At 42.8% G+C, this 144,179-nt stretch overlaps 4 protein-coding genes across 7 annotated transcripts in view; 3 read left to right on the forward strand and 1 right to left on the reverse strand.

The window, feature by feature from the left end:
• The first annotated feature begins 27,281 nt into the window (after nt 1-27,281).
• LOC123726888 (CD276 antigen) lies at nt 27,282-76,351 on the forward strand. The gene is made up of 4 exons (XM_045695059.2): nt 27,282-27,711; nt 35,591-35,953; nt 51,267-51,545; nt 75,593-76,351. The coding sequence occupies exons 1-4, from the start codon at nt 27,663-27,665 to the stop codon at nt 75,856-75,858; spliced, it is 957 nt and encodes a 318-aa protein (XP_045551015.1). The 5' UTR covers nt 27,282-27,662; the 3' UTR covers nt 75,859-76,351.
• A 17,607-nt stretch (nt 76,352-93,958) lies between these two features.
• On the reverse strand, nt 93,959-125,870 carry zgc:91944 (HNF-1_N and homeodomain domain-containing protein). Of its 4 annotated transcripts, XR_014380469.1 has the most exons (12): nt 125,620-125,870; nt 125,014-125,106; nt 122,481-122,916; nt 114,730-114,815; nt 111,630-111,740; nt 109,876-110,133; nt 104,702-104,858; nt 101,172-101,254; nt 100,901-100,996; nt 100,526-100,644; nt 99,716-100,094; nt 93,959-99,678 (listed from the first exon to the last, which is right to left on the reverse strand). XR_014380469.1 is itself a non-coding variant. In XM_014143176.3 (11 exons), the coding sequence occupies exons 2-11, from the start codon at nt 125,090-125,092 to the stop codon at nt 99,948-99,950; spliced, it is 1,572 nt and encodes a 523-aa protein (XP_013998651.2). In that variant the 5' UTR covers nt 125,093-125,106; nt 125,620-125,870; the 3' UTR covers nt 93,959-99,947. The 4 variants fall into 4 exon arrangements, 3 of the variants coding, with proteins under 3 accessions (XP_013998651.2, XP_013998652.2, XP_013998653.2); XM_014143176.3 differs by having other exon boundaries at nt 93,959-100,094; XM_014143177.3 differs by having other exon boundaries at nt 93,959-100,094; nt 125,014-125,137; nt 125,620-125,867.
• A 15,086-nt stretch (nt 125,871-140,956) lies between these two features.
• On the forward strand, nt 140,957-142,696 carry LOC106570708 (gap junction beta-4 protein). Its single transcript, XM_014143183.3, has 2 exons — nt 140,957-141,643; nt 141,883-142,696. The coding sequence occupies exons 1-2, from the start codon at nt 141,108-141,110 to the stop codon at nt 142,184-142,186; spliced, it is 840 nt and encodes a 279-aa protein (XP_013998658.1). The 5' UTR covers nt 140,957-141,107; the 3' UTR covers nt 142,187-142,696.
• Nucleotides 142,697-144,122: 1,426 nt separating this feature from the next.
• LOC106570709 (gap junction beta-3 protein) overlaps nt 144,123-144,179 on the forward strand; it is a 2,910-nt gene continuing 2,853 nt past the window's right edge. Inside the window, exon 1 of the mRNA XM_014143184.3 lies at nt 144,123-144,179. This exon is cut by the window's right edge and continues 144 nt beyond it. The gene's annotated coding sequence lies outside the window, so the exon portion shown is untranslated.

Here is a 144,179-nt window from a genome sequence, read left to right on the forward strand (position 1 = left end):
CACCACAGACTGTCCAGGAGTTGGCGGATGCTTTAGTCCAGGTCTGGGAGGAGATCCCTCAGGAGACCATCCGCCACCTCATCAGGAGCATGCCCAGGCGTTGTAGGGAGGTCATACAGGCACGTGGAGGCCACACACACTACTGAGCCTCATTTTGACTTGTTTTAAGGACATTACATCAAAGTTGGATCAGCCTGTAGTGTGGTTTTCCACTTTAATGTTGAGTGTGACTCCAAATCCAGACCTCCATGGGTTGATAAATTGGATTTCCATTGATTATTTTAGTGTGATTTTGTTGTCAGCACATTCAAATATGTAAAGAAAAAAGTATTTAATAAGATTATTTCTTTCATTCAGATCTAGGATGTGTTGTTTAAGTGTTCCCTTTATTTTTTTGAGCAGTATGTATTAATTTTTACACTGTTTGCAAACTTATACGTGACAGGTATTAATGCCAAAATAACATGCAAAACAGACAAGCCCCCCCCCCCCCCCCCAAAAAATGTTTTATATATATTCTTTTTGCATATTTTTTTGCTAAAAATGTGGGGCTCAAAACAGGTGGGGCTCTGCCACTGGTCGCCACTGGCGCTACCTACTCCCGGGGTTTTGAATGTTGTTGCGCGCCTCCCATGTTGCGCCCAGATATCGATGTAAGGCCAGCTCTGCGTTCTCAGAATGGATTTAACTCATCGGTTCAGCAAAGGCCAAACATTGATATATAGGGCTCTGAGTGCCTTGCGGTGTGTTGCAACATTCAGAACATTTGAGATATTTCTCTCGCTCAGAACAATTTCTGGAACAATTCTCTCTTTCTCTCTCTCTCTCTCTCTCTCATATAGGGTTATTGATGGATTGGTGTGGAAGCAGCCAGAATGTCATAACAGTATGTTGAACCACTACATTTTAAATGTGTACATGATACTGTCTCTGACAATAAAGTCAGTAAAAGTGAAGTAGATATAACTCTTATGTAGGCTAGCCGAGCAGCTGACAAGTTTCCGTAATTCGTTTGCCTCTCAATACACTTCTTCTATCTGAATGATCTGTCATGTTGCACCCTATCTGAATATGCCTCTGCCACAGTGATGTCCAAAAGTTATCAGGGCACAAGGTGAGACCCAAATGCAGATACAGGAGCAAGATGGTTGGAGTCTTACAATGTTTATTAATCCAAAGGGAATAGGCAAGAGAATGGTCGTGGACAGGCAAAAAGGTCAAAACCAGATCAGAGTCCAGAGTGGCAGATATGCTCGTGGTCAAGGCAGGCAGAATGGTCAGGCAGGCGGGTACAGAATCCATAAACAGGCAAGGGTCAAAACCGGGAGGACGAGAAAAAAGAGAATAGCAAAAAGCAGGAGAACAGGGAAAATGCTGATTGACTCGGAAACATACAAGACGAACTGGCACAGAGAGACAGGAAACACAGGGATATATACACTGGGGAAAATAAATGACACCATGGGGGGGTGGAGAAAATCACAAGGACAGGGGAAACAGATAAGGGCGTGACAAAAGTATTGGGGCAGTGTCACATTTTTGGTTGTTTTGGCTCTGTACTCCAGCACTTTGGATTTGAAATTATACAATGACTATGAGGTTAAAGTGCAGACTATCAGCTTTAATTTGAGAGTATTTTCATCCATATCGGGTGAACCGTTTAGATATTACAGCACTTTTTGTACATAGTCCCCCCATTTTAGGGGACCGAAAGTATTGGAACAAATTCACTTAAAAACTCAGCAAAAAAGAAATGTCCCTGTCTTTCAGATAATTCGTAAAAATCAAAATCAATTCACAGATCTTCATTGTAAAGGGTTTAAACACTGTTTCCCATGCTTGTTCTATGAACCATAAACAATTAATGAACATGCACCTGTGGAACGGTCGTTAAGACACTAACAACTTACAGACGGTAAAAAATTAAGGTCACAGTTATGAAAACTTAGGAAAATAAAGAGGCCTTTCTACTGACTCTGAAAAACACCAAAATTAAGATGCCCAGGGTCCCTGCTCATCTGCGTGAATGTGCCTTAGGCAGGCTACAAGGAGGCATGAGGACTGCAGATGTGGCCAGGGCAATAAATTGCAATGTCCGTACTGTGAGATGCCTAAGAAGGCGCTACAGGGAGACAGGACGGACAGCTGATCGTCCTCGCAGTGGCAGACCACATGTAACAACACCTGCACAGGATCGGTACATCCGAACATCACACCTGCGGGACAGGTACAGGATTGCAACAACAACTGCCCGAGTTACACCAGGAACGCACAATCCCTCCATCAGTGCTCAGACTGTCCGCAAAAGGCTGAGAGAAGCTGGACTGAGGGCTTGTAGGCCTGTTGTAAGGCAGGTCCTCACCAGACATCACCGTCAAACAACGTCGCCTATGGGCACAAACCCACCGTCGCTGGACCGGACAGCAATGGCAAAAAGTGCTCTTCACTGACGAGTTGTGGATTTGTCTCACCGGATTTGGGTTTATCGTCAAAGGAATGAACGTTACACCGAGACCTGTACTCTGGAGTGGGATCGATTTGGAGGTGGAGGGTCCGTCATGGTCTGGGGCGGTGTGCCACAGCATCATCGGACTGAGCTTGCAGTTCATCTCAACTCTGTGCATTACAGGGAAGACATCCTCCTCCCTCATGTGGTACCATTCTTGCAGGCTCATCCTGACATGACCCTCCAGCATGACAATGCCACCAGTCATACTGCTCGTTCTGTGCGTGATTCCCTGCAAGACAGGAATGTCAGTGTTCTGCCATGGCCAGCGAAGAGCCCCGGATCTCAATCTCATTGAACACGTCTGGGACCTGTTGGATCGGAGGGTGAGGGCTAGGGACAGTCCCCTCAAAAATGTCCGGGAACTTGCAGGTGCCTTGGTGGAAGAGTGGGGTAACATCTCACAGCAAGAACTGGCAAATCTGGTGCAGTCCATGAGGAGGAGACACACTGCAGTACTTAATGCAGCTGGTGGCCACACCAGATACTGACTGTTACTTTTGATTTTGACCCCCCTTTGTTCAGGGACACATTATTCCATTTCTGTTAGTCACATGTCTGTGGAACTTGTTCAGTTTATGTCTCAGTTGTTGAATCTTGTAATGTTCATAGAAATATTTACACATGTTAAGTTTGCTGAAAATAAACGCAGTTGACAGTGAGAGGACTTTTCTTTTTTTGCTGAGTTTATGAGTATTAAAGTACTTAAACATTTAATATTTATACCATATTCCTAGCACACAATGACAAGATCAAGCTCGTGACTCTACAAACTTGTTGGATGAGTTTTCAGTTTGTTTTGGTGGTGTTTCAGATCTTCTTTTTGCCCAAAATAAATTAGGCTAATTGTAAAGTCACTTTTATTGTAAATAAGAATTGAATATGTTTCTGAAACACTTCTACATGAATGTGGATGCTACCATGATTACGGGTAATCCTAAATAAATCGTGAATAATTATGAGTGAGAAAGTTACATATGTATACAAGATACCCTCAAGATATGCTTTCCTCTGACCATTACCAATAACACGGGAGGTTAGTATTTTGGGGGGATATGATATTTCTCACTGATCATTATTCATGTTTAATTCATAATTATCCATAATCATAGTAGCATCCCCATTAATGTAGTAGTGTTTAGAAACATATTATCAGGTTTCAGGTAAGAGCCAAATGCAGACACGTTTAATAGTCCAAGGGGCAAGCAACAGACCAACACTGGGAGGACTAGGACAAAACTGAGACTAGGAAAACACATGGGTAAGCTTGACAAGACAAGATGAACTGGCAACAGACAAACAGAGAACACAGGTATTAAATACACAAGGGATAATGGGGCAGATGGGCGACACCTAGAGGGAGGTGGAGACAATCACAAGGACAGGTGAAACAGTGACACATATTATAATCTTATTTACAATAAAAGTGACTCCAAAATGATGCAATATATTATTTAACATTAATTTCTAGTGGGCACAAAATAATCTGAAACAAAACCAAAACAAATTGTAAATGCATACAGTTTGTAGAGTCACAAGCTTGATGTGGTCATTGCATGCTTCCGAATATTCGACAAATACTAAATGTTTGAGTACTTTGACTCCTGTAATTTTTCCATATACTTTTGGTGCCCTAAAATGTGTGGACAATGTTTTAAAACGGCTGTAATTTCTAAACGGTTCACCCGATATGGATGAAAATACCCTCAAACTAAAGATTACGGTCTGTACTTTATCTCTTTAAATCCAAAGTGCTGGAGTACATAGCCAAAACAACAACAAAAATGTGTCACTGTCCAAATACTTTTGGACCTAAGTAATGGAAATATCAAACAAACCTGAGCTCTGACAGGATTCTAACCCTGGCTTGATGTCAAGGGAGGTTACTGTATGACTGGGGATGTGACCCGGAAGCCTCCAAACAATTCATTTTAGGATCTATGCTGCCCCTCTGTGGCCGAAGCCGTCATTACGTCCCATTAATGGCTCTATGGATCAGTGAGAGGTTATGGTTTAACATTGTTGTGACTTGTGACCCACCTAATAGCTTTCACGTGTTCCTCAAGCTCACTAAACTGTATTTGTAGACATCGATCAATCGTTAGCTGTGTCAGTAGCCTATAGCCTCTGTGTGTGATCCACTAGGGAATCACCAATGGGGACCATCAGGGTCCCATCAGGGTTCATTAGGGCACACAGTAGCAAAACGTTTCAAAATGTTGTGCAACGGAAAAAAAGAAAATGAGTCCAGGTGGTCCCTCCCTGTTTCATTCTGGCTTCTTCTGTTGGGTTCCTAATGAATACAACCCAGCTGCAGGATACCAGTATTCCATTAGTACTAATTTACCCAATGAAGCTGGTGCCAGAGAAAAGGCAATACAAGTGGAGGAAAGCTTGACTTAGCTGAACACGATAAGAGTTAATGTGTTGTGATAAGGGTTGAGGTTAGAGTCTGGGATTAAAGTGTGGTTGTAGCCGGCAGTAAAAGTCAACGTGAATAAACACTGAACAGTGATTCGTCAATCCTCTCCTGGAGTGAAAACTATTACCATCGACCCCCTGTGTGTACCCGAGCATGAATCCATTTTAAATAAATGAAAGGTAATATTTGGTCGGCAGTGAATGCTTATGGGAGGTCGTGGCGTTTACGTCCCCTCTTTAACTCTCAGCACTCAAGCTGATCTATCTCTGACAATTACCATGGTTACATCCCAAATGGCACCCTATTCCCTATGAAGTGCACTACTTTTGACCAGAGCCCCTGCCATTTGGGACACACTGTCACAGCCTGACCAGCAGAGGGAGTAGTTGTTTAGTATTTTGGTCAGGACGTGGCAGAGGGATGTTTGTTTTGTATGGTGGTGGTTTTGTGTGTGTTGTAGAGGGGTGTTTGATTTAGTTGTTCCTGGGTTTTAGGTGTATGTTCTAGGTTAGTATGTTCTAGGTTGTATTTCTGCATTCTGTCTAGTTTAAGTTTTCTATGTTTAGGTTTGGGTGCTGGACTCTCAATTGGAGGCAGGTGTTTTTAGTTGCCTCTGATTGAGAGTCCTATATAGGAGTATGTTTGTCACTTGGGTTTGTGGGTGGTTGTGCTAACACTGCTAGTCTTTTTGTATGTATAGCCTGTTGGCCTGTCGGAAGTCGTTCGTGTTTATTTTGTGTATTCTTTATTCTTTACATTAAAAGATGAGTATCCACATCCCGCTTGCATTTTGGTCTGACTCTGACTTCGAGATATCTTCAGATGAAGGAGAAGATTATGACACACACCCTATGTTGTTAGCACTGGGGGCTGTATGGTTGTCCTGATTGCTCTTGTCATTGACAAAATGGATGCTGTGTGAATAAGTAATATAGTGAACAAGTGATAGGGTGAATAAGTGATAGGGTGAATAAGTGATAGGGTGAATAAGTGATATAGTGAATAAGTGATAGGGTGAATAAGTGATAAAGTGAATAAGTGATAGGGTGAATAAGTGATAGAGTGAATAAGTGATAGAGTGAATAAGTGATAGAGTGAATAAGTGATAGAGTGAATAAGTGATAGAGGAAATAAGTGATAGGGTGAATAAGTGATAGGGTGAATAAGTGATAGGGTGAATAAGTGATAGAGTGAATAAGTGATAGGGTGAATATGTGATCGGGTGAATAAGTGATAGGGTGAATAAGTGATAGAGTGAATAAGTGATAGAGTGAATAAGTGATAGGGTGAATATGTGATAGGGTGTATAAGTGATAGGGTGAATAAGAGAGGGTGAATAAGTGATAGGGTGAATAAGTGATAGGGTGAATAAGTGACAGTGTGAATAAGTGATAGGGTGAATAAGTGATAGGGTGAATAAGTGATTGGGTGAATAAGTGATAGGGTGAATAAGTGATAGGGTGAATAAGTGATAGGGTGAATAAGTGATAGGGTGAATAAGTGATAAGGTAATAAGTGATAGGGTGAATAAGTGATAGAATGAATAAGTGATATGGTAAACAAGTGATAGGGTTAATAAGCGATATGGTGAATAAGTGAAATAATGAATAAGTGATAGAGTGAATAAGTGATGGAGTGAATAAGTGATAGAGTGAATAAGTGATATAATGAATAAGTGATAGAGTGAATAAGTGTTAGAGTGAATAAGTGATAAGGTAAATAAGTGATAAGGTGAATAAGCGATATGGTGACACACACACAACAGTGCCTTATAGGCCTTGGTCAAAAGTAGTAAGGAACAGCATGCCATTTGGGACTTAGGAATATTTCAGAACCACATTCTTGTTTTAATGAGAGCTGATTGATATATGCCAAATAGCACCATGTTCCCTACATAGTGCACTACTACCCTATGGTCCCTGTTCAAAAGCACTGCACTATATAGGGAGAGAGAGAGAGATAATCACATTTTGATAAACTCCCATATCTATTGGGTGAAATACCACAGTGTGCAATCCCAGCAGCAAGATTTGTGACCTGTAGCCCCAAGAAAAGGGCAACCAGTGAACAAACACCATTGTAAATACAACCCATATTTATGTTGATTTATTTTCCCTTTTGTACTTAAACTATTTTCCCATCATTACAGCACTGTATATAGACATAATATGACTCATCTAAACTCAGCACCATGCCCAAACGGACTGCTTCCTAAATAGGAAATTGTCAACAACACATATTCAGGGTAGTACATTCAGGATTGGAGGTTAGATCAGGCCAACTCATCAGCAGTCTGAGATTGAGTTTCTTGTGGTATGCAATTCACATGGAACAGTACTGAGAGAGAGATGGTTATTTTGATCCTTGGTTATTCTTGTTACTGTTGTCCCGTTGACAATTTTGATTCTTATTATTTTCATATTGTAAATATCCAAAGTAAGCTTTGGCAATATGTACATTGTTACATCATGCCAATAAAGCAAATTGAATTGAAAAAAATGAGAGAGAGAGAGAGAGAGAGAGAGAGAGAGAGAGAGAGAGGATGAGAGAGAGTGAGAGAGAGAGGATGAGAGAGAGAGTATGAGAGAGAGAGAGAGTGAGAGAGACAGAGGATGAGAGAGAGAGTGAGAGAGGATGAGAGAAAGGATGACAGAGAGAGTGTGTGTGAGAGAGAGAGAGAGAGAGAGAGAGAGAGAGAGAGAGAGAGAGACAGAGAGAGAGAGATGGGGGAAGGAGGGGGTGAAGGTAAGAAAAGCTACTGCCGAATCGGAAAAGGAGCAAGAGCGCAAGAGAGAGAGAAAAGAAATAGAGTCACATGTTAGCATAGTCTAATGTTAGCAGAGTCTAATGTTGGCAAAGTCTAATGTTAGCAAAGTCTAATGTTGGCAAAGTCTAATGTTAGCAAAGTCTAATGTTAACAAAGTCTAATGTTAGCAAAGTCTAAAAGTCTGTTTGCAGAGTCTAACGTTAGCAGAGTCTAATGTTGGCATAGTCTAATGTTGGCATAGTCTAATGTTAGCAAAGTCTAATGTTAAAGGCTGGTCCTGTATGCGGGATCAACATCCAGCGAAAAATCAGAGCGCCATATTCATAACCTAACCATAACCAAATCTAATATTTTTTTTTCTCAAACAATTGACTATTTTACACCGTTTTATAGATACACTTCTCCTGAATCGAACCACGTTGTCCAGCGAAAGCAAAACATTACATTATGTTAGGAGAGTACATCGTCAAAATAGCCACACCGCCATTTTCCGACCAACCACATGCATCACAAATAACCAAAAAACAGCTAAATGAAGCACTAACCTTTGACAATCTTCATCAGATGACTGTCCTAGGACATCATGTTACACAATACATGCATTCTTTTGTTCGATAAGTTCATATTTATATATAAAAACAGCATTTTACATCGGCGCGTGACGTTCAGAAAATATTTTCCCTTAAATGCATCCGTTGAATCAGCGCTACAATTTACTAAATTACTATTCTAAAACATTTTTAAAATGTAATATTGTCATTCAAAGAATTATAGATTAACATCTCGTGAATGCAACCGCATTGCCAGATTTAAAAATAACTTTACTGGGAAATCACACTTTGCAATAAAAGGGGATGCTATGCTCAGAAAAATAGGCTAGGCGATACAGGTTAGCGCCATCTTGGAACCATCTAAAATGGTTATACTACCAAATATACTATTGTATACTATTGTAAATATTCCCTTACCGTTGATTATCTTCATCAGAAGGCACTTCCAGGAATCCCAGGTCCACAACAAATGTAGTTTTGTTCGAAAAAGTTAATAATTTATGTCCCAATAGCTTCTTCTTGTTAGCGCGTTCCAAAGGCTACTCATAATGTACTGAAGCGCACGGGACTTGTCGTCACGAATGTGCAAAAAAAGAAATATTTAAGTTCATTCAAACATGTCAAACGTTGTATAACATAAATCTTTAGGGCATTTTTCAACCAGAGCTTCAATTATATTCAAGGGGGACGATTGCATTGTCTTACTAAACGTTTCGAAAGGGGAGGGTAGCTATGGGCGCCCGCGTCATAGTGGTAATGGCCCTCCTCCTGTGACCAACTTCCAAAGCCTCTCTTTGGGTCAGTTTGTACCATAGAAGACTCAAACCACTTTGTAAAGACTGGTGACATCTAGTGGAAGCCTTAGGAAGTGCTCAATGAATCCTAACTCACGGTGTGTTTTATAGGCAAAGTGCTGAAGGTGAGTCCACAAATCAGATTTCCACTTCCTGTTAGGATCTGTCTCGGGGTTTTGACTGCCATATGAGTTCTGTTATACTCACAGACACCATTCAAACAGTTTTAGAAACTTTAGAGTGTTTTCTATCCAAATCTAGTAATTATATGCATATCCTAGCTTTTGAGTTTGAGTAGGAGGCCGTTTAAAATGGGCACGTATTTTTTTCAAAATTCGCTGTAGCGCCCCCTATCCTTAAGGAGCTATAAGAGGTTAACAAAGTCTAATGTTAGCAAAGTCTAAAAGTCTGTTTGCAGAGTCTAACGTTGGCAAAGTATAATGTTAGCAGAGTCACATGTTAGCAGAGTCACATGTTAGCCAGCCCATGATTAAAACCCTTCGTTATGCAACATCAGGGGGAAACCCTGCTGAAAACACACATTATCAAAACATCACTGTTTTTAATGCCATACAGTAGCACAAACATCTGCCAGTTTCAATTACAGGACAATGTCTTCAATGCTGTTTTGTCATCTGGGTTTTGTAATGTGAATAGAAAACAGAGTAATACAAATTTAACTAAGGCCTCTAGTTGCCTAAAAAGTCAGCAGGAAAGGTGAAAGTTCATGAATTCTGTTTCCAGCATGAAGGGAAGAATAACAGAGAAGGAAAGACATCAAAGGGCAGTGGCGGGTAGGTCATAGGGCAATTCTGGTATTTGCCAGATGGGCTGGTCAATTTTTTAGCCTACTAGACCTGTCTAAATTCGGGTTTTGCACAAAATGATCATTATTTGGCTGATAATGGTGGCCTCGAGAATCAAAATGGGCCGGTGTGTCAGAAATGCCGTGGTTAATTTATGGTCCCAGTCTGTCTCTGTCTAATGGGATTACAAGATAGAAGAGCACATTTGAATGCTACTCTGTAATTAGAAAATGAATGTGGGTTTAGTGTGTGTGTGTGTGTGTGTGTGTGTGTGTGTGTGTGTGTGTGTGTGTGTGTGTGTGTGTGTGTGTGTGTGTGTGTGTGTGTGTGTGTGTGTGTGTGTGTGTGTGTGTTTATAAAAAGCCAGTCAGATATTTAACGGTCATATGTAATATAGATTATACATATATAATCTATATGTAATATAGATTATTTACATATAAAGTCAGACTCATTGCTTCCTCCAACAGTTTTATTGAATACCTTCATACACACTGGAGGTCAAACAGAAAACACACATTAGATTAGCGTGACTAAAAAAGTATTAAATAATTGAAATACAAATCAAGAGACATGCTTATAGGACAAAGTAAAGACTTTAAACTATTCAGAGAGAAAGTTAAATGTATTATAGTTGCCATGTTCAGAGATACAGTGCCTTTAGATTAGAAAGTACTGTATTCATACCCCTTGAGTTATTCCACATTTTGTTGTTACAGCAGGGCTATTCAATTCTTACCCCATGAGGTCCAGAGCCGGCTGGTTTTCTGTTCTACAGATAATTAACTACACCCTTCTGGTGTCCCAGGTCTAAACCAGTCCCTGATTACAGGGGAATCACCCACCTGGTGTCCCAGGTCTAAACCAGTCCCTGATTACAGGGGAATCACCCACCTGGTGTCCCAGGTCTAAACCAGTCCCTGATTAGAGACGAACACTGAAAAAATGCAGTGGAACTGGTTTCGAGGTCCAGAGCTGGGTTTTATGGGGTTAAAGCCTGAATTCAAAATGGATTACATTGAGATTTTGTGTCACTGGCCTTCACAAAACGCCCCACAATGTCAAAGTGGAATCATGTTTTTTGACATTTTTGCAAAAAATTTTTTTTTAAATGACTAATTCTGTGTGCAATAATAGTGTTTAACATGATTTTTGAATGACTACCTCATCTCTGTACCCCACACAGTTATCTGTAAGGTCCCTCAGTCGAGCAGTGAATTTCAAACACAGATTCAACCACAAAGACCAGCGAGGTTTTCCAATGTTTCACAAAGAAGGGCACCTATTGCTAGATGGGTAAACATTTAAGAAGTAGACATTGAATATCCCTTTGAGCATAGTGAAGTTATTAATTACACTTTGGATGGTGTATTTAATCCATCTTAAATTCAGTCTGTAACACAACAAAATGTGGACTAAGTCAAGGGGTGTGAATCGATTCTGAAGGCACTGTAGATACATGTGTAGTTCAGTGTGGTGGAAGAAGGTGGCTGCAGGTAGACAGACGTTGCCTGTAGACACAGATCCAGGAACAGTTTACCAAGCCCCTGTGATCACAACTTCATCCTACTCCTTCAGGGCCGTGGAGAAAGTAAAAGCGAAGCAGTGCACTGATGGTGGTGCCACACAGACACACACAGACACACACACACACAAACACATAGATATAGCAGCATTTGGCCGACCTCACAGCAGTACACGAGGAACAGTTTCTACCATAGGATTACAATTCTGTTCTATTCCTCCCTCTACTTTCACCGCTAACATTGTTACAAGGACACGACAATGTGCTGGTTAACATTGTGTGGTACAGTGGATGGTTACAGTACAGTGTTAGAGTACGGTGTTACATGGTTGACACTGACAGTTCTCTGTAGGTCCTGGTGGCCTGGCTTGGGGAGTGATGTATTTACCATGCTAGAACCAGCCTGCAGGTGGTTAGTAATAGTAACTGTAGTAGGTAGAGTTAGTAAAGTGTAGGTAATAGGTAATAACAGAGAGTAGTGGGGGGGGGCAATGCAAATAGTCTGGGTAGACATTTGATTAGATGTTGAGGTGCCTTATAGCTTGGGGGTAAGAGCTGTTTAGAATCCTTCTTGTCCTAGACTTGGTGCTCCGGTACTGCTTGCCATGCAGTAGCAGAGAAAACAGTCTATGACTAGGCTTGCTGGAGTCTTTGACAATTCTTAGGACCTTCCTCTGACACCAGCTGGTATAGAGGTCCTGGATGGCAGGAAGCTTGGCCCCGGTGATGTACTGGGCCGTACGCACTACCCTCTGTAGTGCCTTGCAGTCAGAGTCCGAGAAGTTGCCATACCAGGGAGTGATGCTCTCGATGGTGCAGCTGTAAAACCTTTTGAGGATCTGAGGACCCATGCCAGATCTTTTCAGTCTTCTGAGGGGGCATAGGTTTTGTCGTGCCCTCTTCACAACTGTCTTGGTGTGCTTGGACGATGTTAGTTTGTTGGTGATGTGGATGTCAAGAAAATTGAAGCTCTCAACCTGCTCCACTACATCCCCGTCGATGAGAATGGGGGCATGCTTGGTCCTACTTTTCCTACAGTCCACAATCATCTCCTTTGTCTTGATGACATTGAGGGAGAGGTTGTTGTCCTTGCACCACACGGTCAGGTCTCTGACCTCCTCCCTATAGGCTGTCTCATCGTTGTCCGTGATCAGGCCTACTACTGTTGTGTCATCGGAAAACTTAATGATGGTGTTGGAGTCGTGCCTGGCCATGCAGTCATGAGTGAACAGGGAGTACAGGAGGGGACTGAGCACGCACCCCTGAGTGGCCCCCGTTTTGAGGATCAGCGGGACAGATGTATTGTTGCCTATCCTCACCACCTGGGGGCGGCCCGTCAGGAAGTCCAGGATCCAGTTGCAGAGGGAGGTGTTTATTCCCAGGGTCCTTAGCTTAGTGATGAGCTTTGAGGGCACTGTGGTGTTGAACGCTGAGCTGCAGTCAATGAATTACATTCTCACATAGGTGTTCCTTTTGTCCAGGTGGGAAAGGGCAGTGTGGAGTGCAATAGAGATTTTAACCATTGCTATGGCTCTAATGTGAAACCGAACTAAAATTAGTGCAAGGCAAAAAGATAACAGTGGTTAAATGCCAGAGGTGATGAATCATTAACATAAAGAGGTGTTACTATGTGTGTGACGTAAGGCTGAAACCTGTATAAAAAGTGTGTGCCAAGGCTGGAAAGATAGTTGTTTCATGAACCAGCTCGGTTTATATTACGTTGTAATAAAGTCTAATTGAACTCATAGGCTCCGGTATTTGAGAAATATTATTGACTGAATATTTACATGACAGAGGGCATAGCAGGATTTTTTTATAAGCTTCTTGGGTTAGAGTCCCGCTCCTTGAAAGTGGTAGCTCTACCCTTTAGCTCAGTGCAAATGTTGCCTGTAATCCATGGCTTCTGGTTGGGGTATGTGCGTACAGTCGCTGTGGGGATGATGTCATTGATGCACTTATTGATGAAGCCAGTGACTGATGTGGTGTACTCCTCATTATCATCGGAAGAATCCCGGAACATGTTCCAGTCTGTTTTAGCCAAACAGTCCTGTAGTTGAGCATCTGCTTCATCTGACCGAGTCATTGGTGCCTCACACTTTAATTTTTGCTTCTAAGTGTCATGACGTTGGCCTGTGGGTAAGGTTTATGACCCCCCCATAAATACCTTTCTCCCTTCCCCTCTCTTTCTGACCATACTGAAGGACTTGAATAGCCTGTGTTAAATATAGAGAGTCTGGGAACATCAAACAAATGGGGAAAAGGAACCATATTTTGGTAATAAAACCAGTTGGAAATATGCTTGGGAACGTAATGAGTATGGATGTCAGTTCAGTTGTCATCTGAGACATTATGACTGATGACAGGACGACATAAACTGTACCTGAGAAAGTATACACCCTCTAGTTATCAGAGTAACATGGAATTGTTATGCAATTGAAATGTTCATATTGAAATTGTTTGTTAGGAGATTAAATGTAATTTTAGCTTCCAAATGAGAGAATTGGGTTTTCATAAGGAAAGTGCCCTGCTTGATCAGTGGCCCACCCCTGTGAAGAGACAGGGGTTATAAACGATGAGACACATCCTTCCCCCTCTCCACTATATAAGCCTTTGACGAAAAGATAACCACATGTTCCAGTACGTGAGGTCTGCAGCCTCTACGTTAGAAGGACACACGTCAAGTACAGAACTAAGCCAACCTCGACGTGAGCTTTGGTGGCGAATGGTATGAACTTTGAGCTTATTCACTACAGAAGTGATACTTCCTAGCCGTTGAGTTAGCAGCGGCCGCTGTAGACGTGGGCTAGGGAAGGACGGACGACGGATCCAGTCTAACAGACGGACGAAGATACCACCACGTATCCAATTTACCACCAGAGACATTCTTCCGAGGACAGGAAGATCTGTTGGCCAACCCGGCCAGCATCTACGACCAACCTACCGAAGCGCAGCTCAGAGTAAATATTTATTGCATTTTCCTTTTCCAAATGGGCGGTAATTTAGAATGCATAAGATAATGTATTTACGATAGCATAGCTGCTGTTTCTTTGTTCCTAAATCTTCCCGCTCTTTCATTCAAGCCCAACCCCCTTTCCTTTGTGTAACCAGCCATCATGTATGACATCATTTGTATTCGGTGTATTTGTAATTCTGTGTGATTAGTTTAGGTATTTAGTAAATAAATAATTAAACCCAATTTTGTATTGCTGATTCAACTTGTTAGCCAGGGTTCGTGAAGATAGCCAAGAATTTACAACTTTCATTATGAGACTGAAAATAAGATAAGGGTTAATATTGACTGCTATCGATGTAAAATATGACTAAGTATTTTAAGAGTTTATTTGGAAGATAACGGCTCTATAAACGTTCTTCCATGGTGCCCCGACTTTCTAGTTAATTACATTTACATGATTAGCTTAATCAGGTAATATTAATTACAGAGAAGAGATTTTATAGGTTAGCATGTCATATCACTTAATCCGGCATAGCAAAAGACACGACATAAGCTAATATCAGCAGGTCTGAATTATGGTCAGATTTGCTAAATGGAGAGGGAAGGAGAGCTTTTTACGAGTCTCTGTGTGTGGAGTAAAGGTGGTTTAGAGTTTTTTCCCTCTGGTTGCACATTTAAAATGCTGATAGAAATTCGGTAAAACTGATATAAGTTTCCCTGCATTAAAGTCCCCGGCCACTATGAGCACTGCCTCTGGGTGAGCGTTTTCCTGTTTGCTTATGGCGAGGTACAGCTCATTGAGTGCGGTCTTAATGCCAACATCTTCTGTGGTGGTATGTAGACAGCTATGAAAAATACAGATGAAAACTCTGTAGGTAGATAGTGTGGTCTACAGCTTAACATGAGATACTCTACCTCAGACGAGCAAAACCTCGAGACTTCCTTAGATATCGTGCACCAGCTGTTGTTTACAAATATGCATAGGCCACCGCCCCGTGTCTTACCAGAGGGTGCTCTTCTATCCTACCGTTAGAGTGTATAACATGCCAGCTGTATGTTATTAATGTCGTCGTTCAGCCACGACTCGGTGAAACATTAGATATTACAGTTTTTAATGTCCCGTTGGTAGGATATACGTGCTCTTAGTTCGTCCCATTTATTTACAGCGACTGAACATTGGCTAACTGTACGAATGGTGAAGGCAGATTAGCCACTCGTCGCCTGATCCTCACAAAGAACCCCCATTCTCCTTCCCCGAAATCTCTGTTTCTTTCTCCTGCGAATGACAGGGATGAGGGCCTGTTCGGGTGTTTTGAGTATATCCTTCCCGCCCGACTCATTAAAGAAAAATGATTTGTTCAATTCGAGGTGAGTAATCTCTGTTCCGATGTCCAGAAGCTCTTTTCGGGTCATAAGAGATGTTAGCAGCAACATTATGTACAAAATACGTTACAAACAATGCAAAAAAATTATAAAAATAACACGGTTGGTTAAGAGGCAATAAAACTGCAGCCATCCTCTCCTCAGCCTTCATACCAGTGCAGCAGTAACAGTGGTGATTTTAGCATGTAAATGTGGTGTGGCAAAACAAAATAATTGAGGAATGCATGCCAGCAAAGGCACTACACAACACAACACTAAACCATACATTAACTGCACTATAACGGTGACAAACGGTGCCCTAAATAGACCAAATTGTTAGGGTAATGCACACACTAACATCTTACTACACAACATACACTTAGTATTACTTTCTTAGCTACAGTGTACATATCTCCGTGACATATTACATCATTTTTGAAGCAGCATACTAGACATTGTTGGACTCACATTGTTGTGCTCGGCTCACTTGAACAGGTGGCATTGCGGTCCTCCGTGTTAACCTCTATGGGCTAGGTGGGACGCTTGCCTCCCACCTACTCAACAGCCAGTGTAATCCCGTGGCGCGTTATTCAAATTCCTCAAAAATGCAAAAACTTCAATTTTTCAAACATATGACTATTTTACACCATTTTAAAGATAAGACTCTCGTTAATCTAACCACACTGTCCAATTTCAAAAAGGCTTTACAACGAAAACAAAACATTAGATTATGTCAGCAGAGTACCCAGCCAGAAATAATCAGACACCCATCTGATCTTCATCAGATGACAAACAACCCTAGGACATTATGTTATACAATACATGCATGTTTTGTTCAATCAAGTTCATATTTATATCAAAAACCAGCTTTTTACATTAGCATGTGACTAGCATGTGACTAGCATTCCCACCGAACACTGCCGGTGAATTTACTAAATTACTCACGATAAACGTTCACAAAAAGCATAACAATTATTTTAAGAATTATAGATACAGAACTCCTCTATGCACTCGATATGTCCGATTTTAAAATAGCTTTTCGGTGAAAGCACATTTAGCAATATTCTCAGTAGATAGCCCAGCATTACAGGGCTAGCTATTTAGACACCCAGCAAGTTTAGCACTCATCAAAGTCAGATTTACTATAAGAAAAATTGTATTACCTTTGCTGTCTTCGTCAGAATGCACTCCCAGGACTTCTACTTCAATAACAAATGTTGATTTGGTTCAAAATAATCCATAGTTATATCCAAACAGCGGCGTTTTGTTCGTGCGTTCAAGACACTATCCGAAAGGGTAAATAAGGGTGACGAGCATGGCGCAATTCGTGACCAAAAAATTCTAAATATTCCATTACCGTACTTCGAAGCATGTCAACCGCTGTTTAAAATCAATTTTTATGCCATTTTTCTCATAAAAAAGCGATAATATTCCGACCGGGAATCTGCGTTTAGGTAAACAGACGAAAGAAAATAAAGCATTCGGTCGACTCGGCACGCGCCTAAACCCATACTACTCTGAGTGGCCACTTGCCAAAAGCGATAAAGTGTTTCAGCCAGAGCCTGCCTCGATATCGTTCAGCTTTTTCCCGGGCTCTGAGAGCCTATGGGAGCCGTAGGAAGTGTCACGTTTTTGCAAAGATCCTCAGTCTTCAATAAAAAGAGCCAAGATGAAACACAATTTGTCAGACAGGCCACTTCCTGCATGGAATCTTCTCAGGTTTTGGCCTGCCATATGAGTTCTGTTATACTCACAGACACCATTCAAACAGTTTTAGAAACTTTAGGGTATTTTCTATCCAAAGCCAATAATTATATGCATATTCTAGTTACTGGGCAGGAGTAGTAACCAGATTAAATCGGGTACGTTTTTTATCCGGCTGTGTCAATACTGCCCCCAAGCCCTAACAGGTTAACAGTTGTTTTGACCGCGGTACAAGTCTGTTTTGTGTATTTCTGTGTTTAGTTCTAGTTTTTGTATTTCTAGATTTAGTTTTGTTTGGCATGACCTCCAATTAGAGGCAGCTGTTTGTCGTCGTCTCTAATTGGAGGCCATATCCCTCCTGTCTCAGCCTCCAGTATTTATGCTGCAGTAGTTTGTGTCGGGGGGCTAGGGTCAGTCTGTTACATCTGGAGTATTTCTCTTGTCTTATCCGGTGTCCTGTGTGTATTTAAATATGCTCTCTCTAATTCTCTCTTTCTCTCTTTCTGTCTTTCTCTCGGAGGACCTGAGCCCTAGGACCATGCCTCAGGACTACCTGGTATGATGACTCCTTGCTGTCCCCAGTCCACCTGGCCGTGCTGCTGCTCCAGTTTCAACTGTTCTGCCTGCGGCTATGGAACCCTGACCTGTTCACCGGACGTGCTTGTTGCACCCTCGACAACTACTATGATTATTATTATTTGACCATGCTGGTCATTTATGAACATTTTAACATTTTAACATTTTGACCATGTTCTGTTATAATATCCACCCTGCACAGCCAGAAGAGGACTGGCCACCCCTCATAGCCTGGTTCCTCTCTAGGTTTCTTCCTAGGTTTTTGGCCTTTCTAGGGAGTTTTTCCTAGGGAGTTTTTCCTAGCCACCGTGCTTCTTTCACATGCTTTGCTTGCTGTTTGGGGTTTTAGGCTGGGTTTCTGTACAGCACTTTGAGAATATCAGCTGATGTACGAAGGGCTATATAAAAATAAATTTGATTTGATTTGATTTGATTTGATTTGATATTTAAGTTGATGTTTGTCTCACTGGTGTTGGTGGGTGATTATTTTGTGAGTAGTGTATGTCTGCTCTGCGTCACTGCTTTCCATGTTTTTGTATTTCAAGTTTATGGTTTATTGCATGAGTTTCACGACTGAAATAAAAGATGTGGAACTACGATCACGCTGCGTTTTGGTTCAATCCTTCCGAAAGTTGTGACAGAATCACCCACCACCGAAGGACCAAGCAGCGTGGAAGGGAGCAGCAGGACAAGTGGACTTGGGAGGAGGTGTTGGACGGCAAGGGATCCTGGACATGGGAGGAGATCCAGGCGGGATGGGATCGCCTTCCATGGGAACAGGTGGAGGCAGCGAGAGCAGAGCGGCGACGAGAGGAGGCACGATACCAACGAAGAGGCAGGTGCGAGAGGCAGCCCCAATTTTTTTAGGGGGGGAGGGGGGCACACGGGGAGTTGGGCAGAGTCAGGGTGGAGTCCTGAGCCAGTTTCCCGTGTCTACTGTGGGGAGCAAGCAACGGGGCAGGCACCGTATTGTGCAGTGATGCGCACTGTGTCGTCAGGGCGCATTCACAGGCCGGTGCGATCTGTGCCTGCACCCGGCAGTTGTCGAGCTGAGTTGAGCATCCAGCCAGGGCGGTTTGTGCATGCCATACGCTCCAGGCCTCCAGCGCGCATCCGCGGCCCAGTACGTCCTGTGCCTGCTCCTCGCACTCTCCCTCCAGTGCGCCTCAATAGTCCAGTACGTCCTGTACCTGCTCCTCGCACTCTCCTTTCAGTGCGCAGCCATAACCCGGTACAGCCAGTGCCTGCTGTGAGCACTCGGCCCTTAGTGCGTTTCCCCAGTCCGGTGAGACCGATTCCTGCTCCTCGCACCATTCCTCCAGTGCCCAGCCATAACCCGGTACAGCCAGTTCCTGCTGTGAGCATTCGGCCCTTAGTGCGTCTCCCCAGTCCGGTGAGACCGATTCCTGGCGCCACCTATGCCAGTGTAGCGTGGTTCGTTCTGCGTTGTGTACTTTTATTTAGGACACTACCACAACTGGAATTCTGATGGTTGGATCATTTTTATTCGACCTGCACACGAAGAGACAACACACAATATGTTAGCCCTCGGTGCAGTCACAGCTCTCGGGCACCTTGCTAGTTGAAGGTCAGGCAAAAGAGCGGGAACTGCATGCACACATTCAGTGCCCAACAGCACACTATACAATACAAGTAAAATGATATACAACATCATTCGTACAAAATAAAAGACATACCTGCACACGAAGAGACAACACACAATATGTTAGCCCTCGGTGCAGTCACAGCTCTCGGGCACCTGCGTGAGCACATAGCAACTCACTCAAACACGGTCCCAAATACTCCCGAGTTACAATAGGTACCCTAATTAGCGAGCTCGGTGAAAGTTGTTAACATAAATCTTTATAATTGTCCACATTGTAACAAAACCTATAGTTGCGTAACAGCACTTCATGTAACTTTACCACAGTTTTATATTGCCAAATTACGGCGCCAAGGACAACATACCTTGCTAGCTGAAGGTCCGGCAAAAGAGAACAATAAGAGGGTACGTAAGTACGGATAACCCGCGATGGACCAAACCAAAATATACAAACTTTTACAATTAGGTGTATTTACAATATAGATATTAACAAAATGTTTGTACACCGAAAAATAACATTAACTATGCAGCTGTAATTAAATAAAGAAAATACATTGAATTATTATTATTGTTATTAACTTATTAACATCCCCTCTTGACCTGGCCTACTTGAACTGTCCTTGTGTGCAACTTGGTGCATAATCTAGGGGAACAACATCACTCTACTACACCAGTCCCACGCATTGGACCTCCAGTGCGCATCCCTAGTCCAGAGCCTTCAGCGGAGGTCTGCAGCCCAGAGACTTCAGCGGAGGTCTGCAGCCCAAAGCCTTCAGCGGCGGTATGCAACCCAGAGCCTTCAGCGGCGGTCTGCAACCCAGAGCCTTCAGCGGTGGTCTACAGCCCAGAGCCTTCAGCGGAGATCTACAGCCCAGAGCCTTCAGCGACGGTCTGCAGCCCAGAGTCTTCAGCGGCAGCCTTTAGCCCGGAGTCTTCAGCGGCGGTTGGCGGTCCGAAGCCTCCGACGATGATCCATGGTCTGGTTCCTCCGGACATACAGAAGCGGGGGATCAGCGGGCGGTGGGGGTACTACGCCCGGAACCAGAGCCGCCGCCATAGACATTTGTCACCCACCCTACCCTCCCTTTGTTTTTGGGGGGGGGTACTGTCACGTCCTGACCATAGTAAGTTGTTATTTTCTATGGTAGAGTAGGTCAGGGCGTGACAGGGGGTGTTTGTCTGTTTTGTGTATTTCTATGTTTAGTTCTAGTTTTTGTATTTCTAGATTCGTTTTTGTTTGGCTTGACCTCCAGTTAGAGGCAGTTGTTTGTCGTTGTCTCTAATTGGAGGCCATATTTAAGTTGATGTTTGTCTCACTGGTGTTGGTGGGTGATTATTTTGTGAGTAGTGTATGCCTGCTCTGCCTCACGGCTTTCCTGTTTTCGTATTTCAAGTTTATGATTTATTGCATGAGCTCCACGACTAAAATAAAAGATGTGGAACTACGATCACGCTGCGCATTGGTCCAATATTTCTGAAAGCTGTGACATTGTGAAAATATGATGTTGACATGATCAGTCCAATCAAAGCTGCTGTACATATAACGTGATTTAACATCTTTTTATCTGTGGCCAATGACCTTGAGCCTTCTTTGATGGGCACTTTATAACATCAGCAGCCAAATGGCTAGAATTTTCAACATCTCCTCTTACACTTGGCAGTGATGTAATGTCCCCATGAGTGACAGAACACTCAGAAGCACTGAGGTTGGCTGAAACACCTGCATTTTGGAGCTGCTTTACTCAAGAAAACAAAAAATATGTTTTGTATGCGGTTTTATTAACTCGATGATATATATTATTTTCACATTGTTTGCAAACTGATATGCGACACGTATTAATGCCAAAATAACATGCAAAACAGGCAAGCCTTATTTTTAGTAAAACTGTGTAGCTCAGAACAGGGTGGGGGTTTTAATGGATCCTTGAATAACCTTTTGAAGAACGTTTCCGGGTAAATTTTTTAAATACCCCCTCCCCTATTATTAATAATAATACGCATAACAATAACAACAATAACACAATATTTTAGTTCTCAGCGTTTATTATGATTTTAATGGCAAAGCAGAATAAAACAATCTGAGTATGAGTCAAACTACCAGCAGAGCCCCAAGTCCAATGGGTATATCCTCTGTCCTGTTGATGTTAATGTGTTGCTCTTCTACCGAGGTAAAGACAGTTTCAGGTTGGATATTCAACCAAGTCCAATGGGTATATCCTCTGTCCTGTTGATGTTAATGTGTTGCTCTTCTACCGAGGTAAAGACAGTTTCAGGTTGGATATTCAACCAAGTCCAATGGATATATCCTCTGTTCTGTTGATGTTAATGTGTTGCTCTTCTACCGAGGTAAAGACAGTTTCAGGTTGGATATTCAACGGATATTCGCCTGTAGTTTTTCTTACGTCCAACAGCAGTTAGGGACCGTCAACATAGTGACAAATCAATTTTTTTCAAATTTCAGTAGCTGTTTAACCATTACTCCTAAAACTTTGTCGATTTACAACTCGCACTATTTTAAATTATTTAATTACATTTCTTTAATTTCAATAGCTCATTGGTCATAAGACCTACACACTTCAAACAAGGTTCAGAATGTCCACTAACTACCCTTCTATATTGCACACCCTTTAGTTTGTCCATTTTCATCTCAAAAGATTTTACATGAATTTTGCAAAATGTAAAATTTCAATAGCTCCTTGGTCATGTGATTTACTGACCTCAAACAAGGTTCAGAATGTCCACTCAGTGGGCCTACAAATCAAATCACATTTATTTATAAAGCCCTTCTTACATCAGAAGATGTCTCAAAGTGCTGTACAGAAACCCAGCCTAAAACCCCAAACAGCAAGCCATGCAGGTGAAGAAGCACGGTGGCTAGGAAAAACTCCCTAGAAAGGCCAGAACCTAGGAAGAAACCTAGAGAGGAACCAGGCTATGAGGGGTGGCCAGTCCTCTTCTGGCTGTGCCGGGTGGAGATTATAACAGAACATGGCCAAGATGTTCAAATGTTCAAAGATGACCAGCAGGGTCATATAATAATAATCACAGTGGTTGTCGAGGGTGCAACAGGTCAGCACCTCAGGAGTAAATGTCAGTTGGCTTTTCATAGCCGATCATTCAGAGTATCTCTACCGCTCATGCTGTCTCTAGAGAGTTGAAAACTCTCTCTCCCTGTCTGGAACAGGTAGCACATCCGCTGAACAGGTCAGGGTTCTACAGCCGCAGGAGGAACAGTTGAAACTGGAGCAGCAGCACGGCCAGGTGGACTGCGGACAGCAAGGAGTCATCAGGCCAGGTAGTCCTGAGGCATGGTCCTAGGGCTCATGTCCTCTGAGAGAGAGAAAGTAAGAAAGAATTAGAGAGAGCATACTTAAATTCAAACAGGACACCGGATAAGACAGTAGAAATACTCCAGATATAACAGACTGACCCTAGCCTCCCCGACACATAAACTACTGCAGCATAAATACTGGAGGCTGAGACATGAGGGGTCGGGAGACACTGTGGCCCCGCCCGACAATAACCCCGGACAGGGCCAAACAGGCAGGATATAACCCCACCCACTTTGCCAAAGCACAGCCCCCACACCACTAGAGGGATATCTTCAACCAACAACTTACCATCCTAAGACAAGGCCGAGTATAGCCCACAAAGATCTCCGCCGCGGCACAACCCAAGGGTGGGGGGGGCCGCCAACCCAGACAGGATGATCATGTCAGTGTCTCAACCCACTCAAGTGAGTCTCCTAGGGACGGCATGGAAGAGCACCAGTAAGCCAGTGACTCAGCCCCTGTAATAGGGTTAGAGGCAGAGAATCCCAGTGGAGAGAGGGGAACTGGCCAGGCAGAGACAGCAAGGGCGGGTTTGTTGCTCCAGTGCATTTCTGTTCACCTTCACACTCCTGGGCCAGACTACACTCAGTCATAAGACCTACTGAAGAGATGTCTTCAATAAAGTTGAGACAGAGTCTGCGTCTCTCACATGGGTAGGCAGACCATTCCATAAAAATGGATCTCTGTAGGAAGCCCTGCCTCCAGCTGTTTGCTACACATTGCACAGCCTTTAGTTTGTCCATTTTCGTCTCACAAGATTTTACATGAATGTTTCAAAATTTAAAATTTCAATGGCTCCTTTTAAATTTCCTTTGTTAATATGGTCTCTTTTGATCTAAATTGCTTTTGTTTTATAGATGAGTACTGAATTGCATGGCCTCTAAAGGCACATTTAAAAGTGTCCCATACAATAAAGGGATCTGCTGTACCTATGTTTTGTCTGAAAAAGTCAGTTATAAATTCTTCTGTCCTAGTTCTAAACAATTTATCATCTAGTAGGCTTTGATTACATTTCCAATATCCTAGCCAACATGGAAATTCTTTAAGAGTAATATATATGCCAATTATGTGATGATCCGACCGCATTCTGTCCCCTATCAACACTTTTTTAAACTTTTGGTGCCAGAGAGAATGGCATAAGAAAGTAGTATCGAATGTAGGTTATTTCTGATTTCTGTGATACTCACAGACATCTTTCAAACAGTTTTAGAAACTTCAGAGTGTTTTCTATCCAAATCTACTAATAATATGCATATTCTAGTTCCTGGGCCCGAGTAGTAGGCCGTTTTATCTGGGTACGTTTTTCGTCCGGCTGTGAAAATACAGCCCCCTACCCAAGAGAGGTTAAGGAAATAATGAATATCATGGATATATTGGAATTAGTGGATATATGGAGACTTAAATATCCTGACCTAGTGAGACATACATGGCGGAGGCTTAATCAATGTCACGTCCTGACCAGTATAAGGGGTTATTTGTTATTGTAGTTTGGTCAGGATGTGGCAGGGGTGTGTTTGTTAAGAGGCAATAAAACTGCAGCCATCCTCTCCTCAGCCTTCATACCAGTGCAGCAGTAACAGTGGTGATTTTAGCATGTAAATTTGGTGTGGCAAAACAAAATAATTGAGGAATGCATGCCAGCAAAGCCACTACACAACACAACACTAAACCATACATTAACTGCACTATAACGGTGACAAACGGTGCCCTAAATAGACCAAATTGTTAGGGTAATGCACACACTAACATCTTACTACACAACATACACTTAGTATTACTTTCTTAGCTACAGTATACATATCTCTGTGACATATCACATCATTTTTGAAGCAGCATACAAGACATTGTTGGACTCACATTGTTGTGCTCGGCTCACTTGAACAGGTGGCATTGTGGTCCTCCGTGTTAACAGTTGTTTTGACCGCGGCACAAATCATGCTTCATTGTTGAATGTTTATCATTTTAAACTTGGAAAAGAGTGCCTTAATCCCAGATTTGGGACCACACAGCCACTGTCACTGATTCCTTCCCTAACCACTCATTGAATTAGCATTTTTCAACTTGTCGTGTAATGTATATGTCCAATGGCCGATGAGCACTGATACGTTTTATCTATACTTTCTCTCCATTATTTCTCTTCATACGACAAGGATTTAAAAGGATTTGCCAGTAGATTGTAGACTTGACTCATGATGATGACTACTAGCTAAGATTGTGTGTCACGTCCAGACCATAGTAAGTTGTTATTTTCTATGGTAGAGTAGGTCAGGGCGTGACAGGGGGTGTTTATCTGTTTTGTGTATTTCTGTGTTTAGTTCTAGTTTTTGTATTTCTAGATTTAGTTTTGTTTGGCATGACCTCCAATTAGAGGCAGTTGTTTGTCGTTGTCTCTAATTGGAGGCCATATTTAAGTTGATGTTTGTCTCACTGGTGTTGGTGGGTGATTATTTTGTGAGTAGTGTATGTCTGCTCTGCGTCACTGCTTTCCATGTTTTTGTATTTCAAGTTTATGGTTTATTGCATGAGTTTCACGACTGAAATAAAAGATGTGGAACTACGATCACGCTGCGTTTTGGTTCAATCCTTCCGAAAGTTGTGACAGAATCACCCACCACCGAAGGACCAAGCAGCGTGGAAGGGAGCAGCAGGACAAGTGGATTTGGGAGGAGGTGTTGGACGGCAAGGGATCCTGGACATGGGAGGAGATCCAGGTGGGATGGGATCGCCTTCCATGGGAACAGGTGGAGGCAGCGAGAGAGCAGAGCGGCGACAAGAGGAGGCACGATACCAACGAAGAGGCAGGTGCGAGAGGCAGCCCCAATTTTTTTGGGGGGGGCACACGGGGAGTTGGGCAGAGTCAGGGTGGAGTCCTGAGCCAGCTTCATGTCTACTTCATGTCTACTTCAGCTTCGTGTCTACTGTGGGGAGCAAGCAACGGGGCAGGCACCGTATTGTGCGATGATGCGCACTGTGATCTGTGCCCGCACCCGGCAGTTGTCGAGCTGAGTTGAGCATCCAGCCAGGGCGGTTTGTGCAAGCCATACGCTCCAGGCCTCCAGCGCACATTCGCGGCCCAGTACGTCCTGTGCCTGCTCCTCACACTCTCCCTCCAGTGCGCCTCCATAGTCCAGTACGTCCTGTACCTGCTCCTCGCACTCTCCTTTCAGTGCGCAGCCATAACCCGGTACAGCCAGTGCCTGCTGTGAGCACTCGGCCCTTAGTGCGTCTCCTCAGTCCTGTGAGACCGATTCCTGCTCCTCGCACTATTCCTCCAGTGCGCAGCCATAACCCGATACAGTCAGTGCCTGCTGTGAGCACTCGGCCCTTAGTGCATCTCCCCAGTCCGTTGAGACCGATTCCTGCTCCTCGCACTCTCCCTCCAGTGCGCCTCCATAGCCCAGTACGTCCTGTGCCTGTTCCCCGCACTCAACCTGAGGTGCGTGTTACCAGTCTGGCACCACCTATGCTAGTCCCACGCATTGGACCTCCAGTGCGCATCCCTAGTCCAGAGCCTTCAGCGGAGGTCTGCAGCCCAGAGCATTCAGCGGTGGTCTACAGCCCAGAGCCTTCAGCGGAGATCTACAGCCCAGAGCCTTCAGCGACGGTCTGCAGCCCAGAGTCTTCAGCAGCGGCCTTTAGCCCAGAGTCTTCAGCGGCGGTTGGCGGTCCGAAGCCTCCGACGATGATCCATGGTCTGGTTCCTCCAGACATACAGAAGTGGAGGATCAGCGGGCGGTGGGGGTACTACGCCCGGAACCAGAGCCGCCGCCATAGACATTTGTCACCCACCCTACCCTCCCTTTGTTTTTGTGGGGGGGTTGTTGTTTCTTTTATTTTTTTATAGGTGCGGTCGGGGTCCGCACCTTTGGGGGGGGTACTGTCACATCCTAACCATAGTAATTTGTTATTTTCTATGGTAGAGTAGGTCAGGGCGTGACAGGGGGTGTTTGTCTGTTTTGTGTATTTCTATGTTTAGTTCTAGTTTTTGTATTTCTAGATTCGTTTTTGTTTGGCTTGACCTCCAGTTAGAGGCAGTTGTTTGTCGTTGTCTCTAATTGGAGGCCATATTTAAGTTGATGTTTGTCTCACTGGTGTTGGTGGGTGATTATTTTGTGAGTAGTGTATGCCTGCTCTGCCTCACGGCTTTCCTGTTTTCGTATTTCAAGTTTATGATTTATTGCATGAGCTCCACGACTAAAATAAAAGATGTGGAACTACGATCACGCTGCGCATTGGTCCAATATTTCCGAAAGCTGTGACATTGTGAAAATATGATGTTGACATGATCAGTCCAATCAAAGCTGCTGTACATATAACGTGATTTAACATCTTTTTATCTGTGGCCAATGACCTTGAGCCTTCTTTGATGGGCACTTTATAACATCAGCAGCCAAATGGCTAGAATTTTCAACGTCTCCTCTTAAGGGACACTGTGTTTTTATTTAAAACATAATGACTAGGCAAACAATCAGTCTAGATTATTCTAGTATATTTTTCTAGTAGACATGAGTGACGACGACTCATTGAGAGTCAGGCACGGACTAAACGCCAATCCTCACTACCAAACTACAGAAATAGAACGACGTAATGGTTTTCCATCTGTGCCATGTTAGGCGGTTTCTGGCGGAACATTTATTTGCTTACTAAGACGTGTTACGGTGTACCCATTTGAGACAGCCTACATTTCAGATCCGTAGAAATAGTAAAAGTCCTGATGGTGAAGTTTATTTTACAGACAGGACACCCATCAAACGATTAGAGATGTCGGAATGGTTCTGTATTCTGCTCATCGCTGCACTCGGAGACATTGGTAAGTTTTAATATGATAAAGACATTTTCAGATTGTTTTGTAATTCAATATGAAAAGCACAGGTATTGAGATATCGTAGTTGTGCCAACGGTTTTTAAATCAAAGTAATGTTTAATTATTATTACACAGTAATAGCCTACGCAGCCTTCTGCAGTGGGTATTTATAAACAAGTTGAAAGTAGCTGGATGAAGGACGTTCTTGCAAGGCTACTGAAGCGATTTAAAGACAAAATATCATTTACAAGTGTACAACTAAATCTCTAAAGGGAAAATCCCTATTCTGGTAAACAGCTGGATGAGTCTGGAGAAATAAATGTAAGAGAGAGTTCGACATTTACTGGGGTACACTCTAAAAAGAAAAGTTTCCTGCTTTTAGGAGTTCTTCGAAGTGAAACTGTGGGGGTTTTAATGGATCCTTGAATAACCTTTTGAAGAACCTTTCCGTGTACATTTTTTGAACTACCCCCTCCCCTATTATTAATAATAATACGCATAACAATAACAACAATAACACAATATTTTAGTTCTCAGCGTTTATTATGATTTTAATGGCAAAGCAGAATAAAACAATCTGAGTATGAGTCAAACTACCAGCAGAGCCCCAAGTCCAATGGGTATATCCTCTGTCCTGTTGATGTTAATGTGTTGCTCTTCTACCGAGGTAAAGACAGTTTCAGGTTGGATATTCAACCAAGTCCAATGGGTATATCCTCTGTCCTGTTGATGTTAATGTGTTGCTCTTCTACCGAGGTAAAGACAGTTTCAGGTTGGATATTCAACCAAGTCCAATGGGTATATCCTCTGTCCTGTTGATGTTAATGTGTTGCTCTTCTACTGAGGTAAAGACAGTTTCAGGTTGGATATTCAACCAAGTCCAATGGGTATATCCTCTGTCCTGTTGATGTTAATGTGTTGCTCTTCTACCGAGGTAAAGACAGTTTCAGGTTGGATATTCAACCAAGTCCAATGGATATATCCTCTGTCCTGTTGATGTTAATGTGTTGCTCTTCTACCGAGGTAAAGACAGTTTCAGGTTGGATATTCAACCAAGTCCAATGGATATATCCTCTGTTCTGTTGATGTTAATGTGTTGCTCTTCTACCGAGGTAAAGACAGTTTCAGGTTGGATATTCAACCAAGTCCAATGGATATATCCTCTGTCCTGTTGATGTTAATGTGTTGCTCTTCTACCGAGGTAAAGACAGTTTCAGGTTGGATATTCAACCAAGTCCAATGGATATATCCTCTGTTCTGTTGATGTTAATGTGTTGCTCTTCTACCGAGGTAAAGACAGTTTCAGGTTGGATATTCAACCAAGTCCAATGGATATATCCTCTGTTCTGTTGATGTTAATGTGTTGCTCTTCTACCGAGGTAAAGACAGTTTCAGGTTGGATATTCAACCAAGTCCAATGGGTATATCCTCTGTCCTGTTGATGTTAATGTGTTGCTCTTCTACCGAGGTAAAGACAGTTTCAGGTTGGATATTCAACCAAGTCCAATGGATATATCCTCTGTCCTGTTGATGTTAATGTGTTGCTCTTCTACTGAGGTAAAGACAGTTTCAGGTTGGATATTCAACCAAGTCCAATGGGTATATCCTCTGTCCTGTTGATGTTAATGTGTTGCTCTTCTACCGAGGTAAAGACAGTTTCAGGTTGGATATTCAACCAAGTCCAATGGGTATATCCTCTGTCCTGTTGATGTTAATGTGTTGCTCTTCTACCGAGGTAAAGACAGTTTCAGGTTGGATATTCAACCAAGTCCAATGGATATATCCTCTGTCCTGTTGATGTTAATGTGTTGCTCTTCTACCGAGGTAAAGACAGTTTCAGGTTGGATATTCAACGGATATTCGCCAGTATTTTTTCTTACGTCCACCAACAGCCGTTAGGGACCGTCAACATAGTGATAAATCAATTTTTTTCAAATTTCAGTAGCTGTTTAACCATTACTCCTAAAACTTTCAAAACGGGTTGTAGCTAACCCGATGGCATAGACACATATTGCACACACTTTTTTTTGTCGATTTACATCTCGCACTATTTTAAATTAGTTATTTACATTTTATTTATTTACAATTTCAATAGCTCCTTGGTCATGTGATTTACTGACTTCAAACAAGGTTCAGAATGTCCACTCAGTGGGCCTACAAATCAAATCAAAATCAAATGTATTTATAAAGCCCTTCTTACATCAGCTGATATCTCAAAGTGCTGTACAGAAACCCAGCCTAAAACCCCAAACAGCAAGCAATGCAGGTGTAGAAGCACGGTGGCTAGGAAAAACTCCCTAGAAAGGCCAGAACCTAGGAAGAAACCTAGAGAGGAACCAAGCTATGAGGGGTGGCCAGTCCTCTTCTGGCTGTGCCGGGTGGAGATTATGACAGAACATGGCCAAGATGTTCAAATGTTCATAAATGACCAGCAGGGTCATATAATAATAATCACAGTGGTTGTCGAGGGTGCAACAGGTCAGCACCTCAGGAGTAAATGTCAGTTGGCTTTTCATAGCCGATCATTCAGAGTATCTCTACCGCTCCTGCTGTCTCTAGAGAGTTGAAAACTCTCTCTCCCTGTCTGGGACAGGTAGCACGTCCGCTGAACAGGTCAGGGTTCTATAGCTGCAGGCAGAACAGTTGAAACTGGAGCAGCAGCACGGCCAGGTGGACTGGGGACAGCAAGGAGTCCTAGGGCTTGGTCCTAGGGCTCATGTCCTCCAAGAGAGAGAAAGTAAGAAAGAATTAGAGAGAGCATACTTAAATTCACACAGGACACCGGATAAGACAATAGAAATACTCCAGATATAACAGACTGACCCTAGCCTCCCCGACACATAAACTACTGCAGCATAAATACTGTAGGCTGAGACATGAGGGGTCGGGAGACAATGTGGCCCCGTCCGACTATAACCCCAGACAGGGCCAAACAGGCAGGATATAACCCCACCCACTTTGCCAAAGCACAGCTCCGACACCACTAGAGGGATATCTTCAACCACCAACTTCAACCACCAACATAAGACAAGGCCGAATATAGCCCACCAAGATCTCCGCCCCAAGTGGGGGCGCCAACCCAGACAGGAAGATCATGTCAGTGACTCAACCCACTCAAGTGATGCACCCCTCCTAGGGACGGCATGGAAGAACACCAATAAGCCAGTGACTCAGCCCCTGTAATAGGGTTAGAGGCAGAGAATCCCAGTGGAGAGAGGGGAACTGGCCAGGCAGAGACAGCAAGGGCGGTTCGTTGCTCCAGTGCATTTCTGTTCACCTTCACACTCCTGGGCCAGACTACACTCAGTCATAAGACCTACTGAAGAGATGAGTATTCAATAAAGACTTAAAGGTTGAGACAGAGTCTGCGTCTCTCACATGGGTAGGCAGACCATTCCATAAAAATGGAGCTCTGTAGGAAGCCCTGCCTCCAGCTGTTTGCTACACATTGCACAGCCTTTAGTTTGCCCAGATTTTACATTCATTTTTCAAAATTTAACATTTCAATAGCTCCTTTTCAATTTCCTTTGTTAATATGGACTCTTTTGATCTAAATTGCTTTTGTTTTATAGATGAGTACTGAATTGCATGGCCTCTAAAGGCACATTTAAAAGTGTCCCATACAATAAAGGGATCTGCTGTACCTATGTTTTGTCTGAAAAAGTCAGTTATAAATTCTTCTGTCCTAGTTCTAAACAATTTATCATCTAGTAGGCTTTGATTACATTTCCAATATCCTAGCCAACATGGAAATTCTTTAAGAGTAATATATATGCCAATTATGTGATGATCCGACCGCATTCTGTCCCCTATCAACACTTTTTTAAACTTTTGGTGCCAGAGAAAATGGCATAAGAAAGTAGTATCGAATGAAGGCTCTCTCACGTCTTAGTAAGCAAATAAATGTTCCGCCAGAAACCGCCTAACCTGGTACAGATGGAAAACACTTACAAGTAGAGAGGATTGGAGTTCAGTCACTTTTTTTTAAACTTTTGGTGCCAGAGCAGAGAGAATGGCATAAGAAAGTAGTCAAGACGACTAGCTTGATTAAGCCTCCGCCATGTATGTCTCACTAGGTCAGGGTATTTAAGTCTCCATATATCCACTAATTCCAATATATCCATGACATTCATGATTTCCTTAACTGTCTGAGGGTGATAGTTTGTAGTGTGATTTCCTTTCCGGTCCATAGAGGTATTTAAGACCGTATTAAAATCTCCCACCATAATAATAGAGTCTAGTGTTTCTTGTAGAGTTGATAAATTCTTATATATATTTTCAAAGAAGCTTGTATCATCTTTATTTGGACCGTATAGGTTAATAAGCCATATCTGTTTATTGTCCAATAACATATTTAAAATAATCCATCTATCTTCATGATCTGTTTGGACAATTTGCACATTTGGATCAAAATTACTGTTAATTAAAACCATCACCCCTTTTGAATTTCTTTGCCCCATGGGAGAAATATATTTCACCCCCCCAGTCTTTTATCCACAAAACTTCATCTAAAATTGTTGAATGAGTTTCCTGTAAACAATAGATATTATATTCCTTCTCTTTTAGCCAGGTAAATACTGATCGTCTTTTCTTATTATCTGCTAGGCCATTACAATTGTAACTGGCTATGCTTAATTCACCACTTACCATAATGAGACACAACTTTCAATTCCATTTATCAAAATATATGCTTATAAACGTACCATTAAAAAGTAACATGATGATTGAGTGTCTATATAGCTGTACCATGATATTTGCATTGCTACTAAGTAAACCTCCAATTGGTCCCAACTATTCCACCCACTAAAAGCCTTCCTCATCCCTAGTTGGGTTGTCATCCCAATGCCCGGCAGACCACCCCCCGACCCCCCGTATCCCATAGCCCTGAACAGACTGGGATCCATCCTGGGAAAAGAGCACACAGTGCCATTTACAGAACAGAAGTAGATCAACCTCCGTATGCATTTCCATCGCCCTCATCTCGATTTGTATTATATATAGCCATCAAAAAATATATATATTTTAAAAATCCTGTTTCTTATTTTCCATAATTAGCTATTAATATTTGTAGTAATGTAGGCAATTTATGCAAAGGATTTTACCTCTCACCAGTCTCGCCATTACCAAAATTACATTATTGCATGCAATTATTATATTAGCAAACAATTATTGTTTATCATCCTATATTGTCCCTAATATATTTTACTCCCTCGCAATAGTTGTGGGATACGCACATACACCCACACACTCATACACCCACACACTCAACCCTTTCCCCCCACACAACCATAGGCTCACATTCTCAACCCTTCCCCCCACACACTCATACACACACACACTCAACTCTTTCCCCCCACACAACCATAGGCTCACATTCTCAACAGTTGCACCATCCCAGAGCCCAACTCAAGAAAGGTCTTGATTTATAAATGCATATACAGTTGCAGCTGTATAAGAAGGCCTTCAAGACCGTGCAAAAAAAATGGGCAGAAATGAAGAGATTTTATTAACCATTGTCACATCCTAGATGATGGAGCTCAAATGTACCCCTTTCCCCTGAAACACCTACAACACGGTCCTCTGTATTCACCATTTTTCCCAAGCAAACTAACTTGCCTAGTTAAATAAAGGTTCCATATAGAAGATAAAAAAGGCCTTTGATACTGGGTAGGGAGCGATGTGTTTTCTGTTTGTCAGACATACTCTATTTGATTGTTTTGTTGAAAACACAAACCATAATGAAGCACCAGAAGTCGGTAATCGTTATGCAGTTATGCGTTGCTTTCTGGTTATGTGTGGTGCATTGGGACAGAAACCTGTTGGTGGAAAATCATTGCATATAAAATTATTTTATACAGTATAAATATAAATGTTGAAAATCTTATTTCCATTTAGCTGATGATTGTCTGCGTCCGGCTCTGATCTCTTTAATGAAACAGGCAGGGAGAGTGAGCTTGTCCGTCGTGCTTCGGCGAACCTTCAAACTTCTGGCCGTGCTTCGCTGCGCTACAGCCATTTGTGGTAGTAATCATTCTTTTTGAGTAAATAATAGGATTGGGGAGGGTGTTCAAATGTTTTTACAGGACAAGGAAAGGGTCATGTGAAAATATTTTGGCCAAAGTGAGTACATGTATTTTATGGGATACCTCCAGTTGGACCAGCTCCAGTAAATGTTGAACTGTCCAAAACCACTCTTACATTCATAGACAAAGCAATGGAAGCAATGTTTTTTTAAACTATACAATGTTTATTTACTATTAAAAGTAATACAAGTTAATATTTTGGACTGTGATGTCGTACGCTAAGACAGTTGAACTAAGCTCATGAGGCTTTTAATATATTCTTCAAGAATCAATGATGATATATCATTCATTTAAAAGTACAGGAATTGGATGTAGAAATCTCAGATTGCCCCTTTAACCCTTGCCGTTTAGCATAAGGAATTTTAGTGCTATCTAATGTACTGTATCTTCTTCCTACATTAGACCTCCACACTGACCATGGATTAGAGCAGGTTGTTAATAACTGAGTGAAGGAAAAAAGGAAACCGCACACTGTTCTTGATAGTATCACTGATATTTAATAAGCTTGCGTATCGGCCTAACGGCCTTCGTCAGAGCTTTTGTGAATTTTCGGAAAACAGCACCTCTATGTAAACCTAGCCCCACCCACATCCGTTCCACGTATGGAAAGGGGTTGGAGGCAAAGGAAAAATAAATAAGTGCTACCAAACATAACAATATGCATTTCACAAATATTACAAAAGTGTATAGACAAGACGTACCGAACACGTCCATAAAATCACAACGAGGACATAGCAAGTTTTCATTAATCATTGGGTACATCATACGAAAAAACAAAGTAATCTTAAATAGGAACATATTTTAAATTATTTACATTATTAAATGTCCATGTGGGCTCTGCTATGTCGGTAAAACCTCCCGCTCTCTCAAACAGAGAATTAGTGAACATAAAAGTTCAATCAGGAGAAACGACAGGGATTATCCAGTCGCAGTACATTTTAATGACCTAAAGCATGACATTTCTACCTTTAGATTTTGTGGTATAGAGAAAGTCAAGATATCAGACAGGGAGGTGATATTAATAATACTCTGAGCAAAAGAGAATGTTTTTGGATTTTCACCCTCCAGACATTATTTCCTAAAGGACTTAATGATGAAATGCCTATGTATGTTATGTTGTGAATTTAAAATATGTTCCTATTTAAGATTACTTTGTTTTTTCGTATGATGTACCCAATGATTAATGAAAACTTGCTATGTCCTCGTTGTGATTTTATGGACGTGTTCGGTACGTTTTGTCTATACACTTTTGTAATATTTGTGAAATGCATATTGTTATGTTTGGTAGCACTTATTTATTTTTCCTTTGCCTCCAACCCCTTTCCATACGTGGAACGGATGTGGGTGGGGCTAGGTTTACATAGAGGTGCTGTTTTCCGAAAATTCACAAAAGCTCTGACGAAGGCCGTTAGGCCGATACGTAAGCTTATTAAATATCAGTGATACTATCAAGAACAGTGTGCGGTTTCCTTTTTTCATTCATCCTGTTTCAACTGTTGCCATGCACCTGTAACAAGATTGCTCAGATGTGCGAGTGCCTTTTGAATCTTGTTAATAACTGAGTGAAATTGAAGATGTGTGCATTTATGGACATGATTTATGTGCATTGTGGAGCGGAGCCTACGGCTATGGAAGCAAAGTGTACTGATGGGAAATCCAGCTCCTCTGCTTTACAAACCAGCACACACTACCGCATCTATCCCCTTTGTTATAAGTTAATATCTTTCTAACCCTTTTGTCCCTACCATGACACACACACACACCCAGACACACAAACTCAAGTCTCTCCCTTGTTCCCCCAGATGCCTTCGAAGTACAGGCGCCCCAGCCCAGAGTGGTAGCCGTCTATGACCAACCGGCTGTTTTGGGCTGTGTGTTCCCCCCTAGTCTTGACTCTGGTGCCCCCCTGGAAGAGGGTCTCGTGGTGACATGGCAGAGGGTAGAAGATTCGCGGGTGGTCCACAGTTTCTACTACGGAACAGACCAACTGGCACGCCAGAGCGGGGAGTACCACAACCGCACTGGACTGTTCCATTCCCAGCTCCCTGGGGGAAACGCATCCCTCAGGTTGGAGAGTGTAGGTCCAGGGGATCAGGGAAGATATCTCTGTTCGGTTAATAACATGAAGGGGACAGGAAAGGCTGAGGTCCAGCTCAAATACGCAGGTAGGTTTGCTTTTCTTCTCTCTACTCTATTCCCCCTACTTCTCCTGATGTCTTTTGTTCAATTATCTTTCCTCATTTAGGTGTCGCCTATCTTCCCCATTATCCCCTGGGTATTTCTATCTGTGTTCTCTGTTTGTGTGTTGCCAGTTCGTCTTGTCTTGTCAGGTCTTACCAGCGTGTTTTCCCGTCTCCCTGCTTTCTCAAGTTCTGTTTCATAGTTTCCCCGGTTCTGACCATTCTGCATGCCCTGACCCCGAGCCTGCCTACCATTCTGTACCTGCCTGACTCTGACCCGTTTCTGAACCTCTGCCTGTCCTGACCCCAGCCTGCCTGCTGTTCTGTACCTTATTGACTCTGCCCTGGATTACGGACCTCTGCCTGCCTTTGGCCTGTCTTTTGCCTGCCCCCTGTTTGGGTCAATAAACATCTGTGACTCTAGCTGTCTGCATCTGGCCCTTATTCTGAGTTCTTATAGTACGAACTGGCCATGACTAACCCAGCAGACTCAGACCAGCTCCACAATGCTATCTCCCTGCAAGGAGCCACCATTGGAAGACACAAGGAGTTACTGCAATGTCTTATGAAGGGACTCCATACCCTGGCAGAATGCCATGACCAGGCATTTGACGCATTGCTGGAGCAATTCTGCAGATTCCCTATTGGGCAGCGGGTCACACCAGTAATCTCTCAGCCTACCCCATTGTCCTGAGAACCCCGCTTACCTCCTCCTGAGCGCTACGCTGGAGATTCTGGAACTTGCCTGGCTTTTCTCTCCCAGTGCTCCCTCATTTTCCAGCTGCAGCCTTCTTCGTTCCCCACTGACCGCTCGAGGATAGCGTACATCATAACGCTGATGACTGGGAGGGCACTCGCCTGGGCTACGGTGGTGTGGGAGCAACACTCCACCATCTGCCTCAGTCTGGAGGAGTTCATAGCGGAGGTTCGGAAGGTGTTTGATTCTCCGTTGTCCGGGAGAGAGGCTGCTCATGAGTTGCTCCAGCTATGTCAAGACTACACAGTGGATTTTCGCAGGTTGTTGGCTGAGAGTGCCTGTAACCCGGAAGCATTGTTTGACATGTTCCTTCACAGAGTATCGGAGGTGATTAAAGATGAGTTCGCAGCCCAGGAGCTGCCCATGGACCTTGACTCCCTCATTGCCTTGACCATCCGGATCGATTGGCGACTTTGAGAACGTAGGAGGGAAAGGGAATCTGTACTCTGTCGCCCAGGTTCGCACTCGATTCACCCCTCGTCTTTGAAGAATCCCGATGACGCCCGAAGTTTACATGTCCAAGTTCCTGCCACCCAGGCTCTCGTCAGACCCTGGCCTTTGTGTGACAACGCTTTTGGTGGCCTACCTTGGCTCCTGACGTTTCTGCGTTCGTCGCCTCATGCATGATCTGTGTGCAGAACAAGACTAACCGGCAAGCTCCTGCTGGTCTCCTTCAACCCCTGCCTGTTCCTCACCGTCCCTGGTCTCACATATCCCTGGACTTTGTCACGGGTCTCCCCCCGCCATCCTGACAGTAGTGGACCGGTTTTCCAAAGCCGCCTACTTCATTCCTCTCCCCAAGCTACCCTCTGCCAAAGAAACGGTCCAGCTCATGGTGCAGCACGTCTTGCGGATCCATGGACTCCCAGTGGACATGGTCTCCGACCGGGGTCCTCAGTTCTCGTCCCGGTTCTGGAAGGCGTTCCGCATACTCAGTAGGTCGTCGGCCAGTCTGTCCTCCGGGTTCAACACCCAGTCCAATGGCCAGTCGGAGCGAGCCAACCAAGACCTGGAGACGACTCTTCGCTGCCTGGTCTCCGCCAACCCCACCACATGGAGCCAGCAACTAGTGTGGGTTGAATATGTCCGCAACACCCTTCCTTGCTCTGCCACAGGTCTCTTGCCCTTTGAGTGTTCCCTGGGTTATCAGCCCCCGCTCTTCCCAGAGCAAGAGGTCGGCACACCCTCGGTCCAGATGATTGTCCGCCCCTGTCGTTGTACCTGGACCATAGCCCGGTCGGCTCTTCTCAAGACCACCTCCAAGTATCGATGACAAGCGGACCGCCACCGGATCCCGGCTCCCGGGTATCGTTTCGGGCAGAGGGTACAGCTGTCCACTCAAGATCTGCTCCACCGGGTGGATCCCAGCAAACTTTCCCCCCGGTTTATCGGCCCTTTCCCCATCTCCAAGATCATTAGCCCCTCTGCTGTTGGTCTTCTGTTGCCCCATACCCTCTGTATACATCACACTTTTCATGTGTTTAGGATCAAAACCATGTGTCACAGCTCTTTGTCTTGTGTTTCCAATGTTGCCACCTTTTTTGCAGTATTACTTAAGTGCATTATTGAAAACAGGAAGCATCTTTTGTCATATTTTTATTCTCTACAGGCTTCCTTCTTTTCCCTCTGTCATTTACGTTAGTATTGTGGAGTAATTACAATGCTGTTGATCCATCCTCAGTTTTCCCCTGTCAAAGCCATTAAACTTTGTAACTATTTTAAAGTCACCATTTTCCTCATGGTAAAAATCATGAGTGGTTTCCTACCTCTCCTGCAACTGAGTTAATAACCTCTTACATGTAGACGTTCCGCTAGCGGAACACCTGCTCCAATATCCAATGATGGGCGTGGCGCGAAATACAAAGTCCTCGAAATTCCGAAAACTTCAATTTTTCAAACATATGACTATTTTACACCATTTTAAAGACAAGACTCTCCTTTATCTAACCACACTGTCCGATTTCAAAAAGGCTTTACAGCGAAAGCAAAACATTAGATTATGTCAGCAGAGTACCCAGCCAGAAATAATCAGACACCCATTTTTCAAGTTAACATATAATGTCACAAAAAACAAAACCACAGCTAAATGCAGCACTAACCTTTGATGATCTTCATCAGATGACACTCCTAGGACATTATGTTATACAATACATGCATGTTTTGTTCAATCAAGTTCATATTTATATCAAAAAACAGCTTTTTACATTAGCATGTGATGTTCAGAACTAGCATTCCCACCGAACACTTCCGGTGAATTTACTAAATTACTCACGATAAACGTTCACAAAAAACATAACAATTATTTTAAGAATTATAGATACAGAACTCCTTTATGCAATCGCGGTGTCCGATTTTAAAATAGCTTTTCGGTGAAAGCACATTTTGCAATATTCTGAGTAGATAGCCCGGCATCACGAGCTAGCTATTTAGACACCCACCAAGTTTGGCCCTCACCAAACTCAGATTTACTATAAGAAAAATTGGATTATCTTTGCTGTTCTTCGTCAGAATGCACTCCCAGGATTCTAGTTCAATAACAAATGTTGGTTTGGTTCCAAATAATCCATAGTTATATCCAAATAGCGGCGTTTTGTTCGTGCGTTCAAGACACTATCCGAAGGGCAAAGAAGGGTGACGCGCCCGGCGCGTTTCGTGACCAAAAATTTCAAAATATTCCATTACCGTACTTCGAAGCATGTCAAACGCTGTTTAAAATCAATTTTTATGCTATTTTTCTCGTAAAAAAGTGTTAATATTCCGACCGGGAAACCCTGTTTTCGTTCAAAGACGAAAAAATAAAAAAATGGAGTCGCCTCGTACACGCGCCCCCAGTCTCATTGTTCTCAGATCGACCACTATCCAAATGCGCTACTGTTTTTCAGCCATGGCCTGCAAAGTCATCATTCGTCCTGGCGCCTTCTGAGAGCCCATGGGAGCGTTAGAAAATGTCACATTACAGCAGAGATCCCCTGTTTTGGATAGAGATGATCAAGAAGGCCAAGAAATAGTCAGAGATGGCGCTTCCTGTTTGGAATCTTCTCAGGTTTTGGCCTGCCAAATGAGTTCTGTTATACTCACAGACACCATTCAAACAGTTTTAGAAACTTTGGAGTGTTTTCTATCCAAAGCTAATAATTATATGCATATTCTAGTTTCTGGGCAGGAGTAATAATCAGATTAAATCGGTACGTTTTTTATCCGGCCGTGAAAATACTGCCCCCTATCCATAACAAGTTAACAAGGACGCCTGTATCTTCGTAGTGACTGGGTGTCTTGATACACCATCCAAAGTGGAATTAATAACTTCACCATCCTCAAAGGGATATTCAATCTCATCTTTAAATAGGTGCCCTTTTTTGCAAGGCATTGGAAATCCTCCCTGTGGGTTGAATCTTTGTTTGAAATTCACTGTTCGACTGAGGGACCTTAGGGAAAACCTCGCTGGTCTTTGTGGTTGAATCTGTGTTTGAAATTCACTGCTCGACTGAGGGACCTAACAATTATCTGTATGTGAGGGGTACAGAAGTAAGGTGGTCATTTAAAAATTATGTTAAACTCTATTATTGCACATAGAGTGAGTCCATGCAACTTATTACGTGACTAATGAAGCACATTTCTACTCCTGAACTTATTTCAGTACAGATGCATCAAAGCTGTGACCGAGAGACTGAAAAACAACTTCTATCTCAAGGGCGTCAGACCTTGAGATAGTCACAACTAGCAGGCCTCTGACCAATACCCTGCCCTGAACTTTAGTCACTGTTACTAGACGGCTACCACCTGGTTACTCAACCCTGCACATTAGAGACTGCTGCCTACAGACAAGGAACACTGGTCACTTTAATAATGTTTACATACTGTTTTACTAATTTCATGTAAACTCAGAAAAAATAAACATCCCTTTTTCAGGACCCTGTCTTTCAAGGATAATTTGTAAAAATCCAAATAACTTCACAGAGCTTCATTGTAAAGGGTTTAAACGCTTGTTTCCCATGCTTGTTCAATGAACCATAAACAATTAATGAACATGCAGCTGTGGTACGGTCATTATTTTTTATTTTTTATTTTACCTTTATTTATACAGGTTTATTCTCATTGAGATAAATATCTCTTTTCCAAGAGAGACCTGATCCAATAGCAGCAAGGGGAACAACGTTTCAGACAAACCAAATGTCATACACTAACACAACATTAAACAAAACTATAAACATATTACATTTAAAAACACAAACATCTTGACTAAAATCAGCTGGCCTAAAAATGATAACACTCTTCTATAATATATACATCCATCAAGTGTTTAAACTCCACCAACTAAACTATTTCTACCATGACCTGTTCTAATTCTTGATACTGTTAGAAGCACATCAGAATGGGACCGTAATTGATATTTATTTACTGACCTGACTAAAAAAGTACAGAAATAAAATGGCATTTTACCCAATATGGCCTTATAAATCAGTGTATACCAGTGTTTAAGCCTACGCAAGGTAAATGACGACCAGCCAACAGCGCTGTAGAGATCACAATGATATGTTAGACGTTTCTGATTTGTAATGAACCTGAGGGCTGCATGATATACTGAATCAAATGCTCTCAGGGAAGTGGCTGAGGCCTGCATATATATAACATCACTAAAATCTAAAACCGACAGTAATCGTACCAGCTCCTTCCTGGCCTCAAAAGAAAAACAAGCCTTATGCCGGTAATAAAATCCTATTTTCAGCTTGAGATCCTTATCAAGTTCTCTACATGAACAGTGAAGCTCAGCTTATCAACAACCCACACACCCAAATATTTGTACACTTTAACTTGCTCTATATTATGTCCAGCCAATGTAGCAATGACATGATTTGTAACATGCCTGGCATTTGAAATGCCTGGCATTTTGTTTTACTCTAATTTAGAATCAGCTTTAAATCATACAGATTCTGTTGTATGATGTTAAATGCTCTTTGGGCATTTTCAAAAGCTAATGATAAACTACAACCACTTGAATAAAGAACAGTATCATCTGCATAAAAATGAACATCCGTTTGTTTCAATAAGATCCCCAATGTTGTTGATATACAAAATGAACAACAGCGGGCCCAAAATAGAACCTTGCGGAACACCTGAGCTATGGACTCAGATTTGCAACCATCCGCCATTACACATTAAGACACTAACAGCTTACAGACGGTAGGCAATTAAGGTCACAGTTATGAAAACTTAGGTCACTAAAGAGGCCTTTCTGCTGACTCTGAGAAACACCAAAAGAAAGATGCCCAAGGTCCCTGCTCATCTGTGTGAACATACCTTAGGCATGCTGCAAGGAGGCATGAGGACTGCAGATCAAATCAATCAAATCAAATTTATTTTTATATAGCCCTTCGTACATCAGCTGATATTCTCAAAGTGCTGTACAGAAACCCAGCCTAAAACCCCAAACAGCAAGCAAAGCATGTGAAAGAAGCACAGTGGCTAGGAAAAACTCCCTAGGAAAAACTCCCTAGAAAGGCCAAAAACCTAGGAAGAAACCTAGAGAGGAACCAGGCTATGAGGGGTGGCCAGTCCTCTTCTGGCTGTGCAGGGTGGATATTATAACAGAACATGGTCAAAATGTTAAAATGTTAAAATGTTCATAAATGGCCAGCATGGTCAAATAATAATAATCATAGTAGTTGTCGAGGGTGCAACAAGCACGTCCGGTGAACAGGTCAGGGTTCCATAGCCGCAGGCAGAACAGTTGAAACTGGAGCAGCAGCACGGCCAGGTGGACTGGGGACAGCAAGGAGTCATCATACCAGGTAGTCCTGAGGCATGGTCCTAGGGCTCAGGTCCTCCGAGAGAAAGACAGAAAGAGAGAAAGAGAGAATTAGAGAGAGCATATTTAAATACACACAGGACACCGGATAAGACAAGAGAAATACTCCAGATGTAACAGACTGACCCTAGCCCCCCGACACATAAACTACTGCAGCATAAATACTGGAGGCTGAGACAGGAGGGATCAGAAGACACTGTGGCCCCATCCGATGATACCCCCGGACAGGGCCAAACAGGCAGGATATAACCCCACCCACTTTGCCAAAGCACAGCCCCCACACCACTAGAGGGATGTCTCCAACCACCAACTTACCGTCCTAAGACAAGGCCGAGTATAGCCCACAACGATCTCCGCCATGGCACAACCCAAGGGGGGGGGGGGGGGGGGGGGGGGGGGGGGCGCCAACCCAGACAGGAAGACCACGTCAGTGACTCAACCCACTCAAGTGACGCACCCCTCCCATGGACGGCATGGAAGAACACCAGTAGGCCAGTGACTCAGCCTCTGTAAAAGGGTTAGAGGCAGAGAATCCCAGTGGAAAGAGGGGAACCGGCAAGGCAGAGACAGCAAGGGCGGTTCGTTGCTCCAGCCTTTCCGTTCACCTTCACACTCCTGGGCCAGACTATACTTAATCATAGGACCTACTGAAGAGATAAGTCTTCAGTAAAGACTTAAAGGTTGAGACTGAGTCTGCGTCTCTCACATTGGTAGGCAGACCATTCCATAAAAATGGAGCTCTATAGGAGAAAGCCCTACCTCCAGCCGTTTGCTTAGAAATTCTAGGGACAATTAGGAGGCCTGCGTCTTGTGACCGTAGCGTACGTGTAGGTATGTACGGCAGGACCAAATCGGAAAGATAGGTAGGAGCAAGCCCATGTAATGCTTTGTAGGTTAGCAGTAAAACCTTGAAATCAGCCCTTGCCTTAACAGGAAGCCAGTGTAGGGAGGCTAACACTGGAGTAATATGATCAAATTTTTTGGTTCTAGTCAGGATTCTAGCAGATGTGGCCAGGGCAATAAATTACAATGTCCGTACTGTAAGATGCCTAAGACAGCGCTACAGGGAGAAAGGATGTACAGCTGATCATCCTCACAGTGGCAGGCCACGTGTAACAACACCTGCACAGGATCGGTACATCCGAACATCACACCTGTGGGACAGGTACAGGATGGCAACAACAACTGCCCGAGTTACACCAGGAATGCACAATCCCTCCATCAGTGCTCAGACTGTCCGCAATCTGCTGAGAGAGGCTGGACTGCGGGCTTGTAGGCCTGTTGTAAGGCATGTCCTCACCAGACATCACCAGCAACAACGTCGCCTATGGGCACAAACCCACCGTCGCTGGACCAGACAGGACTGGCAAAAAGTGCTCTTCACTGACGAGTCGCGGTTTTGTCTCACCAGGGGTGATGGTTGGATTTGCGTTTATCGTCAAAGCAATGAACGTTACACTGAGGCCTGTACTCTGGAGCGGGATCGATTTGGAGGTGGAGGGTCCATCATGGTCTGGGGCAGTGTGTCACAGCATCATTGGACTGAGCTTGTTGTCATTGCAGGCAATCTCAACGCTGTGCGTTACAGGGAAGACATCCTCCTCCCTCATGTGGTACCCTTCCTGCAGGCTCATCCTGACATGACCCTCCAGCATGACAATTCCACCAGCCATACTGCTCGTTCTGTGCATGATTTCCTGCAAGACAGGAATGTCAGGGTTCTACATGGCCAGCGAAGAGCCCGGATCTCGATCCCATTGAGCCCATCTGGGACCTGTTGGATCGGAGGGTGAGGGCTAGGGCCATTCCCCCCAGAAATGTCAGGGAATTTGCAGGTGCCTTGGTGGAAGAGTGGGGTGACATCTCAAAGCAAGAACTGGCAAATCTGGTGCAGTTCATGAGGAGGAGATGCACTGCAGTACTTAATGCAGCTGGTGGCCACACCAGATACTGACTGTTACTTTTGATTTTGACCCCCCCTTTGTTCAGGGACACATTATTCCATTTATGTTAGTCACATGTCTGTGGAACTTGTTCAGTTTATGTCTCAGTTGTTGAATCTTGTAACGTTCATAGAAATATTTACACATGTTAAGTTTGCTGAAAATAAACGCAGTGGACAGTTAGAGGACTGAGTTTATATAGTGTATTCTAGTCAAGGCCATCCTATTCAACTATTGCTGTAAATGTACTATTCTATCCTACATATTCTTCAGATATGCTACATATCAAGATATGCTACATAGCAAGTCTTTTCATCTTATTGGTGTCCTTTAGTAGTGGTTTTCTTTGCAGAAATTTGACCATGAAGGCCTGATTCACGCAGTCTCCTCTGAACAGTTGATGTTGAGATGTGTCTGTTACTTGAACTCTGTGAAGCATTTTTTTGGGCTGCAATCTTAGGTGCAGTTAACTCTAATGAATGTATCCTCTGCAGCAGAGGATATCTCTGGGTCTTCCTTTCCTTTGGTGGTCCTCTTGAGAGCCAGTTTCATCACAGCGCGTGATGGTTTTTGCGACTGCACTTGAAGAAACTTGACATTTTACGGATTGACTGTCATTTCTCTTTGCTTATTTGAGCTTTTCTTGCCATAACATGGACTTGGTCTTTTACCAAATAGGGCTATCTTCTGTATACCACACCTACCTGGTCACAGCACAACTGATTGGCTCAAACACATTAAGAAGGAAAGACATTCCACTAATTTACTTTTAACAAGGCACACCTGTTTATTGAAATTCATTCCAGGTGACTACCTCATGAAGCTGGTTGAGAGAATGCCAAAGCTGCCATCAAGGCAAAGGGTGGCTTCTTTGAAGTATCTCAAATATAAAATATGTTTTGATTTGTTTAACCTGTCTGGGATAGGGGGCAGTATTTTCACGGCCGGATAAAAAAAACGTACCCAATTTAAACTGGTTACTACTCTTGAGAATATGCATATTATTAGTAGATTTGGATAGAAAACGCTCTAAAGTTTCTAAAACTGTTTGAATGGTGTCTGTGAGTATAACAGAACTCATACGGCAGGCAAAAACCTGAGAAGATTCCAAGCAGGAAGTGGCCTGTCTGACAATTTGTAGTTCTTCTGTTGCATCTCTATCGAAATTACAGTATCTGTGCTGTTACGTGACACTTTCTAAGGCTTCCATTGGCTCTCTAAAGCCTTCAGAAACCGGAATGACGCGTCTCCTGTCTCTGGGCAGATAACAGCAGCATAGTTTGTCAGTGGACTGCCTGGTGACAGAGAGACTGGAGATGCGCATTCACGAGACCTCAAACATTTTTTATTTCCCTCTTTGAATGAATACAACATTGTCCGGTTGGAATATTATCGCTATTTTACGAGAAAAATAGCATAAAAATTGATTTTAAACAGCGTTTGACATGCTTCTAAGTACGGTAATGGAACATTTTGAATTTTTTTTGTCACGAAATATGCTCGCGCGTTACCCTTTGGATAGTGACCTGAACGGACGAACAAAACGGAGGTATTTGGATATAACTATGGATTATTTGGAACCAAAACAACATTTGTTGTTGAAGTAGAAGTCCTGGCAGTGCATTCTGACGAAGAACAGCAAAGGTAATACAATTTTTCTAATAGTAATTCTGAGTTTAGTGAGCCCCGAAGTTGGCGGGTGTCTGAATAGCTAGCCTGTGATGGCCGAGCAATGTACTCAGAATATTGCAAAATGTGCTTTCGCCGAAAAGCTATTTTAAAATCTGACATAGCGATTGCATAAAAGAGTTCTGTATCTATAATTCTTAAGATAATTGTTATGTATTTTGTAAACGTTTATGATGAGTAATTTAGTAAATTCACCGGACGTTTTCGGTGGGTATACTAGTTCTGAACATCACATGCTAATGTAAAAAGCTGTTTTTTGATATAAATATGAACTTGATTGAACAAAACATGCATGTATTGTATAACATAATGTCCTAGGAGTGTCATCTGATGAAGATCATCAAAGGTTAGTGCTGCATTTAGCTGTGGTTTGGGTTTTTGTGACATATATGCTTGTTTTGAAAATAGCTGTGTGATTATTTTTTGCTGGGTACTGACATAATCTAATGTTTTGCTTTCGCTGTAAAGCCTTTTTGAAATTGGACAATGTGGTTGGATTAACGAGAGTCTTATCTTTCAAATGGTGTAAAATAGTCATATGTTTGAGAAATTGAAGTTATAGCATTTTTAAGGTTTTTGTATTTCGCGCCACGCTCTACCATTGGATATTGGTGAGGCATTCCGCTCGCGGAACATCTAGATGCGAGAGGTTAACACTTTTTTGGTTACTACATGATTCCATATGTGTTATTTCATAGTTTTGATGTCTTCACTATTATTCTGCAATTTACAAAATAGTAAAAATAAAGAAAAACCCTTGAATGAGTAGGTGTGTCCAAACGTTTGAGTGGTACTGTATATACAGAGAAAGAGAGAGAGAAGGAGAGAGAGAAGGAGAGAGAAAGAGAGGGAGAAAGAGGGGGAAAGAGAGAGAGAAAGAGAGAGAGAAAGAGAGAGGGAGAGAGAGAGAGAGAAAGAGAGAGAGAGAAAGAGAGAGAGAGAAAGAGAGGGAGAAAGAGAGAGAGAGAGAGAGAGAGAGAGAAAGAGAGAGAGAGAAAGAGAGAGAGAGAAAGAGAGGGAGAAAGAGAGAGAGAGAGAAAGAGAGAGAGAGCGATACTTTTTTGTATGGTGTATGTGGACAACCCTTCCAATTAGTGGTTTCTGCCACATCTGTTGCTGACAGGTGTATAAAATCAACCACACATTTATGCAATCTACATAGATAAACATAGGCAGTAGAATGGCCCTGAAGAACTCACTGACTTTCAACGTGGCACCGTCATAGGATGCCAAATTTCCAACAAGTCAGTTCGTCCTATGTCTGCCCTGCTAGAGCTGCCCCAGTCAACTGTAATTGCTGTTATTGGGAAGTGGAAATGTCTAGGATCAACAATGGCTCAGCCGTGAAGTGGTAGGTGTCACGTCCTGACCAGTAAAAGAGGTTATTTGTTATTGTAGTTTGGTCAGGATGTGGCAGGGGTGTGTTTGTTTTGTGTTGTTTGGGTTTTTGGGTTGTGTTCTATGTTTTGTATTTCTATGTCCTATTTTCTCGTTTTTCTATTTCTATGTCTAGTTTATTGTTTTGACCTTCAATTGGAGGCAGCTGTTCCTCGTTGCCTCTAATTGAAGGTCCTATTTAGTAGGGGTGTTTTTTCTATGGGATTTGTGGGTAGTTGTTTCCTGTTTAGTGTTTGTTGCACCTGACAAGACTGTTTTCGTCGTTCTTTTTGTTCCGTGTCCATTTTTGTTTATTAAAGAAGATAATGAGCATTCACATTCCCGCTGCGTTTTGGTCCAATTCATACGACACCCATGACAGAAGGCCACACAAGTTCACAGAACGGGACCGCCGAGTGCTGAAGCGTGTAATAATCATCAGTCCTCGGTTGTAACACTCACTACCAAGTTCCAAACTGCCTATGCAAGCAATGACAACACAATAACTATACAATGACATTCTAGACAATTCTTTGTTTCTAACTTTGTTGCAACAGTTTAGGGAAGGCCCTTTCCTGTTCCAACATGAGAATGCTCCTAAGCACAAAGCGAGGTCTATACAGAAATGGTTTGTCGAGATCAGTGTGGAAGAACTTGACTGGCTTGCACAGAGCCCTGACCTCAACCCCATCAAACACCTTTGGGATGAATTGGATCACCGACTGTAAGCCAAGCCTAATCGCCCAACATCCGTGGCTAAGCACACTGTTCAATTATATTCTTCTTACTATAAAATCATATAAAATAAAATTATAGCACGGGACTCATATTCTGTTCTTCTGAAATACATTTTCTTCATATCATAATGTTTCTTTAGACCTGACACAAATGAATTATGGATTTATTGTGATGGTGTATAATTCAATTGAGGTATTAGACTTTTTTATGTATCTGTTCCAAAGTCACGCATCAGCTGCTTGTATGTGTGGAGGCCAGGAGATGCTAAATGTGTTTGTTAATTAACGGTCAATTACCGTGAGACCGGCAGTCATTTGCCTGACAATAACCGGCTGACAAAATGCCACAGCTCTACCCTGACCTAGATTCATTTTTGCCTTTTAAAGCAGACAGGGCTGACCTGAATTGACTCCCTCTATTTTACTGTAAAAGTAAACCAGGAAGGGTCTGGCCCTTTTTGGCTTCAACTCATTTCCTGTTTTAGTGGTATTACTACACAGGACTAGATCCCGTAAAGAAGTGTGAATATTAGTCGGGGAAAATACCAAGTCATCTCTGTGGCTGTGAAAATACATTCTTTAGATTACCTGGAAAGATGACGGTGTTTGAAAAAATAATATACGATAGCCTCGTCCTGACTAAGAATAACAAGTTCCGGATAAAACATTCACGTCATTTTGGTCTGGAATTTTCCCCAACTCACTGGCTACAAACGGCACCATATTGCTTATCCAGTCTACTACTTTATACCAGGGTCCACTGAGCTACATTACCGAGCTACATATCCCCTTCAACCTCTCTTTATCCGTTTATTTTCTTTAACTCTCTCTCTCTCTGTCTCTCTCTCTCTGTCTCTCTCTGTCTCTCTCTCTGTCTCTCTCCCTGTCTCTCTCTCTCTCTCTCTCTCTCTCTCTCTATCCAATGGTTGCTTTGTCCCACTTGTTTCCCCCTTCATGTAATGCCTGTCTGTTCTCTCTATTCCACTCCCATTGGCTTTTGTCTTCCATCTGTCGCACAGTGACCACTCACACACGCACACACGGTCACTGTGGTGGTTAATATCTTTACTATCAAATGAGGAGAGACAAACGTATCATACAAGTCAGAGTTATACTTAAACTAAATCTTTATTCACTTATTAACCTCTATGGGCTAGGTGGGACGCTTGCGTCCCACCTACTCAACAGCCAGTGTAATCCCGTGGCGCGTTATTCAAATTCCTCAAAAATGCAAAAACTTCAATTTTTCAAACATATGACTATTTTACACCATTTTAAAGACAAGACTATCGTTAATCTAACCACACTGTCCGATTTCAAAAAGGCTTTACAACGAAAGCAAAACATTATGTAAAAAAGCTGGTTTTTGATATAAATTTGAACTTGATTGAACAAAACATGCATGCATTGTATAACATAATGTCCTAGGGTTGTCATATGATGAAGATCATCAAAGGTTAGTGCTGCATTTAGCTGTGGTTTTGTTTTTTGTGACATTATATGCTAGCTAGAAAAATGGGTGTCTGATTATTTCTGGCTGGGTACTCTGCTGACATAATCTAATGTTTTGCTTTCGCTGTAAAGCCTTTTTGAAATCGGACAGTGTGGTTAGATTAACGAGAGTCTTGTCTTTAAAATGCTGTAAAATAGTCATATGTTTGAAAAATTGAAGTTTTCGGATTTTAGAGGACTTTGTATTTCGCGCCACACCCATCATTGGATATTGGAGCAGGTGTTCCGCTAACGGAACGTCTAGATGTAAGAGGTTAACAACTTTTTTCCTCAACTTGTTTTTCGATTACTTTCTAGCTACTGTAACTTACAGAGTAGCTAGCTAGTTAGTCAGCTTTGGAGCCATGGATTGTGCACCTTTCATTGTTTAGCTACCTAGCTTGCTGGTGGATGTTTTCTTTTTGAAACCAGGTACAGAGGAAAGAAACATTCATCTCCACAAATGCTGTTTAGATTGTTAAACAGTACATACTGAATGAAGACTTTCAGGAACCTCATGGGCACTCTTAACTTTTTCACAGTCCAGGCCCTTAACCCTCCCTCTCTCCCTCTCTCTCTCTCTCTCGCTCTCCTCTCTTCTCCTCTCTCTCTCACTATACTTTTCTTGTCCTGCCCTGGAAAGTCCCAAAGAGGTATGGCCTAAACAATGAAAAAGCCTTTCTGGATGTTTTATTGTTTTATAGAAGCAGCCTTCATGGATATTACATTTGAAATAAGTAGCCTCTGTGGATATTGCCTTCTATATATTCTTCTATATCTTTGTATTTGACTGAAGAGATTATGTGGTATCAGTGATTACTGTGGGATATTTGAAAGAAGAAGTCAACACATTTATTGAGAATTCGCTGGGTCAATAGGGTTAGACTGGCCCATGGAGTTGGGGACTGACAGATGAATGGTTGCTTTGTACCCCTGTTTCCTTCATGTAATGCATGTCTGTTCTCTCTATTCCATCCATCCCTCTCTCTCTCTCTCTCTCTCTGCACAGAGCCTCACCTCACCGGGGACTGACAGATGAATGGTTACTTTGTTCACCTGTTTCCCCATTCATGTAATGCCTGTCTGTTCACTCTATTCCATCCCTCTCTCCATCTCTCTCTCTCTCTCTCTCTCTCTCTCTATCCCACTCCACTCTCTCTCTCTCTCTCTCTCTATCCCACTCCTCTCTCTCTATCTCTCTCTCTCTCTCTCTCTCTCTCTCTCCTCTCTCTCTCTCTCTCTCTCTCTCTCTCTCTCTCTCTCTCTCTCTCTATCCCACTCCACTCTCTCTATCTCTCTCTCTCTATCCCACTCCTCTCTCTCTCTCTCTATCCCACTCCACTCTCTCTCTCTCTATCCCACTCCACTCTCTCTCTCTCTCTCTCTCTATCCTACTCCACTCTCTCTCTCTCTCTCTCTCTCTCTCTATCCCACTCCACTCTCTCTCTCTCTATCCCACTCCACACTCTCTCTCTCTATCCCACTCCTCTCTCTCTAGCATTCTACACAGAGCCACACCTCACAGTCCAGGCCCAGCACTCTTACATGACCTTCCTCTATGAGACTGATGGTTACCCAGAACCAGAGGTCCGCTGGTTGGACCCGCATGGCCATAACCTCACGCATAACATCTCAGTGACCCAGTCGTCCAGGGCCCCGGGCCTGCTCCTCTCCCTCCGTACCCAGCTCGTGATGCAGGCTGGTGGGGCAGTCAACTTCACCTTCTCCCTGAGGAACCAGGTCCTGGAGCAGGTCATGGAGAGGTCCCTGAGCTATGGTGAGCTGATGTCCGCTGAATAGTTTGATTGAATACCTCGTTAATGATAATAGTAATACTCTTTTAAGTTACATTTTAAAAAAGCGTTTCAAAACAGATGAAAAAAAGCAAACATAAGATAAACAGTTGATTTTGAAAGCGGATGAATAACAACAGGACAAGAAAACAATATTGAGACTGGGAAAAGCTCTGGTGGACATTCCTGCAGTCAGCATGCCCAAATTGCATGCCGCTGCAAAAGTTGAAACATCTGTGGCATTCGGATTTGTGACAAAACTGCACATTCAAGCCTTTTGGTGTCCCCAGCACAAGGTGCAATTGTGTGTTAGGTTCTTATTTTTCAGAATAAATCACTCACGGACACTGGAGAAGCTTTAACCAAGTTTAATATTATATTTAAAATCCCCAAAAGGTTCTGTACAGCTGTAAACAGACAGCAAAAGATTTCAGACTTCACAGTTTATATGCATCCTACTTAAGACACTCCCCTTTCTCTCCAATCCTTACATTTGTTTTATTTCACCTTTATATAACCAGGTAGGCTAGTTGAGAACAAGTTCTCATTTACAACTGCGACCTGGCCAAGATAAAGCAAAGCAGTTCGACACATACAACAACACAGAGTTACACATGGAGTAAAACAAACATACAGTCAATAGTACAGTAGAAAAATAAGTCTATATACAATGTGAGCAAATGAGGTGAGATAAGGGAGGTAAAGGCAAAAAAGGCCATGGTTGTGAAGTAAATACAATATAGCAATTAAAACACTGGAATGGTAGATTTCACAGTAGATGAGTGTGCAAAGTAGAAATACTGGGGTGCAAAGGAGCAAAATAAATAAATAAATACAGTAGGGGAAGAGGTAGTTGTTTGGGCTAAATTATAGATGGGCTATGTACAGGTGCAGTGAACTGTGAGCTGCTCTGACAGCTGGTGCTTAAAGCTAGTGAGGGAGATAAGTGTTTCCAGTTTCAGAGATTTTTGTAGTTCGTTCCAGTCATTGGCAGCAGAGACCTGGAAGGAGAGGCGGCCAAAGGAGGAATTGGCTTTGGGGGTGACAAGTGAGATATACCTGCTGGAGCGCGTGCTACGGGTGGGTGCAGCTATGGTGATCAGCGAGCTGAGATAAGGATTTATGGCTCTACAGGAAGCGAATTAAAAGGGTAACAGGATTCCAAACATTTATTACTCTCTGTCCTCACCTCCTGACCTCCTGACCTCAAACCCTCTTTCATCTAATACACAGATGTTTATCAGTCTCCCCTGTATCAACACATCGCTCTCCTCTCCTCCATCAAACACACTCGAAAGCCTTCTTCTTTCTTCTGAGAACCATTAACTTCTAACATAACCCCCAGTCTCTTTCATTTCCAATCATTCATTAAGTACCTCAATGATCAAATTTTAGCCGAACATGTGTTCTGTCTTGATATGCCACACCTGTTAGGTGGATTGATTATCTTGGCAAAGGAGAAATGCACACTAACAGGGATGTAAACAAATTTGTGCACAAAATTAGAGAAAAATAAGCTTATTGTGGCTATGGAAAATGTATGGGATGTTTTATTTGAGCTCATGAAACATGACACCAACACTTTACATGTTGTGTTTTCATTCAGCATACAGCTGTGCCTGTGGAGTCATGTTTCCTAGGACACTGTTCAAACAATAACAAAGAAGACCACATCTTTTTATTGGTAAAAATGGCTACGGGATGGGGATGTAGCTATAGATACAAAGACTGGCCATTCACGAGATCAAAAATATAGTTGTAACCATGTCTTGAATACAGTATTTGTTTACAATTATATATGTTTTACCAACATTGGAGTAAAGCAAGCTTACAGTGCCTTGAAAAAGTATTTTCTGTAGTTGTTGATCAGTCTCTCAAGTCGCTGTGGAGGAATTCTGACCCACTCTTGCACGCAGAACTCCTTTAACTCAGCGACATTTGTGTGTTTTCAAGCATGAACTGCTCGTTTCAAGTCCTTCCATGACATCTCAATTGGGGGGCAATTATTTTTTCACGGCACTGTATATGTTGGGTTCTGATGAGATAATACTTTTGAACTAAGCTCACGAGGTATTTACAGTGCCTTCAGAAAGTATTCCCACCCCTTTACTTTTTCCACGTTTTGTTGTGTTACAAATTGGGGATTAAAATTTATTTAATTGAACAATTTTGTCAACGATCTACGCAAAATACTCTGTGATTTGAAAGTGGTAGAAAAATCTGAACTTTTGTAAAAAAAAAAAATATATATATATATATATATATATATATATATATATTTATATATATATATAAATAATAATATAAATAATATATAATATATAATATATTATATAATATATATATATATAAATATATCTGTAACACTAATGTCTTGATTAGATACATATTCACCCCTGAGTCAATACATGTTAGAATCACCGTTGGCAGTGATTACAGCTGTGCGTCTTTCTGGGTTAGTCTCTAAGAAGCTTTGCAAACCTGGATTGTACAAGATTTGCACATTATTCTTTTTAAAAATTCTTCAAGCTCTGTCAAGTTGGTTGTTGACCATTGCTAGTCAGCCATTTTGAAGTCTTGTCATAGATTTTCAAGACGATTTAAGTCAGACCTGTAACTAGGCCTCTCAGGAACATTCAATGTCGTCTTAGTAAGCAACTTTACTTTATACAGTATTTGGCGTACTGTCGCGCCCTGATCTGTTTCACCTGTCCTTGTGCTTGTCTCCACCCCTTCCAGGTGTCGCCCATCTTCCCCACTTATCTTCTGGGTATTTATACCTGTTTTCTGTCTGTTCGTCTTGTTTGTTCAAGTCAACCAGTTTTTGTCTCTGCTCCTGTTTTTTCTCCGATTCTTTTTTTTTCTTCTCATCCTCCTGGTTTTTGACCCTTGACTGTCCTGATCCTGTACCCACCCACCTGACCACTCTGCCTGAGCCTGCCTGCCATCCTGTACCTTTGCTCCACTTCTGGATTACCAACCTCTGCCCCTGTTACTTCACACAGTCTGCACTTGGGTCTTACCTTGATTCCTGATAGAACCAGGTTTTCCTCTAGGATTTAGCCTTTGTTTAGCTCTATTCCGTTTTTTTATCATTAACCTCTATGGGCTAGGCGGGACGAATTCGTCCCACCTACGTAACAGCCACTTGAAGCCTGTGGCGCGATTTTCAAAACCTTAAAAATCCTATTACTTCAATTTCTCAAACATATGACTATTTTACAGCTATTTAAAGACAAGACTCTCGTTAATCTAACCACACTGTCCGATTTCAAAAAGGCTTTACAACGAAAGCAAAACATTAGATTATGTCAGCAGGGTACCAAGCCAGAAATAATCAGACACCCATTTTTCAAGCTAGCATATAATGTCACAAAAACCCAGAAGACAGCTAAATGCAGCACTAACCTTTGATGATCTTCATCAGATGACAACCCTAGGACATTATGTTATACAATACATGCATGTTTTGTTCAATCAAGTTCATATTTATATCAAAAACCAGCTTTTTACATTAGCATGTGACGTTCAGAACTAGCAAACTTCCGGGGAATTCGCTAACATTTTACTAAATTACTCACGATAAACGTTCACAAAAAGCATAACAATTATTTTAAGAATTATAGATACAGAACTCCTCTATGCACTCGATGAAAGCACATTTTGCAATATTCTAAGTACATAGCCCAGGCATCACGGGCTAGCTATTTAGACACCCGGCAAGTTTAGCACTCACCAATATCAGCTTTACTATTATAAAAGTTTGATTACCTTTTGTTGTCTTTGTCAGAATGCACTCTCAGGACTGCTACTTCAATAACAAATGTTGGTTTGGTCCAAAATAATCCATCGTTATATCCGAATAGCGGCGTTTTGTTCGTGCGTCCCAGACACTATCTGAAATGGTAAATCAGGGTCGTGCGCATGGCGCAATTCGTGACAAAAAAAATCTAAATATTCCATTACCGTACTTCGAAGCATGTCAACCGCTGTTTAAAATCCATTTTTATGCAATTTTTCTCGTAAAAAAGCGATACTATTCCGACCGGGAATGTCCATTTAGCTAAACAGAGGAAAGTAAACAAAGCTTTCGGTCGACGCGGGCACGAGCCTGAGTCTCACAGTACTGTAACCAGCCACTACCCAAACGCGCTACTTTTTTTCAGCCAGAGCCTGCAAAGCCACGATTCCGCTTTTTGCCGCCTTCTGAGACCCTATGGCAGCCGTAGGAAGTGTCACGGGACAGCTAAGATCCTCACTCTTCAATAAACAGAGACAAGAAGAACGACACCTTGTCAGACAGGCCACTTCCTGCCTGAAACCTTGTCAGGTTTTTGCCTGCCAAATGAGTTCTGTTATACTCACAGACACCATTCAAACAGTTTTAGAAACTTTAGGGTGTTTTCCATCCATATGTAATAAGTATATGCATATTCTAGTTACTGGGTAGGAGTGGTAACCAGATTAAATCGGGTACGTTTTTTATCCGGCGGTGTAAATACTGCCCCCTAGCCCTAACAGGTTAACTCACTAGTCCTTGGTGATGACAAGCATACCCATAACATGATGCAGCCACCACCATGCTTGAAAATATGAAGTGGTACTCAGTGATGTGTTGTGTTTGCCCCAAACATAATGCTTTGTATTCAGGACATACATTTAATTTCTTAGCACATTTTTCTGCAGTTTTACTTCAGTGCATTATTGCAAACAGGATGCATGTTTTAGAATATTTTAATGTACAGGCGTCCTTCTTTTCACTGTGTCAATTAGGTTAGTATTGTGGCATAACTACAATGTTGTTGATCCATCCTCAGTTTTCTCCTGTCACAGCTGTTCTGTTATAGTACCAATACTTACCTATATTACTTACCTTGAATTTGGCTCCCTCTAGTGTTGATCGGGAGTATTTTCCTTTAGCGAGAAAATGACCCGTCATTTGACCTGTTAGGAGAAAGTTGTTCATTGTTGCCTCATGTAGAGCTCAGAGTGCTCTGTTTTAGTTGTCTGCTTACAAACTTCATCCATCCTTTGTTGAATGCCTTGGGAAGCTTTGTCAGTGGGTATTTTCATTCCTTTTGCGTATATCTTTTGTTTCAGCATTATTTGTGGAATTTGGATGTGTATGTTTACTTTCTGGAATAGATGGACAGCACTAGCTTAATTCCTACAGTATGTTAGCCTAGCTTTTCCTAATTGTCAGTGTGAGCAAAATATCAGGTTACGTTCATATCTAGTTTGTATTTCAGGACAGATTACATTGTCTTATGCAGACTTTGTTTTTGTTTAACCTCTCTGGTTTCATTGGGACGCTAGTGTCCCACCTCGACAACAGCCAGTGAAATTGCAGGGCGCCAAATTCAAACAACAGAAATCCCATAATTAAAATTCCTCAAACATACAAGTATTATACACTATTTTAAAGATAAAACTTCTTGTTAATCCAACCACAGTGTCCGATTTCAAAAAGGCTTTACGGCGAAAGCACACCATGCGATTATGTTAGGACAGCTCCTAGCCACAAAAAAACCATACAGACATTTCACAGCCCAGGAGAGGACTCACAAAAGTCAGAAATAGCGATTAAATGAATCACTAACCTTTGATGATCTTCATCTGGTGGCACTCCCAGGACTCCATGTTACACAATAAATGTTTGTTTTGTTCGATAATGTCCCTCTTTATGTCCAAAAACCTCAATTTTGTTGGTGCGTTTAGTTCAGTAATCCAAAGGCACAAAGCGCGCTCTCAACACCCAGACAAAAAGTTTAAAAAAGTATAATAAAAGTTAGTAGAAACATGTCAAACGATGTTTAAAATCAATCCTCAGGTTGTTTTTAGTCATAATAATCAATAATATTTCACCCGGACAAAAGCTTCGTCAATAGAAAAGGAGAAACAAGAAAGGCGTGCTCCCGATCGCGCGCTGGCTTCATGTCTGGAAATTTCCACTGTCCACTCATTGAAAGTGGTGTTTCTTCCTCATTTTTCAGAGTAAAAGCCTGAAACAATGCCTAAAGACTGGCCACATGTAGAAGAAGCCATAGAGATCCTGAACTGGGTCCTAAGTCTTTGAATGGTAGATAGGCTTTCAATGGAAAAACAGCCTTTCAAAATAATAGTACTTCCTGGATGGATTTTCCTCAGGTTTTCACCTGCCATATCAGTTCTGTTATACTCACAGACATTCTTTTAACAGTTTTGGAAACTTTTGAGTGTTTTCTATCCAAATCTACCAATTATATGCATATCCTAGCTTCTGGGCCTGAGTAGCAGGCAGTTTAATTTAGGCACGCTTTTCATCCAAAATTCCGAATGCTGCCCGCTACCCTAGTGAAGTTAAGTTTCACGCTGTTTCAACTCAATACATCTTGGGAACATGGATATAATGCTTTGAGGGTTGTGTCGTGGAAAATTGTCTTAAGAACATAATACTCTTACAAGAACTTGTGAATTCAATATAGAGTTTAATACAGAGTAGCAAAGCCGAGCCCTTCCATGGAAGGACTCTACCACACACGTAACAGAGCCAAGCCCCTCCATGAAAAAGCCTAAATTCTCATATTACAGAGTCCTATCTTTATATGATTCTGTCTTTGCATAACGTATAGAGTCCCCTCCCTCTATATGAAAATAGCTTCCCTTGACCGTTCTTTACCATTATCTCTCCATATGAGTTGTTGCTTGTTAACGCCCACATCCGACAGCTGTATAGATTATAATGCTAGCAGGGCCTCCTCATGTGGTTTCTTTGTACTTCTTTGTCTGGCTATCTTGAGTTTTTGGACCCTTTCTGCATAACTCAAGTCTGGTTGTCAGGTCGCTATGCCTCCCACCGTGGCCTGTTGCTCTATCAGAACCAGATGTCTTCTTCTCCCTCTATAGCCAAAATATTGATGTTCTTTCCACCTCAGCACATCTTCTTATCTCCCACAGTTGTTGATGTGAAAGGGGTTTATCTTGCTGTCAAAATAAGCACAGTAACGCACACAGAGGAGAGTATAGTGAAATGACAGCTCTCAGACACTGTTGCTTGAAATTGCCAGACACAAACACTATACGATACATTTATTAAAATAAGAATGAGTGTGAGTTTTTGTCCCAACAATGGCTCGTGGGAAGTGACAAAGAGCTATTATAGGACCAGGGCACAAATAATAATATAATAATAAACAATAATTTTGCTCTTTATTTAGCCATCTTACATATAAAATATTATTTGTTCATAAAAAATTGTGAATAACTCACCACAGGTTAATGAGAAGGGTGTGCTTGAAAGGATACACATAACTCTGCAATGTTGGGTTGTATTGGAGAGAGTCTCAGACTTAAATCATTTTCCACACACAGTCTGTGCCTGTATTTAGTTGTCATGCTAGAGAGGGCAGAGGATCCACTCTCACATAGGTAAGTGGTTGCAAAGGGCATCAGCGTCTTAACAGCGCGATTTGCCAAGGCAAGAAACTCAGAGCGCAGCCCTATCCACAAATCTGGCAGTGGCTTCTGATTCAATTCAATTTTCACAGAACCGCTTGTTGCAATTTCTATGAGGCTCTCTTGTTCAGATATCGGTAAGTGGACTGGAGGCAGGGCATGAAAGGGATAATGAATCCAGTTGTTTGTGTCATCCGTTTTGGGAAAGTACCTGCGTAATTGCGCACCCACCTCACTCAGGTGCTTTGCTATTGAGTTCATTTGCACACAAAAACAGAAAAGACAGAAAAGAGCTCCAACTTCTTAATCATAGCCTCAATTTTGTCCCGCACATTGAATATAGTTGCAGAGAGTCCCTGTAATCATAGATTCAGATCATTCAGGCGAGAAAAAACATCACCCAGATAGGCCAGTCGTGTGAGAAACTCGTCATCATGCAAGCGGTCAGACAAGTGAAAATTATGGTCAATAAAGAACTTTAAGCTCATCTCTCAATTTAAAAAAAAAAAAACGTGTCAATTCTTTGCCCCTTGATAACCAGAGCACTTCTGTATGTGGTAAAAGTGTTACATGGTCGCTGCCAATATCATTGCATAATGCAGAAAATACACAAGAGTTTTGGGGTCTTGCTTTAACAAAGTTAACCATTTTCACTGTAGTGTCCAAAACATCTTTCAAGCTGTCAGGCATTCCCTTGGTAGCAAGAGCCTCTCGGCGGATGCTGCAGTGGACCCAAGTGGCATCGGGAGCAACTGCTTGCATGCGCGTTACCACTCCACTGTGTCTCCCTGTCATGGCTTTTGTGCCATCAGTACAGATACCAACACATCTTGAACACCAAAGTCCATTTGATGTCACAAAGCTGTCCAGTACTTAAAAAATATCCTCTCCTGTTGTCCTGGTTTCCAGTGGTTTGCAGAAGAGGATGTCTTCCTTAACTGACCCCCCATAAACGTAACGGACATATACCAGGAGCTGTGCCAGGCCCGCCACGTCTGTTGACTCATCCAGCTGTAACGCATATAATTCACTGGCTTGTATGCAAACCAGTAATTGTTTCAAAACAGCTCCTGCCACGTCACTGATGCGTCGTGAAACAGTGTTGTTTGATGAAGGCATTTTCTATATAGTTTTTTGGGCTTTTTCCCCGAGCCATATCCGCGGCAGCAGGAAGAATTAAGTCCTCCACAATAGTATGGGGCTTGCCTGTCCTAGCCACTCGGTAGCTCACCATATAAGACGCTTCTAGCCCCTTCTTATTAATGGTATCTGTTGCTTTTATACATGTCTTACTACTCAAGTTGTCTTTATTCTCACTCAAAAAAATTATTTTTTTAATTGTCATGTTTCGTTTCTAAATGTCTGCGCAAGAGTGAAGGTTTCCGCGAGAGAGTAACGGTTAATGTGATTGGTGTTCATTGTTATTAATTATGATGTTAATTATTTGACTAGGATACCTGTATTTGACATTGTGTTGTCATTTCGCTGAACACTAGATGGTTTAATTTTATTTTTGGCCGTGAAACGAAGCTACTCAGGCGAGAGAAAAATACTTGCCCAAATGTATAGCCCCCGTTAGAAAATATAAATGTACTGTTTGAAAATGTGAAGATTATAATTTTTTTATTACATTTTTATTTTATTTTTATGAATCACATTTGTATTTGGCCCCCGACAGCTGTACCCCATACCCCAGTTTGGGAATACCTGCCTTGGAGTGATGAATCATACTCCACCATCTGGCAGACCGACGGAAAAATCTAGGTTTGGCAGATGCCAGGACAACACTACCAGCACCAATGCATAGTGGCAACTGTAAAGAACAGAAATCTTTGTTTCTGTTTTAATTATTTCCCGAGGCTCCTCTTTCTAATAATAGGTTTGTGGTTGAGAGAAAATACACTGGCATGTATGTTCCAATGGAAGGGCGTTTTTGGTTTCTGTGCTGTAAACACTACTCAGTCCAAATTAAAGGCTTTGCTAATTGCATGTTTGTCAGCTGGAGTAAATATTTGTTAGACAGCTTGACTCAATGTCACACTCTACACAATCTACATTTAGAAAGTTTGCATAGAAAATAGATGTGGCAATTGCCTGCTAGGGTGTTTCCATTTAACCATCTTCTGTGGATAAAAACAGCTGGCCGTAAAGACACACACAAACAAGTAACAAACTGTAGTGACCCTATGTTTATAAACGAGGTTATCAATATAACGAGGATATTTGCCACTTCAGCATGATTTTGTCACACAGTCGATGCCACTCAAGGGTACGGACCAGAAGGTTGAGGGTTTGCCGACCACCTGCGTATGGAACATTTCTGGGATCTTTTATTTCAATGATGACTTTAAAACAGTTACAGAGTTGAATGGCTGTTATACTGTCCTCCGTATGAGTTACTGTGCATATTTTGACAGCATGATAAACGCCTTCACATCAACAACCCTCAAAGCATGATCTCCATGTTCCCTAAGATTTATTGAGTTGAAACAGCGTGAAACTGAAACACAAAGACAATAATGTCTGCATCAGACGATGCAATCTGTCCTAAAATACATACTAGATATGAACGTAACCTGATATTTTGCTCACACTGACAACTAGCAAAAGCTAGCCTAACAGACTATAGCAATTAAGCTAGTGCGCCTCTTTGTCACAAGGCAGACTTTTGTAGCAGCATAATGCAGGTTGATTGGGAGCATTCCAGAATCTTTCTTTCACCAAGAAGAGGTTGGGAACATAGCTCGAAGAGAATAGGGCGTCCTTCTTCTAAAGTGTTTGTGTAAAAGGTACTCACTGAGAGAGGCTTGTGAACGCTCCCCAGGCAGACGTTGCCTATTATGACCCATCTGAGGCCAAGCTTCTGGGAGTATAGGGGGGGGGGGAAATACAAATACCTCAAAAATGCTATAACTTCAATTTCTCAAACATATGACTATTTTACACCATTTTAAAGACAAGACTCTCGTTAATCTAACCACATTGTTCGATTTCAAAAAGGCTTTACAGCGAAAGCAAAACATTAGATTATGTCAGGAGAGTACCCTACCAAAAATAATCACACAGCCATTTTCAAAGCAAGCATATATGTCACAAAAACCAGAACCACAGCTAAATGCAGCACTAACCTTTGATGATCTTCATCAGATGACACTCCTAGGACATTATGTTATACAATACATGCATGTTTTGTTCAATCAAGTTCATATTTATATCAAAAACCAGCTTTTTACATTAGCATATGACGTTCAGAACTAGCATACCCACCGCAAACTTCCGGTGAATTTACTAAATTACTCATGATTAACGTTCACAAAATACATAACAATTATTTTAAGAATTATAGATACAGAACTCCTTTATGCAATCGCGGTGTCCGATTTTAAAATAGCTTTTCGGTGAAAGCACATTTTGCAATACTCTGAGTAGATAGCCCGGCCATCACAGGCTAGCTATTTTGACACCCACCAAGTTTGGTACTCACCAAACTCAGATTTACTATAAGAAAAATTGGATTACCTTTGCTGTTCTTCATCAGAATGCACTCCCAGGACTTCTACTTAAACAACAAATGTTGGTTTGGTTCCAAATAATCCATAGTTATATCCAAATAGCGGCGTTTTGTTCATGCGTTCAAGACACTATCCGAAGGGTAAAGAAGGGTGATGCGCCCGGCACGTTTCGTGACAAAAAAATTCAAAATATTCCATTACCGTACTTCGAAGCATGTCAAACGCTGTTTAAAATCAATTTTTATGCAATTTTTCTCATAAAATAGCAATAATATTCCGACCGGGAGTCGTTGTTTTCGTTCAAAGACAGAGAAAGTAAAATGGACTCTTCACGTGCACGCGCAAGCCCGTCTCATTGTTCTCAGATCGACCACTTACCAAATGCACTACTGTTTTTCAGCCAGAGACTGGAGAGTCATCATTCAACGTTCTGGCGCCTTCTGAGAGCCTATGGGAGCCTTAGAAAATGTCACGTTACAGCAGAGATCCTTTGTTTTGGATAGAGATGACAAAGAAGGCCAAGAAATGGTCAGAGGGCGCTTCCTGTTTGGAATCTTCTCAGGTTTTGGCCTGCCATATGAGTTCTGTTATACTCACAGACACCATTCAAACAGTTTTAGAAACTTTAGGGTGTTTTCTATCCAGATCAAACAATTATATGCATATATGCAAATGTAGTTACTGGGCAGGAGTAGTAACCAGATTAAATCGGGTACGTTTTTTATCTGGCCGTGCAAATACTGCCCCCTATCCCCAACAGGTTAATCCATTTTAGAATAAGGCTGTAACGTAACAAAATGTGGAAAAAAATCAAGGGGTCTGAATACTTCCCAAATGTATAGTGCCTTCAGAAAGTATTCACACCCCTTGACTTTTTTCACATTTTATTGTGTTACAGCCTGAATTTAAAATGGATTGCCGTAATGTCAAAGTGGAATTATGTGTATAGAATTTTTTACTACATAATTAAAAATGAAAAGCTCAGATGTCTTGAGTTAATAAGTATTTAACCTTTTGTTATGGAAAGCCTAAATAAGTTCAGGAGTAAAACTGTGTTTAGCAAATAACATATTAAGTTGCATGGACTAGAGTTCGACTGATTAGGATTTTTCAATACCGATACTGATTATCCTGCCCAGTAACTACATTTGCATATATGCATATAATTGTTTGATCTGGATAGAAAACACCCTAAAGTTTCTAAAACTGTTTGAATGGTGTCTGTGAGTATAACAGAACTCATATGGCAGGCCAAAACCTGAGAAGATTCCAAACAGGAAGCGCCCTCTGACCATTTCTTGGCCTTCTTTGTCATCTCTATCCAAAACAAAGGATCTCTGCTGTAACGTGACATTTTCTAAGGCTCCCATAGGCTCTCAGAAGGCGCCAGAACGTTGAATGATGACTCTCCAGTCTCTGGCTGAAAAACAGTAGTGCATTTGGTAAGTGGTCGATCTGAGAACAATGAGACGGGCTTGCGCGTGCACGTGAAGAGTCCATTTTACTTTCTCTGTCTTTGAACGAAAACAACGACTCCCGGTCGGAATATTATTGCTATTTTATGAGAAAAATTGCATAAAAATTGATTTTAAACAGCGTTTGACATGCTTCGAAGTACGGTAATGGAATATTTTGAATTTTTTTGTCACGAAACGTGCCGGGCGCATCACCCTTCTTTACCCTTCGGATAGTGTCTTGAACGCATGAACAAAACGCCGCTATTTGGATATAACTATGGATTATTTGGAACCAAACCAACATTTGTTGTTTAAGTAGAAGTCCTGGGAGTGCATTCTGATGAAGAACAGCAAAGGTAATCCAATTTTTCTTATAGTAAATCTGAGTTTGGTGAGTACCAAACTTGGTGGGTGTCAAAATAGCTAGCCTGTGATGGCCGGGCTATCTACTCAGAGTATTGCAAAATGTGCTTTCACCGAAAAGCTATTTTAAAATCGGACACCGCGATTGCATAAAGGAGTTCTGTATCTATAATTCTTAAAATAATTGTTATGTATTTTGTGAACGTTAATCGTGAGTAATTTAGTAAATTCACCGGAAGTTTGCGGTGGGTATGCTAGTTCTGAACGTCACATGCTAATGTAAAAAGCTGGTTTTTGATATAAATATGAACTTGATTGAACAAAACATGCATGTATTGTATAACATAATGTCCTAGGAGTGTCATCTGATGAAGATCATCAAAGGTTAGTGCTGCATTTAGCTGTGGTTCTGGTTTTTGTGACATATATGCTTGCTTTGAAAATGGCTGTGTGATTATTTTTGGTAGGGTACTCTCCTGACATAATCTAATGTTTTGCTTTCGCTGTAAAGCCTTTTTGAAATCGAACAATGTGGTTAGATTAACGAGAGTCTTGTCTTTAAAATGGTGTAAAATAGTCATATGTTTGAGAAATTGAAGTTATAGCATTTTTGAGGTATTTGTATTTCCCCCCCCTATACGCCCAGAAGCTTGGCCTCAGATTATATGGAAATACAAATAATCACACGCTATATGGAAATACAAATAATCACACGCTATATGGAAACACAAATAATCACACGCTATATGGAAATACAAATAATCACACGCTATATGGAAACACAAATAATCACACGCTATATGGAAACACAAATAATCACACGCTATATGGAAATACAAATAATCACACGCTTTATGTAAACACAAATAATCACACGCTATATGGAAATACAAATAATCATACGCTATATGGAAACACAAATAATCACACGCTTTATGTAACTTAATTGTGATACAAGGATTAAACAAGACCGATACATGAATATTCCTCCTACTCCTTCATTACTGTCCTGGGCCTATTTCCAATTATGACACTTCGATTTAGGATTTTCATCATAATTTTCATTAAAGGAACAGTGAATCTAAACGTTGAAAAATGTTTCATCAAACATTGGCTCCTCGTTATTGAAAGAGACGGAGCCATCTTCCTGGCCTGGAGGCCCGCATTCGCCATCCCACTGATCGGAGCTCGGAATTGGTCCATATCTCACCATCTGCTGCGTCATCGATCTCTCTAGAGTCCTGGTGATTAAACCTCTCACACATGGGATGAGACAACATCCACACAACACAAGCACACTCATACAGGTGAAAGCAGCCCATAATACAGTTCTTACAACACTTTTCCATTTCCCAAACATGGGATGTGTTATCAGGAATGTACGTGCAGCGATGAACCTAATCATTCTACCTACGCCACCCTCTTCTGCCAATAACATATCGAGAGTCAGTCTATTTTACCAGGTCATGAGAGAGGTGGTGGATAATTGGTCAGAGAACCTCTTTACTGCATCCCCGGTTTCATTCATGAATCTTTGTTGATTATAAAATATGTCATTAATCCAATCCACATTTCTATTTATTGTCAATCACCAAAATAATGTAGTGTTAAAGCCTTCACATATTTGATTCTTTGCTTTGTATTCATCTGGAACTTCCCTGAGGATGCCAATAGCATCCATCTAGACAAAGCTACTCCCATCCTGATCAAAACTCCTCCTGTGCCTTCTTTAGCCTCCTATAACTGGCCTCTGATGACTAACTTGAACTGGTTGGACCAAAACCCCGGGGCGCAAGTTCCTAACCAGCCTTTGTGGTAATTTCTGTCGTATGCATCCTTTGCTGGTACTAGCCCACCCTACATCAGCTGTGAGGTTAAGAATGTTCTATTCATCTTTCAAACCTAATTCAGTCACATTAACGATTACTTTCAGCCATTAAAATCATCTAAGTTCTCGGTGCCATTCTTGTATCTATAACACTGGTATTCATCCGGAGTTAAGGTGAACCGAGGTGTGTTGGCTGAGTACTTCAATCTGGCCAACCCCAATTCCTGTACAGTTGTCTTCTTTCCCAGGAAATTGTTTAATGTTTACCTTAAACCTACATCCTGATCTTTTTTGATTCCTTATTCTGTACATCACTCATCAGTGTATTATATAGTTTATCTTTTTATCCTTATAAATGACAAGGTATCGTATGATTAGTACCAGAAGGTGGTGGATCTGAATGTATCAGAATGGTTACTAAAACTATGATGCAGCTCAGAGTCTCTACTCTTCCCAAAAACCGCCAACCCTCTCCTGCCCTTAGTCTCTCTGCAAGGTACCACCCCATACTCACACCTCTAGGAGCACACACAGTGATGAACGGTCGGGATAGGAAATCTTCGTTAAGGAGGTAACCCCCGGACCCTGTTGGTCCTCGGTTCTTCTCCTAACTCTGTGTGTGATCAGCAGTGCTCATATGTGTACATACCTTCTTGCAGTGGGTAACGTGGACCCAAGTGACTCTCTCAGCTTTCCTAATGGCAAAGGCAATGGTTTAACAGCACCTGGTGTGGGCCTTCCCAACGGGACTGCTTCCAGTTTTTTCTCCTCAGGGACTGGATCCACACCCAGTCTCCTGGTTGGATTGAGTGAATCACCTTCTCCTGTAATTCACCTGTTGGACACAAAATCTTGGACATACGGGTTTGGTTAAAAAACTGTCTTCTCACTAGTTCTGTTAGTATTTCTTCAACTTCTATGTCTACCTGTTCTGGTATCTCTATTCTCCCTAACTCTGGTATTCTATAGGCTCTACCTGATTAGCTAAAATGTCCTCCATCATTTAAAGAGATTGCTCCTAGTAAACCAACTCTAGGGATAATATCTTGACTTAATATTTTAGCTACCATAATCATGTCCACCAAGTAAGTTGGGAATGCTTCTACCCATTTGCTATACTTATTTATTATTGTTAAACACCCCTTCTTCCCCTCATTTCGGAATAGTTCAATAAGTCCAAATCAAAATGTTGGAATGGATCTTCTTACAAAAAAAAAAATTTTGTTTAAGTAATTATCCTCTAGGCCATCACTCTTTCCTAACTACTCTACTATACTTCCCTCCCCTTGATACATTGCTTAGCCTATGTATCAACATTGCTGCATATCCATACAATGTCTTTGGTAGGATATGTAAATTATCCTTAAGTAAATTATCCTTCTCTTGTAGGATGCCCCCTTTCATTTTCCACATGTCCAATTCTCCCTGAGGCCTTCATCCTCGGCTATTCTGTAACAATTCTCTGTCAAGTGTTTTATCTTCTTTAAGATTTATCTGTGCTGTTTTGTATGGTTTTAAATGTCTATGTGCTTGTCTGTGTAAATAGTAAGTTTTCTCTCCTTTCTTATTTCACCGTTTCTAGTCAATGCTACTATTTCGGCCTACTGTGCAGAATAGTGTCTGGGCAATGATTCAGTGTCTAACACCTGAAACCAACTAAGCTTTCATTGTCCTTTTAGTTAGGGTAACAATTACTTTCAACAAAATGATCATATCTCCTCCTAGCGAATTTACCAAACATAAACTTAAAATCAAAACTAAAATATATGCCTGCCAACGGAGCCGATAGTCTCTCCATGAATTAATATCCTAGAGCTTAGTGAACCAAATTCTCTTACTATCTACTCCTGCTGGCCCCCCTCCTTTCTTCCTGCTACTCCCCAACCCTCAAGGTTTCAGCAGTGCAGGGGAGGATTTCTCCGTCTGCCCTTCTATCTATCTGTCTCCAGCTTTTTCTCATAATATGGGTTGTTTCCAAATATTGGCTAAATGTCTCATTGTCTCCTTGGTTGCACTCCTGAGGTTTAGAAAAATTAACCTGTCTAGATATTGCATATCTACTTAAATTTATCACAATACCCTCAATGATCCTAGATCACCTACAGATGTCATATATCCCTGTCCTGTCCTGTTTTATTTTATTTTTTTAATCTTTATTTTAACAGGGAAAACAGACTGAGACCTGTATCTCTTTTACGGCTGTGCCCTGTGTAAACATGTTGACATGTACAGTTTTAGGCATACAGACAAGAACATTTCAAACATACAAAACAAAGACACAATTCAACAGAAACAATCACAGACAACATCATATTGATCCTCCATAACATTTTTGAAATGGGCAAGGGACACCAGAGTGTCTAACTTAAGTTGGATCTGCAGTTTGTTCCATAAATAAGGCGCAAAGGAACTAAAGGCAGTCCTACCCAACTCTGTGGAGACCGCAGGAGTCTCTAATGTAATCCACATCTGTGATCTGGTTTTAAAATGTGTATATCTAGTGGAGATTAATGAAGATATATATGGAGGTAGTTTTAAAAGAAGCGCTTTATAAATAAACAAGAGAGCATGTTGCTCTCGCCTCACAGATAGAGAGGCCCAACCCACATGTTGATATAGGATACAGTGATGAGTTTTGTAACTATCACCCGTGATAAACCTGAGTACACAATGGTAAATAGCATCCAGTGGTTTTAATGTGTTTGCCGATGCATGCATATAGATAATATCACCATAATCTAAAACGGACATAAAAGTAGCCTGCACAATTTGTTTTCTATTTACGGAGGACAGACAAGCCCTGTTTCTGTAAAGGAACCCTATCTTGAATTTGAGCTTTTTTTCCAATTCAGTAACATGTTTTTTAAAAGAAAGCTTATCCTCTAACCATACCCCTAAGTATGTTGACATAAGTCTACCATTATTAAACTTATTCACAACAAAATATAATACTATTATATCAATTCCACAGCCTTGTTGTGTTAAATCTCTTACACTGCTTTCAACAACAGCTGACTTCCTAAGGGAAAATAAACTTATCTAGATCATGTAAAAAATACCCCTGCTACTGGTCAAAATATTTTCAAATAACATAATCGGATCAGAATGACTAATCTGATTTACTCCACCAAGAAACATTATTGTACCCTTATTGTTCTAGGAAAATAGACTTAAGGAAGCCTACCCTTAGTCTAAGGCTTTGCCCTTTTAGTCTTCTCATTGGTTCAAATGATCAATTGTGTCTAAGAACTTTAACTCCATCATAATTATCAGTTCTACAAATTCCCTTAAAATCAATATCACCAATGACCTTAAATTCACCATCCAAATGGCTTTTCAATGTGGCTGATCAGACCACACAGGGAAAGTCACCAGAGGGGTCAAAAGTCATACCACCCTTTCAGAACCGTGTTTCTTACTACATTAGACAAATAAAGGCTAAGAACTTTATTAACGTTTTGTATCCCAGGTTCCCAGAACATTCCCTATCAAAAGAATTGAATGTGTTTATTAAAACTCAGAAAACAAGACACGCCCCAGTATCACTCAGAAATTTGATTCTCTCTCCCATTACTGTTAGTGTCAAATAGGGTTTCTGTTCTTGTTGTAATGCCAAATCAATTGTAGCCAATTCAAAAACTTCACAATCGCTGTTTATAACTAAATTCTGAAAATCGTCCTTCCCCTCACTAGTGTCTGTTCCCCCGCTCTCCATAGGTAGTCATGCCCCATCCTCCTCTGAGTCTGGCTGGGGGCGCCTGACCTTCTCCTTGTATCTGTCTCTACTCCCTCTCTGGCCTTGCTTGTCTCTGTTTTTGTTACAATCTCTACGAGAATGGTTTCCCTCCCTGCAGTGGTTACACGGTGCTTTACACTGTCTAGCAAGGTGTCCTAGCTTGTGACAATTGAAACACTGCTTCTCTCCGTCTCTGTCAGCGTGTCTCCCTGTTTTTCCCCTTCTGTCTACAGAGTCTCTGCTCCTCCCCGCTATTTCTCCTAGGGTTGCTATCAGGTACTCTGTTACCCCGACAGTTACTGTTAGATGCTCTATCTCAACCGATTCACTCTTTTGACAGTTTCAACCTATTTTATTGCAGTGTTTACACAGAACCTCACATTCTCTAGCAAAATGACCCGGTTTGTTACAGTTAAAGCATCCATCTCCCCTTTCTTTTGTCTATTCCTATCCGGATTTTGGTTATGGTAAACGAGTCTACTGAGAGCTCTGGGTTGTGCAGCACCACGAACCCGCTCTCTTCCCCTAGTTCCCATCTTTCTCCCTTCCTCTGTTTCAATCCACTTTCTCAATAAAGTGGCTAAATCCTGTCCTCCTCCCTGTGTCTCTTCCTCTCTACCTCCCTCGGCTCCCTGAGGACCAGCATATGGGGGAGGGGGTATTGGTACGGGCGGCACTTGATGTGATTGCCTCCGTCTCACTACCACCACCTCATTATCTGGGTTCTCCCACCACCCCTGGTCAGCCAGGGAGAGGTATAATTTGGGTTTAGATGGTGTCTCTGTGGGAGCCGTGGGAGTCCTCTCGGTCTGCTCCTGGCTACCCAAACATTCATTCTTTGTAACTTCCTTACTCTTGGCCCCCTCCACTCTCTTTCTAGCTTCTGCCAGCCAAACCCGAGCAGTGTCAAGGCCTTCTGTGCGCTGCTTCTCTGTCTTATCCCCACAGACCCTATGTATTTGTTTAACTTCTCTAGGGCCGGCGGGACGAAATCGTCCCACCTACGTAACAGCCAGTGGAATCCTGTGGCGCGTTATTCAAATACCTTAGAAATGCTATTACTTCAATTTCTCAAACATATGACTATTTTACACCATTTTAAAGACAAGACTCTCGTTAATCTAACCACACTGTCCAATTTCAAAAAGGCTTTACAACGAAAGCAAAACATTAGATTATGTCACCAGAGTACCCAGCCAGAAATAATCAGACACCCATTTTTTAAGCTAGCATATAATGTCACAAAAACCCAGAAGACAGCTACATGCAGCACTAACCTTTGATGATCTTCATCAGATGACACACCTAGGACATTATGTTATACAATACATGCATATTTTGTTCAATCAAGTTCATATTTATATAAAAAACAGCTTTTTACATTAGCATGTGACGTTCAGAACTAGCATACCCCCCGCAAACTTCCGGTGAATTTACTAAATTACTCACGATAAACGTTCACAAAAAACACAACAATTATTTTAAGAATTATAGATACAGAACTCCTCTATGCACTCGATATGTCCGATTTTAAAATAGCTTTTCGATGAAAGCACATTTTGCAATATTCTAAGTAGATAGCCCGGCATCACAGGGCTAGCTATTTAGACACCCAGCAAGTTTAGCACTCACCAAAGTCAGATTTACTATAAGAAAATTTTTATTACCTTTGGTGTTCTTCGTCAGAATGCACTCCAAGGACTTCTACTTCAATAACAAATGTTGGTTTGGTCCCAAATAATCCATTGTTATATCCAAATAGCGGCGTTTTGTTCGTGCGTTCAAGACACTATCCGAATGGGTAAATAAGGGTTACGAGCATGGCGCATTTCGTGACAAACAAATTCTAAATATTCCATTACCGTACTTCGAAGCATGTCAACCGCTGTTTAAAATAAATTTTTCTCGTAAAAAAGCGATAATATTCCGACCGGGAATCTGCATTTAGGTAAACAGACGAAAGAAAATAAAGCATGGGGTCGACTCGGGCACGTGCCTAAGCCCATTGTCCTCTGATCGGCCACTTGCCAAAAGCGATAATGTGTTTCAGCCAGAGGCTGCCTCGATATCATTCAGCTTTTTCCCGGGCTCTTAGAGCCTATGGGAGCCGTAGGAAGTGTCACGTTAGAGCAAAGATCCTCAGTCTTCAATAAAAAGAGCCAAGATGAACAACAACTTGTCAGACAGGCCACTTCCCATATAGAATCCTCTCAGGTTTTTGCCTGCCATATGAGTTCTGTTATACTCACAGACACCATTCAAACAGTTTTAGAAACTTTAGGGTGTTTTCTATCCAAAGCCAATAATTATATGCATATTCTAGTTACTGGGCAGGAGTAGTAACCAGATTAAATCGGGTACGTTTTTTATCCGGCCGTGTCAATACTGCCCCCTACCCCCAACAGGTTATCCAGTGATTCCAATCTAACAACATTTAAACATCCATCAAAGTCATATTTCTTCCTCCATTTCGGGGCAAAATAAATGTTCCTCTTATCTTTTCCTAGCATAAAACGTTCATCTCCCGTCAATACCGGGATCTCCTTAGAGGATTTACCACCCATGTTGTTAAAGTACCCTCGTATTTATTCTGCTTGTTTTCACTACCTAGAGTTTTAAAAGGATTATTTGTAAGATCCTTAAACTATCTTTTATTCTATGTGATTTAATTTTTACAACTCCGGATCAAATACAATTAGTGTCTACTCGCTGTTAATCTTTATGTGTATGCCATTTACCGTCGTTAAGCTAGAATGGAAGAATAATTATTATTAACCTAGAATTTGGGGAATAATTATTCGTAATTGCTTCTATCCCACGCTTAAAAGAACAAACTAGCTTTTTTTTTTATTTTCTATTTCGACTGTTGATTTGAGCAATATGTTTTCTATATGTATCAACACCCATTAATTTTCCTTCTCACAGTATAGAGTTATTCTGCTAGAATGATCATACGTGTCTATCCTAACCCTGTCTTTATCTCGCTCATAGACAAACACTGCAACCCGTTTTATTTTGAGGTTTTACTGCCTGTCTTTTCTCGCGATTATTGACAGAATTCTCCTCACACGCAATCCCTCATCCCACCATAGTTACTCTATCTCTCTCGAAACTTTATCTATAGAGGGGATATTGATCGGACATTAGGTCTCATACGTATGAAACTATAAACTATTTTCCAGGGGTCGTAAAGCCCTAGTTAACAGCCTATTTATCTGTTGCTTCATGTAACTCTTGACACTAATATCTGTTTCTCACTCCGCCATATTAGGTCTCACTTCTCCCATAGATATCAGACCTAAATAACTATATTTAGGTACCGACTATCCCCTTATGGTTTTTTGACCCTTTTGCTACGTTATCAGGTCTCACCATAAGCCCTAGTTTAGTTGTATGCAGTGGCCACAGTTGCCCAGGGTCGTTTCGGACCCTGTTTCGTTTTCGAATTCGTCGTTTTGAATTTACAACTAATTCCTGCCTTCCATTCGCGCAGAATACTTGATTCCCTTTAAAACCGTTTTCTCCACGCGAACTTCTGAAGCCAGGTCACCAGCTATAACATTCACCAATTTCAGCGTCTAACACCCAGAGTACATTAATATCCTCTACTTGCTCCCGCCTTTCACTCTCACATCAATCGCTTTAGCCTTTCACTCACAACAATCGCTTTTGCCTTTCACTCACAACAATGTTTCCTCATTTAATGCCAACATCCAATTGTGTCCCTTATTCCATCATGCAATGCAGACATACAGGTGTATTCCTAATTTCATCATGTAATGCAGACCTACAGGTGCTTCACTCATTTCATCATGCAATGCAGACACACAGTTGTATCACTCATTTCATCATGCAATGCAGACCTATAGGTGCTTCACTCATTTCATCATGTAATGCAGACCTATAGGTATATCACTCACCCCTTATTTAATGTAATCATACAGGTGCTATTCCCCAAAAGTATGAATAAGTCTACTAACCTTGTTATTTACAGCTGAGTTTTTCAATGTTCGTTGAATCTCGTCACCACCTCTGTCGCGTAGCAATGATCAACAACCAATTTGACAGAGCTTGAAGAATTTTGAAAACAATTTATTTATTTTATTTTAACTTTTATTTATCTAGGCAAGTCAGTTAAGAACAAATTCTTATTTACAATGACGGCCTACACCGAGACGACGCAGGGCCAATTGTGCGCCGCTCTGTGGGACTCCCAATCACGGCCTGTTGTGATACAGCCTGGAATCGAACCAGGGTGTCTGTAGTGATGCCTCTATCACTGAGATGCAGTGCCTTAGACCGCTGCGTCACTTGGGAGCCCAAAGGATAAATGTTGCACAATCCAGGTGTGGAAAGCTCTTAAAGTTACCTGACAAAGCTTGAGAGGATCTGCAGAGAAGAATGGGAGAAACTCCCCAAATACATGTGTGCCAAGCGTGTAGCATCATACCTAAGAAGACTCGAGGCTGTAGTCTCTGCCAAAGGTGCTTGCACAAAGTACTGAGTAAAGGGTCTGAATACTTATGTAAATGTGATATTTCCTGTTTTTTTTATTTATACATTTGAAAAAAGAAACTGTTTTTGCTTCGTCATTATGGGGTATTGTGTGTAGATTGATGAGAAAAAAACTAGTTAATTCATTTTAGAATAAGTCTGTAACATTACTAAATGTGGAAAAAGTAAATGGGGTCTGAAAAGTTTCCTCCGGGATGCTGGCCTTCTAGGCAGAGTTGCAACGAAAAAGCCATATCTCAGACTGGCCAATAAAAAGAAAAGATTAAGATGGGCAAAAGAACACAGACACTGGACAGAGGAACTCTGTCTAGAAGGCCAGCATCCCGGAGTCGCCTCTTCACTGTTGACATTGAGACTGGTGTTTTGCGAGTACTATTTAATGAAGCTGCCAGTTGAGGACTTGTGAGGCGTCTGTTTCTCAAACTAGACACTCTAATGTACTTGTCCTCTTGCTCTGTTGTGCACCGGGGCCTCCCACTCTTTCTATTCTGGTTAGAGACAGTTTGCGCTGTTCTGTGAAGGGAGTAGTACACAGCGTTGTACGAGATCTTCAGTTTCTTGGCAATTTCTTGCATGGAATAGCCTTCATTTCTCAGAACAAGAATAGACTGACTCGTTTCAGAAGAAAGTTCTTTGTTTCTGGCCATTTTGATCCTGTAATCGAACCCACAAATGCTGATGCTCCAGATACTCAACTAGTCTAAAGAGGGCCAGTTTTATTGCTTCTTTAATCAGAACAACAGTTTTCAACTGTGCTGCCATAATTGCAAAAGGGTTTCCTAATGATCAATTAGCCTTTTAATATGATAAACTTGCTTAGCTAACACAACGTGCCATTGGAACACAGGAGTGATGGTTGCTGATAATGGGCCTCTGTACGCCTATGTAGATATTCCATTTAAAAAAAAAATCGAACGTCTCCAGCTACTATAGCCATTTACAACATTAACAATGTCTTCATTGTATTTGTGATCAATTTGATGTTATTTTAATGGACAAAATAAATTGTGGTTCTTTCAAAAACAAGGACATTTCTAAGTGACCCCAAACTTTTGAACGGTAGTATATATATACCGGGTGCGTTTAATAATGACATATTATATTACTACCTTCTTCAGGGTGGATATATACTGCGTGTGTTTAATAATTTTGCCACTGTTTATCATTTGTTCTTTTGTGTCAACAGAGTCAAGCAGTAGAATCGATGACGACTGTCCCAGAGACAGATCTACACTGCTGATGTTGTTCATCCCTGCCGGAGGCTTGGTTATCTTCCTCATATTCCTTTACTTACGACACAAACGGACATGGAAAGCCACGTCTAAATCACAAAATATGACAAAAATAACTGGGCGTAAACAAACTTGTGACAAGAACACTGGTCCTCTAAAGTCAAGGACATCCAACTGCGATTCGGACGTCTCACCTCCAAGCCCAGTACATGAAATTTAAGGGACTCCATTGATCATTCTCTGTGTTTCTGTTCTAGTAGTCTCATGGTAACATGCTTCCTAGGGCTGAGAATGCTGCAAATCCAGTCGGCAGTCTAGCAGTAACAATGAATCACTGTTTCATTAGGTGGTTTTAACATTAAATGACTCTTTCTTCTCTTCATTGCCTAACACGTTATCACTGGGTCAGATTACTGGAAAGGGAACAAAGCTTCTATTGAGAGAGAGTCTCATTACAGACCTGAGGGGAAACAATCTGACAGATTTGGTGGGAGGGGCCCCTAACAACAATCCAGAACAGTGTTTATGGGAAACGACAGACATTTGTTGACAATATTTACATTTATTTTCCTGTGTAAAGTGCATTGAAAGTATTCAGAACCCTTGACTTTTTCGACATTTTGTTACATTTACAGCCTTATTTTCCTCATCAATCTACACACAATATCCCATAATGACAAAGTAAAAACAGGTTTTAAGAAATTTTGTCAAATGTAAAAAAAAAAAAAAAACAGCTTCTTTACGTAAATATTCAGACCCTTCGCTATGAGACTTTAAATGGAGCTCAGGTGCATCCCGTTTCCATTGATCATCCTTGAGATGTTTCTACAACTTGATTACACAGCATATGGTTCAGCATATGGTTCAGCAAGAGTCCACCTGTGGTAAATTCAATTGATTCGACATGATTTGGAAAGGCACAAACCTGTCTATATAAGGTCCCACAGTTAACAGTGCAAAGTCAAAGTAAAAACCAAGCCATGAGGTCGAAGGAATTGTCCGTAGAGCTCCGAGACAGGATTGTGTCGATGCACAGATCTGAGGAAGGGTAACTAAACATTTCTGCAGCATTCAAGGTCCCCAAGAACACAGGGGCCTCCATCATTCTTGAATGGAAGAAGTTTGGAACCACCAATACTCTTCCTAGAGCTGGCCGCCCAGCCAAACTGAGCAATCGGGAGAAGGGCCTTTGTCAGGGAGATGATCAAGAACCCGATGGTCACTCTGACAGCGCTCCAGAGTTCTTCTGTGGAGATGGGAGAACCTTCCAGAAGGGCAACCATCTTTGCAGCACTCCACCAATCAGGCCTTTATGGTAGCGTGGCCAGACGGAAGCCACTCCTCAGTAAAAGGCACATAACAGCCCGCTTGGAGTTTGCCAAGAGGAACATAAAAACTCTCAGACCATGAGAAACAAGATTCTCTGGTCTGATGAAACCAAGAGTGAACTCTTTGGCCTGAATGCCAAGTGTCACATCTGGAGGAAACCTGGTACCATCCCTACAGTGAAGCATGGTGGTGGCAGCATCAGTCTGTTGTGATGTTTTTCAGCGGCAGGGACTGAGAGACTAGTCAGGATTGGGGGAAAGATGAACGGAGCAAAGTACAGAGATCCTTGATGAAAACCTGCTCCAGATGTTTTTCAGACTGGGGCGAAGGTTCCCCTTCCAACAGGACAATGACCCTAAGCACACAGCCAAGACAATGCAGGAGTGGCTTCGGGACAAGCCTCTGAATGTCCTTGAGTGGCCCAGCCAGAGCCCGGACTTGAACCCGATCGAACATCTCTGGAGAGACCTGAAAATAGCTGTGCAGCGACGCTCCCCATCCAACCTGACAGAGCTTGAGAGGATCTGCAGAGAAGAATGGGAGAAACTCCCCAAATACAGGTGTGCCAAGCTTGTAGCGTCATACCCAAGAAGACTCGAGGCTGTAGTCGCTGCTAAAGGTGCTTCAGCAAAGTACTGAGTAAAGGGTCTGAATACTTATGTAAATGTGATATTTCAGGGGTTTTTTAATTCTAAAAACCTGTTGTGGCTTTGTCATTATGTGGTTTTGTGTTTAGATTGATTATAAAACACATTTTTTAATCAATTTTAGAATAAGGCTGTAACGTAACAAAATGTAGAAAAAGTCAAGGGGCACACCTGTATTGTACAATATTTGCCCATTTATTATTTTTACAATTCTTCAATCTCCATCAAATTGGTTGTTGATCATTGCTTGATTATTTTCCCTTAACCCTACCATCCCTTACCTAATTGGAGTAAACTAATGGACAACAACACTTAGGCTTCTACTTCCAGCTTATACATTCTATATACATTTTACGGACACAGTATAGTTTGAAATAGTTGTCTTTTGTCCCATCTTTCAGCTCCACTCAACCCCTCCCATCTATCTCTGAACACCATCCTGTTGTGATTTCTATTTGCCGTATATTTTTCAACTGTGCTGTGATGTTTCACAAAAGTTCTGAACCTTTCTATTCTCATAGATTCTACATATTGTAAATTAAATATATTTTTTTTTGCTAAGAGTATTATACTATTATTTCAATTGACTATGACCTTTTTAAATCACCCAGCAGTGCTATTTGCTCCAGGTAAATATTGCAGTTCTTCAGCCATTCCTGGACCTGTGACCAAAAACAACCTACATATGGACAGTACAAAAACAAATGATCTAATGATTCTGTCTCTTCGCAGAAAAATCTGCAGAGCTGGTATAGTTGTATCCCCCATATAAATAACATTCCATTGGTTGCAAAAGTTTTGTATAATAATTCAAATTTAAGTTTTGAATCCAGCATTTGTGTATATCAGTTGATAAACCATGTGCCATGGAATTTGTAAATTGAAAATTTCTTCCCAACAATTTTGCAATCCATATTGCACAGCTGTCAATTTTTTGGTCCTTAATTGAAATTGTTATGCTTTTTATTTATCGCAATTATCTTTAGCCAATTTTAGTCTTTAATGCAGGGCCAACAGTAAAGTTCCTTACTTTCCTCTTCCATTTTTGCAGTAATGCTGCAATAAATTGGTTCTAATTTTGAGTAGAGCAGATATTTCCATATATTTATTTAGCTACATGTGTGAAATAACTCCACCAGTCCTATTTATGAAGATACCATTTCTTCTTTGTATATAATCCATTTGTATATTTCAGTTTAAGCATAATATTTGTTGTAATATCTGTTCTGTGTTTTCTGGTGGATTAAACTGAAATTGCAATCAACCTTCTATGGCTTGTTTGAAAAATAGCAATATTTTGGAGATTATTTTATTTTCAAATAACCGAAAGTGAGAGGTTGTAATCTGAATAAAGGGAAAAAGGCCATTCTTGAACATGAGGTGAGACATTCTTACTAATCGGCTTTTCAAGACGATTTAAGTCAAAACTGTAACTAGGCCACTGGATTTTTTTGGTTTCAGTCTTGTTACAGGTTCTTTTACTGTCTCAACCTGTGTGAAACCAGACAATGTAATTCAAGGAGTCAGCCTGAGGTCAGGAAAACAACAATAATGAGTGTCTGACTTGGCTTTAGGCAGACAATAGTCTCCCAGGCTTTAGGCAGACAATAGTCTCCCAGGCTTTAGGCAGACAATAGTCTATATATACACATATACATACATATATACATATATATATATATATATATATATATATATACATACACTTACATATATACAGTGGGGAGAACAATTATTTGATACACTGCCAATTTTGCAGGATTTCCTACTTACAAAGCATGTAGAGGTCTGTCATTTTTATCATAGGTACACTTCAACTGTGGGAGACAGAATCTAAAAATCCAGAAAATCACATTGTATGATTTTTAAGTAATTAATTTGCATTTTATTGCATGACATAAGTATTTGATCACCTACCAACCAGTAAGAATTCCGGCTCTCACAGACCTGTTAGTTTTTCTTTAAGAAGCCCTCCTGTTCTCCACTCATTACCTGTATTAACTGCACCTGTTTGAACTCGTTACCTGTATAAAACACACCTGTCCACACACTCAATCAAACAGACTTCAACCTCTCCACAATGGCCAAGACCAGAGAGCTGTGTAAGGACATCAGGGATAAAATTGTAGACCTGCACAAGGCTGGGATGGGCTACAGGACAATAGGCAAGCAGCTTGGTGAGAAGGCAACAACTGTTGGCGCAATAATTAGAAAATGGAAGAAGTTCAAGATGACGGTCAATCACCCTCGGTCTGGGGCTCCATGCAAGATCTCACCTCGTGGGGTATCAATGATCATGAGGAAGGTGAGGGATCAGCCCAGAACTACACGGCAGGACCTGGTCAATGACCTGAAGAGAGCTGGGACCACAGTCTCAAAGAAAACCATTAGTAACACACTACGCCGTCATGGATTAAAATCATGCAGTGCACGCAAGGTCCCCCTGCTCAAGCCAGCGCATGTTCAGGCCCGTCTGAAGTTTGCCAATGACCATCTGGACGATCCAGAGGAGGAATGGGAGAAGGTCATGTGGTCTGATGAGACAAAAATAGAGCTTTTTGGTCTAAACTCCACTCGCCGTGTTTGGAGGAAGAAGAAGGATGAGTACAACCCCAAGAACACCATCCCAACCATGAAGCATGGAGGTGGAAACATCATTCTTTGGGGATGCTTTTCTGCAAAGGGGACAGGACGACTGCACCGTATTGAGGGGAGGATGGATGGGGCCATGTATCGCGAGATCTTGGCCAACAACCTCCTTCCTTCAGTAAGAGCATTGAAGATGGGTCGTGGCTGGGTCTTCCAGCATGACAACGACCCGAAACACACAGCCAGGGCAACTAAGGAGTGGCTCCGTAAGAAGCATCTCAAGGTCCTGGAGTGGCCTAGCCAGTCTCCAGACCTGAACCCAATAGAAAATCTTTGGAGGGAGCTGAAAGTCCGTATTGCCCAGCGACAGCCCCAAAACCTGAAGGATCTGGAGAAGGTCTGTATGGAGGAGTGGGCCAAAATCCCTGCTGCAGTGTGTGCAAACCTGGTCAAAAACTACAGGAAACGTATGATCTCTGTAATTACAAACAAAGGTTTCTGTACCAAATATTAAGTTCTGCTTTTCTGATGTATCAAATACTTATGTCATGCAATAAAATGCAAATTAATTACTTAAAAATCATACAATGTGATTTTCAGGATTTTTTTGATTCCGTCTCTCACAGTTGAAGTGTACCTATGATAAAATTTACAGACCTCTACATGCTTTGTAAGTAGGAAAACCTGCAAAATCGGCAGTGTATCAAATACTTGTTCTCCCCACTGTACATATACATATACACACACACACACACACAAACACATATATATATATATATATACACACACACACATTTACATACATACATATATATATATACACATACACACATATACATATATACACATATTAGGGATGCACATTTTAACGGTAAACATATCGGAATCGGCCGATATTAGCTAAACATCCGTAAAATTTTGCGCTAGACGTGCAACACAGCATTCCTAACTTAGCCCACAATGTCTGCTGTGTGGATCGAGCAATCAACAAGTCGAGCAGTCATTTGAAAGAGACAACTCAAAGGCCAAATCCATTTCCCCCAAAATAATGGAATTCATTGTCCTTGACAATCAATCGTTCTCTGTTGTGGGTGATGTTGGCTTTCGCGACATGGTCGAGCACCGGGTACACACTACCAAGTGCACTATTTTTCAGATGTTGCCCTACCGGAGTTACACATGTCATGATGGGGCACTTTCGGGGTGTAGATCGTGGCTTCCCTCCCCCTCTCTCTCTCACTCTCTCTCTCCTAAACCCAGGTTTTATTGCCTAGGTCATACATTTCTGGCAGTGACTCTTTCCCCTTGGTCATGCAGAGAGAGAGAGAGAGAGCACAGTGAACAAAGGATTTCACTTGGCCAAACTCCTAAATCCCCAAAATGGGAGAATGAAACAATGTCCACTTTTGAGAGTGTTGGAATGGTCCGTGGACACTTAAGGAACAGTTATGTTGAGTGTGTTTCATTTAGTGACCTCATAAAGGAGGTCACTAGCTTAGTGTATGTAAACTTCTGACCCACTGGAATTGTGATACAGTGAATTATAAGTGAAGTAATCTGTCTGTAAACAATTGTTGGAAAAATGACTTGTCATGCACAAAGTAGATATCCTAACTGACTTTCCAAAACTATAATTTGTTAACAAGAAATTTGTGAAGTGGTTGAAAAATGAGTTTAATTGACTCCAACCTAAGTGTATGTAAACTTCTGACTTAAACTGTATCATTACTAGACTGCAGCTAGAAATTATGTAAACCTAGGGTGAGAATACCGATAACCGCCAAAACATCTATTCTAAAAACAATGGACGCCTGACGTAACCATTACAACAGACACTATCCCGAGCCGCTGATAAAGCTACAACCATGAAAGACGTTGTGACTTCTGGGGAAGTAACCAGAGAGTCTCTGATGAACTGACTCTCCAGCAGACGGACTGACAATTCCAACAGAGAAGACAACAACGACATACAGGCGTAAATATATTTATTGCAGTTATTCCCGAATGAGCGGCCGTTCATGTGCAAAGGATTAGCATTTCAATGAATATAATTACCCACTGTGTGTAGTGAATCCATTTTCTCTTTCCCGCTCCTTTAAATCGGTCCACACCCACTTTTCTTTACCCACCAAGCCGTCATATCGGCTTAGCCCACTAGGGAATCTTCCCTATCATTGTTAGTTACCAATATCTACTGATTGTTTGTTTGTTTATGCATTTCTGTGATTATTTAGTTCGTAAATAAATGATTAAGCCAATTGGTGTATGGATGATTCATGGTTTAGGCTGGGTTCGTGCAGATAACCAACAATTCTAAGATGTTTGAAATGAGACTGACGTAAGGTAAAGAATAATTCATTAATTGAAGACTAATTGATCAGATATTAAAATATCTGAAGCGTTATATTCGGACAATTCTAAGCTTTTAATTTGAAACGTCAAATAACACAGTTCTATTATAGAATGTTGTGGTGTTCTGAATTTGCACGTCCAAGCCAAGCGCCACCACTACTATCAGTAGCACTGTCAAAGCTGTACAAAAAAGTCTGCAAACACCGGCCACGAGCGATGTGTTTACAATACCGCGTTGGTAATAAAGCATTATTTGTTTGATCGCATCTTATGGGGTAGCTAGCTAGCTTTAGCTTGATACCTAGCTAGCACCAATACAACTAGCCTGAAAACAATGACAAGTAGAAACTGCAGTCATTTTCATTATTTTTAGCAATGATTTAGGAATCCATGTGAGTAAGTATTAGCTAGGTAGAAACTTGATGTTCGCCTATTGATATTGAACTTCAGTTCATGAAAATAAATTGCTAGCCAGCTACTTAACCCTCTTGCCCAAAGCTAACGTTATAAGCAGCCAGCTAGCTTCATCTGGCTAGTGAGGGTCGACCGGACAGGGTCATGTGTTGTGAAGCTAGCCACAATAAGGATTAGGCACAATAGTGGAATTTGCGGTTTGCCTTCAAAATAAAAGTACCTCTTTGAAAGTGATGCAGAAGGTTACAATTGGTGGAATCTTGCCATATTTAGACTGGATAATGTTAAACAAGGTTGGAATGTGAAGCAATGAAATGGGGTATCAGTCTACTTGGTGACACCCACAGAACACAACTGTGAAGCGTTTACACAAATATTAGCGTTGTAGCTCTTATCGCGGGTCTGTGACTGTGTGAAATCACCTCCCCAGTCAGCCTATTGTGTGTATTGACATTCATGTTGCACTGTACAGCTTTACCTAAGGATTGGGGAATCAGTCTACTCAATACTCAAGATATTTTTTCCTCAGAGTTAACAAGATGGCGCTGATAGAGATGGCAGCTTCACTTCTAGTCCTTAGGAAACTGTGCAGTATTTAGCTTTTTTAATGTATAATTTCTTACGTTGTTAGCCTAGAAAACCTTAACCTCTCTGGGCTAGGCGGGACGAATTCGTCCCACCTACTCAACAGCCAGTTGAATCCTGTGGCGCGTTATTCAAATACCTTAGAAATGCTATTACTTCAATTTCTCAAACATATGACTATTTTACAGCATTTTAAAGACAAGACTCTCGTTAATCTAACCACACTGTCCGATTTCAAAAAGGCTTTACAAACATTAGATTATGTCAGCAGAGTACCCAGCCAGAAATAATCAGACACCCATTTTTCAAGCTAGCATATAATGTCACATAAACCCAGAAGACAGCTAAATGCAGCACTAACCTTTGATGATCTTCATCAGATGACAACCCTAGGACATTATGTTATACAATACATGCATGTTTTGTTCAATCAAGTTCATATTTATATCAAAAACCAGCTTTTTACATTAGCATGTGACGTTCAGAACTAGCATACCCCCCGCAAACCTCCGGTGAATTTACTAAATTACTCACGATAAACGTTCACAAAAAACATAAAAACTATTTTAAGAATTATAGATACAGAACTCCTTTGTGCAATCGAGGTGTCCGATTTTAAAATAGATTTTCGGTGAAAGCACATTTTGCAATATTCTCAGTAGATAGCCCAGCCATCACGGCTAGCTATTTAGACACCCACCAAGTTTAGCCCTGACCAAAGTCAGATTTACTATTACAAAAGTTTGATTACCTTTGATGTTCTTCGTCAGAATGCACTCCCAGGACTGCTACTTCAATAACAAATGTTGGTTTGGTTCAAAATAATCCATCGTTATATCCAAATAGCGGCGTTTTGTTTGTGCGTTCAAGACACTATCCCAAGTGTAAATAAGGGTCATGAGCATGGCGCAATTCGTGACAAAAAAATTCTAAATATTCCATTACGATAATATTCCGACCGGGAATCTGCGTTTAGGTAAACAGAGGAAAGAAAACAAAGCATTCGGTCGACGCGGGCACACGCCTGAGTCTCACAGTACTGTAACCAGCCACTACCCAAACGCGCTACTTTTTTTCAGCCAGAGCCTGCAAAGCCACGATTCAGCTTTTTGACGCCTTCTGAGAGCCAATGGGAGCCATAAGAAGTGTCACGTTATAGCAGAGATCCTCAGTCTTCAATAAACAGAGGCAAGAAGAACGACACCTTGTCAGACAGGCCACTTCCTGCATGAAATCTCAGGTTTTTGCCTGCCATATGAGTTCTGTTATACTCACAGACACCATTCAAACAGTTTTAGAAACTTTAGGGTGTTTTCTATCCAAAGCCAATAATTATATGCATATTCTAGTTACTGGGCAGGAGTAGTAACCAGATTAAATCGGGTACGTTTTTTATCCAGCCGTGTCAATACTGCCCCCTAGCCCTAACAGGTTGTGTTATTACATACAGCCGGGAAGAACTATTGGATATCAGAGAGACATCAACTTACCAGCACTACGACTTTCCCAAAGCGGATCCTTTGTCTGCATCTCCCAGGGCATTTGAACTGATTCCAGAGGCCGACCCAAAACAACGCCGCCGGAGGAGAGAGAGCCGGAGCGGTCTTCTAGTGAGGTGTTGGAGGCGTGCACACCAACTAACCGCTTCCGAGTATATTACTTGCTAATGTCCAGTCCCTAGTTAACAAAGTCAATGAAATCAGGGCTAGAGTTGCTTTCCAAATAGATATCTGGGATTGTAACATACTCTGTTTCATGGAAACATGGCTAGCTTGGGATATGCTGTCGGAGTCGGTACAGCCAACGAGATTTTCAGTGAATCGCGCCGACAGGAATAAACATCTTTCCGGTAAGGAGAAGGGCGGGGGTGTATTTTTCATTATTAACGACTCATGGTGTAATCGTAACAACATACAGGAACTCAAGTCCTTTTGTTCACCTGACCTAGAATTCATCACAATCAAATGCCGACAGTATTATCTCCCAAAATAACTCTCCTCGGCTATTGTCACAGCGGTGTCTACCACCCAAAGCCGATACAAAGACGGCCCTCAAGGAACTTCACTGGACTTTATGCAAACTGGAAAGCATATATCCTGAGGCTGCATTTATTGTAGCTGGGGATTTTAACAAAGCTAATTTGAGAACAAGGCTACCTAAATTCTATTCACTCGTGTACTGCATATCAAATGCAGTACAAGAGTGAGTAACACGCTCGACCATTGTTACTCTAACTTCCGCAATGCATACAAGGCCTTCCCCCGCCCTACTTTTGGCAAATCTGACCATGACTCCATCTTGTTGCTCCCTTCCTATAGGCAGAAACTAAAACAGGAAGCGCACGTGCTTAGGTCTATCCAACGCTGGTCTGACCAATCGGATTCCACGCTTCAAGATTGCTTCGATCACGTGGACTGGGATATGTTCTGGGTAGCCTCGGAGAATAACATTGACGTATACGCTGACTCAGTGAGCGAGTTTATAAGGAAGTATATAGGAGATGTTGTACCCACTGTGACTATTAAAACCTTCCCTAACCAGAAACAGTGGATAGATGGCAGCATTTGCAATAAACTGAAAGCACGTTCCACTGCATTTAATCATGGCAAGGCGACTGGGAATATGGCCGAATACAAACAGTGCAGTTATTCCCTCCGTAAGGCAATCAAACAAGCAAAGTGTCAGTATAGAGACAAAGTGGAGTCGCAATTTAACGGCTCAAACACGAGACGTATGTGGCAGGGTCTACAGACAATCACGGATTATAAAGAGAAAACCAGCCCCTTCGTGGACATCGACGTCTTGCTCCCAGACAAACTAAACACCTTCTTTACGTGCTTTGAGGATAATACAGTGCCACCGACACGGCCCGCTACCAAAGACTGTGGGCTCTCCTTCTCCGTGGCCGATGTGGGTAAAATATTTAAAAGCGTTAACCCTCGCAAGGCTGCCGACCCAGACGGCATCCCGGCACTGACGTCCTCAGAGCATGCGCAGACCAGCTGGCTGGCGTGTTTACAGACATATTCAATCAATCCCAACCCAGTCTGCTGTCCCCACATGCTTCAAGATGGCCACCAAAGTTCCTGTTCCCAAGAAAGCAAAGGTAAGGGAACCAAATGACTATCGCCCCGTTGCACTCTCTTCTGTCATCATGAAGTGCTTTGAGAGACTAGTCAAGGATCATATCACCTCCACCCTACCTGTCACCCTAGACCCACTTCACTTTGCTTACCGCCCCAGTAGGTCCACAGACGATGCAATGGCCATCACACTGCACACTGCCCTATCCCATATGGACAAGTGGAATACCTATGTAAGAATGCTGTTCATTGACTACAGCTCAGCATTCAACACCATAGTACCCTCCAAACTCATCAGCTTGAGACCCTGGGTCTCAACCCTGCCCTGTGCAATTGGGTCCTGGACTTCCTGACGGGTCGCCCCCAGGTGGTGAAGGTAGGAAACTATCTATTCAATTATGGCATAATTCTATTCATTTGCATCACTGTCAATGACATACTTTTATTTTGAAGGCTAACCGCAAAGTCCACTATTGTGGCTAATCCTTATTGTGGCTAGCTTCACATAGATGGGTCCGACCACCATTAATCAATTAAGAACTGTCTTATAAATGAGGGTTATTTTAGATGATGACACCTAGCTATATAGTTGGTTAGCTAGCTAACTATAGCTACTGAAACAGATTGTCGTTTTGCTATGTTTTTGGAGAAGAACATTGTTTGCATCCATGAGCTAACTAGCTTTTTTTTATGACCAGCACTGTAGGTGCGTGAGACAACTTTACCAGCATCATAGCATACGTATCGATGAATCGTTGTAACATATGAAATACGACTCATAGCGTAATCAATGAATAAAAACTACGTAAAACATTTATGAATGTGTTAAATTATTATGTGACGTGCAGTCATATTCACGTCCTGATTGGTCAACAAGCTTATTTGACACTACAAATAGTGCTTTTTAACGTGCATCTTTTTTTGACACGCAAAGACCCAAACGGCGTTCCATAGAAATCCTGATTGAGAATGAAACGACTGAACAAATGAACAATGAAACATCACAGCAAGTAAGTGAAAGAAATAGGTTTTGATGACGTTTTACTGGTAATGGGGACATACGTAAATGCCATCAAAAAGACTTTTTGGTCAGTGTGGTGTATGTGTGTGTGTGTGTAACCTTTATTTAACTAGGCAAGTCAGAAAATAACAAATTCTGGAACTATTTAACTGTACTATAATGCTCAAAAGGCAGCTAAAATGTAAAATGCGGTTATCGGTATCGTTTTCTTGGGAGGGGAAAGGAAAATATTGGTTATCAGTATGGACCAAAAACATCATAGCGGAGCATCCCTAGTTAAAACATGGTAATAATGGTCCTCTGAGTATATAAAAAAAGGTTTGATATACCTCAACTGGTATGCCATCCAGCCCTGGAGAGTTCCCGGACTTAAAGGCTTTAATTGCATCCAGAAGTTCCTCCTTTGTAATTGAGTCTTTCTGTACAGCTGTTAATTTTACAATTAACACAATTATCTTTGGTTAGAGGAAATGGAGGAGACAAACAAAAACATATCCTTAAAGTACTTTGCTTCTTCTTTTCAAAATATAATTTTGTGAATCATGGGTGACTCCGTCATTTGTAAAAAGTTTCAGTAAATTCTTTTTTGGTAGCATTTCTATGTTGAAGAATAACAAAATAATTTAATGCATTTTTCTGTTACTTTTCTCCATGCTGGCCTTCTAGGCAGAGTTCCTCTGTCCAGTGTCTGTGTTCTTTTGCCCATATTAATCTTTTCTTTTTATTGGCCAGTCTGAGAGATGGCTTTTTCTTTGCAACTCTGCCTAGAAGGCCAGCATCCATGTACGGCTGTTATTTTCCCCCATATTCCATCCAGTTTGCTTAATTTTTTTAATAATATATTACACTTGATCTTTCTTGAAAAAGTTCTTTCATTTCTTTTTGTGTTTCCTCTTACTTACTCTGAGCCTCCATGGTAAAGTTTTTATTGCCATCTATCTGTAGCTGTTAGTCCTTTTATTTCCTTTGTAAGTATGGCCTCTTTTGGCCTAAATTGCTTTTGTTGTAGGGATGAGTACTGAATTGCATGGCCTGTAATTACACATTTAAAAGTTTCCTATACAATAAGGGGATTTGCTGTACCTATGTTATTCCCGAAAATTGCAGTTATAAATTATTCTGTCCTGGTTAAAAACAAGTTATCATCCAATAGGCTGTTTAAATTTCCAATATCCTCGCACACGTCGAAATTCAGTAAGAGTAATATATATTCCAATTATCTTATGGTCCGACTGCATTCTATCCCCTATCAACATTTTTTTTTACTTTTGGTGCCAACGAGAATGACAAAAGAAAGTAGTCAAGACGGAACTCAGCAAAAAAATAAACGTCCCTTTTTCAGGACCCTGTCTTTCAAAGATAATTAGTAAAAATCCAAATAACTTCACAGATCTTCATTGTAAAGGGTTTAAACGCTTGTTTCCCATGCTTGTTCAATGAACCATAAACAATTAATGAACATGCACCTGTGGAACGGTCGTTAAGACATTAACAGCTTACAGATGGTAGGTAATTAAGGTCACAGTTATGAAAACTTAGGACACTGAAGAGGCCTTTCTACTGACTCTGAAAAACTCCAAAAGAAAGATGCAAATTGCAATGTTCGTACTGTGAGACGCCTAAGACAGCGCTACAGGGAGACAGGACGGACAGCTGATCGTCTTCGCAGTGGCAGACCACGTGCAGCAACACCTGCACAGGATCAGTACATCCGAACATGACACCTGCGGGACAGGTACAGGATGGCAACAACAATTGCCCAAGTTACACCAGGAACGCACAATTCCTCCATCAGTGCTCAGACTGTCCACAATAGGCTGAGAGAGGCTGGACTGAGGACTTGTAGGCCTGTTGTAAGGCAGGTCCTCACCAGACATCTACGGTAACAACGTCGCCTATAGGCACAAACCCACCGTCACTGGACCAGACAGGACTGGCAAAAAGTGCTCTTCACTGACGAGTCTCGGTTTTGTCTCACCAAGGGTGATGGTCGGATTTGCGTTTATTGTCGAAGGAATGAGCGTTACACCGAGGCCTGTACTCTAGAGTGGGATCGATTTGGAGGTGAAGTTTCCATCATGGTCTGGGGCGGTGTGTCACAGCATCAATGGACTGAGCTTGTTGTCATTGCAGGCAATCTCAAAGCTGTTCATTACAGGGAAGACATCCTCCTCCCTCATGTGGTAGCCTTCCTGCAGGCTCATCCTGACATGACCCTCCAGCATGACAATGCCACCAGTCATACTGCTCGTTCTGTGCGTGATTTCCTGCAAGACAGGAATGTCAGTGTTCTGCCATGGCCAGAGAAGAGCCCGGATCTCAATCCCATTGAGCACGTCTGGGACCTGTTGGATCGGAGGGTGAGGGCTAGGGCCATTCCTCCCAGAAATGTCCGGGAACTTGCAGGTGCCTTGGTGGAAGAGTGGGGTAACATCTCACAGCAAGAACTGTCCATTATGGTGCAGTCCATGAGGAGGAGATGCACTACAGTGCTCAATGCAGCTGGTGGCCACACCAGATACTGACTGTTACTTTTGATTTTGACCCCCCCTTTGTTCAGGGACACATTATTCCATTTCTGTTAGTCACATGTCTGTGGAACTTGTTCAGTTTATGTCTCAGTTGTTGAATCTTTTTATGTTCATAGAAATTTCTACACATGTTAAGTTTGCTGAAAATAAACGCCGTTGACAGTGAGAGGACGTTTCTTTTTTTGCTGAGTTTATATCTCACTAGTTCAGGGTATGTAAGCCTCCATATTTCCACTAGTTCCAATGTATCCATGACATTCATGATTTCCTTAAGAGCATGAGGGTGATAGTCTGTAGTGCGATTTCCTTTTCAGTCCATTGAGGTATTTAAAAACAGTATTTTAAACTCCCACCTTAATATTAAGAGTCTTGTATTGCTTGTAGAGTTGATAAATTATTATATATATTTTCTAAGACCTGTGGATCATCATTATTTGGTCCGTAAAGGTTAATGAGCCATATCTATGGTCCAATAACATATTTTAAATCATCCATACCCCATGACTCCCACAATGTTACCAATTGTCTGGGATGTCAGACTAACAAGGTAACTTTTAATGTCAGCCTGCAATGGCCAACAATGAATGACTACACGGCACCCCCTTGTGGTGAAAATGAGGAGTCACAGGCTTGATGCAGCTACCGTAATTTCCAGACTATTAAGCGCACCTGAATATAAGCCGCACCCACTGAATTTAAAAAAATATATTATTTTGAACATAAATAAGCCGCACATGTCTATAAGCCGCAGGTGCCTACCGGTACATTGAAACAAATAAACTTTACACAGGCTTTAACGAAACACGGCTTGTAACAAAAAAACAAAAAATTTGCAGTAAACAGTAGCCTACCAAGAAAGTCATTGGTCACTATCTTCCTCCTCCTGTGCACTGAAATCACTGAATCTCCTTCAGTGTTGGAGTTGAATAGCCTCAGAATTGAGTCATCCGATATTGGATCGTTTTCATTGTCACTCTCGTCACTTTCATCCGGAGGCAAATCCCCCACTGAGCCCTCTTCAACATGCAGCAGTCCAGCCTTTTGAAACCCGTTGATGATAGTGGATTTTTTGACAATGCCCCACGCTGTCAGGACCCACAAATTTGAAAGCGGGAAAAATTAATATATTAGCCGCGTCATTGTTTAAGCCGCGAAGTTCAAAGCGTGGGAAAAAAGTTGCAGCTTATAGTCTGGAATTTACGGTACATGAGTAATTACAGGCAGGTATATGAGAACTATGTAAACCTACACTGGAATTACACTGTACTTCATACATACTTTTTCGATGACTTTACATGGTCAGAATAATTGAACCATTTCTCTCTGCCTCCTTTCCGCTCCTCTCCTCTTTTGACCTCACCCTCTCACCGTCCCCCCCTACTCACAAGGCAGGCAATACGCTTGACCTCATCTTCTCTAGATGCTGTTCTTCTACTAATCTCACTGCAACTCCCCTCCAAGTCTCCGATCACTACCTTGTATCCTTTTCCCTCTCGCTCTCCTCCAACACTACTCACTCTGCCCCTACTCAGATGGTATTGCGCCGTCGCAACCTTCGCTCTCTCTCTCCTGCTACTCTCTCCTCTTCCATTCTATCATCTCTTCCCTCTGCTCAACCCTTCTCCAACCAATCTCCTGATTCTGCCTCCTCAACCCTCCTCTCCTCCCTATCTGCATCCTTTGACTCTCTATGTCCCCTATCCTCCCGACCGGCTCGGTCCTCCCCTCCTGCTCCGTGGCTTGACGACTCATTGCAAGCTCACAGAACAGGGCTCCGGGCAGCCGAGCGGAAATGGAGGAAAACTAGCCTCCCTGCGGACCTGGCATCTTTTCACTCCCTCCTCTCTACATTTTCCTCCTCCGTTTCTGCTGCTAAAGCCACTTTCTACCACTCTAACTTCCAAGCATCTGCCTCTAACCCTAGGAAGCTCTTTGCCACCTTCTCCTCCCTCCTGAATCCTCCTCGCGCTCCCTCTCTGCGGATGACTTCGTCAACCATTTTGAAAAGAAGGTCGACGACATCCGATCCTCGTTAAGTCAAACGACACCGCTGGTCCTGCTCACATTGCCCTACCCTATGCTTTGACCTCTTTCTCCCCTCTCTCTCCAGATGAAATCTTGCGTCTTGTGACGGCCGGCCGCCCAACAACCTGCCCGCTTGAACCTATCCCCTCCTCTCTTCTCCAGACCATTTCCGGAGACCTTCTCCCTTACCTCACCTCGCTCATCAACTCATCCTTGACCGCTGGCTATGTCCCTTCCGTATTCAAGAGAGCGAGAGTTGCACCCCTTCTCAAGAAACCTACACTCGATCCCTCCGATGTCAACAACTACAGACCAGTATCCCTTCTTTCTTTTCTCTCCAAAACTCTTGAACGTGCCGTCCTTGGCCAGCTCTCCTGCTATCTCTCTCAGAATGACCTTCTCGATCCAAATCAGTCAGGTTTCAAGGCTGGTCATTCAACTGAGACTGTTCTTCTCTGTGTCACGGAGGCTCTCCGCACTGCTAAAGCTAACTCTCTCTCCTCTGCTCTCATCCTTCTAGACCTATCTGCTGCCTTTGATACTGTGAACCATCAGATCCTCCTCTCCACCCTCTCCGAGTTGGGTATCTCTGGCGCGGCTCACTCTTGGATTGCGTCCTACCTGACAGGTCGCTCCTACCAGGTGGCGTGGCGTGAATCCGTCTCCGCACCACGTGCTCTCACCACTGGTGTCCCCCAGGGCTCAGTTCTAGGCCCTCTCCTATTCTCGCTATACACCAAGTCACTTGTCTCTGTCATATCCTCACATGGTCTCTCCTATCATTGCTACGCAGACGACACACAATTAATCTTCTCCTTTCCCCCTTCTGATAACCAGGTGGCGAATCGCATCTCTGCATGTCTGGCAGACATATCAGTGTGGACGACGGATCACCACCTCAAGCTGAACCTCAGCAAGACGGAGCTGCTCTTCCTCCCGGGGAAGGACTGCCCGTTCCATGATCTCGCCATCACGGTTGACAACTCCATTGTGTCCTCCTCCCAGAGTGCTAAGAGCCTTGGCGTGACCCTGGACAACACCCTGTCGTTCTCCGCTAACATCAAGGCGGTGACCCGATCCTGTAGGTTCATGCTATACAACATTCGCAGAGTACGACCCTGCCTTACACAGGAAGCGGCGCAGGTCCTAATCCAGGCACTTGTCATCTCCCGTCTGGATTACTGCAACTCCCTGTTGGCGGGGCTTGCCTGCCTGTGCCATTAAACTCCTACAACTCATCCAGAACGCCGCAGCCCGTCTGGTGTTCAACCTTCCCAAGTTCTCTCGCATCTGCTACAAGACCATGGTGCTTGCCTACGGAGCTGCGAGGGGAACGGCACCTCCGTACCTTCAGGCTCTGATCAGGCCCTACACCCAAACAAGGGCACTGCGTTCATCCACCTCTGGCCTGCTGGCCCCCCTACCTCTGCGGAAGCACAGTTCCCGCTCAGCCCAGTCAAAACTGTTCGCTGCCCTGGCACCCCAATGTTGGAACAAGCTCCCTCACGACGCCAGGACAGCGGAGTCAATCACCACCTTCCGTAGACACCTGAAACCCCACCTCTTTAAGGAATACCTGGGATAGGATATAGTAATCCTTCTAACCCCCCCAAAAAAAGATATAGATGTACTATTGTAAAGTGGTTGTTCCACTGGATATCATAAGGTGAATGCACCAATTTGTAAGTCGCTCTGGATAAGAGCGTCTGCTAAATGACTTAAATGTAAATGCAAAACACTAAAGTTTGTTTACATGTTGTTTTTTATTATATTTTTTTGTTGACAGGTAAAAGCAGAAAAAAAAGAAGAGCTTTAAGGGTCTGTCCATACGGAGAGCCCCTTAATACAAATCTATACTTAACTAAAATATAAACGCAACATGTAAAGTGTTGGTCCCATTTTTGATATGTCCCAGGTGTGACATATCAAGAAGCTGATTAAACAGCATGATCATTACACAGGTGCACCTTGAGCTGGGGACAATAAAAGGTCACAACACAATGCCACAGATGTCTCAAGTTTGAGGGAGCGTACAATTGGCATGCTGACTGCAGGAATGTCCAACAGAGCTGTTGCCAGAGAATTGAACGTTCATTTCTCTACAATAAGCTGCCTCCAATGTTGTTTTAGAGAATTTGGAGGTACAGCCAACTGGCCTCACAACCGCAGACCACATGTAACCATGTCAGCCAAGGACCTCCACATCCGGCTTCTTCACCTGACAGATCGTCTGAGAAGTGGGGGGGGGGGTGGTGCTCAGGAGTATTTCTGTCTATAATAAAGCCCTTTTGTGGAGAAAAAAACGAATTCTGATTGGCTGGCCCTCCCAGGCCCACCCGTGGCTGCGCCCCTGCCGTCATGTGAAATCCATAGATTAAGACCTATTGAATTTCTTAATAGACTGATTTCCTTCGATAAAATGGTTCTCAGTAAAAACTTTTAAAATTGTTGCAAGTTGCGTTTATATTTTTGTTCAGTATAGGATCAGATTACCTTCCATTAAACATTATGGCGGAGGACATATAACTGACTTGATATCAGTGTCAGTGGGTAACTTGATCTAAGGATAATCTTATTCTCCATTTAATCTATCCTGATCCTATAGCAGGCCTTAGGATGCGTCTCGTGGCAACTTCAGCCCCGTCCCCCTCGGATTGGGTCTGTAGTAGGGTGAAGCAATCCCAGTAACATTCCCTGGTTTTTCAGAAAGCCTGGTTGCAGAATTCCCGGATTTACAGCTTATGCTCTCCTAAATTTTCAGGAATGTTCCCAACAAAGGATTAGTGGAAAACCTGGGGAGTTACCGTAGCAACCCTAGTCTGTTGTTATTGCACTGTTATAAACAGGGTAACACTACTTTACGCCGAACCATCTATCATCCGGTCTACATAACGCTGTCATAGCAATAACATAAGAGGTGTCATAAAACAGTCATAACAGCTAATGTTATGTATACGACCGCTGACTTTATAACCTCCCTAACCCAGAGGTCAGCTACTTGGCTAAAGTTACAGTAGATATTGCAGCGACTTTAACCCAACACCGAACAACCTCATCAAGGGGTTCGGATCTCTTGGCGTTACGGCAAAGCTGTTTGGTTGACAGTCCCTGGACCAAGTATCAAGTCCAAATCCCATACACTATTACTAAATCAAGCTAATGAGGTAACCTAAACACTGGTATGTGTCATAACAGGGAGAAGTCAGGGGACATAAAGTGCATTCGTAAAGTATTCAGACCCCTTGACTTTTTTTCCACATTCTAAAATGGATTAAATTGTAATTTTTTTTCTCATCAATCTATACACAATACCCCATAATGACAAAACAGGTTGCTAATTTATTAAAAATAAAAAACAGAAATACCTTATTTACATAAGAATTCAGACCCTTTGCTATGAGATTCAAAATTGAGCTTAGGTTCATCCTGTTTCCATTGATCATCCTTGAGATGTTTCTACAACTTGATTGGAGTCCACCTGTGGTAAGTTCAATTGATTGGACATGATTTGGAAAGGCACAAACCTGTCTATAAAAAGGTCCCACATTTGACAATGCATGTAAGAGCAAAAACCAAGCCATGAGGTCGAAGGTATTGTCCGTAGAGCGCCAAGAAAGGATTGTTTCGAGGCACAGATCTGGGAAAGTGTACCAAAACATTTTTGCAGCATTGAAGGTCCCCAAGAACAGTGACCTCCATCATTCTTTAATGCAATCGGGGAGAAGGTCACTCTGACAGAGCTCCAGAGGTCCTCTGTGGAGATGGGAGAACCTTCCAGAAGGACAACCATCTCTGCAGCACTTCGCCTTTATGGAAGAGTGGCCAGACGGAAGCCACTCCTCAGTAAAAGGCACATCACAGCCCGCTTGGAGTTAAGGACTCTCAGACCATTAGAAACAAGATTCTCTGGTCTGATGAAACCAAGATTGAACTCTTTGGCCTGAATGCCATCCGTCACGTCTGGAGGAAACCTGGCACCATCCCTATGGTGAAGCATGGTGGTGGCAGCATCATGCTGTGGGGATGTTTTTCAGCAGCTGGGACTGGGAGACTAGTCAGGATCAAGGGAAAGATGAACGAAGCAAAGTACAGAGATATCCTTGATGAAAACCTGCTCCAGAGCACTCAGAACCTCAGACTAGGGCGAAGGTTCACCTTCCAACAGGACAATGACCCTACGCACACAGCCAAGACAATACAGGGGTGGCTTTGGGACAAGTCTCTGAATGTCCTTTAGTGGCCCAGCCAGAGCCCGGACTTGAACCCGATCGAACATCTCTGGAGAGACCTGAAAATAGCTGTGCATCAACACTCCCCATCCAACTTCACAGAGCTTGAGAGGATCTGCAGAGAAGAATGGGAGAAACTCCCCAAATACAAGTGTGCCAAGCTTGTAGCGTCATACCCAAGACTCAAGGCTGTAATCACTGCCAAAGGTGCTTCAACAAAGTACTGAGTAAAGGGTCTGAATACTTACGTAAACATGATAGTTCAGTTTTATTTTTTATAAAATGTGTGCAAAAAAAAGAACTGTTTTTCCTTTGTCATTATGTGGTATTGTGTGTAGATTAATGAGGGGATTTTTTTTCAAATCAATTTTAGAATAATCTGTAATGTAACAAAATGTGGAAAAAGTCAAGGGGTCTGAATATTTTCCAAATGCACTGTAAGCTGTACATATCTACTGGTTCCTAAATGAGTCTACCTCACTACTCGTCTGTACCTTGGCAGAGCTTTGGCATTAGGAGGTAAAATGTTAGAGGGCTTGTACTGGAGGGGGGAGGGGTGTCTGAGCTTAACTTGCCTTTTCAGGCTTATCTTTCCTATTTACTTAAATGTATGATTTATGGAGAGGTCACAGAGTTAAGGAAAGTCTGTAAAGTTAGGATTCAGGCGCTGTGATAATAGACATGTCTTGGTGCATTTCATGACCAAAAGAAAATAACAACTATTAAGGTCTTGGGCCAGTGGCTAGAGGGGGAAGAACAGCTAAATCCATATTGGAAACAAAGTGTTTCCTTAAACACTATCTATTTATTTTTAAGAAGGGAAACCACATGCAGAGAATTCTGTTTCAATCCCCCCCCCTAACTCTGGGATTTTTTTTTTTACCAAGAGCGAAGAGTTAACAGGAAATGAACTTGTAAGCACATGTTCCTTCCACTTCTTGGAAAATACATATTAAAAAAGGAATAACCAGGAAAGTGCAGCATTTCAGTCATACACACATACCATATGTAAAGAGTAGCTTATACTAGAATGAGCAGAGGTGCTTATAGCACGACAGACAAGTCATGATTAACAAACACATTTTATGTCGCCTAGAACATTTTTTTATTTTTTATTAAACCTGTAGACTACAGACTAGCTTATCTGGGTTTCAGAGAATAATAAGACTTGAGTGGTTAATGTATGTTGATAAGAGAAAAAAAAGGGACATAATTAACTGATTATAATTAGTTACTAATACATAATGTTCCTTTGATTAATAGAGACATTTATTGACAAAGAAAGACAAGTAGAAGGAAGCATATAGAAGGGAACCCTGGGCTTGGCTGACATTAAAAATAAGACATACAGTTGAAGTCGGAAGTTTACATACACTTAGTTTGGAGTCATTAAAACTCGTTTTTCAACCACTCCACAAATTTCTTGTTAACAAACTATAGTTTTGGCAAGTCGGTTAGGACATCTACTTTGTGCATGACACAAGTCATTTTTCCAAACAATTGTTTACAGACAGATTACTTCACTTATAATTCACTGTATCATAATTCCAGTGGGTCAGAAGTTTACATACAGTAAGTTGAAGCAACATCTCAAGACATCAGTCAGGAAGTTAAAGCTTGGTCACAAATGGGTCTTCCAAACGGACAATGACCCCAAGCATACTTCCAAAGTTGTGGCAAAATGGCTTAAGGACAACAAAGTCAAGGTATTGGAGTGGCCATCACAAAGCCCTGACCTCAATCCTATAGAAAATGTGTGGGTAGAACTGAAAAAGCGTGTGCGAGCAATGAGGCCTACAAACCTGACTCAGTTACACCAGCTCTGTCAGAAGAAATTGGCCAAAATTCACCCAACTTAATGTGGGAAGCTTGTGGAAGGCTACCCGAAACGTTTGACCCAAGTTAAACAATTTAAAGGCAATGCTACCAAATACTAATTGAGTGTATGTAAACGTCTGACCCACTGGGAATGTGATGAAATAAATAAAAGCTGAAATAAATCCTTCTCTCTGCTATTATTCTGACATTTCACATTCTTAAAATAAAGTGGTGGTCCTAACTGACCTAAAACAGGGACATTTAACTAGGATTAAATGTCAGGAATTATGAAAAACTGAGTTTAAATGTATTTGGCTGAGGTGTATGTAAACTTCCGACTTCAACTGTACATAATACACAGTAAATGCAGTGAGGAAAACAAGTTGAAAAGACGTAATTTCAACCCATTTTTGCTCACTGGATGTTCATGTTTTGGCAGAAAACAGTCAATATTATTATATGATATGAAACATTCCTTTGAACAAGCTTATTACAGAGAAATATTGGACGATTCATCAGCCTCATCCACCATGTTTGGGTTTACCTGAGATTCCGTTTGTCCCTCAGGGTTGGACTCTTAACACTGACCAGACTACTTGATTGATCACTTGACCGATCGACAGATTGAGCCCAAAGTCTAACAAGGTTACTAAGATCAGGTCAGACATTCAAGCGAGCACAGAAGGCGGATATTATCATGCTGATATTATCGAAACACTATCGTCAAACCAAAGATCAACCAAACTCAGCCTCGCTCGCTTCAACCAAACACAGCCGACTCACCTTATCATCAAACACACCTGACCTGCAGGTTGAAAACATTCCTTACCCACTCCACTTAGCTCCAGTTCCATTTTACACAACCACTCGTCAATACCTTTTAAAAAGAAAAATCGCAAATAAATTTTTTAAAGAAAGGCTTTTAGCTTATAGAAGGGACGATATATCCGCTTACCGGTACAACCCTCTTCCTTCTAAGGAGTTGTCTTTCGTTTAAGACAGTCTTGGAATGCACTATATATATATATATATATATAGAGATAAATATTGCCATTACTATAAAGCATGATTACTGTATACATACAGTGGCCTCCCTACCACTAGAGGCACCAGAGCGACCTGTAGCACCCTTCACTATTAACTCTGACTGTCATAGCCCCTGAAGACCTCTAGGACAGACAGAGCAGTCATAACCCCTGAAGACCTATAGGGGGACAGACACTCAGAGCAGTCATAACCCCTGGAGACCTCTAGGGGGACAGACACTCAGAGCAGTCATAACCCCTGAAGACCTCTAGGGGGACAGACACTCAGAGCAGTCATAACCCCTGGAGACCTCTAGGACAGACAGAGCAGTCATAACCCCTGAAGACCTATAGGGGAACAGACACTCAGAGCAGTCATAACCCCTGGAGACCTCTAGGACAGACAGAGCAGTCATAACCCCTGAAGACCTCTAGGGGGACAGACACTCAGAGCAGTCATAACCCCTGGAGACCTCTAGGGGGACAAACACTCAGAGCAGTCATAACCCCTGGAGACCTCTAGGGGGACAGACACTCAGAGCAGTCATAACCCCTGGAGACCTCTAGGGGGACAGACACTTAGAACAGTCATTTTTCTTTTTTTTTAATCCCTTATATATGTAAAGAAATCCACACTTTAGTGATGTTCTTCTCCCATAGGTCACTCCTCATCCACAGTCTCCCTTTTCGATTCGTCAGCTTTGTGTTCCAGGACCTGAGGGGCGGGGCTAGGAGGGGGAAGGACATTGACGGCAGCCAATGAGGAGGGTTCTTGTTGATCAAGGTCCTTCCTGGATGAAATCTCTTCCTGTGAAGGAAAAAGGTATTCATTTATTAAACAGTTGACTCCCGATACATTCAATTCAGTTCATCGTTTCAGGGATAGTTTAACAAATCGCTAACTGAATCGTTGATTCACTGACTCACCTGCTCTAAGAATCGTTGATTCACTTGCTCTGCGTAGTCATGTGGCTCGCTGACTGAATCGTTGATTCACTGACTCACCTGCTCTAAGAATCGTTGATTCACTTGCTCTGCGTAGTCATGTGGCTCGCTGACTGAATCGTTGATTCACTGACTCACCTGCTCTAAGAATCGTTGATTCACTTGCTCTGCGTAGTCATGTGGCTCGCTGACTGAATCGTTGATTCACTGACTCACCTGCTCTAAGAATCGTTGATTCACTTGCTCTGCGTAGTCATGTGGCTCGCTGACTGAATCGTTGATTCACTGACTCACCTGCTCTAAGAATCGTTGATTCACTTGCTCTGCGTAGTCATGTGGCTCCAGCTCCTCCCCGTTGGAGTGACAGCTCGGGCTGCGAACCTCGATACCATGACTCTCCAAGATGGCCGCCTCTGAGGGAGAGAGAGCGAGAGAGAGAGGAGGAAGGAGTAAGGAGGGTAAATAACGAATGAGAGGGGGGGCAACTTCTTGCGGTCTATTTCCAGTCTACAAATTATTTGCAATTATGTTCTGGTCCCCCAAACTATCTGCTCTCGAAAAAAAAACATACCGCGGCTGAATCTAGTTGATGGTCCCTCGTGTACGAATTGGTATGGCGCACGACTTGGTATGGCGCACGACTTGGTATGGAGCATCAGAGATTCTCACCTATATTAGCCCGCCTCTTCATCTCCTTCCGGCGGTTGGCAAACCAGTTGTACACCTTCAGAGCCGTGACACGCTCAAACTCAGACAGCTTGCCTCCTGGGTAATGACAACAGAAAAAAAGATGAACAAGTGAATACATTTCATTGGGTGAGCTGCTCCCTCTTCATGAGAAAATGAGAGCTTTTTAAACATGGGATTCGATTGACAAATGAAGACGTTTGAGAGACCTAACAGATAGATTTGGTTACAGGCGTGTTCTATCCAAACTGACCAGGTTTCTGGATGACTGAGTTGCAGGCATTAGCGATCTCCTCTCTCTTTGCCTCGTCAGGGTACTGGTTCTCCACGAAGAAACTGATAGCCAATAAGAAAACAGAAAGATGAGTCCTTCCTGCCCATGATCATAACCAATCTCAAACTCTCATCATAGTGGAGGCGGGAGAAAGACACCATCCAGCCAATGACAGTGCAGCTACATCAGCCTAAATCAGGGCCATTAACCAATCAGAGACACTCATTGAAGCGGTATGGTAGATTAATGGACACATTAGGTGGTTTACATTCAGTACTGTTTTTATAACTCTCACTGTCTCTCCTCTTCTAGGAGGCCATAAATAATAACCAAATGTTACAATAACAGAAAGATATACTGCACCAAAAGATTTCACTAGTTACCACAGACAACGTCCATATCGTAAGATTCATGGGGGAAAGAAAATAGTTTTTTAGTCTTAATTTAAGGTTAGCAGTGTGGTTTAGGTTAGGTTCCCGAGGGTTGGGCTCCTGAGGGGTTGGGTTCCCGAGTGGTGCAGCGGTCTAAAGGCACTGCATCTCAGTGCTTGAGGCGTTACAACAGACACCCTGGTTCGAATCCAGGCTGTATCACAACCGGCCGTGATTGGGAGTCCCATAGGGAGGCGCACAATTGGCCCAGATTCGTCAGATGTTAAGGAGAGAAATAGGGTAGTGACGACCACCTACTCCTTCCCTCTCTCCTTTTCTCTCCATGCCCCTCTCCTCTCTCCTTTTCTCTTCATACCCCTCTTTCACTCACTCTCCTTTTCTCTCCATTCCCCTCCTCTCTCTCTCTCTCTCGCTCTCCATGCCCCTCCCCTCTCTCTATGCCCCTGTCTGAATAAGAATAACCTCACAAAATGTAGGAGCAGCATTTTTCTCCGTCTCTTCCTCCTTCTCCATGCCTCCCACCTCTCCCTCCATGCCTCCCACCTCTCCCTCCATGCCTCCCACCTCTCCCTCCATGCCTCCCACCTCACCCACCCTCCATGCCTCCCACCTCACCCACCCTCCATGCCTCCCACCTCACCCACCCTCCATGCCTCCCACCTCACCCACCCTCCATCACAATAACCTCTACAGTATCGTCCTTCAATGACTCTAAAGTTGCCCATAAAGGAGTAGCAGCACTGCAGTGGTATTGCGTAATCCATAGAGCTGTTGGTTGGTGTGGCTTGTCTAAGCGCCTGTGTATTTCTCATTACTGAGAGTGCCCTCTGCTTAGAAATATCACAGAGTCGATCGCTTATATTAGGATATGCTTTGCTTTAAAAAAAAAAAAAACTGAAAACGATAGACTGGTTATAAAGAATCTGTTAAGCTACATCCTGGGCTCTGAATTAAAACATTTCATTCATTTAAAAAGTTAGAGGAGCACCATATAAAATCTATGAGCAGCAGAAAATATAAATATATATATATTTTTTAACAATTTATTGAGATACTAACTATATGAATTCTAGCTACTGCCGAAGCACATGTTGTAACCTAGAAACGAAATACATTAGCCTATTATGAAAGCTAAAATGTTTATACAAAACACCTGTGGATGAAATTACAAACACCATGTGTAATAGTAGGTTTCAACAGTCTAAAAGCACTATTTTCCTATTGACACGCAACACATTGAAAACTGTACACCATCTCTTTAAAAAAAAAGAAAATGGCAGGTTTGTCATGACAACGTGCAAGACAAGAGATCTGTCATACATTCATTGCTATCAAAGAAAGTGTGTGTTTGCTATGATCATTGATCTAAAGAAGCTACACTTTTCCCCCCTTCTTTCAGTGCCCCCTCAGCTAGCATAACCGACGAGGAAACGTGACTGAACGAAGTGTAAACAAATGTTTAACGACGTCAACGCGCGAGTAGTTTAAAAAAAAAAAGGCCCACGACGTGGTTTATGAGCATAAAATGCGATCCCGCTATAAGACGAGACAAAATGTCACGCAGGTAATATACAGCGCATTCGGAAAGTATTCAGACCCCTCCGTCACATTTTGTTACCTTACAGCCTTATTCTAAAGTCGTTTAAATATATATATTTTCCCTCATCAATCTACACACAATACCCAATAATAACACTGCAAAAACATTCACATGAACCTTAAAGTAACAAAGTTAATTCCTTGTGGCATGCAGCTTGCAAAACACCTGATGAGATCAAAGTGTTTTTTTGTTTTTTGCAATGAAAGAGAACCACAAAGTGACACACCTTAATAGTGAAATGAATTAAATAGTAGTTTATTCTACAGGTTGGCAGTAGTAGGTTGGGAGTGGTCAGTAAGCAGGGGTGATAGACCATCTATCTACATTAAAATGACCCCTCCTAAATGATCTGATCACAGTCACATCCGGCATGACTAAAAGCCCCATCAGCCTGGGCAGCAGGACCAGCTGTACAGCTGTGTGATGTGGTAGTGAGAGGTGACACCTTCTATAGATGAATGAGCCGTCTAGTCTAGATAAAGAGTGTCTGCTAAATGACTCAAATATACATGTACTGTAGGTCAGATCTTTCTTGACCTGGTTGAGCTAGATAAATGGTGCAACCATGATGTTATCGAATCTGCACTCGCTTGTTTCTGTTAGGGCACCCTGAAAACAAGAGTACAGTGAAGCCTTATTACAATAATTATTATCTGGGAGATGTTTTTCACAGTACTCCCAAAAAATAAAACTCCTGGGTCGCACAACAAAATATTTTGCCGTATATACGACCAAATTGTTTGCACTTCAGAGCCCTAACAAGCCCAATGTGTCCGGGTAAAGGGGAGGGTTTTGGCCAGGGTAGGCTGTCATTGAATCATGTCGACTGTTGTATTTAACCTTTATTTAAACTAGGCAAGTCAGCTAAGAACAAATTCTCATTTACAATGACGGCCTATCCCCGCCAAACACTCCCCTAACCAGGACGACGCTGGGCCAATTGCGTGCCGCCCTATGAGACTCCTGATCACGGACGGTTGTGATACAGCCCGGGATCGAACCAGGCCTCTTGCACGGAGATGCAGTGTCTTAGACCGCTGCGCCACACACAGGAAGTTAAATTAGAAGCCCTATCACAAACTTCAATAGAATCAACCACTATTATTGTTTAGTGCTGGAACAAAAGCCTGGACACCCCATAGCTCTCCAGCCTAGACCAGGGTTGGGGTCCACTCATCAGACTTCCAAAACATGTTCTAGATTAATGGACAGTTGACTTTCATAATTTTTCCAATTCTCAGTGCGGCTCAAGCAACCTCACCAACCACCAAACGAGAGCAAACATACCTCAAAAAAAGGCACAATTTTTGGGGAAACGTTGTCATTCAATACAAACCGCCACGCAACGTAGCAAACGTTGAAGCGAAATGAACACACCCCTAAAAAAAAAAATGTTTTAGCGACAAAATCACTAACATGAATAGACTCAACCCCCATTGGTTAGCGCTGAGTGGAGAATCTGTTTTGGATCCGTTGTCATGGAAACCTGACCCAATCAGGGTCTGTGATTGGCTCACCTCTCCATGATTGACTGGCACTCCTTCCTCCAGGTGAACCTGCTTCCCCTCCGCAGCCTCAGAGGACCGCCCACCACCCCGCTCCTCTCCCCGGGACTGACCACCGTCCTCCAATCAGGCTCCTCCTTCACCAGAGAGCGCATCGACAGGGTAGCACCTATAGCAGGTAACAGGGAGGGAGGGATGACAATAAAAAGAATGGAGGAGAAAACACACCCCAAAAAAATGTAAAAGATCACTGATTGCAACTAGTAGCCTGATTGTTCAATAACTATTTTATTTTGCTAAAGTATAAAACTGTTTCAAGACAAGTCAACATTTACGATACAGGACACAGTAAAAACCCACCAGGAAGGCAGACAGTGGACATACAGTGCATTCGTAAAGTATTCATGATCCCTTGACTTTTTCAACATTTTGTTACGTTACAGCCTTTTTCAAAAAATTATTAAAATGTTTATTTTCCCCTTATCCACACACACACACACACACACACACACACACACACACACACACACACACCACACACACACACACACACACACACACACACACACACACACACACACACACACACACACACACACACACACACACACACACACACACACACACACACACACACACACACACGCACACACAGAGAGAAAGGTAAAACAGGTAAAAACATTATTATTATTATTAATTTAAAAAATAATAATTTATAATCACATTTACATAATTATTCAGACCCTTTACTCAGTACTTTGTTGAAGCAACTGTGGCAGAGATTACAGCTTTGAGTCTTCTTGGGTATGATGCTACAAGCTTAGCACACCTGTATTTGAGGAGTTTCTCTCATTCTTCTTTGCAGATCCTCTCAAGTTCTGTCAGGATTGGATGGGGAGTGTTGATGCACAGCTATTGCACAGTCTCTCCAGAGATGTTAGATTGGGTTCAAGTCCGGGCTCTGGCTGGCCCACTCAAGGACATTCAGAGACTTGTCCCAAAGCCACTCCTGTGTTGTCTTGGCTGTGTGCTTAGGGTTGTTGTCCTGTTGGAAGGTGAACCTGCGTCCCAGTCTGAGGTCCTGAGCGCTCTGGAGCAGGTTTTCATCAAGGATCTCTCTGTACTTTCCCCGTTCATATTACCCTCCATCCTGACTAGATCTTAGTGCCGCTTTTGATACCATCGATCACCACATTCTTTTGGAGAGATTGGAAACCCAAATTGGTCTACATGGACAAGTTCTGGCCTGGTTTAGATCTTATCGGTCGGAAAGATATCAGTTTGTCTCTGTGAATGGTTTGTCCTCTGACAAATCAATTGTAAATTTCGGTGTTCCTCAAGGTTCCGTTTTAGGACCACTATTGTTTTCACTATATATTTTACCTCTTGGGGATGTCATTCGAAAACATAATGTTAAATTTCACTGCTATGCGGACGACACACAGCTGTACATTTCAATGAAACATGGTGAAGCCCCAAAATTGCCCTCGCTAGAAGCCTGTGTTTCAGACATAAAGAAGTAGATGGCTGCAAACGTTCTACTTTTAAACTCGGACAAAACAGAGATGCTTGTTCTAGGTCCCAAGAAACAAAGAGATCTTCTGTTGAATCTGACGATTAATCTGGATGGTTGTACAGTCGTCTCAAATAAAACTGTGAAGGACCTCGGCGTTACTCTGGACCCTGATCTCTCTTTTGAAGAACATATCAAGACTGTTTCAAGGACAGCTTTTTTCCATCTACGTAACATTGCAAAAATCAGAAACTTTGTCCAAAAATGACGCAGAAAAATTAATCCATGCTTTTGTTACTTCTAGGCTGGACTACTGCAATGCTCTACTTTCCGGCTACCCGGATAAAGCACTAAACAAACTTCAGTTAGTGCTAAATACGGCTGCTAGAATCCTGACTAGAACCAAAAAATTTGATCATATTACTCCAGTGCTAGCCTCCCTACACTGGCTTCCTGTTAAGGCAAGGGCTGATTTCAAGGTTTTACTGCTAACCTACAAAGCATTACATGGGCTTGCTCCTACCTATCTTTCTGATTTGGTCCTGCCGTACATACCTACACGTACGCTACGGTCACAAGACGCAGGCCTCCTAATTGTCCCTAGAATTTCTAAGCAAACGGCTGGAGGCAGGGCTTTCTCCTATAGAGCTCCATTTTTATGGAATGGTCTGCCTACCAATGTGAGAGACGCAGACTCAGTCTCAACCTTTAAGTCTTTACTGAAGACTTATCTCTTCAGTAGGTCTTATGATTAAGTATAGTCTGGCCCAGGAGTGTGAAGGTGAACGGAAAGGCTGGCGCAACGAACCGCCCTTGCTGTCTCTGCCTTGCCGGTTCCCCTCTTTCCACTGGGATTCTCTGCCTCTAACCCTTTTACAGGGGCTGAGTCACTGGCTTACTGGTGTTCTTCCATGCCGTCCATGGGAGGGGTGCGTCACTTGAGTGGGTTGAGTCACTGACCTGGTCTTCCTGTCTGGGTTGGCGCCCCCCCTTGGGTTGTGCCATGGCGGAGATCGTTGTGGGCTATACTCTGCCTTGTCTTAGGACGGTAAGTTATGGTTGGAGACATCCCTCTAGTGGTGTGGGGGCTGTGCTTTGGCAAAGTGGGTGGGGTTATATCCTGCCTGTTTGGCCCTGTCCGGGGGTATCATCGGATGGGGCCAGTGTCTTCTGATCCCTCCTGTCTCAGCCTCCAGTATTTATGCTGCAGTAGTTTATGTGTCGGGGGGCTAGGATCAGTCTGTTACATCTGGAGTATTTCTCTTGTCTTATACGGTGTCCTGTGTGTATTTAAATATGCTCTCTAATTCTCTTTTTCTCTCTTTCTCTCGGAGGACCTGAGCCCTAGGACCATGCCTCAGGACTACCTGGTATGATGACTCCTTGCTGTCCCCAGTCCACCTGGCCGTGCTGCTGCTCCAGTTTCAACTGTTCTGCCTGCGGCTATGGAACCCTGACCTGTTCACCGGACGTGCTTGTTGCACCCTCGACAACTACTATGATTATTATTATTTGACCATGCTGGTCATTTATGAACATTTTAACATCTTGACCATGTTCTGTTATAATATCCACCCTGCACAGCCAGAAGAGGACTGGCCTGGTTCCTCTCTAGGTTCCTTCCTAGGTTTTTGGCCTTTCTAGGGAGTTTTTCCTAGGGAGTTTTTCCTAGCCACCGTGCTTCTTTCCCCTGCATTGCTTGCTGTTTGGGGTTTTAGGCTGGGTTTCTGTACAGCACTTTGAGATATCAGCTGATGTACGAAGGGCTATATAAATAAATTTGATTTGAATTTGATTTGACTAGTCTCCCAGTCCCTGCCGCTGAAAAACATCCCCACAGCATGATGTTGCCACAACCATGCTTCACCGTAGGGATGGTGCCAGGTTTCCTCCAGACGTGCCGCTTGGCATTCAGGCCAATCTTGGTTTCATCGGACCAGAGAATCATGTTTCTCATGGTCTGAAACTCCAAGCGGACTGTCATGTGCCTTTTACTGAGGAGTGGCTTCCGTCTGGCCACTCTACCATAAAGGCCTGATTGGTGGAGTGCTGCAGAGATGGTTGTCCTTCTAGAAGTTTCTCCCATCTCCACAGAGGAACGCTGGAGCTCTGTCAGAGTGACCATGACCACAGCCCTTCTCACCCAATTTCTCAATTTGGCCGGGAGGCCAGCTCTAGGAAGAGTCTTGGTGGTTCCAAACTTCTTCCATTAAAGAATGATGGAGGCCACAGTGATCTTGGGGACTTTCAATGCTGCATAGCCTTCCCCAGATCTACGGACAATTCCTTCGACCTCGTGGCTTTGTTTTTGCTCTGACATGCATTGTCAACTGTGGGACCTCATATTTTTTATTCAATCCATTTTAGAATAAGGCTGTATAACTTAACAACATTTGGAAAAAGGGAAGAGGTCTGAAAAATCTCCGAATGCACTGTAGGCATGCAGGCTAGGTCATGTGATCACAGGCACGCATCAGCTCCAGTCTTCCATGACTCAGACAGAGTGGACTAGGTCAAGTGATCACAGTCACGTATCAGACAGAGTGGACTAGATCAAGTGATCACAGGCATGTATCAGCTCCAGTCCTCCATGACTCAGACAGATGTCACAACACAGTGCCCTTACTGAGTCTAAAATAATACAGGCCATTCCTCACACCTTTATTCCATTCCAAAATCTGATTTGGCCAAAAAGAAAATTCAAATGTGAAACGATATACAAAACTAAATGTAAAACCCGGTTTCCCTCCTCAGTCCTGTTGCGGCTGGTTACCTGGCAGCTGGTTACCTGGCTGCGCGGCGGCTGGCTACACGGCGGCTAGCTACCTGGCTGCTGGTTACCTGGCTGTGTGGCTGCTCGTTATCTGGCTGCGCGGCGGCTGGTTACCTGGCTGCGCGGCGGCTGGCTACCTGGCTGCGCGGCGGCTGGCTACCTGGCTGCGCGGCGGCTGGCTACCTGGCTGCGCGGCGGCTGGCTACCTGGCGGCTGGCTACCTGGCTGCTCGTTACCTGGCTGCGCGGTGGCTGCTCGTTACCTGGCTGCGCGGCGGCTGGCTACCTGGCTACGCGGCGGCTGGTTACCTGGCTACGCGGCGGCTGGCTACCTGGCTGCTCGTTACCTAGCTGCGGGTTACCTGGCTGCAAGTTACCTGGCTGCGAGTTACCTGGTTGCGGGGCTGCTGGTTACCTGGCTGCGCGGCTGCTGGTTACCTGGCTGCGCGGCTGCTGGTTACCTGGCTGCGCGGCTGCTGGCTGCTGGTTACCTGGCTGCGCGGCTGCTGGCTGCTTGTTACCTGGCTGCGCGGCTGCTTGTTACCTGGCTGTGTGGCGGCTGGTTACCTGGCGGCTGGTTACCTGGCTGTGTGGCGGCTGGTTACCTGGCGGCTGGTTACCTGGCTGTGCGGCTGCTGGTTACCTGGCTGTGCGGCTGCTGGTTACCTGGCTGCTGGTTACCTGGCTGTGCGGCTGCTGGTTACCTGGCTGTGCGGCTGCTGGTTACCTGGCTGCTGGTTACCTGGCTGCTGGTTACCTGGCTGCTGGTTACCTGGCTGTGTGGCGGCTGGTTACCTGGCGGCTGGTTACCTGGCTGCGCGGCTGCTGGTTACCTGGCTGCTGGTTACCTGGCTGTGCGGCTGCTGGTTACCTGGCTGCTGGTTACCTGGCTGCTGGTTACCTGGCTGTGTGGCGGCTGCAGTGTACCATGGCAGCAGGTGCATCAGCAGCTCTCTCTGTCTGCCCCAGGTGGTGGAGGCGGTCGCGGCTGTAGTGGCTGTGGCGCCCGTAGCGGCGTTGCCCGTCCCTGTGACGTCTCTGTCCCCTCCCCTGGCTGCCCTGGGTCCAGAGCCCAGGTTTTGGCCCAGCCCCTGGCCGAGACCACTGAGCCCCAGGCCCAGAGCCGCCGGGCCATGCTGGCTTTCACTCCACCTCAGCCCTTCAGTCAGGACAAAACCAAACCAGTGGTCAGGCCAAAGCCAGATATACGGAGACGGTTTGAGAGTTTTAGCAGAAGCCAAGTTGATACTTGCAGTCAATCAAAATCACCTGTTTTTATGGCTATCAACAGGAATATAGTTTATTCAAACGGCAGGCCAGACATAACTTGTTTTATAGCTGAATCGTACTGAACGTTTAGTTCTGTTCTGAAAAGGTATACAGCTCCAAAGAAGATAATAATTGTAGAATTATTAAAATGCCTGCTCGGTAGAGAGAGAGAAAAAAGCATAGAGAAATGCTAGGCAACGTGTTAGCATTAGGATCCAGAATTAGCATCACTGTTAGTGTTTTGCGATAGGGCTATCATTGTTAGCCATGTAGGAATGAAAACCAGCATATCCAGGAACAGGACAGAGTCACACAGAGGAAAGCAGCAGTGGCAAAGGAGAGGAGATGGTATGAGGAGGGCTTATTTCATGCACGTGACTGACATAGGAGTAAAATCACTTGTATGGTGACTCAAAGACAGTGGGACGTAGCCTAAACATTCCATTATTTAGGCTACGTCGCTTGCTGATGTAGAATTGAGCAAAACGTTTAGTTTAGAAAACCCTCCTAGTGCATCTGTACATGTCTGCAGTTTATGTTAATTCTCTCATCAGGTCACAATGCTACTCTAGCTTGTCTTAAAAGGGATAGTTCGAGAATTTGGCAATTAACCCCCTTTTTCTACTTTACCAGAGTCATATTTTTTTTTTATTTAACCAACAATTTGTTCTTAACTGACTTGGTTATTTACAATGACGGCCAAACGCGGACGACGCTGGGCCAAATTGTGCGCCGCCCTACGGGACACCAAATCACGGCCAGTTGGAATACAGCCTGGATTCGAACCAGGGTGTCTGTAGTGACGCCTCAAGCCCCAAAATGCAGTGCCTTAGACCGCTGCGCCACTCGGGAGCCCCACTCATAGATATCATTTTTATGTCTCTGTGTGTAGTTTGAAGGAAGTCGAAGGTAGTTTCAAGAGACATTGCTAACTAGCGTTAGCGCAAAGACAGAAAGTCAACAGGAACAGCTAGCGTAATTGCCAAAATCTAGAACTCTCTCTTTAAGCCATAGCTAAATGGAAAGCACATTCATTCAAGCCAGATGACTAATGTTATGGATTAGCATCTACAGTGACAGATCTGTTTTTATCCTACTGTGTCTTGTCTTTGGGAGTCATAAATATCTCTGATCTCTGTCCTTCACTGAACTCTAGCCAGCCCTCCATGACTCTGTGTGTGTGTGTGTGTGTGTGTGTGTGTGCATCCGTCCGTGTCACAATGCTTGGTCACAGGGATGGGACATAAACTAATGGACAGAGGGAGATGGCACAAGCAGCTTTCAAAAGATCCCATAAATTTGTCATAGAGTCAACATGAACCCTTTCCTCCTCTAGCACGATACACCCAGCAAACAGTAGCCTCCAGCTCCTACCGTGGCTCTTACCTGGGTTGTTCTTCTCTAGCAGGTACCAGCGGTAGAAAGATCTGCGTTTGGAGTCGCTCATCTCCAAGCCCTGCTGCAGCAACCACTGGGAGATGTAACTCTGACTGATACCTAGGGAGAAGACAGGAGATGTAACTCTGACTGATACCTAGGGAGAAGACAGGAGATGTAACTGACTGATACCTAGAGAGAAGACAGGAGATGTAACTCTGACTGATACCTAGGGAGAAGACAGGAGATGTAACTGACTGATACCTAGAGAGAAGACAGGAGATGTAACTCTGACTGATACCTAGGGAGAAGACAGGAGATGTAACTCTGACTGATACCTAGGGAGAAGACAGGAGATGTAACTCTGACTGATACCTAGGGAGAAGACAGGAGATGTAACTGACTGATACCTAGAGAGAAGACAGGAGATGTAACTCTGACTAATACCTAGAGAGAAGACAGGAGATGTAACTCTGACTGATACCTAGAGAGAAGACAGGAGATGTAACTCTGACTGATACCTAGGGAGAAGACAGGAGATGTAACTCTGACTGATACCTAGGGAGAAGACAGGAGATGTAACTGACTGATACCTAGGGAGAAGACAGGAGATGTAACTGACTGATACCTAGAGAGAAGACAGGAGATGTAACTCTGACTGATACCTAGGGAGAAGACAGGAGATGTAACTCTGACTGATACCTAGGGAGAAGACAGGAGATGTAACTCTGACTGATACCTAGGGAGAAGACAGGAGATGTAACTGACTGATACCTAGAGAGAAGACAGGAGATGTAACTCTGACTGATACCTAGGGAGAAGACAGGAGATGTAACTGACTGATACCTAGGGAGAAGACAGGAGATGTAACTGACTGATACCTAGGGAGAAGACAGGAGATGTAACTCTGACTGATACCTAGGGAGAAGACAGGAGATGTAACTCTGACTGATACCTAGAGAGAAGACAGGAGATGTAACTCTGACTGATACCTAGGGAGAAGACAGGAGATGTAACTCTGACTGATACCTAGGGAGAAGACAGGAGATGTAACTCTGACTGATACCTAGGGAGAAGACAGGAGATGTAACTGACTGATACCTAGAGAGAAGACAGGAGAAGTAACTGACTGATACCTAGGGAGAAGACAGGAGATGTAACTCTGACTGATACCTAGGGAGAAGACAGGAGATGTAACTGACTGATACCTAGAGAGAAGACAGGAGATGTAACTGACTGATACCTAGAGAGAAGACAGGAGATGTAACTGACTGATACCTAGGGAGAAGACAGGAGATGTAACTCTGACTGATACCTAGGGAGAAGACAGGAGATGTAACTCTGACTGATACCTAGGGAGAAGACAGGAGATGTAACTGACTGATACCTAGGGAGAAGACAGGAGATGTAACTCTGACTGATACCTAGAGAGAAGACAGGAGATGTAACTCTGACTGATACCTAGGGAGAAGACAGGAGATGTAACTCTGACTGATACCTAGGGAGAAGACAGGAGATGTAACTCTGACTGATACCTAGGGAGAAGACAGGAGATGTAACTCTGACTGATACCTAGAGAGAAGACAGGAGATGTAACTCTGACTGATACCTAGGGAGAAGACAGGAGATGTAACTCTGACTGATACCTAGGGAGAAGACAGGAGATGTAACTCTGACTGATACCTAGGGAGAAGACAGGAGATGTAACTGACTGATACCTAGGGAGAATACAGGAGATGTAACTCTGACTGATACCTAGGGAGAAGACAGGAGATGTAACTCTGACTGATACCTAGAGAGAAGACAGGAGATGTAACTGACTGATACCTAGAGAGAAGACAGGAGATGTAACTCTGACTGATACCTAGAGAGAAGACAGGAGATGTAACTCTGACTGATACCTAGGGAGAAGACAGGAGATGTAACTCTGACTGATACCTAGAGAGAAGACAGGAGATGTAACTCTGACTGATACCTAGAGAGATGACATGAGATGTAACTCTGACTGATACCTAGGGAGAAGACAGGAGATGTAACTCTGACTGATACCTAGGGAGAAGACAGGAGATGTAACTGACTGATACCTAGAGAGAAGACAGGAGATGTAACTCTGACTGATACCTAGGGAGAAGACAGGAGATGTAACTCTGACTGATACCTAGGGAGAAGACAGGAGATGTAACTCTGACTGATACCTAGAGAGAAGACAGGAGATGTAACTCTGACTGATACCTAGGGCGAAGACAGGAGATGTAACTCTGACTGATACCTAGAGAGAAGACAGGAGATGTAACTCTGACTGATACCTAGGGAGAAGACAGGAGATGTAACTGACTGATACCTAGAGAGAAGACAGGAGAAGTAACTGACTGATACCTAGAGAGAAGACAGGAGATGTAACTGACTGATACCTAGGGAGAAGACAGGAGATGTAACTGACTGATACCTAGGGAGAAGACAGGAGATGTAACTGACTGATACCTAGAGAGAAGACAGGAGATGTAACTGACTGATACCTAGAGAGAAGACAGGAGATGTAACTCTGACTGATACCTAGAGAGAAGACAGGAGATGTAACTCTGACTGATACCTAGGGAGAAGAGAAGAGAAGGAGGGGAGAAGAGAAGGAGGGGAGGAGAAGAAGAGAAAGAGAGCCAGGGTGAAGGAGGAGAAGAGAATGAGGGGAGGAGAAGAGGAGAATGAGGGGAGGAGAAGAGGAGAAGAGAGCCAGGGTGAAGGAGGAGAAGAGAATGAGAGGAGGAGAAGAGGAGAAGAGAGCCAGGGTGAAGGAGGAGAAGAGAATGAGGGGAGAAGAGAGCCAGGGTGAAGGAGGAGAAGAGAATGAGGGGAGGAGAAGAGGAGAAGAGAGCCAGGGTGAAGGAGGAGAAGAGAATGAGGGGAGGAGAAGAGAGCCAGGGTGGAGGAGGAGAGGAGAAGAGGAGAAGAGAATGAGGGGAGGAGAAGAGAGCCAGGGTGGACCCATTCGAAAATATCCTAAACAGAAAGACAGTAATAGCCAAACAAAACGACATAAACAGTACCCCCCCCCAAAAAAAAAAGAGATGCCACAGGTACACTGAAAGCTGTCTGAGCAGAATAAATGTATTACCTGTGACCTGTCCCACGATGGCCTGGGAGATCCTGCGGTTGTTGAGGAAGGTTTTGATTTCCTCCTTCACCAGGTTACTGTCCCTCCTAGAAGAACAGGCACCACAGAGTTAGCAGACATAGTAGGACAGATTACCAACAACGACCAGACAGCCTACAGGGAGGAGGTGAGGGCCCTGGCGGAGTGGTGCCAGGAAAATAACCTCTCCCTCAACAGATGCACAATTGAGAGCATCCTGTCGGGCTGTATCACCGCCTGGTACGGCAACTGCACCGCCCTGCAACTGCAGGGCTCTCCAGAGGGTGGTGCGGTCTGCACAACGCATCACCGGGGGCAAACTACCTGCCCTCTAGGACACCTACAGCACCTGATGTCACAGGAAGGCCAAAAAGATCAGAGGACCACAACCACCCGAGCCACTGCCTGTTCACCCCGCTACCATCCAGAAGGAGAGGTCAGTACAGGTGCATCAAAGCTGGGACCAAGAGACTGAAAAACAACTTCTATCTCAAGGCCATCAGACTGTTAAATAGCCATCACTAGCCAGCTACCACCCGGTTACGCAACCCTGCACCTTAGAGGCTGCGGCCCCATATACAGACATGGAATCACTGGTCACTTTAATAATATTTACATAGTGCTTTACTCATCTCATATGTATATACTGTATTCTATTCTAGTGTATTTTAGTCTATGCCAGTCCGACATTGCTCATCCTAATATTTATAAATTCCTTAATTCCATTAATTTACTTTTAGATGTGTGTATCGTTAGATAGTACTACACTGTTGGAGCTAGGAACATAAGCATTTTGCTACACCAGCAATAACATCTGCTAAATATGTGTATGTGACCAATTACCTTTGATTTGAAGAACAGACCACACACACACACACTTCCTGCAACAGACACCACAGAGGAAGAACAGACCACACACACGTCCTGCCTCATCACATCTGCACTAATGTGGATCTACTAATGCCGTCTGGGGTACGTAAAAAAAATAAAAATAAATGTGATTCACATTTTCAAACAGTCCAATTAGATTTTCCAACGGGGCTATACATTTGGGTGATGTTTTTCCCCCCATCGCCTGAGTAGCCTCGTTTCACTGCCAAAAATAACATGAAACCATCTAGTGTTCAGCGAAATAACACCACAATGTCAAATACAAGTAGCCTAGTCAAATAATTAACATCCAAGCACATTAACCGTTAATCCCTCACGGGAATTCCACTAACGGTCCGTATGTAGACAAACGTACAGAAGTGCGTTGGTTATCAAGTGGCAAAGTACTGACAGGTTTTTTATTTATTTATTGAGACGAGTTTAAAGTTCATTACTGACCATAATTTTCACTTGTCTGACCGTTTGAACGATGACGAGTTTCTCACGCAACTGACCTATCTGGGTGTCGTTTTTTCCTCGCCTGAATGATCTGAATCTAGGATTACAGGGACTCTCCGCAACTATATTCAATGTGCGGGAATTGAAATCAGAAGCCATTGCCGGATTTCTGAATAGGGCTGCGCTCAGAGTTTCTTGCTTTGGCAAATTACGCTGTTAAAAGACGCTGATGCCCTTTGCAACCACGTACCTATGTGAGAGTGGATCCTCGGCCCTCACTAGCATGAAAACTAAATACAGGCACAGACTGTGTGTGGAAGATGATTTAAGACTGAGACTCTCTCCAATACAACCCAACATTGCAGAGTTATGTGCATCCTTTCAAGCACACCCTTCTCATTAACCTGTGGTGAGTTATTCACCATTTTTGATGAACAAATAATATTTGATATGTAAGATGGCTAAATAAAGAGAGCAAAATTATTGATAATTTTTTTGTGACCTGGTCCTATAAGAGCTCTTTGTCACTTCCTACGAGCCAGGTTGGGACAAAAACTCACACTCATTCTTATGTTTAATAAATGTATCGTATAGTGTGTGTGTGGCAGCTTGCAATACCATACTATATACAGGGTCAGTTCATACCATACTATATACAGGGTCAGTTCATACCATACTATATACAGTTAATACCATACTATATACAGGGTCAGTTAATACCATACTATATACAGTTAATACCATACTATATACAGTTAATACCATACTATATACAGGATCAGTTCATACCATACTATATACAGGTTCAGTTCATACCATACTATATACAGTTAATACCATACTATATACAGGGTCAGTTAATACCATACTATATACAGGGTCAGTTAATACCATACTATTTACAGGGTCAGTTCAATACCATACTATATACAGGGCCAGTTAAATACCATACTATATACAGGGCCAGTTAATACCATACTATATACAGGGTCAGTTCAATACCATACTATATACAGTTAATACCATACTATATACAGATAATACCATACTATATACAGGGTCAGTTCAATACATTACATTTACATTACATTACGTAAAAATTTAAGTCATTTAGCAGACGCTCTTATCCAGAGCGACTTACAAATTGGTGCATTCACCTTATGATATCCAGTGGAACAACCACTTTACAATAGTGCATCTAAATCTTTTAAGGGGGGGTTAGAAGGATTACTTTATCCTATCCTAGGTATTCCTTAAAGAGGTGGGGTTTCAGGTGTCTCCGGAAGGTGGTGATTGACTCCGCTGTCCTGGCGTCGTGAGGGAGCTTGTTCCACCATTGGGGTGCCAGAGCAGCGAACAGTTTTGACTGGGCTGAGCGGGAACTGTGCTTCCTCAGAGGTAGGGGGGCCAGCAGGCCAGAGGTGGATGAACGCAGTGCCCTTGTTTGGGTGTAGGGCCTGATCAGAGCCTGAAGGTATGGAGGTGCCGTTCCCTTCACAGCTCCGTAGGCAATCACCATGGTCTTGTAGCGGATGCGAGCTTCAACTGGAAGCCAGTGGAGAGAGCGGAGGAGCGGGGTGACGTGAGAGAACTTGGGAAGGTTGAACACCAGACGGGCTGCGGCGTTCTGGATGAGTTGTAGGGGTTTAATGGCACAGGCAGGGAGCCCAGCCAACAGCGAGTTGCAGTAATCCAGACGGGAGATGACAGGTGCCTGGATTAGGACCTGCGCCGCTTCCTGTGTGAGGCAGGGTCGTACTCTGCGAATGTTGTAGAGCATGAACCTACAGGATCGGGTCACCGCCTTGATGTTAGTGGAGAACGACAGGGTGTTGTCCAGGATCACACCAAGGTTCAATACCATACTATACTGCTCAAAAAATAAAGGGAACACTTAAACAACACATCCTAGATCTGAATGAAAGAAATAATCTTATTAAATACTTTTTTCTTTACATAGTTGAATGTGCTGACAACAAAATCACACAAAAATAATCAATGGAAATCCAATTTATCAACCCATGGAGGTCTGGATTTGGAGTCACACTCAAAACTAAAGTGGAAAACCACACTACAGGCTGATCCAACTTTGATGTAATGTCCTTAAAACAAGTCAAAATGAGGCTCAGTAATGTGTGTGGCCTCCACGTGCCTGTATGACCTCCCTACAACGCCTGGGCATGCTCCTGATGAGGTGGCGGATGGTCTCCTGAGGGATCTCCTCCCAGACCTGGACTAAAGCATCCGCCAACTCCTGGACAGTCTGTGGTGCAACGTGGTGTTGGTGGATGGAGCGAGACATAATGTCCCAGATGTGCTCAATTGGATTCAGGTCTGGGGAACGGGCGGGCCAGTCCATAGCATCAATGCCTTCCTCTTGCAGGAACTGCTGACACACTCCAGCCACATGAGGTCTAGCATTGTCTTGCATTAGGAGGAACCCAGGGCCAACCGCACCAGCATATGGTCTCACAAGGGGTCTGAGGATCTCATCTGGGTACCTAATGGCAGTCAGGCTACCTCTGGCGAGCACATGGAGGGCTGTGCGGCCCCCCAAAGAAATGCCACCCCACACCATGACTGACCCACCGCCAAACCGGTCATGCTGGAGGATGTTGAGGGCAGCAGAATGTTCTCCACAGCGTCTCCAGACTCTGTCACGTCTGTCACGTGCTCAGTGTGAACCTGCTTTCATCTGTGAAGAGCACAGGGCACCAGTGGCGAATTTGCCAATCTTGGTGTTCTCTGGCAAATGCCAAACGTCCTGCACGGTGTTGGGCTGTAAGCACAACCCCCACCTGTGGACGTCGGGCCCTCATACCACCCTCATGGAGTCTGTTTCTGACCGTTTGAGCAGACACATGCACATTTGTGGCCTGCTGGAGGTCATTTTGCAGGGCTCTGGCAGTGCTTCTCCTGCTCCTCCTTGCACAAAGGCAGAGGTAGCCGTCCTGCTGCTGGGTTGTTGCCCTCCTACGGCCTCCTCCACGTCTCCTGATGTACTGGCCTGTCTCCTGGTAGCGCCTCCATGCTCTGGACACTACGCTGACAGACACAGCAAACCTTCTTGCCACAGCTCGCATTGATGTGCCATCCTGGATGAGCTGCACTACCTGAGCCACTTGTGTGGGTTGTAGACTCCTTCTCATGCTACCACTAGAGTGAAAGCACCGCCAGCATTCAAAAGTGACCAAAACATCAGCCAGGAAGCATAGAAACTGAGAAGTGGTCTGTGGTCCCCACCTGCAGAACCACTCCTTTATTGGGGGTGTCTTGCTAATTGCCTATAATTTCCACCTGTTGTCTAATCCATTTGCACAACAGCATGTGAAATGTATTGTCAATCAGTGTTGCTTCCTAAGTGGACAGTTTGATTTCACAGAAGTGTGATTGATTTGGAGTTACATTGTGTTGTATACAGGATCAGTTAATGCCATACTATATACAGGTTCAGTTAATACCATACTATATACAGTTAATACCATACTATATACAGGTTCAGTTAATACCATACTATATACAGTTAATACCATACTATATACAGGGTCAGTTAATACCATACTATATACAGTTAATACCATACTATATACAGGGTCAGTTAATACCATACTATATACAGTTAATACCATACTATATACACGTTCATTCCATATACAGTTCATACCATACTATATACAGTTCATACCATACTATATACAGTTCATACCATACTATATACAGTTCATACTATATACAGTTCATACCATACTATATACAGTTCATACTATATACAGTTCATACCATACTATATACAGTTCATACAATACTATATACAGTTCATACCATACTATATACAGTTCATACCATACTATATACAGTTCATACCATACTATATACAGGGTCAGTTAATACCATACTATATACAGTTAATACCATACTATATACAGGGTCAGTTAATACCATACTATATACAGGGTCAGTTAATACCATACTATATACAGGGTCAGTTAATACCATACTATATACAGTTAATACCATACTATATACAGGGTCAGCTATATACAGGGTCAGTTAATACCATACTATATACAGTTAATACCATACTATATACAGGGTCAGTTAATACCATACTATATACAGTTAATACCATACTATATACAGTTAATACCATACTATATACAGGGTCAGTTAATACCATACTATATACAGTTAATACCATACTATATACAGTTAATACCATACTATATACAGGGTCAGTTAATACCATACTATATACAGGGTCAGTTAATACCATACTATATACAGGGTCAGTTAATACCATACTATATACAGTTAATACCATACTATATACAGTTAATACCATACTATATAAAGGGTCAGTTAATACCATACTATATACAGTTAATACCATACTATATACAGTTAATACCATACTATATACAGGGTCAGTTAATACCATACTATATACAGGGTCAGTTCAATACCATATTAACAATGTGCAGGGATACTGGAGTGATGGAGGCAGATATGTATAGGGGTAAAGTGACTATATACAGGGTCAGTACCATATTAACAATGTACAGGGATACTGGAGTGATGGAGGTAGATATGTATGATTGCCTGAATGCAATCATCTCTTTATCCGCCCCTCCCTACACACCTGACCCAAATTAGCCAGGCTAACAGCTAACAGTAGGAGAATAAGTCATTGTCACCAGGGACTCTGGTCATTACCTGATAATGATATAATCATCCTCCTCCTCCTCTCCAGATGCAAGACTAGTTTCTCTTCTCCCTCTCTTACTGTGTTCACCTCAAATAACCATCCTTCTCTTTTTCATGTTTCATTATTCTCTCCTAATCTTCTTCTACCATCTCTTTAAGAAGTAGGCCTATACCTCTCCTCATTACTGTCCTATAGGCCCACACCTCTCCTCATTACTGTCCTATAGGCCCACACCTCTCCTCATTACTGTCCTATAGGCCCACACCTCTCCTCATTACTGTCCTATAGGCCCACACCTCTCCTCATTACTGTCCTATAGGCCCACACCTCTCCTCATTACTGTCCTATAGGCCCACATCTCTTAAGCAGTAGGCCCACATCTCTTAAGCAGTAGGCCCACATCTCTTAAGCAGTAGGCCCACATCTCTCCTCATTACTATCCTATAGGCCCACACCTCTCCTCATTACTGTCCTATAGGCCCACACCTCTCCTCATTACTGTCCTATAGGCCCACACCTCTCCTCATTACTGTCCTATAGGCCCACACCTCTCCTCATTACTGTCCTATAGGCCCACACCTCTCCTCATTACTGTCCTATAGGCCCACACCTCTCCTCATTACTGTCCTATAGGCCCACACCTCTCCTCATTACTGTCCTATAGGCCCACACCTCTCCTCATTACTATCCTATAGGCCCACATCTCTCCTCATTCCTATCCTTTAGGCCCACATCTCTCCTCAGTACTATCCTATAGACCCACATCTCTTTAAGCAGTAGGCTCACATCTCTCCTCATTACTGTCCTATAGGCCCACATCGCTCCTCAGTACTGTCCTATAGGCCCACATCGCTCCTCATTACTGTCCTATAGGCCCACACCTCTCCTCATTACTGTCCTATAGGCCCACACCTCTCCTCATTACTATCCTATAGGCCCACATCTCTCCTCATTCCTATCCTATAGGCCCACATCTCTCCTCAGTACTATCCTATAGACCCACATCTCTTTAAGCAGTAGTCTCACATCTCTCCTCATTACTATCCTATAGGCCCACACCTCTCCTCATTACTGTCCTATAGGCCCACATCGCTCCTCATTACTGTCCTATAGGCCCACATCGCTCCTCATTACTGTCCTATAGGCCCACATCTCTCCTCATTACTGTCCTATAGGCCCACATCTCTCCTCATTACTGTCCTATAGGCCCACATCTCTCCTCATTACTGTCCTATAGGCCCACACCTCTCCTCATTACTGTCCTATAGGCCCACATCTCTTAAGCAGTAGGCCCACATCTCTTAAGCAGTAGGCCCACATCTCTCCTCATTACTGTCCTATAGGCCCACATCGCTCCTCATTACTGTCCTATAGGCCCACATCGCTCCTCAGTACTGTCCTATAGGCCCACATCTCTCCTCAGTACTATCCTATAGGCCCACACCTCTCCTCATTACTGTCCTATAGGCCCACATCGCTCCTCATTACTGTCCTATAGGCCCACATCTCTCCTCATTACTGTCCTATAGGCCCACATCTCTCCTCATTACTGTCCTATAGGCCCACATCTCTCCTCATTACTGTCCTATAGGCCCACATCTCTCCTCAGTACTGTCCTATAGGCCCACATCTCTTTTCTCCTTTCCTGTCTCCATTAATGAAACCCACTCTCTCAACTTCCCTCTTGCCCCCTCCTCACCTCATGTACTCCTCCACCTTCTCCTCCAGGTCCCAGTCCTCCTCCGCCATGTCATAGCTGAATGACCTCTGAACTCCGACTGCCGGGGGGTACAGCGGCGGGGGCGAGGTTTCGTAGCTGTTGCTAGGCGACAGGGAGGCGCCATCCAGCCCGGGTGTCTGTGTGGTGACGGAGGCCAGGGAGAGGGAGGAAGAGGAGGAGGAAGAGGAGGAAGGGGCTGGGGCGGAGGCTGTGGTAGGGGTAGTGTTGGTTGTGGGGTTGGCGGTGTGGGTGTCATTGCAGTACGGGGGGCGATGGTCGGGATCTAGCCGCTCTAGGGACGCCAAAGCCTGGATGATCTGTGGCTTGGTCATCCCTGAGAGACGGAGACGCTGGAGGAGGTCGATCTGCTCGATGGTATAGCGTGGCTCCACCTCACAACACTCCATCCTGACATCTAACGGGTTAAAACAGACATGACTAGTTCACACACACTTTCAAAAAGGTCTCTAAAATACTGTATCAGAGACACGTTGTTATCAATTTGATTTACAAAGAAAAATATAGCTGGATTTATAGTCAGTGTGAGGCTGCATCCTTCTCCATGGGGTAACTGTGGGTCATTCATGAATCTGGCTTCCCTTGTCCCGCAACTAGGCATCTATATTATCATTTAACATCTCTGACTTACTTTAACTGGAGGCCTCAGTAAACATAAAAGTAAAAAGTCAGAACTGTTAATATAAATGCCTAGTTGCAGGCTGAACTTTGGCACAGTCACATCGCTTACATATTTGTCCTGGGTATAAGACAGTCACAGCCTGATTACTCATTAAGTTATAATAAGATAGTATATTCAGAATGTATTGAGACCCCTTCCCTTTTTCCAAATGTTGTTACATTACAGCCTTGTTCTAAAATGGATTAAATAAGTACAATTCCTCATCAATCTACACACAATACCCCCATAATGACAAAGCGAAAACAGGTTAAGAAATGTTTGCATAATTATTAAAAATAGAAAACAGAAATACCTTATTTACGTAAGTATTCAGACACTTTGCTATGAGACTCAAAATTGAGCTCAGGTGCATCCTGTTTCCATTGATCATCCTTGAGATGTTTCTACAACTTGGAGTCCACCTGTGGTAAATTCAATTGATTGGACATGATTTGCAAAGGCACACACCTGTCTATATAAGGTCCCACAGTTGACAGTGCATGTCAGAGCAAAAACCAAACCATGAGGTCGAAGGAATTGTCCGTAGAGCTCAGAGACAGGATTTAGTCGAGGCACAGATCTGGGGAAGGGTACCTAAATATTTCTGCAGCATTGAAGGTCCCCAGGAACACAGTGGCCTTCATCATTCTTGAATGGAAGAAGTTTGGAACCATCAAGACTCTTCCTAGAGCTGGCCGCCCGGCCAAACTGAGCAATCGGGGGAGAAGGGCCTTTGTCAGGGAGGTGACCAAGAACCTGATGATCACTCTGACAGTGTTCCAGAGTTCCTCTGTGGAGATGGGAGAACCTTCCAGAAGGACAACCATCTCTGCAGCACTCCACCAAACAGGCCTTTATGGCAGAGTGGCAAGACGGAAGCCACTTGTCATTAAAAAAGGCACATGACCGACTGCTTGGAGTTTGCCAAAAGGCACCTAAAGGACTCTCAGACCACGAGAAACAAGATTCTCTGGTCTGATGAAACCAAGATTGAACTCTTTGGCCTGAATGACAAGCGTCACATCTGGAGGAAACCTGGCACCATCCCTACGGTGAAGCATGGTGGTGGCAGCATAGTGCCGTGGGGATGTTTTTCAGCGGCAGGGACTAGGAAACTAGTCAGGATTGAGGGTAAAAATGAACAGAGCAAAGTACAGAGAGATACTTCATGAAAACCTGCTCCAGAGAGCTTAGGACCTCAGACTGGGGCAAAGGTCCACCTTCCAACAGGACAACGACCCTAAGCACACAGCCAAGACAAAGGAGGAATGGCTTCGGGACAAGCCTCTGAATGTCCTTGAGTGGCCCAGCCAGAGCCCGGACTTGAACCTGATCGAACATCTCTGGAGAGACTTAAATAGCTGTGCAGCGACGCTCCCCATCCAACCTGACAGAGCTTGAGAGGATCTACAGAGAAGAATGGGAGAAACTCCCCAAATACAGGTGTGCCAAGCTTGTAGCATCATACCCAATTAGTCTCAAGGCTGTAATCACTGCCAAAAGGTGCTTCAACAAAGTACTGAGTAAAGGGTCTGAATACTTATGTCAATATCATATTTCCTTTTATTTTTTTCAAAAAAACTGTTTTTACTTTGTCATTATGGGATTTATGTGTATATTAAATCTATTTTAGAATAAGGCTGTAACATAACACATTTTGGAAAAAGTCAAGGGGTCTGAATACATGTCCGAAATAACCTATGTATTTATTGCCATGATGTTGAATGCTATCTATGTACTGACATGAATAATTAAAATCTGTGCATTGATTGTAAAAGAATGTGTGTCTCTTTGCCCCTGTCCACGGCATTACAGTGCCAGACTGCAGCCTACCTGACAGCGGCGGTGAGAGGCGCCCTGTGGGCAGAGGTTCGGTTCGCGGTGCCGCAGCCGGGAGGCACCACTGTCGCATGGCTCGATGGAGAGCTGCCGGGGAGAGGTAGGCGGGGGGTAAAGACTAAAGGAGGAAATGTCACTGTAGTCAACTAGCCAGCTAGTTGCAACTTCACTTCAAATATGATCAACGTTTTGTAGTTAAATTAGATGTGGTTTGTTACTAAATAAGTTAGCTAACTAGCTATCAAGCTTAGCTTGTTGTTAGCCAATTGCCAGGTGAGATGCGCCAGTCACTTTCACTGACGTGCTGCAGTCTGGTTCGGTTATATGGTTAGCTTATCATGCTAGCTAATTATTAGCTCGCTAGCTATCTATAATCTGTTGACAGTAACTTGCAAGCTATTAAAAAGTAGCAAACTTTAGCTAAGTTGTAAACGCTAGCTAGCTCATTGCGTCCACATTGCACCAATAGCTAGCGTACGCTAATTAGGTCATAAACCAGAGAAGTTTGCACCAAAAGTATGTTGATTTAGCCGAGGTGGGAGATAATGGCATGCTAATGCAGACACATGATGCTAACCGGCAGCGCCCCTTTTATCTTACCTCCCTCCCGCTGCTGTGGTAAGCTGCAGCCGTTTAAATGGGTAGCTATAACGCAGCAGGGGACGCTATGTGGGCACTTCTCTTGAAATGCTCAACGGTGCACGTCGACCGACCCACTTCGTAAACGGTTTCTAACTAGCTGATGAAGGTGATCCGTGCAGGGTCACATTGTCCCGGGATGCAGCAGCAGCAGAACCGTAGAGAAACGGGGAGTCGGTCTCAGTTTCTGACCTTTAACCCCCACCACACTGTCCCGGGATGATATAGGAAGTTATTCATCTGGGAGGGAAAATCAAAACGTTTTTTATTTTTTTTAATTCATTAATACATTCAGTTCTCAAAAAAAAACGTAATAGTGCAAACCTTATAGCCATTAGCCTACAATAAAGTGATCTGTAAAGCACTTTGAGGCAAAACATTTTGTGACAAAAAAAAAAGGCTTTGTTAATAAGTTTGATTGATAAAACACTATTTGGCAATGTTCTATTCCTTCTGTTGCCTGTTGATATTTCTATATCTGATCTGTTTATAAAGTAGGCCTAATGACAGTCCAGGATCAACTACACTAAGGGTTTTTACCCTCAGAACAGCCTCAATTTGTCGGGGCATGGACACTACAAGGTGTCGTTCCACAGGGATGCTGGCCCTTGTTGACTCCGATGCTTCCCACAGTTGTGTCACGTTGGCTGGATGTCCCTTGAGTGGTGGACTGTTCTTGATATACACAGGAAAGTGTTGAGCGTGGAAAGAATCCAGCAGCGTTGCAGTTCTTGATACAAACCGGTGCGCCTGGCACCTACTACCATACCTCGTTCAAAGGCAATTCAATATTTTGTCTTGCCCATTCACTCTCTGAATAGCACACATGTGTCAAGGCTTAAAAAACCCTTCTTTAACCTGTCTCCTCCCCTTCATCTACACTGATTTTGAAGTGGATTTAACACGTGACATCAATAAGGGATCATAGCTTTCACCTGGATTCACCATGTCGGTTTATGTCATGGAAAGAGCAGGTGTCCTTAATGTTTTTCATTCTCAGTGTATATGTCTCTATGTATTTCAATCGGCATGATCACATATCATGCAGATTGCAAGCAGACTTATAAATGGCATCAAGTGAAATATACAGTGCCTTCAGAAAGTACACATACAGTACCACTTGACTTATTCCACATTTTGTTGTGTTACAGCCTGAAAAAAAAAAGGATTACATTTATTTTTCTCTCACACATCTACAAACAAAGTGAAAACATGTTTTTACTGAAAATACAGGTCAGTCAAAAGTTTGGCTATACCTACTCATTCAAAGGTTTTTCTTAATTTGTACTATTTTTCTACATTGTAGAATAGTAGTGAAGATATCAAAACTATGAAATAACACATATGGAATCATGTAGTAACCAAAAAAGTGTTAAACAAATCAAAATATATTTTAGATACTTCAAAGTAGCCACCCTTTGCCTTGATGATAGCTTTGCACACTCTTGGCATTCTCTCAACCAGCTTCATGAGGTAGTCACCTGGAATGCTTTTCCAACAGTCTTGGAGGAGTTCCTACATATGCTGAACACTTATTGTCTGCTTTTCCTTCACTCTGTGGTCCAAATCACCCCAAACAATCTCACTGACAGTGTCACCAGCAAAGCACCATCGCATCTCCTCCATGCTTCACGGTGGAAATTACACATGCAGAGATCATCAATACTCTGCAAAGACACGACGGTTGGAACCAAAAATAAAAAATGTGGACTCATTAATCAATCAATCAAATGTATTTATAAAGTCCTTTTCACATCAGCAGATGTCACAAAGTGCTATACAGAAACCCAGCCTAAAACCCCAAACAGCAAGCAATGCAGATGTAGAAGTTACCATTTTGGGGCGGCAGGTAGCCTAGTTGCTGGATCGAATCCCCGAGCTGACAAGGTAAAAATCTGACGTTCTGCCCCTGAACAAGGGAGTTAACCCACTGTTCCTAGGCCGTCATTGTAAAATAAGAATTTGTTCTTAACTAACTTGCCTAGTTAAATAAAGGTTACATTTAAAATATATTTTAAAAAGAAGCTTGACCAAATCAGACCAAAGGATAGATTTCCACCAGTCCATTGCTCATGTTTATTGGCTCAAGCAAGTCTTTTCTTCTTATTGGTGTCCTTTAGTAGTGGTTTCTTTGCAGCAATTCGACCACGAAGGCCTGATTCACACAGTCTCCTCTGAACAGTTGATGTTGAGATATGTCTGTTACTTGAACACTGTGAAGCATTTATTGGGGCTGCAATCTGAGGTGAAGTTAATTGCCGATTTCTGAGGCTGGTAACTCTAATGAAATCCTCTGCAGCAGAGGTAACTCTGGGTCTTCATTTCCTGTAGCGTTCCTCATGAGAGCCAGTTTCATTATAACACTTGGTGGTTTTTCGACTGCACTTGAAGAAACTTTCAAAGTTCTTGAAATGTTCCGGATTGACTGATCTTCATGTCTTAAAGTAATGTTGGACTGTCGTTTCTCTTTGCTTATTTGAGATGTTCTTGACGTAATATGGACTTGGTCTTTTACCAAATAGGGCTATCTTCTGTATACCTCCCTACCTTGTCACAACACATCTGATTGGCTCAAACGCATTAAGAAGGAAAGAAATTACACAAATTAACTTTTTAAGAAGGCACACCTGTTATTTAAAATGCATTCCAGGTGACTGTGTCCAAACCTTTGGCTGATACTGTAAGTATTCACACCCATGAGTCAATACAGTAGAAGCACCTTTTAGCAGCAATTACAGCTGTGAGTCTTTCTGGGTAAGTCTTTAAGAGTTTTCCACACCTAGATTGTGCAACATTTGCCCATTATTCTTTACAAAATTCTTCAAGCTTTGTCAAATTGGTTGCTGATCATTGCTAGAAAACCATTCTCAGGTCTTGCTAAAGCTTTTCAAGTAGATTTAAGTCAAAGCATTAACTGAGCGTAGATTTGACCTTGTGTTTTAGGTTATTGTCCGGCTGAAAGGTGAATTCATCTCCCAGTGTCTGGTGGAAAGCAAACTGAACCAGGTTTTCCTCTAGGATTGTTCCAGTGCTTAGATGCATTCTGTTTCTTCTTTATCCTGAAAAACTCCCCAGTCCTTAACGATTAGAAGCATACCCATAACATGATGCAGCCACCAATATGCTTGAAAATATTTAGTGGGACTCAGTAATGTGTTTTATTGGATTTGCCCCAAACGTAACATTTGGTATTCAGGGCGAAAAGCGAATTGCTTTGCCACATTTTTTGCAGTATTACATTAGTGCCTTGTTGCAAACAAGTTACATGTTTTGGAATATTTATATTCTGTACAAACCTCCTTCTTTTCACTCTGTTATTTAGGTTAGTATTGTGTAGTAACTACAAAGGTGTTGATCCAGCTTTAGGAGAGAACTATCATAGCCATTAAACTATGTAACTGTTATAAAGTCACCATTGACAACTATGTGTTTTATCCATCCTCAGTTGTCTTCAATCACAACTCTGTGTCACAGCCCTTTGTCTCCTGTCTCCAATGTTGCCACATTTTTTGGCAGTATTACTTAAGTGCATTATTGAAAACAGGATGCATCTTTTGGCATATTTTTATTCTCTACAGGCTTCCTTCTTTTCACTCTGTCATTTAGGTTAGTATTGTGGATGTCACGTTCTGACCAGTATAAGGGGTTATTTGTTATTGTAGTTTGGTCAGGACGTGGCAGGGGGGTATTTGTTTTATGTGGTTCGGGGTGTGTTAGTATATGTGTTTATGTAGAGGGGTGTTTGTTTAGAGTATTCCGGGGTTTTGGTTATGTTCTATGTTGTGTATTTCTATGATCTATCTATGTTGTGTATTTCTTTGTGTTGGCCTGGTATGGCTCTCAATCAGGAACAGCTGTACATCGTTGTTGCTGATTGAGAGTCATACTTAGGTAGCCTGTTTTCACCTGTCCCTTTGTGGGAAGTTATTTGTGCACTGCTATGTTTAGCCTGCAGTACTGTTTAGCTGTCGTTAGTTTTTCGTTTTGTGTAGTGTTCGTAATAAAATAAATATGAGCATTCACGTACCCGCTGCATTTTGGTCCACTTCCTACGACGGCCGTTACAGTGGAGTAATTACAATGTTGTTGATCCATCCTCAGTTTTCCCCTGTCACAGCCGTTAAACTGTAACTGTTTTAAAGTCACCATTGGCCTCATGGTGAAATCCCTGAGCAGTTTCCTTCCTCTCCGGCAACTGAGTTAGGAGGTACATCCTGTATATTTGTAGTGACTGGGTATATTGATACACCATCCAAAGAGTAATTAATAACTTCACCATGCTCAAAGGGATATTAAATGTTTTTAGTTTTTTTTACCCATCTACCAATAAATGCCCTCCCTGGTCTTTTTTCTTTTATTTATTTTTTAATCTGTGTTTGAAATTCACAGCGTGACTTACAGATAATTATATGTGTGGGGTACAGAGATGACCTAGTCATAAACAAATCATGTTAAACACTATTATTGCATACAGAGTGAGTACATGCAACTTATTATGTAACTTGTTAAGCACATTTTTACTCCTGAACTTATTTAGGCTTGCCTTAACAAAGGGATTGAAGACTTTTTGACTCAATACATTTCAGCTTTTCATTTTTTATTCATTTGTAAAAAAATATTTTAAAAAAAAACATATTTCCAATTTGACATTATGGGGTATTGTGTGGAGGCCATAGACACCAACTCTCAGTTTAATCCATTTTAATTTCAGGCTGTAACACTACAAAATGTGGAAAAAGTCAAGAGGTGCAAATGCTTTTTGAAGGCACTCCTCTCATTGCACATGCGCGCACACACACACACACACACACACACACACACACACACACACACACACACACACATACCATTGAAATGAACATGCCCTTGCTGAAGTTGCATTCTTCTTGGTCTCCAACCCAACAATTCTCTCTCACTTCCTCTCTCTCTCAATTCAATTCAAATGGGCTTTATTGGCATGGGAAACGTGTTTACAAAGCAAGTTAAATAAAACAACGACAAAAAAACATCAAAGCGAATTAAAGAAAAACAATCAGACATTACCAGTATTACTCAAATTTCAATCACATTTATTTATAAAAAGACCTTTTTATATCAGCAGATGTCACAAAGTGCTTTACGGAAACCCCGCCTAAAACCCCAAACAGCAAGCAATGCAGATGTAGAAACACGGTGGCTAGGAAAAACTCCCTAGATTAGTCAGTTAAGTCAGTTAGTCAGTTAAGAACAAATTCTTATTTACAATGTCGGCCTACCCCCGACAAACCGACGACGCTGGGACAATTGTGCACCGCCCTATGGGACTTCCAATCACGGCCGGATGTGATACAGCCTGGATTCAAACCAGGGACTGTAGTGACGGCTCTTGCACTGAGATGCAGTGCCTTAGACCGCTGCGCCACTCGGGAGCCCGAGGTTAGACGTTCAATCAATCAAATGTATTTATAAAGCCCTTTTTACATCAGCCGTTCAAGCGTTCATAGATGACCAGCAGGGTAGTAGAGGGTGCAACAGGTCAGTACCTCGGGTGTAAATGTCAGTTAGCTTTTCATAGCCTAGCATTCAGAGGTCGAGACAGTAGGTCCGGGACAAGGTATTACGTCCGGTGAACAAGTCAGGGTTCCATAGCATGCAGAACAGTTGAAACTGGAGCAGCAGCATGACCAGGTGGACTGGGGACAGCCAGGAGTCATCAGGCCAGGTAGTCCTGAGGAATGGTCCTAGGGCTCAGGTCCTCCGGGAGGTGAAGGTGATAGGGAGAGAATTAGAGGGAGCATACTTAAATTCACACAGGACACCAGATAAGACAGGAGAATTACACCAGGTATAACAGACTGACCCTAGACTATAGCAGCATAGATGCTGGAGGCTGAGACGGGGGTGGGTCGAGGGACACGGTGGCCCTGTTCGAAGATACCCACAGACAGGGCCAACCAGGTAGTATATAACCCCATCCACTTTGCCAAATCACCCACACCACCAGAGGGATATCAACAGACCACCAACTTACTACCCTGAGGCAAGGCTGAGTATAGCCCACGAAGATCTTCTCCACAGCAAGAGCCAGAGGGGGTGCCAAACCACACAGGATGATCACGTCAGTGACTCAACCCACTCAAGGGACGTACCCCTCATAGGGACGCATGGGAGAGGACCAGTAAGCCAGTGACTCAGCCCCCGTAATAGGGTCAGAGGCAGAGAATCCCAGTGGAGAGAGGGGAACCGGCCAGGCAGAGACAGCAAGTGCCAGTGCCTTGTCGTTCACCTTCGCACCCCTGGGCCAGACTACACTCAATCATAGGACCCACTGAAGAGATGAGTCTTCAGTAAAAACTTAAAGGTTGAGACTGAGTCTGTGTCTCTCACATAGATTGTGTTTAGCAGTTGATGTTATTCTTCAATAACACAGAACCCAAAGCAAATCAGGGGGAGAAAAATATACACATTCAAGGAGAACAAATCGTAGTTGTTATGCTGGAAAGTGGCTGGTAGATGTTTATTCTTCCTCAGTGTTTTTCTCCACTGAACAAAGAGACAGGATGTAGTTTATACCCAAGCCTAGCCTGTGGTTGACCAATTAGAATTCTTTGCAATTAAATTGGGCCAATCGCCAAATACCAAGTATCCCATTTCAGGCTGGATGTATAGACAATTTGGACCAATGAGAACTTGCCACATGTAGCTATGAGTCCCAGACTGGAATTCCTACACAGATCCTAAACTGATATTGACCTGAAAAACACTAGTTCCAATGCTTTCTAGACCTCTTGACCTCTAGTCCTCTGCGTTGTGTATTTACGTATCTTATAATATTCTTACAATAGGCAGACCATTCCATAAAAATGGAGCTCTATTGAAGAAAGCCCTGCCTCCACCTGTTTGCTTAGAAATTCTAGGGACAATAAGGAGACCTGCATCTTGTGACCCTTGCCTGTCCTGACTCCGAGCCCGCCTGCCAGTCCACTCTGCCTTACCCTGACCCTGAGCCTGCACCAGTCTCAATGTCAACAGTGAAGAGGCGACACAGTGTCTGTGTTCTTTTGACCATCTTAATATTTTATTTTTATTGGCCAGTCTGAGATATGGATTTTTTTTGCAACTCTGCCTAGAAGGCCAGCATCCCGGGGTCACCTCTTCACTGTTAAAACTCTTTAGGGATAGGGGGCAGCATTGGGAAGTTTAGATGAAAAGCGTGCCCAGAGTAAACTGCCTGTTACTCAGGCCCAGAAGCTAGAATATGCATATAATTAGTAGATTTGGATAGAAAAGACTGAAGTTTCTAAGACTGTTTGAATGATGTCTGTGAGTATAACAGAACTCATATGGCAGGCAAAAACCTGAGAAAAATCCAACCAGGAAGTGGGAAATCTGAGGTTTATAGTTTTTCAAGTGATTGCCTATCCAATATACAGTGTAAATGGGGTCACACTTCCTAAGGCTTCCACTAGATGTCAACAGTCTTTAGAACATTGTTTCAGGCTTCTACTGTGAAGGGGTAGAGAATAAGAGCTGTTTGATTCAGAGGTCTGGCTGAATGCCATGAGCTAAGTCTCGCGCGCGACCATGGGCGCGAGCTGCATTCCCTTTCACTTCTAAAGACAAAGGAATTGTCCTGTTAGAATATTATTGAAGATTTATGATAAAAACATCCTAAAGATTGATTCTATACATCGTTTGACATATTTCTACAAACTGTAATGGAAGTTTTTTTACTTTTCGTCTGGACTTAGTTCTTGCGCCTTGTGCATTTAGATTAGTGAACTGAGCGCGCGAACAAAAAGGAGGTATTTGGACATAAAGATGAACTTTATCGAACAACTCAAACATTTATTGTGGAACTGGGATTCCTGGGAGTGCATTCCGATGAAGATCATCAAAGGTAAGTGAATATTTGTAACTTTTACTGACTCCACAACATGGCGGGTATCTGTATGGCTTGTTTTGGTGGTTGAGCGCTGTACTCAGATTATTGCATGGTGTGCTTTTGCCGTAAAGCTTTTTTGAAATCTGACACAGCGGTTGCATTAAGGAGATTATATTGTGTAACATGAAGTCCTATGAGTGCCATCTGATGAAGATCATCAAAAGTTAGTGATTCATTTTATCTCTATTTCTGCTTTTCGTGACTCCTCTCTTTGGCTGGAAAATGGCTGTATGTTTTTTTGTGACTAGGCGCTGACCTAACGTAATCGTATGGTGTGCTTTCACTGTAAAGACTTTTTGAAATCTGAGACGATGGCTAGATTAACGAGAAGTTAAGCTTTAATTTGGTGTATTGCACTTGTGAATGTATGAAAGTCTAATATTTCAAATAATTGTTTTTGAATTTCGCACTCTGCCATTTCACCGGATATTGTCGAGGAACCCCTAGCCATAACAGGTTTTAACGTTGAGACTGGTGTTTTGCGGGCACTATTTAATGAAGCTGCCATTTGAGGGACTTGTGAGACGTCTGTTTCTCAAACTAGACACTCTAATGAGCTTGGCCTCTTGCTCAGTTGTGCAACGGGGCCTCCGACTCCTCTTTCCTTTCTGGTTAGAGCCAGTTTGCACTGTTCTGTGAAGGGAGTAGTACACAGCGTTGTACGGGATCTTCAGTTTCTTGGCAATTTCTCTCATGGAATAGCCTTCATTTCTCAGAACAAGAATAGACTGACGAGTTTAAGATGAAAGTTCTTTGTTTCTGGCCATTTTGAGGCTGGAATCGAACCCACAAATGCTGATGCTCCAGATATTCAACTAGTCTAAATAAGGACACTTTTATTGCTTCTTTAATTAGCACAACAGTTTTCAGCTGTGCTAACATAATTGCAAAGGGTTTTCTAATGATCAATTAGCCTTTTAAAATGATAAACTTGGATTAGCTAACACAACGTGCCATTGGAACACAGGAGTGATGGTTGCTGATAATGGGCCTCTGTACGCCTATGTAGATATTCCATAAAAAATCTGCCATTTCCAGAAACAGTAGTCATTTACAACATTAACAGTGTCTACATAGTATTTCGGACCAATTTTATGTTATTTTAATGGACAAAACATTTGCTTTTCTTTCAAAAACAAGAACATTTTGAAGTGACCCCAAACTTTTGAACGTAAGTGTATGTACGGCAAAACCAAATCGGAGAGATAGGTACTGTAGGAGCAAGCCCATGTAATGCTTTTTAGATTAGCACTGGAGTAATATGATCACATTTTTTGGTTCTTGTCAAGATTCTAGCAGCCATGTTTTGCACTAACTGAAGTTTTGTTAGTTTTATCGGGGTAGAGCATTGAAGTAGTCTAATCTTGAAGTGACAAAGGCATGGATTGGCTTTTATGCAAAATTTTGGGACCAAACGTTTCAGATTTTTGCAATGTTACGAAGATGGAAAGAAGCTGTCCTTGAAAATGTCTTGATATGTTCATCAAAAGAGAGATCAGGGTCCAGAGTAACGCCGAGGTCCTTCACAGTTGTATTTGAAACGACTGTACAACCATCAAGATTAATTGTCAGATCCAACAGAATAGTGCTTTGTTTCTTGGGACGTAGAACTAGCATCTCTGTTTTGTCCGAGTTTAAAAGTAAAACATTTGCTGCCATCCACTTCCTTATGTCTGAAACATAGGCTTCCAGGGTAGGCAATTCTGGAGCTTCACCAGGTTTCATCGAAATGTACAGCTGCGTGTCATCCACAAGCAGCGACAGATAAGATCTAAACCAGGCAAGAAGCTGTCCGTGTAGACCAATTAGGGTTTCCAATCTCTCCAAAAGAACGTGGTGATCGATGGTGTCAAAAGCAGCACTAAGGTCTAGAAGCACGAGGACAGATGCAGAGACTTGGTCTGACACCATTAAAAGGTAATTTACCATCTTTACTTGTCCAGTCTCAGTGATAGCATCTAAGACCAGACTGAAGTGTTTCGTATACATTATTTGTCTTCAGGAAGGCAGGGAGTTGGGTCAAGGTTTGGCTTTTTCAAGAGAGGCTTTATTACTGCCACTTTTAGTGAATGTGGTACACATCCAATGGATAGGGAGCCATTTATTATGTTCAAAATAGGAGGGCCAAGCACAGGAAGTAACTCTTTCAGTAGTTTAGCGCTCCCGAGTTGCGCACGGGTCTGAGGCACTGCATCTTAGTGCTAGATACGTCACTACAGACCCTGGTTTGATTCCAGAATGTATCACAACCGGCTGTGATTGGGAGTCCTATAGGGCGGCACACAATTGGCCCAGTGTCGTCTGGGTTAGGGTTTGGCTGGGGTAGGTCATCATTGTAAATAAGAATTGGTTAACTGACTTGCCTAGTTAAATAAAGGTTAAATAAAATAAATACATGCATTTTGTTGGAATAGGGTCCTGCATGAAGGTTTAGAGGCCATGACTATTTTCAAGAATGTGTCAAGAGATACAGGATTAAAAATCTTGAGCATCTCCATTGATCCTAGGTCCTGTTCAGTTCTGTGCAAACTCAGAACAACTGAGCTTTGGAGAAATAATCAGATTCAAATAGGAGTCCGTAATTTGCTTTCTAATGATCATGATCTTGTCATCGTAGAAGTTCACGAATTCATCGCTGCTGAAGTGAAACATCTCTTGTGGAATGCTGCTTTTTAGTATCAGTATCATTTTTTGGGGGGGATTGTTCTTATTCTCCTCAATTAGGTTGGAGAAATGGGATGATCGAGCAGCAGTGAGGGCTCTTCGATATTGCACAGTATTGTCTTTCCAAGCTAGTCGGAAGACTTCCAGTTTGGTGGAATACCATTTCCGTTCCAATTTTCTGGAAGCTTGCTTCAGTGCTTGGGTATTTTACCAGGGAGCAAATTTCTTGTGACCAATTTTTTTTGTGTTTTTAGGGGTGCGACTGCGTCTAGGTATTACACAAGGTTAAATTTAGATCGTCAGTGAGGTGGTTAACCAATTTTTGTACTCCGATGTCCTTGGGTTGGGTGAGGGAGTCTGGAAGGGCATCTAGGAATCTTTGGGTTGTCTGAGGATTTATAGCACGGCATTTGATGATCCTTGATTGGAGTCTGTGCAGATTATTTGTTGCGATTGTAAACGTAATAAGATGGTGGTCCGATAGTCCAGGATTATGAGGAAAAACATTTAGATCCACAATATTTATTCCACAGGACAAAACTAGATCCAGGGTGTGACTGTGGTAATGAGTAGGTCCGGAGACATGTTAGACAAAACCCACTAAGTTGATGATGGCCCCCGAAAGCTTTTTGGAGGTGGTCTGTGGACTTTTTCATGTGTATTAAAGTCACCGATTTATCTGCCATGACTACAAGGTCTGATAGGAATTCGGGGAACTCAGTGAGGAACGCTGTATACGGCCCAGGAGACCTGTAAATAGTAGCTATAAAAAGTTGCAGACCACGTCAAATAAACAATAGTTTAATATTCCAACAGGGGCAGGAAATAGCAGGAAATAGACAGGTCAGGGCAGGCAATCGACAGGTCCAGACAGGCAATCCCGTGTGGCTCAGTTGGTAGAGCATGGTGTTTGCAATGCCAGGGTTGTGGGTTTGATTCCCACGTGGGACCAGTACGGGGAAAAAAATGTATGAAATGTATGCATTCACTACTGTAAGTCGCTCTGGATAAGAGTGTCTGCTAAATGACTAAAATGTAAAATGCAATCGTCAAGGTAGGTAGGCGTCAGTAAACTAGTGGTGGGGCAATGGTACCGGGCGGCAGGCAGGGTCAGGGTAAGGCAGAGGTCGGTAATCCAGAGGGGGGGCAAAGGTACAGGTCGGCAGGCAGGTTCAGGGGCAGGCAGAGTGGTCAGGCAGGCGGGCTCGGAGTCAGGACAGGCAAGGGTCAAAACCAGGAGGGCGAGGAAAGAGAGACTGGAAAAAACAGGAGCTGAGACCCAAAATGTTGGTTGACTTGAACAAACAAGACGAACTGGCAACAGAGAACACGGGGAAGATGGGTGACACCTGGAGGGGGGTGGAGACAATCACAAAGACAGGTGAAACAGATCAGAGTGGGATTTCTGTGCTGGCCCCCCCACGGGGGGCCAGCACAGAAAAAAATGTATGAAATTGTATGAAATGTATGCATTCACTACTGTAAGTCGCTCTGGATAAGAGCGTCTGCTAAATGACTAAAATGTAAAAAAAAAAAAAAAAAAAGATGAAAATGCAGTCATTTTTTGGGGGTAAATTGAAATTGTCTGTCAAATGTTAGCAACATCTTTGCAGGATGTGTGGGGGATATGGTCACTAATGTAATCAGGAAGAGAGGCCTAATTTAACACAGTAAATGAATCAGGCTTGAGCCATGTTTCAGTCAGGCCAATCACATCACAATTATGATCAGTGGCTGTGACTGCCTTGGAAGTGAGGCATCTAACATTAAGTAAACCTATTTTGAGATGTGAGAGATCACAATCTCTTTCAATAATAACAGGAATGGAGGAGGTCTCTATTCCAATGAGATTGCTAAGGCGAACACTGCCATGTATAGTTTTGCTCAACCTAGATTGAGGCACAGATACGGTCTCAATGGGGATAGCTGAGCAGACTACACTGACTGTGCTAGTGGCAGACTCCACTAAGCTGGCAGGCTGGCTAACAGCCTGCTGCCTGGCCTGCACCCTATATAATTGTGGAGCTAGGGGAGTTAGAGCCCTGTCTATGTTCGTAGATAAGATGAGAGCACCCCTCCAGCTAGGATGGAGTCCATCACTCCTCATCAGGCCAGGCTTGGTCCTGTTTATGGGTGAGTCCCAGAAAGAGGGCCAATTATCTACAAATGATATATTTTGGGAGGGGCAGAAAACTGTTTTCAACCAGCGATTTGAGTTGTGAGACTCTGCTGTAGAGCTCATCACTCCCCCTAACTGGGAGGTGGCCAGAGACAATTACTCGATGCCGACAGACTGTTTAATCCTAACAGGTCTTCCCTGTGGCTCAGTTGGTAGAGCATGGTGTTTGCAACGCCAGCGTGGTGTGTGCAACGTCAGGGTTGTGGGTTCGATTCCCACGGGGGGCCAGTGTATGCATTCACTACTGTAAGTTGCTCTGGATAAGAGCGTCTACTAAAATGTAAAAAAATGTAACATCGTTGGCACTCACATTGATAACAATATCCCAATATCTAAGCTTGCCAGTTTTAGCCTTAGCTAGCACCCTCTTCAGATTAGCCTTTACGTCGGTAGCCCTGCCCCCAGGTTAACAGTGTATGATCGCTGGATGATTTATTTTTTAAGTGTAATACTGTGGGTAATGGAGTCGCCAATGACAAGGGTTTTCAATTTGTCAGAGCTAATGGTGGGAGGCTTCGGCGGCTCAGACCCCTTAACGGGTGGAGGAGAAACCTGAGAAGGCTCGGCCTCTGACTCCGACTCGTTGTTTAATAGGGAGAACCCGTTGAAAGTTTCTGTCGGCTGAATGAGTGACACCAGTTGAGCATGCCAAAAGCATTTCTTTCCAGAAGCCATAAGAAAATTGTCCGGCTGCGGGGACCGTGCGAGGGGATTTATATTACTATCTGTACTTACACAGACGCTGTTTCATCCTTTCCTACACTTAAATTACCCTCGCCTAACGATTGCGTCTGAAGCTGGGCTTGCAGCACAGCTATCCTCGCCGTAAGGCGATCGTTCTCCTATATATTATGAGTACAGCGACTGCAATTAGAAGGCATAGCGTTAATGTTACTACTTAGCTTTTTCGGCTAGTGGAGGTCCTGTAGAACCATGTTCAGATAAAGCGTCCGTAGTAAAAAAGTTTAATGAAAAAAGTTGTGTGAGGAAAAAAAAACGAAGACGTTGGTAAATGTGTTAAATGCATATATTTCAAACGGTTATTAAATGTAAAAATCAAATAGTTTGGCAGGTAGCAACAACCAGCAGAGCAGCACAGGACAACATTACGCTAAAAGTTTCAAGAAAATAACAACATTTATATGATATTTATATGATATTTCTAAATATGATATTATGATGTTAAAATAGTAGAATGGAAGAATGATGGAGGGGGGGGGGGGTAAATAGGCAAATAACTATAGGAGTGAACCGCACGGTCTGAGCAGTTGGTAGAGCATGGTGTTTGCAACGCCAGGGTTGTGGGTTCGATTCCCACAGGGGGACCAGTACGGAGAAAAAAAAATGTATGAAATGTATGCATTCACTACTGTAAGTCGCTCTGGATAAGAGCGTCTGCTAAATTACTAAAATGTAAAAAAAAAAATATATATATATATAGATTATATTTACATTGGTGTTTCTGACCCCCTGGTTGACCTTTACTTGTGGCATCCGGTCAGGAGTTTAGGAAGTGCAGCTCAGTTTCCACCTCATTTTGTGGGCAGTGGCCACATATCCTGTCTTCTCTTGAGAGCCAGGTCTGTCTATAGCGACTTCTCTCAATAGCAAGGCTATGCTCACTAAGTCTGTACATAGTCAAAGATTTCCTTAATTTTGTATTAGTCACAGTGGTCAGGTATTCTGCCACTGTGTACTCTCAGTTTAGGGCCAAATAGAATTCTAGTTTGCTCTGTTTTTTGGTTGAGTCTTTCCAATGTGTCAAGTAATTATGGTTGGGTCTAATTGTGTTGCTGTCCTGGGGCTCTGTGGGGTCTGTTTGTGTTTGTGAACAGAGCCCCAGGACCAGCTTGCTTAGGGGACTCTTCTCCAGGTTAATTTCTCTGTAGGTGATGGCTTTGTTATGGAAGGTTTGGGAATCGCTTTTCTGGTTTTTGATAATTAGTGGGTATCAGCCTAATTCTGCTCTGCTCTAATTCTGCTCTGCATTCTGCTCTGCATTCTGCTCTGCATTCTGCTCTGGACCTTTTTTTGGACACCATTACTGAGATTCACTGTCAGGGCCCAGGTCTGACAGAATCTGTGCAGAAGATCTAGGTGCTGCTGTAGACCCTCCTGGGGATAGAAGCAACAGATCATCTCCAAACAGTAGACATTTGATTTCCGAGCCCGCTAGAGTGAGTCCTTGTGCTACATACTGTTCTAGTGCCATAGCCAATTCATTGATACAAATGTTGAAGAGAGTGGGGCTCATGCTGTTCCCCTTACACCACTATTGCAAGGAAAATATTTCTCTCTCTCTCTCTCTCTCTCTCTCTCTGTCTCTCTCTCTCTCTCTCCTTTTTGTGGTTTGAATCAGTCTCCTTCTCTCTATGGTAAAAGTTGAATAATAAGTTGTCAGCCACTCCCTAATTTACTCAAACACTAAGCTGAGGGTGTAGCAGCCATGTTTACCTAGCTAGTGCACTCAGTATGGGCAGTACATCCCTCCCCTCTTGTGCCAACCAAGCTGAGTAAGTCTTATTAAAGACCCACCTTTCCTGAGTGCAGTTGAGTATTTTTTTTACCAAAGGGTAGAAACCCACTGGGAACGAGAGGCGGTTGTGACAAGAGCCAGGGGCCTGTTGAAGGCTGAACTGAACTTATACTACAAATTCTAATTCTACAACTTGTACATCCGCTATGAACTGGGCGTTTTTGCAGGGCCTGCTTAGCGGGGTCAATAAGTACTCCACGGCGTTCGGTCGTATCTGGCTCTCCGTCGTCTTCATCTTCAGACTCATGGTCTTCGTCGTGGCTGCGGAGAAAGTGTGGGGTGACGAGCAGAAAGACTTTGACTGCAACACCCGCCAACCTGGCTGCCACAACGTCTGTTACGACCACTTCTTCCCTGTCTCCCACAGCCGGCTCTGGGCACTCCAACTCATCTTCGTCACCTGTCCCTCGCTCCTGGTCGTCCTCCATGTTGCGTACAGAGATGAACGAGAGCGGAAACACTGTCTGAAGCACGGTGAGGGATGCACCCGTCTGTATGACAATACGGGGAAGAAGCGCGGCGGCCTGTGGTGGACCTACCTCTTCAGTCTGCTATTTAAGATGGCGGTGGACGGCGTGTTCATCTTTCTGTTGTTTTACATCTACGAGGCGTACTTCTTCCCGCTGGTGGTGAAGTGCTCAGAGGACCCCTGTCCCAACGAGGTGGACTGCTTTATTGCCAGGTATTGCTATTATTATTACTATTATTACAAACAGAGCACACTTTGCACTGATCATTGCCATGACCCTGCATGACCCTGACCATCAGGAGAATCTCTTGAGCGCTAAAGTATCACAAATGCTGCACTTGTTGAGGTGATGAACGGCGTGAGCTAAACCAGTATGTGATTACAATGCTTTGTTATTTTTGAACAACCATGTACTGTTTCACGAAGCTCATCTTTTATTGTCTGCTCCCCAGGCCAACAGAGAAGCGAGTGTTCACGGTCTTCATGGTGGTGATAAGCTTGGTGTGTATACTCTTGACCCTGTGTGAGATCCTCTACCTGCTGGGGAAGAAGTGCAAAGAGTGTATTGGCGGTGGAGGACCCCGTGCCATCAGGGAGAGACCCCAGTTCACCATGCCAGCTACCATACCCCTGACAGAGAAAGATACCTCTGTGTTCAAGCAGTCTGAACTAAAGAAGATGAATATGGCTGATGGGGATAGAGGAGTGGATAAGAGAGAGAGCCCTGCTCCGGGTTACAGTGTGACCGTCTCTTAAGAGTGTTATCTTTAATTCTGGTCCTGGAGACGCCATAACTTGTTCAGGCTTTCCGTTCAAGCCCAGTATTAATACCTGATTAGATGCATCTAATCAAGGCATTGATGATTAGTTGATCAGTTGTTTTATGCTAGTAAGTCTAGTAGTAGTTGGTATATAGTACTGGTCTGGAAGAAAAGCCTATGGAAAGACTACAACATTTTGTTATGTCTGTGTCAAGGCAAGGGCCACATATACTGTTCAGTGTGAGTATGAAGATATGGGTCTGATACTCCAAAATGTTGTTTACAAAGTCACTGCCAAAATGGGAAAATATTTTGTACATGTTTAGTCATGATTAATTCGAGAATGACATGCCATCTGTTTTTTTGTAAGCAGTTTTTATTTCATGAAATGTACATTATTTCTAGTCTTGTTCAGTTATTGATAAGTGTAATATAATTTCAAGTCTGATGATTGTAGTTTGCTTGTAATTTGAAATAAAACCATATTTTATTATGATCTATTATATATATTTTTTGTTGTATTTTCTATAAATATAAATGTTTCTTCAATTTCAACTAAAATATCATGATGATTTTCAACTTAATAAGTAAAGTCCATTGAGCACAAAGCTGATAGTAAATCGGATTCAAGGACTCTTATTCATTCCATCAACCATTTATAGGCCGTTTTACAGTACATATAGCATGCTAGCACAACAGGAGGAGCAACAGTACTACACTTTCAGTGCTTTACACAATGTCATTAAATGGATCACATATTTTAACCGTTATTTAAGTCGGTTAAGAACAAATTCTTATTTTACAATGACGGCCTAGGAACAGTGGGTTAACTGCCTTGTTCAGGGGCAGAACGACAGATTTTTACCATGTCAGCTCAGGGATTCGATATAGCAACCTTTCGGTTACTGGCCCAATGCTAGCTATCTACTAGGCTACCTGCCACCCCAACAGTCTCACAGATAAGTTATCATATGTGGTGTATACATTTTGAATGAAGTTTGTTCAAGAGTCCCTCAAAACATTCACATGAACCTTAAAGTAACAAAGTTAATTCCTTGTGGCATGCAGCTTGCAAAACACCTGATGAGATTTTTTTGCAATGAAAGAGAACCACAAAGTGACACACCTTAATAGTGAAATGAATTAAATAGTAGTTTATTCTACAGGTTGGCAGTAGTAGGTTGGGAGTGGTCAGTAAGCAGGGGTGATAGACCATCTATCTACATTAAAATGACCCCTCCTAAATGATCTGATCACAGTCACATCCGGCATGACTAAAAGCCCCATCAGCCTGGGCAGCAGGACCAGCTGTACAGCTGTGTGATGTGGTAGTGAGAGGTGACACCTTCTATAGATGAATGAGCCGTCTAGTCTAGATAAAGAGTGTCTGCTAAATGATGTGGTGGTGAGGTGTGATGTGGTAGTGAGAGGTGACACCTTCTATAGATGAATGAGCCGTCTAGTCTAGATAAAGAGTGTCTGCTAAATGACTCAAAATATACATGTACATTTGCTGAATGGGCATGAACACCAATGTTCAGTGTTTGAGTATCTAGAAGAATGAAGCAACAACAAATACTACAGACACAGTCACCGTATCAATTCTCTGTGAGACTGGAGTGTCCTATGTCCACATCCCGATACCTCTGTACCATAGTTCCATCTCTCCGGGCAAATAAAGGATCAGCGTTTTTTTATCTCGGAATCTGTGGCAGTGCCGGATAAATGAGGGTGACTAAGCAGACATGGAGTGGTACCAAACCATACTCGTCATCTGTTTGGGCCTGGGGTGTTACCGATACCAGAGTCACCTGGTGGGAACACTTAGTCACCATGACAACTCCGATGTTGATTTTAACAAGGGTATTGCATCACTAACTGGCCAGTGGAGAGAAGAAGAAGAAGAAGAAGAAGACCCACAGCACTGATTCCAAAGCTTGACCACACCTCCTGAGTGTGGCTAAATCATCATGTCCAGACTTACAGTA

The sequence above is a fragment of the Salmo salar genome, chromosome 14 (assembly GCF_965601325.2).
Source record: "Salmo salar chromosome 14, fSalSal1, whole genome shotgun sequence".
NCBI classification, from domain to species: domain Eukaryota; kingdom Metazoa; phylum Chordata; class Actinopteri; order Salmoniformes; family Salmonidae; genus Salmo; species Salmo salar.

Excerpts from the sequence above, each read along its gene's own strand:
- zgc:91944 (XM_014143176.3), bottom strand. The coding sequence starts at position 125,092 with ATGCGACAGTGGTGCCTCCCGGCTGCGGCACCGCGAACCGAACCTCTG. Across the intron at positions 122,917-125,013 it reads CCTCTCACCGCCGCTGTCAG|ATGTCAGGATGGAGTGTTGT; the intron begins GTAGGCTGCAGT and ends TTAACCCGTTAG. Across the intron at positions 100,095-100,525 it reads ATCAACGATTCTTAGAGCAG|GAAGAGATTTCATCCAGGAA; the intron begins GTGAGTCAGTGA and ends TTTCCTTCACAG.
- LOC123726888 (XM_045695059.2), top strand. The coding sequence starts at position 27,663 with ATGTCGGAATGGTTCTGTATTCTGCTCATCGCTGCACTCGGAGACATT. Across the intron at positions 35,954-51,266 it reads GGTCCAGCTCAAATACGCAG|CATTCTACACAGAGCCACAC; the intron begins GTAGGTTTGCTT and ends CTCTCTCTCTAG. Across the intron at positions 51,546-75,592 it reads GGAGAGGTCCCTGAGCTATG|AGTCAAGCAGTAGAATCGAT; the intron begins GTGAGCTGATGT and ends TTGTGTCAACAG.
- LOC106570708 (XM_014143183.3), top strand. The coding sequence starts at position 141,108 with ATGAACTGGGCGTTTTTGCAGGGCCTGCTTAGCGGGGTCAATAAGTAC. Across the intron at positions 141,644-141,882 it reads GTGGACTGCTTTATTGCCAG|GCCAACAGAGAAGCGAGTGT; the intron begins GTATTGCTATTA and ends TCTGCTCCCCAG.